The sequence below is a fragment of the Panthera onca genome, chromosome A3 (assembly GCF_046562875.1).
Source record: "Panthera onca isolate mPanOnc1 chromosome A3, mPanOnc1 haplotype 2, whole genome shotgun sequence".
NCBI classification, from domain to species: Eukaryota; Metazoa; Chordata; class Mammalia; order Carnivora; family Felidae; genus Panthera; species Panthera onca.
This window is the reverse complement of record NC_138341.1, coordinates 80783327-80927505: the sequence shown is the minus strand read 5'-3', so window position 1 is coordinate 80927505 and position 144179 is coordinate 80783327. Positions and strand designations below refer to the sequence as shown.

The window sequence follows — 144179 nt, the reverse complement described above, 5'->3', positions numbered from 1 at the left end:
ATATGATATGATCTATTAGCGTAGAAACCATGTGAAATAGCAGGTATTTCATTTTATTGGGTTACTGGTCAATGTCTCACAGCTGAGGACAGAGGATGGGGGATGGGGAAGAATATAACATCAAGGTCTTCTGAAACTAAATCCAGGGCTATTCTCACCATGTGATTCTGTCACTAAAGTTCCCCGTGAAATTTTTATTGACTCGAATTCATACAGGAACAGGGGCAGGACTTGTCTGGGGTGTTTCTTTGTTTGTTTGTTTTTTGAGAATCTAGAATCCATCTTGTGATAATAAAGCTCCTTTGTTGTGTCAAATCACTCTCAAAGCCTCACAAGTGCTTAAGATTCCATCACCAAGGCTTGGGAATTGAGTGCAAAGGCTTTGTTATAACTTAAAATATCAAGATGAGTCATGGTAGGATAGAAGGAAGGAAGGTAGAGATTCAGAGATTGTTACTGTAAGTCAGTCTCAAAATATAGTCCGGACCTTACCATATTGAACTCATCCCCAGTACTGATCCCTTGTTAACTCACTTCTCTAGACTCCCAAGGAGACTTCCTCACAGCAAGGATAAGCCATGCTAGATTCTGACTGCTCCCCTGGCAGTGATGGTTTCAGTGCAAGGATAAGCAGAGTAGGGCCTTTCTCGGTGCATAGAGATTGGTGCTGAAAGCCCAGACAAAGGCCAGAGGGAAATAAACTCCTCTTATTTTAATGAGCGATCAGTTGGGGCTAGACACCTCCCTTGGACCTTCTAAGATGTGGGTTACCTGCCTTTGCATTTTATTAACTAGTGAGATGTCTGCTGACACTATGGACAAACACGTTTACCCCTGTGCCACTCTGAACAGGGAACTGGAGAAGCCTGCATGGCCATCATGGGTCGCCAAGGAAACACAGTTTCTAGGAGCTTGGAGATGACCAGGCTCAAATCCCTGTGCTGGATGGAGTCAAGGAAGGCTGCATGTATGGTGAGGCATCTCTGGCACTTAAGAGGTGTTGAGGCTTCTGGGAGGTATAGAGACCAGTGGGGATAGAAGTCGAGCCAGCTCTCGGGGAGCTGTTCGGAAAGGCTGCTCACCATAGACCTCTGAAGAGCTCTTGTGGATGCCAGGGAGTACTGGCAGGAAAAGCAGCAGAGGACACCAACTGCTGGCTGTTAGATAAAAAGATACTTACCCTTCCCCCATTGTTATTCCCAAACCCAAATGCCAGAGGAGTTAGGTGCCATTAAAGAGCAAGTGGTGGTATCCAGACCCAGGCCACCTTCACCCCTTTCCCAAGGCACTTCCTCATGCATGCACTTGGAAAAGAAAGAATGGTATTATGGGCCGCACTGTGTCTCCCCCCCCCCCCCCATATTCATATGTTGAAGTCATAAACCCCGGTACCTCAGAATGTAACTGGATGTGGGCACAGGGTCTTTCAAGAGGTAATTAAAGTTAAATAAGGTCATGAGAGGGAGCCCTAATACTGTATGACTGTAAGCCTTATAACAAGAGGAGATTAGGACACAGACACACAGAAGGAAGACCATGTGAAGACTCAAGGATAAGATGGCCATCTACAAGCCAATGAGAGCAGCACCAGAAGAAACCAATCCTGCCAGCACCTTGAGCTCAGACTCCCAGCTTCCATGATCGTGGGAGAGCAAAGTTCTGTTGTTTAAGCCTTTCAGTCTGTACTTTGTTACAGCAGCCCCAGCAAACTCATACAGAGGGTGTGAGATCTAAATTAGAAGGGCAAGAGTTTAATCCAGGCGGGCCTCAAATTACTTGGTATATTTAGGAAATGTATATCTGCCCAAGAGATAGGGAAGGGGAATTTGAAAGAGCACAGTTAAAATCGGGTAACTGACATGTAGCAGTTTGAGTCTTTTCAACCCCCCCATGTGTTTGGACTATTCATTCCCCACCCCACGTCTGCCATCCTCCTGTGAATTGAAGCAAACACTGCTTTCTTTAAGACTGGTGGGGAAACTGGGTCTCTGTTCTCTGCTAGTCCCCTTGTGAGAGGGCCCCGATGTCCAACCTGGGCTGGTTTGGGTGTCGGAGGTGCAAGGCGAGAGGGCCAGCAGTACAATGTCTCGAGCTCTTGGGTGATCCTCTGCTTTTTCTCTTGTCTGCTTTGAGAGCTGACCCTGGCCACTAAGGCACTTGAGTCTTTGGACCAGCAGCCTCTAGGTAGGTAAGGAAGCAGCTGTCACCTGCCCTGTCATCAGCTTACATAGCTGCATAACAGACAGAAAGGACTCTGCACCCTGAAATAAACTACCCACATTACCATGCAAGCACCAGTCCCCTAAATAGATTAAACATCGAATGTTATCTTGTAAGGTACCGACTTCTTCCTTGACTTTCTTTATGCTGACGACTACAGATATGTGATGGTTTTTGCAGAGATGTTCATTTTTTGGGGAAACCACAGTTTTATTAGTTTATTTTTTATTGAAGTATAGTTGACACACAGTATTACATTAGTTTCAGGTCACAATCTGGTGACTTGACAAATCTATTCACTAAGCTAGAGAAAACCACAGTTTTTGCAACATAAGCAGAACGTGGTGTGGTGTGTGCGTGCGTGCGTGCGTGCGTGTGTGTGTGTGTGTGTGTATAAAACCTGCATACTGCTCTCTGGGCTTCCCAGATCTGTCATTAATTCTGGAAAATTCTAGTCTCTTTTTTTCTCTCTGTTTCATTCTGGGTAGTTTCTCTCACCGTGTCTTTCGATTTACTAATCTTTTATTCTGCAGCATTGATCTATTAATCTCATCCAGTGAAATTTTCTTCTTAGATATTATAGTTTTTTATCTCTAAAATTTGACTTCAGTCTTTTTATCCCTTCTGGGTCACTCCACTTCTCTGCATATGATGCTCAATCTCTCCCCTTTCCTCATGGTTTATCCTCATTTATTAGTCCTTTACAGTCCTTAGAGGAAGTGGCACTAAATTATACATCTTCAAATTGCCATGTTTGCCAAGAGCCCAGACCTTCTGATTTTGAATTAGGAGACAACTGATTGATTCGCTGATTTCTTGGCCAATGATAGAACAAAGAAGGGAGGTTGCTGACATAGCCACAAAAGTGACCCAGTGAGTAGAAGGGATTGTTTCCTCCTTCATGCAACTATGAATGATGCAGTCAAGACTGGCCTCCTGCTCCAAATCCTGCCACTTCTACAGTAAAATCACTTGGTCTTTAGTTGCATGGTGTCATTGCCACTTTTATAAAGTCATCGCCCAGGTGGCCCAGTCTTGGAGAAGTGTCAAAATCCAAGAAGCACAGTCAATATATCTAGAAGGAAATCCAAAATGACTTTGCCCTGTCTTGTATTTCTTAAATACCAGACAGAAACTTGTTGACCACAGGGACACTTATGAAAAACCCACTTTCTAGCCCATTAATTGCTATACTTTTGTAGCTACACCCACAATTCTCTTTTCAAAGTAGCATGGAAAACACACCACCTGGTACCACTTTTAGACTTTTTGTCTTTTTTATACCCATTTCTTTCCAATTATGTACACCACCCCCCCCCCCCAAAAAAAAAAAAAAAAAAACAAGAGAATAAGTTGAGCAAGACAGGAGCCTCCTCAGGCTGGTTAACTCAGAACCCTCTTCATGGTAAGGGCTAGGTGGAAGACCAGGGAATCAGAATCAGAACACAATTACATTTTCCCAGCCACATAAATATTCACAGTGGCGTGGTCAACTTCCTCTAATTCTGTTCCTGGGAAGTTTCCTTCAGTCCTTTCATGATGATCTTTCTCCTGGGGCCTTCATGTTTTCATATTTTGTGCCCCATCCCAAATAAAATCCCTTTTAGTAAGTTAAATGTGAAGGGTAAGGCTAATTATCTTCCAGAGGTATTTGCATTTTTAGGGGCAAACCTTTAATTCAAGGTTCTCTATGCCCCAGCAAGCCTAGGAATGGGGCTGAGATATTATCCATCTCTAGAAGAAATTAGGCCATGGAAATAACCATCCACCAAGAGGCATATGGAGAACTCTGGCTGAGGTGCCCCAGGGATACATAAACTGGAATTAGAAAATTGTGTTAAAGGAGCAATGGTTGAGTTCCTTCTTCTTCTTCTTCTCCAGAGAAATACAGCTCCTGAACTCAAAAAAGCATGACATAACTTGGAAAGGGCCGCTCAGCATTATGCTTGGAGAGACAGCTTCTGCAAGTTGCTAACCGGTCAAATTTATGCACCATTTATTTTCATTTTCCTCTCATCCTACAGCCCTAGTGAGGTCATTTGATTCTCTAAAATAAATGAGGGATGAAGATTCATTTTGTCTTAATGTACAGAGAACCTGGATAAAAAACCTCCCAGGAATTAATATAAGGCAACCTGTTTATTGTTGAAGACACCATAGGGAATTAGATGCAACTAAGGGTAAAATGAAAGTTCAGAACTCATATCTTCAAGACAGCAATGAGCGGGAGACATAGCTATTTCACAAGTCAATTTAAAAGTAATTACACACATTAGATGCTTAGGGATGGAATCCTAACTGAGGCATGGGCTGCTTCTTATTTAAGAATGAGTATCTGCAAAGTATTATTCTGTTTTACAAGTATCTTTAACCATCAAAGTTATTGTACAGAAACAGGTGATCTTATCCTTCCTTTATCTATGAAGAACCTGAGGCACAGAGAGGTCAAATGACACCCCTAGGTCATATTATGGCTAAGCAGATCTCTGTTCCAATCCATGTTTTCTGATGTTAAAACATGGGTTCATTTGTCCCACGTCATTAATCCCACGTAATGAAATAACTGTTTTGAAGAGATAGTTATACTCTCATATTCAATGTGGCATTATTCACAATAGCCAAAACATGGAAACAACCTAAGTGGCCATCAACAAATGAATGGCTAAAGGAAATGTGGTATATATAATGGAATATTGTTCAGCCATAAAATATCCTGCCATTTGCAGCAATATGGATGGACCTTGAGGGCACTATGCTAAGTGAAATAAATCTGACAAGGAAAGACAAATACTGTATGGTTTCACTTATATGTGGAATCTAAAGGCATAGAACTCATAGAAGCAGAGTAGAATGGTTGCCAGGGGCTTAGGGGTGGAGGAAGTAGGGAGAGGTTGGTCAAAGCGTATAAACTTTCAGCTATACAATGATTAAGTTCCAGGGACCTAATGCACAGCATGGTGACTATAGTTGATAATACTGTATTGTGTATTTGAAAGTTGCTATGAGAATGTTGCTTTCACCTTCTCACTATAATGACAACAAAATAGCAATTATGCTAGGCGAAGGATGTTACCTAACCTTATTGTGGTAAACATTTCAGATATATACAGGTATCAAATCATCACACTGAATATCTTAAACTTACACAGTGTTATATATTGAGTATATCTCAATAAAGTTAAGAAAACAGAAAACAAAATCTATGGGCTTTTGCCATTTTACCATTCCACCTTTTCTCTGGCACCTAAAGGTGGTATATTAATTTGATTCATGTTTTCATAATTTATATGAAATATAGATTTCATTAATTTGAATCAAATATATTAATTTGATTCATGTTTATCAGAAAGGACTTCTCATTTCCTGTACCACCATTTAAAATTGTAGATTGCAGGATTTGGGGCTACGATTGATTATCCATGTTTTATTTCTGTTTTTGCAGCACATAGACTCAGATCTATGCTGTGTCCAACAATTTCTCAGGATTATGATAAGAATTACAATTCTATTAGCATCACCCAAAAAGAATATGATTCTTAAGAAGAAACTTGACCTCTCAGGGGGAGAGTTGTTCTTTCTTAAGAATACTGGTGAAAACACAGGGCCAGTGCTTACCACTTAACATCTGAAAAGATGAAGTGTATTAACTCTGCTTCGACTACTGTGGCAGGAATATTTCATTGCACAGTATTTCTTGAATTTGTAGAAGCATTTTTCAGGCTTCTGGACTCACTTTAGTAATGGAGGCACCTTGATTCATCTCAAGCATATGGCCCTGAAAAATGACACTGTTGTTCCTAACTGCTGAAATGAGACTTTCTCCTGAATGTTAACCATGGAAGAGGTCTGAACTCGTTTCTGAGGCTTCATTAATCAGTAAGTGGACTAGGAAAAAAATCTATCACAAGACCTGAGATCTTGCACAACTGCAAGATTGTGATTATTTCTTGATAGTTAAGATCCAGAAAAGAGATATGGGCAACAGAAGATAATGCAATGCTGGGGGACCATCTCTCTACTTCCAGCCTTTCCTTAAAAGTGTGTAGATGTGTGGGAGCTGGTAAATGGTTTACTAACGCTGAATGATTCTATATATACTCTGTTTTATTTTTCACCTCCGCACTGGGCTCATTTTGACCCTTCTACCAGGAATCCCTTCCTCAGCTCCCACACCCCCTATACTCACCTTCCCCACCTTTGCTTGGCCAACTATTATCCAACTGGCCCACTCTTCCAGAAGCCTCCACCCATGTTGAGATGGTGCTTCCTTCTGTTTGAGTGCCCATCTTATCTGTGCACCATTGCAATATAGTATGTATCTGTTTCCCAAACTGAAATGGGAACTAATTTGGGGCAAAGTCTGGGCTTCTGCTTGTTCTTTAAACACAAAGCATAGAGCTTAGCATGAAATAGGTGGTCAGTAAATATTATGAATAAATGACTAAATATATGAGTAAATCCATTACAAAGCTAAACACCAAAGGTCATTCAAAAATGTCAATCAAGAAAAAACCAACACAGTTTTATTTCTGGATGGGAAACTGCCTGACCTGCAGGACACATGAGGCAGGGGCAATCTAAGGCTCTGAAGATGTGTCTTCTCAGGGACTGAGACCCAGGGAAACAGTTAGGGGCCAGTGCTCCAGCTGTTCTTCTAGGAAAAACTGAGACTAAGTGAGTGAACATGAAATCATCCAATGAGTTTCAACTGGGACAAGAATAACTTAATAGATTTAGAATAAGCTAAATGTTGAGCGTGCCCTTAAAGCTTTTTTGGTTTCCTTCCCCAGCAATTTGTTCACCTCATCTCACTGCTCGCCACAGGCAGACTGACCTGCTGTCTGCCTTCTGCTGCTCTACAACACACACCGTGTCCCTTGGCACATCCTGGACCCCACCTCGTCTAGGTGCATCGCACTCTGGGGACAAATGAGTCAGGGCACCAGGAATGATGGAGAGTTGTAGCTGGAGATTCATGTTGCCCGATGACCTTGATCCCAAGTGTGCAACTTCCCCCAAAAGGTCAATAGTTAACACCATGTCCATCACCCAGAAAGATATTAAAAATCAGAGATAACTGTCATCCTAGCTTTGTCATAAACCTTAATAACAGAAATGCCTAATGGGGTTCGGGGTACTCCCCTTCAGAGAAAAAACATGGAAATGAAGTGAATCCAGAAAAGGGAAAAAAAACAAACAAACAAACAACTGACAATATAAGTATTCTGTCAAGCCACGCTTCTAAAACACATTCCAGAATGCACTGGTCCTTTGAGAGGCTGTATGAAAAATAATCCCAAATCAAATACATTTGGAACCCTGTGGATCATGTTCCTTTTTTGACTATTTATAATGTATTTCAGTTCATTAAAGGTGTCAAGCTCTTTAATAAAAATTACTCTTGTTCTATGCAGTGTTTCCCAAACTGATTTAGCCATGGAATCTTGATTTCACATAAAAATCTAGTAGGACCCCAAAAATTACACTTTGAGAAATGATGCATCACCGAGACTAGTTTCTTCACACTGTAATAATGACTGCAAATAACACCTTGCAGTTAAAATCATGGACTTTGGGGCAAGTGTATCTGGGTTCAGGTCAGTTTCTGCTGCTTAATAGCAGTGTGTCCTCAGGAATAAATACACAAATAAATGATAGTAGCTTTCATTAAAACTGTATGATGTTAAGGGGCACCTGGCTGGCTCAGTAGGTTAAGCAGCCAACTCTTGATTTCAGCTCAGGCCATGATCTCACAGTTGATGAATTCAAGCCCCACGTTGGGCTCTGCACTGACTGTGGAGCCTGCTTGGGATTCTCTGTCTCCCTTTCTCTTTGTTCCTCCTCTGCTCATGTTCTCTCTCTCTCTCTCCCTCTCTCTCCTCTCTGTCAAAAATAAATAAAACCTTAAAAAAAAAACCTGTAGGATGTAAAGACAAATGTTTACACATCAGTAAGCAAAGGAATAGGGAGAGTATAGGTGTGTTCATCAAATCCACATCAAATCCTGATCCTGAGTTTGGAGAGACTAGTTTTTAGGTAATTAACAAGCAAGCAATCAGGGATCTCTCAGTCACTCTCCACAATGGGCTTGTGCAATGGGGAATATAGAAGTTTCACAAGATGTAGTCTCTATTCTTAGAGATTTACTGGGGGAGAAAAGAAACAGTGAGTGATAAATGATGGCACAAAGAGGCTAATATGTTTCTCAGAGTAAAAACTTGCCATTTGGGTTTAAAGGAGGAGGAAATCAATGGACTGGAGCTGAATTTGCAGAGACAGGGAAGGTGTGGAAGTTCAAGAAAAGAGGCTGTCCCAGGGAGAAGTGTGAGTGGAACAGGTTTAAAGTGGGGATCAGCTCAGTGAGTGAGAATGAAGAGCAGAGGGGCAGGGGAGCAAGACTAAGGTGTGGGTTAAGACAGATGACAGAGAGCTTTGAAGGGGCAGGAAAAATTGAGATGTGAAGAACTGAAAACAGGGAGCCATTGAAGGTTTTTGAGGAGGGGAGTGGTGTTATTGAAACAAGGCTTAGGGCAGATGGGGCTGACAACAGTGTGCAGAGTGGGCAAGAAGAAGAGAGATCAGGGGGTTTGGACTACAGACTAAAATAGAGCAAAACCACCGTTAACGAACTAAGGAGGATGATAATCCTAAGACATGGCCGGAGCACAAAATAACTTTTGAAGGATTTGGTTTTAAAGTTAAAATGTCAGATCCATAGTGTGTTGTTTCAGAAATCAGTCCCTTGGATTCACACCTTCAACATCCCCATCTGAACACAGAATTGTAAATGCTAAGTGTGTGTTCAAGATGATTATTTTGACCTCCATCTTCCTAAGTTCTGTGTCTCTCTCTCAACTGGTTCAGAACTTATAAGGGAAATAACAGGTTGTATATGTTAACCCAATTCTCCCCAGACCTCATTAGGAAGCATCATGCCCTTGACCATTTTGAGGGCCTGGGTCTGAAGCATCACTGGAAGCCCAATGTGGTCCCCAATCTTGGGGGCCTTCGTCATGATGATGCCTCAAGGGCAGACAGGAGGGATGTCACATTGAAAGGCTCTACAGACCTTCCATCTCATAGCTTCAAGCTATTAGCAGCAGTTACCTCACTGCCTCAGCAGTATATAGTACTATTATAATGTACTATAATGGCTTTGCTGGGTACTAGGATCATGAAGGAAGGAAAGGAATTTGGTTAAGTGAAAATAACCAGCACCCATCACTTTCTGCTAGAGAAAAACGGGTTGTGAAATAGGGTTTCCAGATAAAAATATAGGATACTCATTTAAATTGGAATTTCAGATAAATAATATATAAATGTTTGCAATAAGTGTCTCTCAAATATTTCATGTGACATACTTATACTAAAAAATATTCATCGAAATTAGAATTTAACTGGGTTTCCTGTATTTTATCTGGAAATCCTGGTTTGTGGTCAAAAGTCCTGGTTCTCAGAGCCAAACTTAGCACACACCGAGATGTATGGACTTGAACAACCAGGTAACTTCTTTAAGCCTGTTTTTGCAAGGACCATGTAGAAATAAAATCCTCTTGTAGGTTTAAAGTTCTGTAAATGTACTTATTGTTGTCATGTTTTTGTTATCTGGCCCTTCTACTTTGCAAGCTTGGCAAGAAAGTCCATGCATTATTCAGTTTTGACTCCTCAAAGCACCCCAGAAGGGCCTTGACCTATTGAAGGAAGTGTCACATATTTATCAAGACCGTAACAAAGTATTCTCACCTGAAGTCTATCACCTGGTGGAGTCTCACCCTAGATGCTCTAAAGACTCAGTCTACCTGGCAAAGCGAGATGGGGTGCTGTATGTTCCCAGGTAGCAAGACATTGGAAGTCATGATTACATGAACCCAGGGAAAAGCTAGGGGTAAGACTAGAAACAGTTGGAGACGGAGCTGCAGGTTTCAGACAGGGAGATCATGCAGAGGTGTCATTTACACCAGCACTTCTCACACTTACCTGGTCATCAGACTCACCTGGGGATCGTGTTAAAATGCAGACTATGATTGCAAAGCCAATCACCACTCCTTCGGAAATGGAGGGTCTAACACAAAGTGACTGTGGCAACCAGTATGGGCTATTCATGGCAGTTTCTCTCGTTAAATGGATGATGACATTATTCACAGGAGAGCCAAAGCCAGTGATTCTCAGGAATGACTGCACGTTGGGAGTTACCTTGCAGCTTTAAAATCCACCTGTGCTCAGGCTCATCCCCAATTTACTCAATCTCTGGGAGTGGGATCTGGGTACCCTTTTTTTTGTATTCGTTTTTATTTTTAAAACTCCCCCTTTTCTAAGCTGTTTATGGCAATGTTATCCCTTCTGAGGCATTGATTTGGACATAAGGTATGATTCCATTCTGGCCCATGAGACACAAAGAGCTGGGTGGTTTGGGGTAGTATTTTGGTGTTGACAACACAGGGGAGGAAAGACTGTTCTTCAGCTCAACATTGTCCCATCTGCTTTTGAGGCCATCTTGTAAACCCAAAAGGTAAGTCTCAATACAGTGGATGTAAGAGCCCAAAGATCCTGTGTCCTTGAGATTAACCTTTAGGACCACTCTTTTGTGAGACAATAAATGTCCTTGTGTTGGGTTTTCTGTTACTTGATAGCCAAAAATGGTTATCTGTCAAGCACTGGACTGGACACTTTGTACACATCATAATTTAATCTTCACACTAGTCCTTCAAGATAAGTACTATTATCTCCATTTCACAGCAAGGAAATGGAGACCCAGAGAGGACTGAGCTGTAAGCATATCTCAGAATTTAACTGGAATCATGGTCATGGAGAAGGCTTGGTGTTTTAGCAAGTATGCACCTTGGATATGTAGAGGAGCTGTTGGGTACGTGGAGCGTTTTCCCTGCACCCCAAACTCTTCTCTCATCAGCCCGAGGAACCAGCACAAGCTGACCTGAAATCCTTTACCTGTGGTTTTCAACCCTGAGTGCACATTGACTCCCCTGGGATGTTTTTAAAAATCTCAGTTCCCAGGCTAGAATTTTTTTTCACTAATTCTAAAAGTGCATCAATGACAATGATTTATTTTAAAGAACCAGCTTTTTGTCTCATTAATTTTCTCTGTTTTCAATTCCATGATACCTATTCTTATCTTTATAATTTTCTTTCTGCTTGATTTGGGCTTATTTTTCTCTTCTTTTGCTATTTTTCTGTTTTCTTGAAGTAGAAACTTAAATTATTGATTTGAGGCCTTTTCTCTCTTCTAATCTGTTCAGTGCTATAAATTTTCCTTTTAGCTTTGCTTAATTGCATCTCAGAAATTTTGATATGTTGTTTCCATTGTCATTCAGTTCTATTTACTTTTTTAAAATCTCTTTTGAGACTTCCTCTTTGACCCATGATAATTCTTTTTTTTTAAGTAGGCTCCATGCCCAACATGGGGCCTGAACTCAAAACCCTGAGATTGAGAGTTGCATGCTCCACTATCCAAGCCCCACACATTGATGATTAAGAAGTGTTGAGGCTGGATGCTTGGTTCATGGACCTGTTTTGAAACCATGAACAGAACTATGGTTTTATTAGTTTGATTGTTAACTTAGCTCCATGTTCTGTTTAGCTCCCTACTTAACTATGCTCTGTGCACCTCTTAACATCATGCTTGACCAATCATTACCCCTATTCCTTACTCACCCAGTGATTGTAGAAACCTAATGGGGACAGGATGGTAACATTTATCTTGACATATCTGATTGTACCAAGTCCTAAACAGTGTCCCATTGTTCAAAAGAATGCTTACCTCCAGACTGTTTCAAGCCTCCCCATCCCTGGTTTCAAGAAACCCCTTACCTTCCTCTTATGTGGATAAGCTGTCTGTAGGCTCAACAGAGCAAGGCTGCTTTTGGGAATGATTCTCTGCCTTCTCATTGGACTGCTCTTCTGACAATAAAGTTTTCTTTGCTTCAAAACCAGTATCTCAGACATTGGCTTACTATGCATCAGGTGCACAGACAAGTTTGAATTTTGTAACCACGTGCTGCTAATTTTTCAAGTGTTTGAAGATTTTTAAGTGTTGTTTTATTATTTATTTTTAGTTTGATTCCGCTATGGACAGAATATACTCTATATGGTTTCACACTTTTAAAATTTGTTAAGATTTGCTTTATGATTCAGGATATGGTCAATATTGGTGAATGTTCTATGGGGACTTTAAAAAGGTGTTTCAGGTTCTGCTACTAAGGAGCTCACTCTTGACTGATTGCTCCACCTGGGTCCTCCTTATGGAGTAGGAGCTGTGCGTAGTGATAGTGGGGAGTGGGTGCTGGAAGGTGGTCCCATGCCAGGCTGCTGCCACTCCCAAGTTTGTCCCCAGTATGGATCTTCTGCAACACAGACCCAAAGAGGATGAGATCTGAAATTTCCTGGTTGCCAGAATAGGTCTTCATCCCTGGGAAGCTGGGGAAGAAGGGAACTGCCATTCATCTGCTGAGCCCACCACAGCATCTCTTCTGTGACATAGAGCTGTATTAGAGAGGCGGGTTCTATTCTTCAGTGGCTTCCTAATGAAGGATCTTCTCTATGTAGTAGAAGTTGTGAGTAAGGAAACGAATGCCACCTAACTGCTCCCACTTACTTGATATAGGTCTTCTACAGCATAGAGATATGGAAAATGGAATCTGCTCGTGTTCGCTGTCTGACAAAACCAGCAAGAATACCTGTTCCACCCCCAGAGATCTGGGAGAGATGTGAACTGCCACTTGGTTGCCAAGTTCACTGAAACAGTTCTTCCAGAAGGCAGAGCTGTGGGAAGATGGCTACAATCCCTGGCTTGAATATCATGGATTTCTACTCTTCTTGCTACGTGTCCACACATTTTGCAGGATTAAGGTTTCTCAATTTGTTGTAAACCCCTCAATCTCCAGAGATTTTGAACAATTGACTTTATTAATTTTGACCAGTTTAATAAGGGTCTTTGTTGGGGAATGGTTGCCCTGAACACCTCAAACCACCATTCTGGGGGTCCTCCCTGGGGTCCTCTGTCATGCAGCAGTAACTAGCTAATACAATGGCCACGAATACCAAATTAAGACAAGCCATCATTTAGATGGAGAGCAGGGAAGGCATTTCAAGCAGGAAGAACAGAAAGTGCAAACGTGTAGAAGGTGGCAGTACTAAGAGTTACAGAAGTGGCTCTCAAATGTGGTCCCTGCACCAGCACCATCAGTATCTCCTGGGAACTTGTTAACGATGTGAATTCTTGGAGCCTACTGAAGCAGAATCTCCACAGTCTGGTGTTCAGCAAGACTTACAGGTGTTTCTGCAGCACATTAAAGTCTGAGGACCACTAGAGTATAGGAATTATTTTTCATCAGGCACGATAGCTTGGCTCCTCATATGTCCAAACTCTTAAGTGGTTTTCCTTTTTTTTCTCTTTTTTTAAGAAGCGAGAGATAAGGAACTAATAAGCACTTTCTCTTAGTGAATGCTTTCGGCCTCATTAGAGATAACGGTTCTCTGACACCAGTCACAAGAAGTTGGTCATGCTACAGCAAACAGAGGCTGGCTCCACTTTTGCCAGGAAGAAGTCACTTCTGAGTTTTATTTGACTCCAATTGTTTTAATGAGGCATCCTGCAGTTGCCCTGCATATGGCCCCATTGAACTTGGCGGGGCCTCTGATCACATGTGTGGTGGGTGGTCACGTCACCATAGCAGAGGAAATGTAGACATATGACATTAGCATGATTTAAAAGAGAGTGTTTAAATGGGCAAAATCCAGTTATTTGAAAGAGTTAAAAGTTATCCAGGCCTGAAAGAATGAAAGTAAGCTCAGATTGAAAGGGAGTAAAAGCAGCCCTGCTGTTCCCCGGGCTGGCAGAACAGACCCAGGTAAAGCCAAGAGCAAAGTCACAGAAAATCACATTTCTTCCAAAGTCTGGCTTGTGGTTATAAAATGCCAGAACAACCCCTGCTTTGAATGGCCACTGCTTTCTTACCAGTGATTCCCCTAGATCTGCTTTACTACACCCATCTTTTACTAGGAATATCCACAGGCAGAATCATCCCTGCTCCCAATGGTATGCAACCCGATTCATTGTAGTTTCTCCTCATTCTGCCTCAGAAACTTCAACCAGCCCAGACATGACCTGCACTTCATTTTTTTCCTATTTATTTATTAAAATTTTTTTTTTAATATTTATTTTTGAGAGAGACAGAGACAGAATGCGAGCAGGGGACGGGCAGAGAGAGAGACACAGAATCTTAAACAGGCTGTGGGCTCTGAGTTGTCAGCACAGAGCCTGATGGGGGCTCGAACTCACAAACCACGAGATCATGCCCTGAGCCAAAGTCAGATGCTCAATGGATTGAGCCACCCAGGTGCCCCTGTTTATTTTTTTCTTTGAAGTTAACTCATTTTCAGAGAGAGGGAGAGAGAAAGAAAGAGAATGGGGGAGGGGCAGACAGAGAGAGATACAAAAAGCAAGCTCCAGGCTCTGAGCTGTCAGCACAGAGCCAGAAGGCGGGCTCAAGCCTGCAAACCGCGGGATCGTGACCTGAGCTGAAGTCAGACGTTTAACCGACTGAGCCACCTAGGTGCTTCGATCCCCACTTCCTTTAGACTCTCCTCAGATCATTCTGCTGGAGCCTTGACTTTACAAACTTCCTCCCTCCTACTGAGCAGCACTTCACAGCTGCTTTGATGTCACTAAGCTCACATCAATAAATCTGATTTTGTTGGACTACAGTCTTGTCCCTGGAGGTCCTTGTCTGATGAAGCTTTAATAGGAGGAAAATGGTCCCTTGGCCCTGTATTTGGGTGAAGGGGTAGTAGTGATTTTTGTTTGTTGTTTGTTTTTATTTGACTTCATTACCAGTTTTACATCCCAGAAAGGAAGCCAGAGGACTGAAATTTTCAATGACTTATCACATTTCAGATCAGACCCTATTTCTGCCTCCCCATATCATTAGGTATTTTCTTATAATAGCCCTACACAAAGATCTGAAATTATCAGTCATGAATCAAGTATGACAATCTTTCATTTAATCAAATCACTAAAGTTATTAATAATAAGAACATTCTCAACCTAAGGAACTTGCACTGATAATTACAACAAACCAAAGCTAAGAGCTTTGTGACTTGATTAATGCAGTGTCTCTGAATTATAAATCTAGTATATTACTTCTGTATCTCAAATATGGGCTAGGCACTTATCTTTGACATGTTCATTCTTCCATTCACGCAAACATTTTTTGAGAACCTTCTGTAAGCTGAATACTGTCCTAGGTCTCAGATCTTAAAAGGAATTAAACACAGCCTCTGCTCTTAGGAAGCTTGCTAAGCTAAGGTTGGGGAGAGAACCAGAGGGCAGCTGAAGTGAAAATATGAAAAGTTCTGTGGATGAGGTCAAGAAATCCAAGTCCTGATGTCCACAGGGGCTGTGAGGCCAATCCAGATGACACAGGACATGAGATACAGATGGAGATCATGAACAAATTACTATATCCCTCAAGGGAAGAGAAAAGTACAGTCAGGATGTCTGTAGATGACAGAACTGAAGCAGGGATAGGATGGCTTAGCTGGAAGAAATGAGCTGCACAGAAGTGCAGAGCTTTAGGGAAGGGTAGAGTACAATTGGTCTGGAATTCTTAAGGTGGTGAGGAGGACCCCTCCCCTGAAGGCATTCTGGAATACCTGGTACTGGACACTGAGCATCTTCTCCCATCCCACCCCTTTCCCAGAAGGAGAAAGGAAATGGAGGTACAGATTGCAGGAAGAGATTGTGGATAAAGAAGGCTTTTCATCCTGGTGCAAAGGTTCAGAGAGCCCAGATGGAGGAGTGGCCCTGGAGGACAGGGAGGCAATGGGAGGATGGCTGGGAGATAATTCTGGGGCAGAGTGATGCTTATCTCTTCTTTTGTGGGGGCTGTAGCAGCCAGCAGCATATGCTGTGACCATGGGTGTGGGGAGTAAATGGGTCCATTGGGTTGGGCTGCTTTGAGGAATCCTAATGGTTGAGGCACTGGGCTGAGCAGTCATGAGCAGCTATCAGGGACTGGCCTGGGTGGGTGCTCAAGCACCCTAAGGTCCTAAGGTTGATGCAAGCAGATGCCAGAGGTGGCTCTGAATCCCTAGGAGGGATCCCAACTGCATTAGATTGCAGTCCCTCCATTTGCATTGTCACAAGCCTTTCCCGTTTGGCAGCAAGCCATAGGGCCTGGAAGAAATTCAATTCAGGTATTAATTGAGCACCTACTATGTGCTGAGCATGTGTTAGAAACTGTGTGTGTAGCATATACCTAGACAGCTGGGGTCCATGCCCTCAGGCCCTCGTGCCCTTTTGGTGTTTTAATATCTGGGCAGGAAGACATATTAAATCAGAAATTATGAGTAAGGATTGGTTCAGGGGTGAAGCACAGCTCCCTAGAGGAGAATGTCAAGGAAAATCTTCCATGTGTGGGCCAACAGAGTCCCTGTGGAGAACCTTCTAAGTTAGACCAGAGAAGCACTATGCTCCTCACACCCCTGCCACAGTAGAAGAGAGTGGAACAGTCCATTCCTAAAGAAGTCACTCATGATCCAGAAGGATTTCATACAGTGTTTTTACTTCAGGTTCCAGTCACGCCTTCTCATCCTTTGAGAGAATATTCACAGGAATGTTCAGGAACAGAGTCTCCTTACTAGTCAATTTACCTTCTCTCATCCAGTAACTCTTCAAAAGACACAGCCTTCACTTCACTTCTGGGGCAGCTCCTCCTAGCCAGCCCTTCTTGCAGCCACTGGGTCACCAACCCCTCCCTCTCTCTTTCCTCTTCTGGGTAGTCTGGTCCACAGAATCCTACCTCCTCTCAGCCTTCAATTTCAGTAGACAGCCATTAAGTTCATCACAGTCCACTCAGATGAGGAGGACAAGGGGGCACATTGGGTCCCACTGGTAGAGCATCTGCTAGCCCCTGACAGGCTCTTGCCCTGTTGATATCCTCTTCCCCCTCACATTTCATAGCATTAGTACTTTGCTAAAAGAATCCCTTCCCTGAAAACTCCCGGACTCATTCTATGAAGCCAGCATTACTTTGATTCCCAAACCAGACAGACACCCCACAAAAAAGGAGAACTACAGGCCGATATCCCTGACGAACATGAATGAAAAAATTCTCAACAAGATACTAGCAAATCGAATTCAACAGCATATAAAAAGAATTATTCACCATGATCAAGTGGGATTCATTCCTGAGCTGCAGGGCTGGTTCAGTATTCGCAAATCAATCAATGTGATACATCAAATTAATAAAAGAAAGGATAAGAACCATACAATCCTGTCAATAGATACAGAAAAAGCATTTGACAAAATACAACATCCTTTCTTAATAAAAACCCTCAAGAAAGTCAGGATAGAAGGAAACATACTTAAACATCATAAAAGCCATATATGAAAAGCCCACAGCTAATATCATCCTCAATGAGGAAAAACTGAGAGATTTCCCCCTGAGATCAGAAACATGACAGGGATGTCCACTCTCACCACTTTTTTTTTTAATTTTTAATGTTTATTTTTGAGAGAGAGAGAGAGCAGCAGCAGAGCATGAGTGGGGGAGGGGCAGAGAGAGAGAGGGAGACACAGGATCTGAAGCAGGCTCCAGGCTCTGAGCTGTCAGGACACAACCCGATGTAGGGCTCAAACCCACGAACCGTGAGAACACGACCTGAGCCAAAGTCGAATGCTTAACCAACTGAGCCACCTAGGTGCCCCTCACCACTGTGGTTTAACATACTGCAAGTCCTAGCATCAGCAATCAGACAACAAAATGAAATAAAAGGCATCAAAATAGGCAAAGAAGTCAAACTTTAACTTCTCGCAGACGACATGATACTCTACATAGAAAATCCAAGAGATTCCACCAAAAGATTCCTAGAACTGATACATGAATTCAGCAAAGTCACAGGGTACAAAATCAATGTAAAGAAATCAGTTGCATTTTTATACACCAATAATGAAGCAACAGAAAGAGGAATAAAGAAACGGATCCCATTTACAATTACAACGAGAACCATAAAATACCTAGGAATAAACCTAACCAAAGATATAAAAAGATCTGTATGCTGAAAACTATAGAAAGCTTATGAAGGAAATTGAAAAAGACACAAAGAAATGGAAAAACATTCCTTGCTCACGGATTGGAAGAATAAATATTGTTAAAATGTCAATACTACCCAAAGCAATCTACACATTCAATGCAATCCCAATCAAAATTGCACTGGCATTCTTCCTAAGCTAGAACAAACAATCCTAAAATTTTTATGGAACCACAAAAGACCCCGAATAGCCAAAGCAATCTTGGAAAAGAAAACCAAAGTGGGAGGCATCACAATCCCAGACTTTAGCCTCTACTACAAAGCTGTAATCATCAAGATAGTCTGGTATTGGCACAAAAACAGACACATAGACCAATGGAATAGAATAGAGAACCCAGAATTGGACCCACAAATGTAGGGCCAACTAATCTTTGACAAAGCAGGAAAGAGTATCCAATGGAAAAAAGACAGTCTCTTTAACAAATGGTGCTGGGAGAACTGGACAGCAACATGCAGAAGAATGAAACTAGATCATTTTCTTACACCATTCACAAAAATAAACTCAAAATGGATGAAAGACCTAAATGTGAGACAGGAAACCATCAAAACCCTAGACGAGAAAGCAGGAAAAAACCTCTCTGACCTCAGCTGCAGCAATTTCTTACTCGACACATCTCCAAAGGCAAGAGAATTAAAAGCCAAAATGAACTATTGGGACCTCATCAAGATAAAAAGCTTCTGCACTGCAAAGGAAACAATCAACAAAACTAAAAGGTGACGGACAGAATGGGAAAAGATATTTGCAAATGACATATTGGATAAAGGGCTAGTATCCAAAATCTATAAAGAATTTTCCAAACCCCACACCCGAAAAACAAATAATTCAGTGAAGAAATGGCAGAAGACATGAATAGACACTTTTTCCAAAGAAGACATCCAGATGGCCAACAGACACATGAAAAGATGCTCAATGTCACTCATCATCAGGGAAATACAAATCAAAGCCATGCTGAGATACCATCCCACCCCGGTCAGAGTGGCTAAAATGAACAAATCAGGAAACTACAGATGATGGCAAGGATGTGGAGAAATGGGAACCCTCTTGCACTGCTGGTAGGAATGCAAACTGGTGCAGTTGCTCTGAAAAACAGTGTGGAGGTTCCTCAAAAAATTAAAAATAGATCTACCCTATGACCCAGCAATAACACTGCTAGGAATTTACCCAAGGGATACAGGAGTGTTGATGCATGGGGGCACTTGTACCCCAATGTTTATAGCAGCACTTTCAACAATAGCCAAATTATGGAAAGAGCCTAAATGTCCATCAACTGATGAATGGATAAAGAAGAGGTGGTTTATATATACAATGGAATACTACTTGGCAGTGGGAAAGAATGAAATATGGCCTTCTGTACCAACACGGATGGAAGTGGAGAGGGTTATGCTAAGTGAAATAAGTCAGTCAGAGGAGGACAGATATCATATGTTTTCACTCATATGTGGATCTTGAGAAACTTAACATAAGCCCATAGGGGAAGGGAAAGGGGGGAAATAGTTACCAACAGAGAGGGAGGGAAGCAAACCACAAGAGACTCTTAAATACAGAGAACAAACTGAGGGTGCATGGGGGGTAAGGGAGAGGGGAAAATGGGTGATGGGCATTGAGGAGGGCAGTCATTGGAATGAGCACTGAGTGTTGTATGTAAGTCAATTTGACAATAAATTATATTAATAATAATAAAAAAAAGAATCCCTTCCCCTTCCTTGACATTGAATCCTATGTTGCCCACTAGGCACCCTTCTCTTCTTCTAAATCTAAGGCAGCAGGGTTTAGTGGTACATGGCCACCCCAGGTACAGACTACATCCCCTGAGTGTGGCCTTGTTGCTGATTTCTCTCCAAGGGGGGGAAGCAATGCTTGCCATTTCCAGGCCCAGGCCTTAACACACTGTGTGTGCACCTCACCAAGCTGGAGCATAGACTGGTGGAAACTCAGCATTGACAGCGCAGGGTATAGTGGGGCAACGATTTTCAGGGTCCTGTATCTCTGAACGGCTCAAGGAACAGAGCTGCTCCATTGATCTGGGTCATCCACATTGGAACTGTAAGCTAGAGAGAAAAACTTACTTGTTCTTCAAATCACAATATTGTTGGGTCTCTCACTCTAAGTAAAACAAGTCTCATTACCCAGAGGTCTCTTTTGTTTTCTAGTTCAGTGGGAGTAGACCCTATCCCCTGATAAAAAGGTACATTTTACAGTGCTGTCCATCACTCAAGTGCCAATCAAGCATAAAACAACTCTCCCGCAAATGTTCCTCACACTTGTTCCACTGTTTGAGGTCAGGATGAGTTTTCCCTGGGAAATGGTGACAAGTGGTAACTCTTCCCTTGGCCACCTCTCTTTCTGAGTGTGTAGCCACATAGTCTACTGCCCACTGCCCAGTGCTCCAGTGTCCCTATAGCTGCTATGCGGTGAAAGCCTCTTGTCCTGGGCTCTGCTTTATTACAGCAATTTCCTAAGTTCCATTTCACCAATGTCTGGAAGACAAAGACTGAGAGTATAAATAATGTAAGTCCTATTATCTTCTCCTTCAGGGTTTCTATTGATCGTGACTTAATCTCTTGAGGCAAATTGATGGTTTTAATATTAAACTGAAATGCTAGGAGTCAGCAAAGAGATCAGACAATCGAACAAAAAATAAAATTGTCCAGAGGTGGAACTTTTCCAACCCTCTGAAGGGGTTTGTTTGGGTCAGCCACATCTATTTCTTTCAGAGATTGAGATATATAGGAAAAATATCTTTATAAATACTAAGAAAGCCAAAGTGTCTAAACATGTTGAATTGGAAAAGAATTTGAGAGCCCAAGCAGAGGTGGGGGAGGTCCCTACTCAACCTCCCCCAATTTACCCAGAACCCTCTCTTGACCCCTAAATAAGAAGTGGTCCTGGCATTACTCGGCTGCAGCGAATTCTTGCTTCCCTCTGTTCTTGTACTAGGTACATCATCTCTACCTAGCAAGTCCAGGGCTGAGGTGGCAGGCATTATAGCTTCGTAACTTCCTGTAGAACTCAACCCTCCACCCTCATCCCATCCCACTCCTGCACACAGCCAAGGGCTAATTCTGTGTCCCTGAGAGACAGCTGGCAATGGTGAGTCATGAGCTATAGATATTGGAGCCAGTTACACCTGGGTTTGAATTCTGACTCTGCCATTTACTGAAAGATCTTGGACAAGAATTTAATACGTATGAGTGTCAGTTTTCTCATGGCCTAGAGATAATACTTTTACCACAGTAGAAACTAACCAGCTGTTCACCAAATCTGCCTCTCCTTCTTCTAGGCTCTCACAAATAGTGACAGGCAGAGGTGGAATTTGAACCCCTGGCAGTCTTGCTGCCAAGTCATGCACACTGTCCATATATCTCAACTATGGCTGGTCATAGCACCTCAACATGTGCCATAGCTTCATCTCCAAGTTACTTGAATTTAGCCTCACTCGTTTCAACAAGTGTTATCTAGCCCAGCAGGAAGGTTGTGCATGTGTGTGGGGGCTGGGGTGGAAAAGCAGGAGGAAACCACCCTGCAACACACCCTGCCCTCTGGTCAGACTAGGCTACTTGTAGTCAGTCTTTTGAACATGCCCTGAATCTTCCCACTTTCCCGCCTTTGTTATTCTGTCAGGGATGCTCTTTTCCATTGCCACCTATAGAAATCTTACAGATACTTCAAGAATCAATTCAAGGGGTGCCTGGGTAGTTCAGTCTGTTAAGCGTCTGACTTCAGCTCAGGTCATGATTTCATGGTTCATGGGTTCAAGCTCTGCATCGGGCTCTGTGCCGACAGCTCAGAACCTGGAGCCTGCTTCAGATTCTGTGTCTCCCTCTCTCTCTGCCCCTCCCCTGCTCACATGTTGTCTCTCAAAAATAAATAAACATTAAAAAAAAAGAATCAATTCAAGAACCACCTCTCTCTTTGATCTTCCTGGACACAATCTCTGTGCTTCCACATAAATTCATTTGCAAATTATTATTTTTTTACACAATTAACACCCACTGTAAAAATTACCAATATAGTTGAAGCCCTGCTGTGGCTCCCTGGTTTGTGTCAATTTTCCTACCTCAGGAATCACTGCTCTCCTAAATTTGGTATTTGTTCTCACAATAGTATTCAACTTATATCTTTCCATAAAAATCATCTTGCTTGTTTCACTCAACATCATGATTTTAAGACTCTTCTAACATCATGCAAATGTTCATTTATATGAATATTATATTTATTTCTTCTCTTCTCATGGACATCTTGGTTCTTTCCAACTCTTTTGCTCTAAGAAACTATGTGAACACTCTTGTACCTGTGTTCTCATGGATTTGCAAGAATTTCCTCTGGTAAATCGGTATCATGAAGGATAACTTGGCAGTTAAGACTTATAAGGCCATAATATGATTAAGATGTAAACCCAGAAAGGTAAAATAAACCTTTGGGGCTAGTATATTTCTTATAGGAATATCTGAAGGTCTCAGGAAGGCAGCTGTGAGACTGAAAAACTGGGCAGCAATCTTTGTCACCCTCTAGGACCAGGGGGCAAGAACTGGAGTGTAGGGTGTGCAATGGAGGAACCCATGAAAAACTCTCAAGTATTTCATTAAGGTCCCCAAAGAACTATACTGTAAGAATAAGGGTAAGTAATAAAAAACCAAGATAAATAGCAATCGTGAAACATACATAAAGGGAAGCTAGATTATTTACTTATCAGAAAGACTCTAAAAATATCTATTCTTAATAGGTTAAAGGAGAAAAATGACAAGATTGAGAATTTCGCCAGAGAGCTAGAAAATATGAAATTAGCAAATAGAAATTCTGGCACTGAAAAATATAATAACCCTAATTAAGAACTCAACAGGTAGCGTTTTAAAAGTTTTTTAAGGTTTTTTTTTTTTTGAGATAGAATGCATGGGAGGGGCGGGGTGGGGAGGGAACCCCAAGCAGCCTCCACACATAGTGCGGAGCCCAATGTGGGGCTCAAACTCACTAACCATGAGATCTTGACCTGAGCTAAAATCAAGAGTCAGAAGCTTAGCTGACTGAGCCATCCTGGCACCCCTCAGCAGGTGGCTTTAATAACATAAGAGACACAGCTGAAAAGAGATTTAGTGAACTGGAAGACAGACTAAAAGATAATATCCATAATGAATATCAGAGAGACAAAACAATATGGGAGATATATAGATTGCAGTGAAAAGAACTAATATGGGGCCCCTGGGTGGCTATCAGTTAAGTATTTGACTCTCGATTTCGGGTCAGGTCATGATCTCATGGTTTGTGAGCTTGAGCCCTGCATTGGGCTCCATGTGCACTCTTTCTCTCTTTCAAAATACATAAACAATTAAAAAAAGAACAAATATAAATGTGATTGGAGAAAAAAGAGTGAGAAAGTATGTGTTACTATTATTTAAAGAGTAAGAGAAGATCTTCTGCGTCATCTACTCCTTCAAATGATCTTGGGAGGCCTGGAAGTCACATCCTGTTTACAGAGGAGGTGCCTAAGAAGGTAAGGGGCCTAAGACTCATGGAATTGTTAGACATTAACTTAGTGCTATAACCTCAAGGCCCTGGTCAGCCATAGAGAAGCAGCTCTCATAAGGGCAAGTTGCTCTGGTACCATTTGTGTCATGAAATCATCTTTGATTTCATCTTTGAAGTGTAATTAGAGCCAATGCTTACTGAGCGCTATGTACCACTATGCTAAGCCCCTTACTAAAACAGGTGGTCTCCCCAGTCATCACAAAAATTATGTGAAGGTACTATCATTACCAACTACACTTTACCATGGAGGAGAATGAGGCATAGAGAAGTGACCAGCCCATAGTCCTCCAGCTAAAAGGGGGAAGGGTCAGAATATGAAGCCAGACAGTACTCTCAATTCTCAGTAATAACAAGATAGCTGAGGCACGTGAAAACAATACCAAAACCAACACATTTAAAAAATATATATCCTGTTATTTTAAAAATACATCTTATCCCACCCCCAAGACTCCCCAACAAGAAATGAAAATGCTATGCCTATGCTACTTTATTTTTTACACAACTGAATATTCTGGAGAATACAGAGCAAGGGAATTATCTTTAAGTATTGTTCACGGAAAGAAATTTGACATTTGTTCAAAATAATTGCTCGATTTCCTTATCTGATCCAGTTTCTCTTTGCCACTGAATTCTGCAAAAGAAGAGAAAAATGTACCACTTGGAACAAATCATTATCAGAATCAAGACGAGACCGGCGGGTATGTTATTATATAACGTATTTTAAAATTATGCCTCAATTGGACAAGTCATAAATGCCCCAAAACTGTACTTATTTATCTTTGCTGTATCTAATTAGGCCATTCGGTCTGTGTGAGTGCTGTGGCCTCTGTGAACATCTTCCCCCACCCTCACCTGGAGAGCTCTGTTTCCCAGCATCTGGACAGCTTTCTCAGGCACCTAGGCCTGCCCAGGCTTTAGCTGCTGCCAGCAGGTCAGGATCAGGCTCTAGGAAGGAAACTGTGACACCTCCGAAGGACAGCCACCTGATGCCCCTGGGACCACACAGGGGAGACAGAGACAGAGGAGGCCCAGAGCTGCCCTCGTACATGGACTTCACTTCCACAGGCTTGGAGGCCAACGAATCTCCCCAGATTTAAACTGGGTCTCAGAACACTGCTGAATGGACAGAGTAGCCTTGCCTGGCTGTACTCAGAGATGTGCCCACTATAAGGTACCCCCACCTCCCCTGCCAAGCCTTCCATGGTGGCTTTTCCCTCATCAGAAGAGTCAGGTGAGAAGTCCTGGGCATCAGCTGGGCCGTGTGGGGTTCTCACTCCCTCACAGCTACTGCTGGAGCCAACACACCTGCAAAGAGCTGGCAGGCAGCAAAGCCTGCATTGTGTGCTTGGGACAGCCTATCAGGCTGCAGTGGAGGTCTCTGCAGTGTGGAGAGCAGGGAAGGGAGGGGGGTGGGCGGCCCTCAGAGCTTCCCTGTGGCCCACCTCTTCTTGAACTACCACCGCTCTGGCTGCCTCTCACTCCCCTTCAGTCAGACACAACACTTGCTAGGAGGAGAAGACTGCAATGGGGCTGACCTTGGACTATCCTACTGGGTGTTGGCTTCAGTGTTTCTTCCATTCCTTGGCTGGAAAAAAAAAACGGAGCAGCTTACAGATACTGAGACAAAACTGCCTAGAACCTGTTTCTGGGCTTCAGATCCTTCCTCAGCTGGGCCTTATGGCCTTGTTCTCCTAACTGGGATGTCAGCAGCCCCCTTGGGAGTTCACCTGGTAATCCCTAGCCCAGGGCTGGTAGTAGGTCACCTGTGGCAGTGCTCCAGGACCCTTGCTGATCCTACAGCCCACTGTCCCCGCCCCACCATTCCACCACCCCCAGCCTCTATTTATGTGGTGGGATGGTCTTCAAACCATTTATCACAGGACTTCTCACCCTAAAGACATCATAGAGCCCACTGTTTCTCAAAGCACTTTCTGGAGAATAACCACTAATAGGTCATGCAGGCAGCATGGAGGTGGAAGAACTTCCTTGATCAAACAAGTTGGGAACTACAGGTTGTTTCCTGAAGGACACACCTGTGTACACTGTAAACCTCTGAGAGTGTTGGGTGCCGTGTTTTCCAATCTTGTCTGATCTTTGCAGAGTTACCTCTTGGCGAACCTCTTAGTGACCCACAGAAGGCAGTTTGAGGGCCATGGGTCTAGTCTGATTCATAGTCTGATTTTTTGATGCAAACAATTGAGGATCTAAGGGATGAAGCATAGCTAGCCAGTGGAGGATCACAAACACAGTTTCTGACTCTGTGACCTTTGCAAGAGGCTCGGAGATCCCAGGGCAGGAGGAGAGGATGGAGATTATACTACTTCCAGTGCATTTGGGGGCCACGTATCCTGACCTTCGTGCTCAGGGTCACAGACTCCAATTCCGGTTGGCCCCATGTCTGTCCATCAGCAGTACTCTCGCCTCCCACCCACAGTCCCAGAGCCCTGGTTTCTCAGCCTGGGTCCTTCTGGACTCTTTCCTTTATAAACATCAAGCATCTAGGAGGAGACTTTGAGAGTTACCCCTAAGTAAAGGATGAGATAGTCCCCATAATTATTCACCAGCTTGCTGGGCTATGCTTATTTTGCAGGAACTCATAATTGGGTGACAGGGGGGAACTGGGGTTAAAAACAGAGAAAAAGAAATGTGTTATACCCTGAAAAGGAAAAATGGTCGTCCCAAGGTGGCAGTGTGATCCTGCAACATAAAAACACAAACCATTATGTAACCACTTTGTGCCAAAGGTCTTCTGAAGATGTCTATGACAGCAGTTTTCAAAGTGTGGTCCCCAGACCAGAAGCATCAACAACACCTGAGAATTCTTTAGAAATGGCTATTCTCAGGTCCCTACTGAATTTTAACAAAGTCCCAAGGTATCTACGATTCATGGTCAACCTTGAGAAGCACTGGTTTGTGCCGTCTGCAATACCTCTCCCCCAGTTTATACAACTGGTATTTGAGCCCCTGAGCCACATAAAGCAAATCCTCAGGAACAGATGGCTCTAGGTGACTCATCTGCAAGAATGGAGATGAAATATAAACAGCCAGAAGCATTGCCCCATGATTCCTATCTGCCTCAGGACAAGCTCAGGAAAACCTGAAATTAAATGCTCAGCCTCAGAGATGATTTTCAGGGGCATACTGTGAGGCCAGTTCTTTCAGAAGAGATCTGAAGGGGCTATAAGACTGCCTAGCTCCAAGCACTTCCTGTCCTTCCCTTGTAGGTCTTTGGGAGTTTTGTTCTCCACGGGGGCTTACCTACCTTCTTGGTGAAATCTCCTGCATCAGTCCTCGAATCCTGTGAAGGAGGGAGGCACAGGTTACTTTAACAGGAACCACATCTCCCAGGCTTGCCGTTGTTCTGCTGTGACCCTGCACCTCCCTGGCTCCATCCTCACTAATCTTTAGGTAGCCAGAAACCAGGTGCAAAAAAGCAGTTCAGGGGAAGGGCTAACCATGGGTAGCCAATTGTAACTTCCTGTTCAGGAAGGCAAGCATGTTTTCTTGAGGTAACATTTGTGTCCAGGACACAATGTTAAGTTGGCTTGCTCTTCCCAATAGCCTCAACTTGAAACTGACCCTCGGTTTGGGCAAATTTTCAAGGTTAAGCCATGGCAGCTTCGTCAGCTGTCTCTACTTGTGGGTCTGGCATAACAAGGATCAGGCTCAGTCTGGAAGGTTGCAGTCAGCAGTGGATCAGACGAGACAAACTGTTGCCTGTGCGTAAGATGACCAACCAATTTTCCAGGACCTGAGCAGCTTCCTGGGGATCTTGGGATTTTCAAAACTAATACCAGGAAGGTCCTGGGCAAACTGGGATGAGTTTCAGCATTCAAAAGAAATGTTCTCGGGGAACCTGGCTGGCTCAGTCTGGCCAGTATGTGACCCTTGATGTTGGATCTCTGAGTTTGAGCCCCACCTTGGGGGTAGAGATTGCTTAAAAAAATATATTTTTGAAAAAGAAATTTTCTTTCTTTTCTTTTTTTTGCAGGGGGGGCTACCATGCAACAAAATCTTGATTAGCATTTTGAACAATTATAGCTATTACTGAAACCGGTAATTTCTAAATTATAAAAAACGATTTTTAAAGAAACAAAATTCTGAGATACGGATAAAAGGGCAGGTGGGGGCAACAACGGAAAGCAAGGGGATCACCAAGGCAAACTCTTCCCGTCAAGAGAAGAGGAAAGGTCAGGGAAAGTAAAAACAACATGGAAACTAAAAGGAAACATAGGGATGGCGAGAGCAGAAGAGAACTTTGCAGTAGCCCCCCACCGACCCACCCCCGGGGGGCTCTGCAGCCACTGGGTCGGGTTCCAGGGTTGGGGACTGAGGCACAAGGTGGGCCAGCTCTCCTCCCCAAGGTGGAGGCTTAGATTCAAAGACAGCATGCAAGCGCGTGCCTCCCCACCCCCACTCCCCCAGCGACCACATGCATCTGCCATGGTTAAGTGAACTTTGGGTGGCCTAAAAGAGAAAAACACCTACGCGCTGCTGCTGAAACCTTTTCATCCTTCGGTTGGTGAGCTGTGCGGCCAGGCGCATTAACGGGTGCACCGGCGGAAACCGCAACAGAGGGCGCAGGGAGGGTGGGACGCAGCCCTCTCCATTGTCCGCCTTACAGATAGTTTAATTTCCAGAATAAAGTCCATGTCAGAGCCTAAGCTTGAAATTTTATGTTTTCAATAAAGAATTGCTTGCCTTTATAGCAGTCCACAATTCCAACACATCACTTACAAATATTCCCTGAGGGTAAATCAGACTTTTATCTGCCTTAACGCCAAGCGTTCTGCCCTAGTATGGCGTGCAGTGTCCCAAAGAAGCAACCCAGTGCCAATCTCTTTTCGCTCCAGGTGTGCGCTCCTAGTCTACGGAAGGAGGCGGAAGGGCAGCGTCCATAACCCTCTCCCTAATGCCTTTGATTTTCCTGCACTTCTTGTCTGTGACCTTCCGGCACACACTCAGACATACATACCCGTGTCTTATATCTAGTTGTTGGGAATCCTCCCTGAACACTTTGGCTCAGAGTCAAGATTCATTTGTCTCACAAGAGTTTTCTTCTTCCAGTGTCCTTTCTCCCTTTGCAGTGCTCATGGCCCTTCCTGAGAATATCCCCATCCTCACCTGATCCTCATTCCTAACCTATACTACAGCTGAGTCTTCGCCTCTTGGGGAAACAACACTTTGCTGTTTTGTTTGTTGTTGTTTTTTAAGGGTGTTCTTGAAGACTTGGAAAGCCTTGACTATATAAATAAGTGACTTTCTAATGGTAGAATTTCAGTTACTATGACAGAGCACCTGAATTAAGAATTTTATTCTATGACCTTCCTAATATTCCTCAAATCATACCCTGCAGAAATTCACTTACACAGCCTGCTTTTCAGGGTAACTCAAGTTTATAATAACAAAGTTAGAGGTAGTGCATGTTATTCCCATAGCACATACACATGGTAATGGTTATAGAAAGTGCAGCTCCATGGATCACTACTGGGGATATGGCACTTTACACTTTTCAAAGCATTTTTTTAAATTAAAACAAATAAGGCAGTATGATAAATGCAAATAGAGGTTAAGTATTTATGGGGCCTTTTAAAAACATTTATTGTAAGTGCATAATAAAAAGTTATTCTTCACTTATTTTTCCTTTTTGGTAATATATTCTCTAACTTTTCTGATGTGTCAGCCTCACATCACTTCCAGCCCAGACAGGGAGAGAGATAATATGCCGGAAGCCCCAGGAAAAACCTCTTTGAGAGCTATTATACAGACAGTGTCTGTAAGCCCCCTGCTTTTCTACTTATCTGCACATATTAGGTAGGGATAAAAGGCAAGCAGAGGAGAGTGACTTTTATAGAAAGAGGAGTATGGTAAAATACTGACCCCACTTTTTAACTGGATGTGTTGGCTCCTGAGTTCTGGAGTAGTAAAATAAAAATTAAAAAAAAAAAAAAAAACTGAATAAGACAGGTTTTAGTCCTATTTTAGTAAGTTGATTTTAGTACAAGTTGATTTTAGTACAAGTGTCACTTGCTATAAATGTGAAAGTTACATGCCTGTGTTGCCAGGCTGGGCAGTACTCACCCTTTTGTATATGTCTTGATTATCCTAGAAAGAGAATTGTGAGGGTAAGTTCCATGGCATTTTACTGGGGCAGGCAATTGACAAGGTTTTCAGTATAAGTTACACCAGGGACCTTACTGAATTTATCTGAATATTATAAAATAAACTGGGAATCTAAAAGGAAATCAATTAGACAAACTCAATAAGACTAGAGTTGATGCAGGGCCTACAAAAAAGCAAGTTGTCAGCAATACATCATTATTTTAAAACTAAATCTTATTTCACCTTTCTTTGGGAGAAAAACATGGTCTGTAGTACACACAAGCAATCCCCTAATCATGTGCCAGATAACCATCAAAGAGTTGAAATAAAATTAATGATTGCAATTTTTAATTTGTTGCTGGGTGTACCCTGGAATTCAGCTTTTTTAGGGTTGGTTCAAATCAACCAAATTCTTCCTCACCCCCACCTCCCCAAATGCTTTCTACATGAACTTCCAATCTCTTTGCAGAAAGCCCAACTTTTCATTTCTAAGTCCTTGTTAGAGCACCACCTTGCCCTTGTTGGCATGGATGACAGACAGGGATGGTTGCACAGGCAGCACACCCTACTCCAGGATACTGCTGTGAAGAAGACATCTTACAAAACAATAAATCAGGTTTCCATGCCCGCATTTTGTAAAATTGATTGAGGATTACTGTCAATGATATTGCAAATATGCTGATCTGGATAATATTGATCATTCACACCTCAATCACACTGAAATCTTCTTGAATCAACTCAAACTTCAATCCAGACAGAAATGAAAGTTGTTACTAATACTTCTAACTTGTTGCTGTTGATAAAATTACATCTTTCTGCAAACTGTGGAGAGTTTCTACATGGGAAGCAGCTGATACTTATGTATTCTACGCACACACACACACACACACACACACACACCCGTCATGTATGTGTGAGTGTATGTGTGTTTTCTGGACACTTATTGGGCAAACAATCGTTTTTTGTGCCATATTCATCAGCTTTATACTGTTATGTTTCAGGCCAAAAAATAACAAGGAACATGAAGATGCTTTTCCAGGTGCTAGAACTCCATTCTCAACATTTCATATGCACCTTCCTTGCTTTAATTTTGTCTTTTTACATAAAAAAAATTTCAAAATGTACTTACCTATCTAATTTATGATTTTTTTCCTTAACTAGAACTTAAGTTGTTTTTTTTTAATTTTTTTTAATGTTTATTTATTTTTGAGAGAGAGAGAGACAGAGCATGAACGGGGGAGGGTCAGAGAGAGAGGGAGACACAGAATCTGAAACAGGCTCCAGGTTCTGAGCTGTCAGCCCAGAGCCTGACGCGGGGCTCGAACTCACGGACCGCGAGATCGTGACCTGCGCTGAAGTCGGACGCTTAACCGACTGAGCCACCCAGGCGCCCCTAGAACTTAAGTTTCATGAGAGCAGGTAGTTTTGTTTATTTTGGCCACTACTGCACCTTTAGCACCTAACATATGGCGTGCTTCCAATGAATGTATTTTTCTGAATGGATGAATGGTAGAGCTGTGTTCATAAGAATCTATTGCCACCCTCCCATCTAAACTTCTGATCCCACCAGAAACACAAAACAGGAAGACTTTCCACAGGTGTCATTATTTGTAGAACATAACTCTGCTTTCTGAATTGCTTAAAGATAGAAGTCCCCTAGAGACACACACCTGGCTTTTTTGGAGAGCAGGACTGGAAGTGGACTTAGAGCCCAGGTAGCTCATCCAGACATGGGATAGTTGAGGGAACCAGAGCCCCAGGAAAGGAAGTGACATGCCACAGGTCATATTTTAATGCAGGAGCAAGACCAGGAAGAGCCACAATCTCTCTATCCATAGATTTAAAAATATTGATAGTTCTGTTCACTGAACAAGCCCTTGCTCTTCTACAACTGGTGATGACGAACAGGATCAGCTTTGGAATGATGGAGAAAGTGGAAGGAAATTCATTCCATGTGGCACTTTGCACTTGGGGAAACCTATAACCCAATTTAATACTGTAACTAGCACATGTGACTGCCACACTTCCACTTTTTCTGCTTATGTAGGGGACATCCTTGCAGCCTTCATTTGAGGGGTAGGGAAGCCCATTTGGTGTGAAGTGAACAGGCAGTGGCAAGGAGATAGAAAACTGAGTTTTCACCCTAAATTTTTGCTCTGGATATCAAGGCTATAAGATTAGTTTTGAAGATAAGAGAGGACAGTTGTCTTCAAACATATGCATAAGGATAAACTGAAAATAAGAAGAAATAGGCATGATATACTTATGAAGTATAAGCGAGAAAGTGATGTTTGAATCTTGAAGGATGGCCATTAGTGGCATCAGAGATAATGGTAACAGCTGGCACTTAAGTGCTGTCATTTACTGTGTTACTGTTGTAAACACTTCACAAATATTAAAGCCCTCAATCTTCACAATAACATGAGGCTATTATTCCCATATTACAGATGGGAAAACTGAGACACAGAGAGATTAACAAACTTGCCAAAGTTAAGTAGATCTGGGTGTTAAACCCAGGTACTTTGGTTTTAGAGTCTGAGCTGCGAACACAGCCTGCAAAAGCATTTTGGCTAAGGAAAAGCCTGTGCAAACAAACATATAAAGGCCTGGTGCACTTGGGGAATAGTGAACAGCTCAATGTGGCCAGGATACGGTATGCTGTGGCTTGGGGGAAGTGAGGAAGAAAAGATGTGCCTCAAGGTGAAAATATTCAGTGTATGCTAAGAGTCATGGACTCCACCCTAATACCACCCTCTTGTACTTTCCACTGAATCAAAAGTGGTTCCTTGTGGTTCCTACCGCTGTTAGGTTCTTTACATGAGATCTATTTACTTTGCATCCACTGAAACATTACTGTTGTGGTTCCTATCACTGTTAGGTCATTTACATGAGATGATTGTTTTGAAGAACTATTATATCATAGTATATCAATTTGTAACATATACCATGATATGTCACAATATACATAATATAATTATATATGTATGTATTATTATAATAATTATAAGAATATACATGAACTACCAATATTTTATGGTATTTTATATATGACAGATTCACTTGTTATTTCCTAAAACTACATTCTTACACATGTATTTAGACATACACACAGATTTCTCCTGTAGGTACCAAAAAACTGTGCTTCTTACAGATATCAATTATGATATAAACATGTGAATTGCTATAACTTAAAGAATAATTATATGCATATAACTGTTTTACCTTAGTTTGCCAAGGAAGAGTTGCCCCATATGCCAGCCACTAAAGAAAAATATGAAAAATGAATCAAAGATAAGTCTAAATTCAAATCAAAGATAAGTCTAAATTCCTTAGTCAATAGAAATCTATTACAACACATATAAAACCCTAAAACTGTCCCATTTATGAACCTTGCATTACCTTCTCACACAGTGGCAGTGAATTTCAACACAACTCTCAGGATGCCTTAAATGAGGCTATGAAAATGGCAATATGAGTTCCTGCTGCAGCCAAGAATCTGATCTTAAAATAGTTTTAAGTGAACATTATCCACATGATATTTTCAAGGCCAAGATGAAATAAAAATCGCACATTACTGAATAGCAGCGTACCTCAAGCTGCATGATATCCAAGTCATCTGGGAGATCAGCTAGAGGTCGAGGAAATCCTATTATGAGAAATCACAAAAATATTAATTAGAGAAAAAAGTTCATAGCATTAACTTTTAAATCGTTACATTGAAAAACATAGAGATTCTAGAAATACAATATTTTAAAAAGGATTTACAAAGAAAACACATTTCTACCTACAACGGTAAAAGTGAGATTTGTACTAAAATTAATTAAACACAATTCCTTTTTTAATTTACCAGGAGTTACCAACATAAGAGTTAGTGACTCAAGAGGGAAAAACTTAATTTGTATTTTTATGGAATTTATGGAGATAGCATATTAGGAGATGGTGTCAAGAAAGTGTGTGCATCAGAGTCAGTCTAGGAACTTTTAAGAAGTACAGATACTTGTTCTTCTGCTTCATCAGAAGCAGGGGTAGGTCTGGGCAAGGGTGTTACCAGCACACAGCTGCACCCTATGCCAGTCAGCCTCTACCTGGCCTAAATGAAGTCTCCATCTCGTTTGTACACGATGCAATACTTGGGGGAATAGCTAATACAGAAATTGGAGGAATCTGTTGGAGAGGTGAAATTAATGGGATAAATGTAAAACCCTGAACTTAGATTTTTTTAAATGTGGGACAGGGAATATTTGGCTCAAGAGTATATACATAATAACTCAGGCTAATGGTTACAAGTTACATGTGATCAGATTTCAGTTTAGTGTAAAGAAATTTTTGATGATTGGAGCCATTCAAAAATGCAAAGTAATTTGAACCAATCCTATAAGGATTTATTAACAGGTTCTGTGTTAACAGTACAAATGATAAAGACTATAGGAACCTTATCCTCGGGAAACAAAAAAACTTAAATAGGAAAAAGGGGGAGGTGGATATAAATATATAGATAGATAAATAAAAGGTAATAACAAATTCCCCAAAGTGTAATATAAACAAGATTCTATTGGACCCAAGAAGAGGCAGTTACTGGCTCTCTTAGGCTGGTAGTGAGTTGGGTGTCACTGAAAGTAATCAAACAGGGAAATCATAGATCCCTGCTTGCCATGAAAGGTTAAATTAGACGACCTCCAAGGTTCCTTGCAATGTCTAGGTTTTGCGATTATACTGTAAGACACAGCAAAACAAACATACTGCTTGAAATATATTTTCTGTTTGAATATATTTTCAAAACTCTTCTACACCCCTAAATCAAAATTCTAATGGAAAAGTCTGAAATTTTGAAATAGTCCACATTTCCAATTGGAGCTGCCACCACATGCCTCCCTGTATCATTTGGTGAATTACCTTGAAATTGGTAATGCATTCCGACTACTGATCCCATATCCCACCCTTGGTTCCCTGTAAAGGTACTGGTTTCTCAGAAGCTGGTGAAGCAATAGCCTTGTCCAGTCAGATCCTCGGACAGTGCCCAAGCCCACTAAGACTTGGGGCCTCTGCAGCTCTGTCTGGGATCCTGCCTCCAGGGAGCCCACAGAAAGGCCATGAAAATATTCCTTTTTCCTGTTTGCGTTCCTTTCCCGCCCCTCTTCAACTGTCTGTCCCTCAATCCCCAGTCCTCATGTCTGTAAACTCAATTTTACTGTATTCTCTCTTCAGAATTCCAGGAACACAGATGGCTAAGACATCGGGGTCTCCAGCTCATATCCCTCACAGTTTTAGCAGCTCGTCTTTGGGACAGCCCTAAGTCAGGAGCTGTTTAACGACAGTTCCACAAGGGAGTCATGTCCTTCGGTAAAAGGCTGCAGCATCTAGTTCTGTCCACCCTCTCTTAAAGGTTAGGGACAAATGGGAAGCCATTTCAAAAGGGTGGAAATGGAGGTAGGTGAGGGGATTATGTTGGACTCCTTCCAGGACCCAGAACCACCCTGAAGGATCAAGGGTTAGAGCTCAGCCCAGCTGGGGGTCTGATGAAGGGATCTCCTTACCTGAGGAGGGAATCTGTAGCATGCAGAAGCAATAGATGGCCAAGATGGAAACGAATTGAGGAGGAAGTTGTTTCATTTTCAAAGCCAGGTTCCTCTTTGCTGGCCACAGATGTGTGCTGCCCAGATAGGAGTTGAGCATTTCCTGAAGTTCCAAAGGCAGAGGCAATACTCTGCCCTGCATCTGATAGGTCCCAGTGGAGAAGGTGCCTTTGTTTGCAACGCCCGGGAGCCCGTTGGCTGAGAACCAATCAATTTTGCACAGGAGGACCCTGGCTTTCTCATAAATGTCACGCTGGGCCCTTATTTGTGGAATAATTCCTCCTGGGGTAGGCATTGTAGAGAATCATCTTTTTCAATCCAGCAATAAAAATAAAAAGTGGAGAGTCATAATTGTTATTCTATAGTGGTTTGAGAAACATTTCTGACTCTAGAAAGGCGTTTTCTCTTTTTTTAATCAAAGAACTGGATATAAATCTATACACTCCTGTGTGACGAAGTCTTATTTCCTAAGAAGCTGTTTATTTTCCACCATTAACAAAGGATGTTTTATAGTCTTTGGTGCAACTGAGAACAAAATTTGGAGTCCTGGATATAATATTACAAGAAACTCAAAAGTTCAAGTAGATATTTTAAAAATCATAGTTAGAAATTAGACTCCTTAAGGTTTGTCCAGACTCCTTTCTATGAATAAGTTAAATATTTCAAATAAAATCAGCATATAAGAAAACATAAGTGTTTAATTACAATAATAATAACAACAATAATAACATGTCATCTACTGAGCTTCTATTTAGGATTTCACTTAGGTTATTTTATGTAGTTCTCACAAAAGATCCGTAAGGAGTATATGATTATCCTAATTTTATGAATGGGAAAATTGAGGCTGAGAGAGAATAAGGAACTTGCCAAGGTTACCAAACCATAATGAATGCAGAGCAGGGATTTGGACTCAAGGATATCTGAAATCCAGTCATGTCTGTAAAAGTGTGGGATTTTAGTCAATGTGTTCACTTTTTTCTAAAAAGACCTTCCTTGATAGGGAATATATTCAATCTGTAGATTGCTTTGCGTCGTATGGGCATCTTATAATAGGGTATTATGCTAAGTGATATAAGACGAAGACAAATACTGTATGATTTCACTTACATGTGAAATCTTAAAAAATAAAACAAACAACCACCACAAAACCTAGAAACAGAAAGACTTATAAATACAGAGAACAAACTGGTAGTTGCCAGAAAGGAAGAGGGCAAAAGAGTGGGAGAAATAGGGGAAGGGAATTAAGAGGTACAAACCTCCAGTTACAATATAAATAAGTCATAGGATGAAAAGTATAGCAGAAGGAATATAATGAATAATATTATACTAATGTCATATGGTGACAGATGGTACTGTGGGGAACACTGTGTAAGGTATAGAGTTGCGAAGTCACTATATTGTACACCTGAAATTAATATAATATTGTGTGTTAACTATATTTCAATAATAAAAAAAATTTAACAGCCTCTTTGAGATTGGATATGGAATAGAAAGGAGAAAGAATGAAGTCTGCAGTCTTGCAAAAAGCACAACCTGTATAAGGCATATATCAAATAAATATCTTTTTTTCATTATGCATATCTTTAATTTTTGCTCTTTTAAGGATTATGAGGCAACTAACAATTGTTGAATGTTTACAATGTATTTAAAACATGTTAATACTTTACCTAAGTCATCTTATATCATTTTTTTCAGTTAATGAAAGTTTTAAGAATAATTTTGTGTGGGAGTCACTCAGAATAAACACATAAACTGTTTAATTATGACTTAAAATGTGGTATTTTGCCAAAAAATTCTAATTCATAAGAGAGTGGGAATTATAAACTACTGTATAGCAATAATATTTTGCCTACTTCCTTAAGCCAGCAAGAAAATAGAGATTTCTATTTATTACAGTATTTACCACTTTAGTTCAAGGAGAATAAACTAAGGTCTTCAAACACCAGGAAGAGATGATATCTTTGTATTGAAATACACCCACTTCCCAACTGCAAGTCTTTACTGAACAAATGGAAAAAAATGAATGATTGCTTTTTGAACATAAACCACTTATCTATATGATATTAAAACACAATTACTTATGGACATTTTAGACACAACACACACATACTAGCAAAAGTTTGTGGCAGTTCTACTATCAATCAATAAGTATTGTTTAATATTTGGTCTATCTCTACCATGAACTAAGTGATCTATGCACAAACATACATTTTTCAAATAAACCTATGTGATAACTCTGGTTTATATCAAATTAATTTTATTTTGTACATTTTTCACACATTATTTCTCAGATATTTAGAATAAAAAATAAAAATATTTTTTAACTCATTATTTTTAAAAAGATTTTATTTCTAAGTAATCTCTACACCCAACATGGGGCTGGAACTCAAAACGCTGAGATCAAGAGTCACATGCTTCACCAACTGAGCCAGCCAGGTGCCCCTAAAAATATTATTTTTAATGCTAATTCAGAAATTGGATTATGCTGATATCCCAGAAATGGAATATGTTGAAGCCCTGATCCCCAGTGTGGCTATATTTGGAGATCGGGCCTTTAAGGAGATAATTAAGGCCAAATGAAGCATAAAGATAGGGCTCTAATCTGATAGGACTGGTATCTTTATTTTTTATTCAAAAAAAAATTTTTTTTAAATCTTTTATTTTTGAGAGAGAGAGAGATACAGAGTGCGAGTAGGGGAGGGGGAGCCTCCAGGCTCTGAGCTGTCAGCACAGAGCCCAACGTGGGGCTCAAAATCATGAACTACAAGATCATGACCCAAGCCAAAGTCGAATGTTTAACTGACTGAGCCACCCAGGCGCCCCAGGACTGGTGTCTTTATAAGAGGAGGGAGACACGAGAATCCTTTCTCTGAGAGCACACAAAGAAAGGGCTAGGAGAAGACACAGTGAGAAGGGACTGTCTGCAACCTGAGGAGTGAGGTCTTATCCGAAACATTTTGCTAGCACTTCATCCTGGACTTCCAGAATCCAAACTGTGAGAAAATAAATTTCTGGTGTTTAAGCTACCCAGACTCTAGTCTTCAGAATGGTAGCCTGAGCAGACTAATACAAACACATGGGGGAGTGGGAGGGTTAGTCAGTTCAGGAGCCCTCCAAAAGTAAAATAATGAAATGAAAAGTGTAATGAAAGTTAGAAACTCTCAGTTTCAAATGATACGATTATCTACCCAGAAAATCCAAAATAATCAACTGGCAAATTAGTAGAATGAATGAGTTTACCAAAATGGCCTAATTAGCAAAACAAAACAAAACGAAACAAAACAAAACTATTTTTAGGAATAATTTTCTTGAACATAAATAAAAATAAATTTTAAAATGTATTAGGTGGGGCGCCAGAGTGGCTCAGTTGGTTAAGTGTCCAATTCTTGATCTCCACTCAGGTCATGATCTCGTGGTTTGTGAGTTCCAGCTCTGCATTGGCTCCGTACTTACAGTGTGCAGACTGCTTGAGATTCTCCTTCTCTCTCTGCCCCTCCCATGTGCACTCACTCACATGTGCTCTCCATCTCTCAAAATAAATAAACTTAAAAAAATAAAAACACATTTAAAAATTTATTAGGAAGTGTAAATAGCCTTAAAAACTATGCAATTCTGAGGACTAAGCCAAAGAATAAGTGTGCAATATAATAAAAAAGAAAACTACAAAACTTTACTGAAGGACGTAAGGAAATATGTGAATAAAGAAAAGACATATCATGATCGTTGAGGACAAGAGTCAATGTTGTTAAAAGTTCAACTGATGGCAAATTAATCTATAAAGTTAGTGTAATCCTTATTAAAATTCCAAAATTCCTTTTTCATGGAATTTTAAAACTGACTCTCAAATCATTTCCAGAGAGAAAATATTCAAAGTATACTTTGCCAAAAAGATACTTTGCCAATGTCAAAATGTACTGTAAAGCAGTAGTAATTGTTATATTGTTGTAGTCATTTTGTTATTGATCTGGTAACAGACAATAACAAATAGATAAATGGAATGGAATAGAGTCTTGAAGCAGATCATTTAAATACAGAGTAAAAGTGTTTATTTCAAATCAGTGCAAAATGATGAACTATGCTAAATGGGGTTTAGAACAACTGGCCATCCACGTGGCACCTGGTGGAGCATGTGATTCTTGATCTCAGGGTTGTAAGTTTGGGCTCTACATTGTATGCAGAGATTACTTAAAAATAAAATCTTTAAAAAAAAACAATTAGCAATCTAGTTGGCAAAAAAAATCCCTATTTCACACTATAAATTTAAATAAATTTCAGAGGATTAATGAATTAAGCCTAATATACCCATAAATACACAGGGGCACTTATATAAAATTCTGTATTAGAAAGAAATAGAGTATATATTTGATTGGAACACTGTTCTTGAGCAAAATTTAGAATAGAGAAGCCATTAAGGAAAAGATTGATAAATTTTATTATATTTTAAAAATATCTATATGAAAAAGATAACCAATATTATCAAAGAAAAGACAGAGTGGCGTAACTATACAACAACTATACAGATATAATACAGAAAAAGAAAGGGGAGGGAGAGAAGGAAGGAGGCAGGCAGGCACAACTTAAATGTCTAACATAGAGAAAATATTAAACTGTAGAATATCCATAATATGGAAATGTATGCAACTCTTAAAAAGAATAAGATGGATCTATCTGTATTGACAAGTCAAACTCTTTGTAACATAGTGAGTAAAGAAAAACAGTTATAGAACTACAATAGAACTATCTAGTATCAGTTTTCCTCAACCAATAACAGCCCAGTCTCCAAACTTAGTTGTTTAAAGCAATATATTTAGCTCAAAATTATACAGGTCAGTAATTTGGGCTGCATTCAACTGGGAAATTCTTATGGTTTGGGCTGGGTCAACTAATCTCAGCTGGGCTCACTCAGACATTTGCATTCATCTGGTAAGCAGACTGGGTGTCTGGGACCCCTTTCCATGTAGTCTATCTCCAGATGGCTAGCCCAGGTTTTTTTCCCATACTGGTTTCAGAGTTCCAAGGCAGTGAGTGTAGAAGCTACAGTCTTCTAGTTTGGAACTGGCACAACATCACTGGATTCACGGGATGGGAAAATAAACTCCACTTCTCAATGAAAGGGGCTGAAAAGTATACAGCCAATTTTGTAATCGACTAACCTACACTTACATACAAGTTTTTTCAAAATGGCTCCTGCAGTCCCATGACTGCATATGTAGGTAACACAAAGAGAAAGGGTAGGATTCCACACAAACACACAAAGAGCAGTGATTCTAGACAAATGGGATTATGAGGGAATCATAAAAGCTTTTCCATTATCTGTACTTTTGAATGATCACGTTGGCTATTTATGAATTACTTGTATAACTAAAACTAAATTTTAAAACTTTATTCAACTCCAAACACTATTATGAGTATGTGGGTTCACATTTAAACATCTGACCTTACATACATGAAAATGCAGCTTCTTTCTTTATCTTATTGCATTTATTTTTCCGAAGTGTTTCTTTTGTTAGGCATTACTGAAAAGACTGTAACCAGTGGATTTGTCAGTGTCAAGTAAATTTAATGAAATATCATTTTTTTTAAATACATGAACTCACAAGTGGAGCTCCCACACCATTTGAAACAGAAGTGAATGCTGAAAATTACACTAAAAATTCCTCCTCCTTTCCACATTAAATTAGCTCCCACTTTGTAAATGGTTATTATGAAAAAACTCAGCAGGCTTTTAAGGAACTGAACTTTAATCTGTAGGATATAAAAAATGTAATTTCAAAATTGATTATAAGTTTCTGTGTTCAAAGCATAGCTTTCTGAGATCTTCAGTGGCACCTAGTGTCCTTCAGGAACCTCTGAGTCTAAAGCAAATTAACATGCAGGTATGAGAATTAATGTTTGAGGGCTTCTATCTCTCTAGCAGGGTTTCACAGAAAGTAATGACAGGTTTATTTCAGAGGCTGGCTGTTAAAGCCCCCAAAAAGCTGTTGGGTGGTAGAAAAGGCCAGCCTTTCCAATCTGCTAGCACTGTCCCCACTCACCTGAATACACTTTCTTTGCCTCCCACTTTCTATGCCTATATCCTGTGCTTTTCTCGTGGCCTTTACATCTGCTCTTATAGTGGGCTATTTAGTGGAGGCAGGGGATGGGAGAGCCATGTAATCTCAGGAGAACCAGGAAGTGCTAAGAGACAAGATCCACAAAAGTAAGAACCATGGCTTTACTCATTTTATATTTTCCTCTGCCAAGAGTAATATATCAGACAGTTGGGTGAGTTACTTGTCCATTGGCCTTCAGCTCCTTAAGTGCCTTTCCTTATTCCCCTCTGATCAGGGAGAGCTAGAAACCTGCAAAATAAACTTTCTTCCCAGCTAGCTTCCCCTTAGCTTCTATCATTGGTAGAAAAGGATGGGAGGAATTTGAAAGACAGAAGGGAGAGCCATTTTTTTTCTGCTTTAGGTGATGGCTCCTGCAGATGCAACTCTCCTAGACTCCACAAGCACAAGTGCTCCATGAGCACTCCACAAGCAGCAGCATTTATACATGACTTCATACTCCCCAGGTCCTGTGGTGTAATGAGAGTGTGTGCTCCTGGATTCCTGAAGAGAAGTAGAGGTGGTAATTGAAACAGTAGCTTTTGTGGAGACCCCATTAGTCTTAGTGGTCAAGGAACACAGGCTCTGTGAACATCATTTTTCCTTATGATTCTCCAACCCTAGGGGTGGATGGGAGCTTTCTTCAGTTGCTAATCTCTGGGTAATGTCACCATTTACCATTTTTCAATTTTTCAATTTTTCAGTTCCAGACTCCTTTCAACTCCTTTACAGTTTTGTTGAGATATACCACATGTGTTTATAATCTGATAAATTTTAACATAAGTATATACTGTGACATCATCATCACAATAAAAATAACAAATGTGATTTCTCATGCTACAAAAGTTTGTCATGCTCTTTTGTAATCTCTCCCCCTTCTTCCCTCACCACAGATCTGCTTCTTGTCATCATAGCTTGCATTTTCTAGAATTTTACATAAATGGAATCATACAATATTTTCTTCTTTAAAATCTGAGTTCTTTCACTCAGCACAATTAAAATGACCTACGTTACATATTTTAATCTTTTATTCCTTTTTTGTTGCTACATAGTATTCTATTGTTTATATGTATCACAGTTTGTTTTTCCATTCACCTTTTGGCAGACATTTGTTTCTAGTGTTAAGCTATTACAAATAAAGCTGCTATGATCATTTGTGTACAAGTTTTTGTATGGGTATCTTCTTTCATTTCTCTTGGGTAAATACTTAAGCTTGTAATGACTGGATTATATGGTAGTTGCATATCTCACTCTTTAAGAAACAGCAAAGTAATTTTCCATAGTTGTATTATTTTACATTCCTACCAGCAGTACATGGGAATTCCAGTTGCTCCACATTCTTATCAACACTTGATATGTAATGTCTTTTTAAAAAATTTTTTTTAATATTTATTTTTGACAGAGAGAGAGAGAGAGAGAGAGAGAGAGAGAGAGAGAGAGAGAGAGACAGAGCATGAGTGGGGGAGGGACAGAGAGAGAGGGAGACACAGAATCTGAAGCAGGCTCCAGGCTCTGAGCTGTCAGCATGAAGCCTGACACGGGGCTGGAACTCACGGACATGAGATCGTGACCTGAGCTGAAGTCGGATGCTCAACCAATTGAGTCACCCAGGCGCCCCAATACGTCATGTTTTTAACTTTACCCACTCTACTCCTTCCAACACTTTTGTAACCAATTCCCTAAATTAAATTCCTCTGTTTAAGATACCTAGAGTTATTTCTTTTTCTTTTTTCCTAGTTGTATGCTGAGTCAATATAAAAATTAAGTGACTCAATACTCAATCTGTATTAGGCGAATGAATGAATAATTTATTGAAAGGAAAGCTCTCAGGGCTATGAAAGTATGAAAAATCAAGAATCCTGTCTAGGCAGGCAGAGACTATGATGAAATGAGAATATAAAGCCTCTATTGAAGTATAGGCACAGGAGAGAAGCAAGAAAGAATCTCTAGGAAACACATAGGGGAAAGTTCAGAGGTTATTAGATAGGAAACATTTAAAAGAGTAAATTGCTAGTGTTTGGAAATAGAGACTATATAATGGGAGAGTATAGATGAGAATCAGTATCTTTACTAATTACTAAATCAGTAATTTAGTAAATAGGAATGGCAATCAATAGAAAAGATAATGGCTTGCATCCAGTGGATTTCTTTTTTTTTTAATTAAAAAATTTTTCTTTAATGTTTATTTATTTTTGGAGGAGAGAGGGACGGAGCATGAGGGTGGGAGGGGCAGAGAGCAAGAGGGAGACACAGAATCTGAAATGGGCTCCAGGCTCTGAGCTGTCAGCACAGAACCCAATGTGGGACTCTTAACTCATGAGCCATAAGATCATGACCTGAGCCAAAGTCGGATGCATCGACTGAGCCACTCAGGCGCCCCTCAGTGGGTTTCTACATAAGGGTAAATTTGAATAAGAAGGAGGGGTTTCATGAATCCCAATTAGAATAAGAACTTAACTGAGACAAGAAAACATAAACAAGCAACTCACATGCCCCAGGTCAGCCTGTTTGAGATGAGAACAGCCTATGTCTTCTAGACAGGTTACTGGGGTGTGTGGGTGGGATAAGTCAATTTGCTGTGGAGTCTTTCTAGTCTGATGATTCAGAAGCTAGAGAAGGAGGAAAAGAGGAATGGGGATGACTCTTGCTTGGAACGTGAAGCTGTTACGGAACCAGGCTGGAACACTGGCAGAAAAACCAAGCAGCACTTGGAGATCTTGGTGGACTGGAGATTTATGTAACACCGGCGGGCTCAGAGGAGACTGTTTCTCCAAAGATCTGAGCCCCGAATGTGAGTGGGAAGGGTAATTTATAGTTATCAGCCTCCATATTTGTGTGTGTGGGGGGGTTCATGCATGCAGCAAACAAAGGAAGAAGAACCCGGAGGAGGGGTCTCTAAGCTAGAGACCAGAGTTTATTTTAGCCCCATTAACCATCTTTGGTGTACTTTATCCACTTCTCCAGCAAAGCAACCTGAAACATTGCCTCCTCCTCTCAACAACACCATTTGCTAGTTGATTCTACTGCCCTGTCTGCCTTAAGGAGTTCCCCACATATTCACTTTGCATCATCTACTATTTTTAACCCTCAGAAGGATGGGGGCTCTGTGTTCCAGTCCTATTGCTCTGCCATGGCACTTGGAATAATGATAGTCTTTCACTCATTCATTCATTTCTTTATACATTTATTGAGCTCCAACTATCTGCCAGGCACCAGGGATAGGAAGATTAATAAGAAATCATCTCTGATCTCAAGGAGGTCATACTGTAGCAGGAAAAGCGAACACATCAGTAATTCCCTATGAGGGCATGAGAGCAGTATGTCCTTTATGGGGAAAGCAGGGAAGATTCTACAGTGGAGGTGGCTTCAACAGGGGGTTTGAAGACCAATTGAATTTTCCCAGCAGAGCAGGCAGAGGAGGGGGAGTAGCCATATGAAAGGTACATAGATGGGAAAACATCAGAGAAAAGTGAAGTTTGGTGCTTCCAGAGGTGGGGGCAGAAGCATGGCTGATAGCTGGAGTAGGAGGAGAGAGAGTTGTGGCATCTTTTGGGAGATTCTTAGGACTATGACAAAGATGTTAAGAGAAACAGAATGAAGGGGTAAAATGGAAGCAGGTTGTCAGGTTGCAGACTTTTAGAGACAGTGGGAAATGAGTGGTATCACTTTTATAAGCTTACTCTTGCCTTCTGCAGATGGAGAGCTTGCCACCAGCTGGGTACGTCTGATACTCTGATATTAGAACTTGGCCTTGCTTCTGATAGAGAAGGGAAGTGAGAGGGAAAGAATCATAGTGGTTAGAGACATGGAATGCTATCCTAAAGAGCCAATATGCCATTTCAGGAGTAGGATGTATTGTGTATTAGGAAGTCATCAAAGGTATTGGGGCCTGCCCACAGCTGTAGCTACAGAGAGCTTATGTGAGAAGTGAGATCTGAAATGGAAATCTATCAGAAAACATCTGCATGTGAAAAACAGTGAGGGCTAGACCCAAGGTAGCGTCAGCAGGAAGGGAAAGTGGGGGTGGACTGAGACATTTTAACCAGAGAATTGGCAAGAACTGGGGATGACTATCTGGAGGCTGAAGGAAAGGAAGGAGCTGGAGAGGCCTCCAAGGAGTCAGGCCTGTGATGCAGAGCAGAGAGTGGCCTTCTTCACAGAGACCGGAAATGGAGAGAAAACAGTGGGTTGATGTGTGGTATAAGCGCCCGTGGAGGATGCAAACGGAGGTGTCCAGGATGTAGCTGGAGATGAGTGCCTCATGCTTAAGAAAGAGACTGAAGTCATGTGTGTAGACTTAATCATCAGGAGTATGTGTGCGGCAGCTGAAGTCACTAGAGAAATTGAGAACGCTTTGGGAGAATGAAGGGAGTGAAGGAACATGAGACCCTGGTGAATATCAGTGCTCAAGCAGGGAGGAACAGAAGCCAAGAAGCAATAGTCAGGGAAAATGCCCTGCAGGAGAGGAGTGGATTTAGCAGTTAGGGTCTCACTGGTGAGCAGTATCAGTAGGGTCTGGGGTGAGGTTGTGCAGAAGAGGCAGATACAGCCTTTCAGGAAGGATGGAAGGTGAAGGGCCAGGGAACCAGGGGAGCTTTAAAATAAATGAAGGGTGAGGGAGATGCAAACATGTAGATAGGCAGAAGAGAGGAAATGGGGGAGGCAGAGATGAATGGAAATTGAGGAGCCAAAGTCATGGAGTAATCAAAAGGGATATAATCATAAGCCAAGAAGAAGGATAAGTCCTCTACTCCTGAAACAGGAGGGAGGGAGGTAAAGACATACTCAGATCTGGAGGTGGTAGGAAGGAATCTGAGCAAGTCACATGATGGGGAACCTCTACCTTCTATGTAAAGAAGAGGCTGAGTTACCTAGTTGGAGGCTGGTGGGAAGAAGCAGGGAGTTAGAGAGGGCAATCAAGCCACTCCTGACACTCACGCTCCGTACCCAATTTGTTAAATTCTCTTCCTACTTTTTTCCTACTCTAAATTTTAAGATTTTTAAGGATGTTAATACAGAGGTGTGCATTATTTCTCACCGTGCTAAGTCAAGGAAATCAAAATCCTGAAATAACAGACCCTCTACTTAGAGGTGAGAGAAATCTCAGCTAGTTAAGAAGAAAATATATCTTCTTCTAACTGAAACAAAACAAAATGAAAACACAAAGAAACATTCTTCTACATCTTTAACTATGCCTGTCAATGTTATTTCTAACTCAGGAGTAATAAAACATCTGAATTTCAGAGATTGTTGCTATAGCTTGTGGATGTAACTATAACTTCCATGAAGGTGGTAATCCTCATTGGTCTTGTTTTAAAACGTGTTATTCTGGTAATATTCCCTATGAGATTTTTTTTTTTCTGAAAAGCATACGTATTGTGAGTCCTCTAAGTCAGAAGAGGGTTATGGACACTTCTCTCATCTCATTTGTGCAAAGGTAATATTAATAATAATAACAAAACTAAATTCTATGACTCTTTTATCTTGCTTAAACAGTTTGAAAAAATAATTCATGGAAATTAACAATAATAAATGCTTGAGAAGTTATGTGGTAAATGAAAAAAATGGCTAAGGGCAAAGTTAAGGTTAGCATGCTCAATGGGGATGCCCTTACACTGTAACTCCAGGCTGTTCTTCAGTTTTACACAGCCTGAGGGACAGGAGAGGAAGGTTCTGGAAGCTCAAGGCGCTGTGGGGGCTCTGGAACTGAGCCAGAGGACTAGAAAGACCTCCTTCTAATCAGACCTTTGACTCTGAGGGTCCTTTCCCAGGCACTGACTGAGGAGAAGCAGCTCCTGGGGGAGCTCCATGCCCCTCTGGCTATCTTTGGAAGCCATTAGCAAGGTTTTCTAGTGCACAAAACAGCACTGCTATCTTTGTTTGCAAAGACAAGCTACCTATCCATCTCAGTAGGATGTCCCTTTGGGTTACTTTCCCAATACTGACAACTGAGTCACAGGGACCCAGACATTGTCTCCGACCAGAGCCTTCCTAGGGCCAAGAATGTTCATATTTGTGTGAGATGCTGGATGGATATGGGGCAGTAATCTGGAAGAGAAGTTAAACACCTGTGGCAATAGAGATCCGATCATTCGCTTTGTGGAGATTACATGCTATCATGGTTTGTAACTTCTGAGGGACACGGATCCTTCCAAGTATGTGAGGAAACGTATGGACTTTCTTTCTTTCCTTCTTTTTTGTTAATAAAGTTTGTTTATTTATTTTGATAGAGAGAGAACGCGCGAGCGCGCACACACACATGAGGAGGGGCAGAGAGAGGACAGAGAGAATCCCCAAGCAGGCTCCACGCTATCAATACAGAGCTGGACATGTGGATCAATCTCATGACCCTGAAATCATAACCTGAGCCTAAATCAAGAGTTGGCTGCTTAACTGACTGAGCTACCCCGGTGCCCCTAGATTTTTATCTCTGAAAAATGTGATGAGGTTTTTGGGGTGATAGTGGGGTTTGTGGGGCCCAGAGCCAATGGCCAAGAAAGAATTGTTGAAGACGTCTTTGGTGTAAAAAGGTAGATTCTACTGAAGCACGGGGACAAGACCCATGGGCAGGAAGAGCTGCCCTGGAACCATGAGGAGAGACTGGTTTTATACTATGGAGTTGTGGGGAGGTAAAGTCCAGGGGAAATCTTTAGCAAGATTTTCATAAACTAAAGACTCACAGGATACCGGAGGTCTAGCTATTGTCAAGCTAAGTTTGTTTTTCCCTCTAGCAAAGCATTAGCATTAAGACAGTAGGGAGTTCAGGGAGAAAGGTTTCACTCTGTCAGTCTCAAGTATTTGTCAATGGGATGCAGGTGATAAAGAAATTTAATTCTATCTGTCATTTCCTTCTGCCTTTGTTTCCCACAACACTATGGAGGGGTGATGGAGACTTGGGTCCTATAGAACTGTGATCTCTATCAGTTAACCATTTGTTTTCCACTTTCCTTTGTTATTGGGCAGCCAGGAGTGCCTGAGGAGTATCACACATATCCCATCTGGGTGTGGGGGGTATGGAGGGTGTTTGTGGCCTGTCAGCTTGCCTTATGCTCCCTCATCAAATGCACAGGCATGTCTGGATGTGCAATTTGTCATACTATGCTGGGGGTTCAGGTGCATGGTTCCTTTCCATAGTCCTTGTTCATGAACCCCCAACACATACAACTACTCACCAGCAGTAGAGGATTTCCTCTGAATATAATTCCTAGAGCACATACTTCAGAAACACCTCGGATGTGCACATTTGTGGGTCCATTCCAGACTCTGTGAATCTGAATTGGGGGTGAATCTGCATTGTAAACAAACTTCCCAGGGGATTCTGCAGAAATCTAAGTTTGAGAACCCTAAGTTCAGATCCTAGGTTGAGAATCTCAGTTCAGCAGAATTAAGCATTTTCTCTTATTTGCTCAACAGCTTACTCTCAGCCCTTTTGGGTTCTTTCTGCCTTCTGTCTCTAGCCAGCATGATCCTGGATTCTCCTCTCTACATCACCTTAGAGATACTCAGGACATGCAAAGGTTATTGGTGTATATTAATTCTGGAAAAACACTCACAAAGATAAATCTTATGCCCCAAATAAATAAATAATAGAGGACTCCCAAGAAGCCACATGGAATGTCTTGGGTGATCTGTGCCACAGTGGGGACCCATCACAGCTGCTGGCGTCTATATGATCCGCGCACAGCCATCTGTAAAAATATCACTTGTATACTAGCCTAAGCAGCCCTGGTGAATGGAAAGTTTTGAGAAGGCTTTGATGATTACAGTTTGTCACTTAGAGAAGCAGTGTGCAAACAACACCCGAGTATTGCTGGCTGCTCTGCTCAATGTGCATCCTGGCCTTTTCATTGACCACTATGAATAATTCTCACTATGCTCCATCTCCCTATTAGTCAGATGTCACAAGCTCATTTTTTCATACCAGAGCCATATTTTAATACCAGGTAGCAATGTTCTTCTTCAGGATTCTGTGCTGTTGTTTTTTTTTTTAAATTTTTTTTATGTTTATTTATTTCTGAGACAGAGAGGGACAGAACATGAGTGGGGGAGGGGCAGAGAGAGAGGGAGACACAGAAGGATTCTGTGTTTTTATTATCCATCATAATACCATAGGAGCATGCTTCCCCAAAGGCACAGAGACACACATATTGACCACTACCAAGGAAGCAATCAGTTCACAGGAAATTAAACTGGACTGTAACCACATATTTATTCCTCCACTTCTCACATTAGTAGTTTCCTTTGGAGAGTTTGCTGACCAATTCACAGACTGACTTAGTTTCCTACTGTGAGAAGGCTACGGAATTATTGCAATTATAATCACCTGCTATGATATCTGACACCACCAAATTTATCAGAAGGCACAAATCCAAGTCCTGAGCCCATGTCATACAATTAGGCATCAGTATAAAAAGGCTCTGGATTGTGTTATGAATCTTTAAAAACTAGAATGTGTCATCAAAAGGAAAATAAGGATTTAGTTCTCTTTCACTTCAACTCTGAAGCATTTGAACTTTGGACATTTAGAATCCACAAACCAAAATCAAGATGGCCAACATTTGAAGTTGTCTGTTTTTTTTAAAACTTTTTTTAATGTTTATTTATTTTTGAGAGAGAGACAGAGACAGAGCATGAGAGAGGAAGGGGCAGAGAGAAAGGGAGACACAGAATCCGAAGCAGCCTCCAGGCTCCAAGCTATTAGCACAGAGCCTAATGTAGGACTTGAACCCACAGACCTTGAAATCATGACCTAAGGCAAAGTCATACGCTTAACCAACTGCGCCATGCAGGTGCCCCTGAAATTGTCTGTTTTACATAAATGATTATATTAGCTGTTGTATTCATAGACAGACATTGGTTTTTGCAGGTCTCTGGTGTGGGACATGTTACCAATCATGGGGAGAACTGGTCAATAAATGGAGTTGGGACAACTGTGTCACCTCACATCTCACAGCACGAAAAAATCAAGGAGGCCCAATTAGAAATGGAATAGAAAGTATGCATTGTACCAACACCTTTAAGAGATCACAGGGTCATCCTTAAGTGTTGATGTAACACTTCACACCAAAACCCTCTTAAACTCCAAGATGATATAAAAGGCGGGTTGTCTTGATTCTGTAGCCTCTGGCACTTTTCTCTCCCAGGCTGCTGAGACCCCCAAGTATTTAGGGGCATTTCCACAGTGACAAAGAAATTTGGGAGAGCTGTTTCCTCGAAAGCATGCTTTTACCCTCCTATGATCCTTTGCCCTGGTTGTTGACTGGGTCACTATTAAACCACCAAGAAAGTAACCCAAGCTAAGTGAGGTCACCATTCTCAACAGACTTCTTACCTATACTAGCACTTGTGGTCTGACCTAGCTCAGCTTTCTATATGAAAAAAAAAAAAAAATAGATATGTACTTCCTCATAGCATATAAAGATGAACTCCAGGTAGATTAAATATCTAAATGTGAAATTCAAAATTTTAAAACTGGAAGAGAGGCACCTGGGTAGCTCAGTCAGTTAAACATCCGACTTTGGCTCAGGTCATGACCTCACGGTCTGTGAGTTCGAGCCTTGCATCTGGCTCTGTGCTGACAGCTCAGAGTATACAGCCTGCTTCAGATTGTCTCTCTCTCTCTCTGCTCCTCTACCACTCACGCTCTGTCTCTCTCTCTCAAAAATAAATGTTAAAAAGAATTTAAAACAACTGGAAGAAGGTATGTCATAATGTTTTATTGTTTGAGGGAAAGATGATTTCTTTATAAAGATAGAAATCATTAAAGTACTGATATATATTATTATAAAAATGTTAAACTCCTATATGATAAAATATGTTATAAATTAAGTTTAAAGACAAGCCACTGTCAGGGAGAACATATTTATAACAGAGCAAATGGGAATTTATATCCAAATACCAATTAACATATGTGCTATGAATTAATAATAGTTAATATACATGAATACACTGTATCCTAAAAATTACTCTACATTTATACAGTAATCCTTTATATGTATTTCTTTCTACAGATAAGGAAACTTAGATGCAAAGGATTTAAATAACTTGTTCAATTTTATACAGCTGGTAATGGCCTGGGCCAGGACTCAGCAAAGGATATAAATAAGCCATTCAGAGAAGAAGTAACCTAACGATCAGTAGACTAGTATTAGAGAAATATAAGTTAAAACAATTAAATACTATTTCACACACATTGGATTGGCACAAATGCTTACCTTGCACAGTTAGTGAGAAAATTAGATATTATGTATTAAAAGCCATTTGGCCAGGACATGATACATAGCAGCAACTCAACACATGACAATGGGTAGTATTTAGGCTCAGTGGGCAGTATTATTATAAAAGACAGTCTTCTTGCTATATATTTGCAGCTTGATGGAAGAGAGAATCGTGAGTTATTGTTTTAGTACATAATTAAGAGACATACTATCATTGTTTCCCATTGGGGAGAAAACCTCAAAGTATTCATTTGCTTGTTAGGAAGACTGACATACCTTACGGGTTACTGTTGGCTTATATATACGTTTTTCTATCAAATCTTCATATTTAATGTGTTTTGATAGTCGGCTTGACAGAAAGCAGCATTTCCAGAGGAAGGCCTATGTCACAGAACAATAAACATAAAACAACTTAAAATGATGATACGGAACTAATCCTAACATTCACCCAATAATTTTACAAATCTAGTCTTTCTCATCTTTACCCCATACATACAAAACAAAAAGTGGCTAGTGCTGTGTTTTTAATTATCTTGGAGAGGTTTGGGGAGCCATAGAGGATAGGCAACTTGTCCGTGGTCCTCCCATGGGTTAGTAGCAAATAAAGGCCATGGTAGCTTGTACTGTATCAACTTAGTCAAGCTGTATGGCTAGAATTCCTTCTCCTGTGTGGCCACAAGACAGTCCTCCTATGTGGGGCTTGAAAGGAAACAGAAGCCATGTTTATCTATAGTCAGAAATATATTTCTACTCCATTTGGTTGTACCAGTTGACCCTTGAACAACACGGGTTAGGGACACCAACACCCCCACTCCCCACACAGTCAAAAATCCACATATAATTTTTTAAAGTTTATTTATTGAGAGAGAAAGAGAGAGAGAGAGAGAGCAAGTGGGGGAGGGGCAGAGAAAGAGGGAGAGAGAGAATCCCAACCAGGCTCCGTGCTGTCAGCACAGAGCCTGATCTGGGGCTTGAACTCACAAATTATGAGATCACGACCTGAGCCAAAATCAAGAGCCAGACACTTAACCGACTGAGCCATCCAGCACTCCTATAATTTTTGACTCCCCCCAAACTTAACTACTAACAGCTTACTATTGACCAGAAGCATTACAGATAATATAAACCGTCGATTAACATGCATTTTGCATGTTATGTGTTATTATATATACTGTATTCTTACAATTAAAGTAAGCTAGAGAAAAGAAAATGTTATTAAGAAAATCATAAGGGAGAGAGAATACATTTACAGTACTTTACTGTAAAATACCCAGGTATAAGTGGCCGCTCTGTTCAAGGGTCCACTGTGTATTTCTACCTGGTTTGTAGAGAGTCAGGTGTGGTTGCAGACCATGACTGATACCACAGATCTGCCTCCCACCTTGGTGTGAGACAGCAGCCAGACCCACAGCTCTTCTAGTTCCTGCTGGATTCCTCCTTGGGCATCTGGGCTTTCTACCTCCTACCAGGTACACATTAGCTTTGTGACAACAGGCACAAGTATCTTCTTCAAGTTATCATTGAAGTCAGAGCAGTGAAGTCGGTGAGAAACTGATGTGGCTTTTAGTTCATCCTTGCAGATTCCAGCTTGTCTCTGCTCTCTCTCATTTCAAGCCCTTTCTTTCCTGTCTTCCCTACTGACATCAGGCCCAGCTCCGGATGCGGAGATAACCTCTGTGTATAAGCTATTTAACTAGCTCCCACAATTTTGTAAGGCCAAATCCCTGTAATACATCCCATTCCTACTGGTATGCTTCTCTGATTGAACTCAAGAAGGAAATACTGAGATTCTTCCATATTCAATAACCATAATCATGGTTAATATTCTGTTGAATACCTTCCTATCTATGCTGCAGATGAGGTGATTCAAAAACAATTAAACAGTTTTTTAAATGTCATCCAAGTCAGATAGCTGGAAATTCTCACAGCAAGGGTCCATAGTCACTCATCTTTCAATTGCTCTAATGCAATTTATAAACCAATAGCTTCTATTTTTCAGTATTACAAACAAAAAGCATAGACTTTTTTTTAAGAAGTTGTTTTAAACTGCAGATAAGCCAAAAAATATAATCACCTATAATCCCCACTCCAAGAGATAACAACCGTCAACATCTGGTATTTATCCCTTCTGGTATTTTACCAAAGCATACAGTATATAATATACAATGTGCCCTTTAAAAAAATTGAATTACATCACATATAATATTTGTATCTTTAAAATATAGTAGGGGGTGCCTGGGTGGCTCAGTTGATTAAGTGTCCAACTTCAGCTCACGTCATGATCTTGCATGAAATCTTTGTGAGTTCGAACCTCATGTTGGGCTCTGTGCTGACAGCTCAGAGCCTGGAGCCTGCTTTGGATTCTGTGTCTTCCTCTCTCTCCCCCTTCCCTGCCCATGCTCTGTCTCTCCCTCTCTCAAAAATAAATAAACATTAAAAAATCAAATTAAAATATAGTAGGAATGTTTTCTATAGAATGAAATATTCATCAGAAGCATCATTTTTGGCCTTATCATATTCCAATATAACAAACTTACATTACCTAATTGAGAATATTTAGGCTTTTTGTAGTTTTTATAGAACTCTAAGCAATATTATGATAGACATCCTTATAATTAAAGCTTCACGAATGTAAATAGTTATTTCCTTAGAGCAAATCCCTAGATATGGAAATGCTGAATCAAAGGACTGCAAAATGATGTCTTCTGAAGCAAATTTTCTGACTTCCAACAACCAAGACCATGTCCTGCTCCTTCCTAAAAATTTGGTACTGCAATTAACTAGGCCAGTTTTTATCCCACTGTGTGCCATGAGTCAAGCAATATCTACATCAGGAGGTTAAATTACTCTTTATAGGACATTTCATATGTGATAAAATGACTCAGAATTAGAGAGGCAAAACAACCCAGCTCCACATTCCATTTGTCAATAATTCTATTCTGCCCTCTTTTCATATTATACATTTTAAGTCTCCAGGGCTTGGCTTTTTTCTTAGTGCTAATGCAATTCTAGTGCTGAGCCTTGAGAATGTAGGCCCTTCTAGCAGTGGGTGAGAGACATCCCATCCCAAAAAGAAAAGAGGAAAGCATCTTTGTTATCTCCATGCCTCTGGAAAAACAGATTATTTGGCATAATAAAGCTATTCTTACAGATGTAACTGGACTGCAGAAACTTTTACTTTTTTTTTAAGTTTATTTATTTATTTTGAGAGAGACAGAGTCAGTGTGAGCGGGGGAGGGGCGGGGGGGGGGGGGGAATCCCAAGCAGGCTCTTTGCTGCCAGCTGCGGAGTCCTATGTGGGGCTCAAACCCATGAACTGTGAGATGATGACCTGAGCTGAAACCAAGAGTCAGAAGCTTAACCAACTGAGCCACCCAGGTGCCCTGAAAGTAAACTTTTATATCAAAAGTACATAATTCTAATTGGTTGTCTTAATGTTTTGCCATGATTATAATAGCATTTCAATTTTCTGGAAAGTTTTAATATATTGGGTTTTATTAAGACAAAAGAGGATCATTGTCATGTCCTTATTTGCCCACAGACATTATGAATAAGCAACACTTAATAGCTCATATCTTACAAGAAGAATTCGAGATGCCATTTCATAGTTCTTATAGAAGCAGGGAAGAATCAAAATGTGCTTCCACAAGGCTGCTTTTAGGCAATAGGCTTGAGCAATGGAAAACCGAGGAAGGTAAAAGGACCCACAAGCGACCACCAGGCTGAATGCAAATAGGCTTATTAAGTGATTGACTTCAGTATAGCCATAGGCCCCAGTTGACAAATGGGCTACTTACAACAGGGCATAGTTACCAAAAAAGGAAAATTCCATTTGTTCCCATACTTCCTCACTCCCTCCCATAACTAAAGAACCCCCCCCCCCCCCAACACTGCCTCCTGGCAGACTTTCCTTTGCTGTCCTGCCCACTACTCCCTTACAATGTATTCAATACATTGCTATCTCCTTTGTTCTGCCTTGGGCAAATTATTTCACTGCCTGCATGGCCGCCTCCACCTGTTGGGGTCACACCACAGTCTCCTGGTAAAAGCTATTTCATAAGATAATGCCAAAAGATGTTTTGTTAGATATATTTTAAATAAGAAATGATTTGGGAAATTGTGACTATTGTTCTGATAGTCACAAAATTATGCTGCCATACTCCTCAAGCTGAAAGAAATTAAATAGAACAAATCAAACAGAACCATTGAATTATTGACACCAGCAGGCCAGACACAGATGGGGTCCTGCAGGAAGAGGGTCCTTGACTTTGTGAAGGATGGAAATCAAATGCAAACCAGCAGGAAGTGAGAGCAGAGTTTATTGAACATACAGAGAGAACAGATAAAGATGAAGCATCTGGGAGACATGGAAAGGAGCATGTGTCTGATCTTTGTTCAGAGTCTGGGGGTTTTTATTGAGGATTGTGATCCAGTGAATTTGTCCTTTCAGGCATCCAAGAACAAGTTAGAACATAGTCGAGGGCCCAAGTGTTATTCCTTGGAGGCAGAGGGCCATGGTGCTGAGCCCTCTAGTATCTGTGGTCTGGAATATGCATATGACAGCTTCCTCTGATCATTCTCACCTGGTCCTTCCTTAGATGTTATCTATTCCAGAGAAATCATTAACTCCTGTCCCTTACAAGGAGGACATATGCTATTTGCATTACAAGGCATGTGTAAAGTGGGGGTGCAGGTCCTAGTAAGGAATAGAAGCAGGAAAAGGAGCAAAATGTAGGTTTTTATGGAGTCTTAAAACCATATGACTTGGAATGACTTGACAGGTAAGTATTCTGTCAAAACTTATAGAAAGTAGCCAAAGTTGTACTTAAAGGGATATTTACAGCTTTAAATGTAAATATTAGAAAAGCTGAAAATAAATGATTTAAGCTTCTATCTTAAAAAGAACAGCACCTCGGGTGCCTGGGTGGCTTAGTTGGTTAAGCATCTGACTCATGATTTTGGCTCAGGTCATGATCTCACAGTTCATGAGTTCAAGCCCTGAATCAGGCTCTGTGCTGATGGCATGGAGCCTGCTTCGGATTCTCTCTCTCCCTCTCTCTCTCTCTCTGCCCCTCCCCTGCTTGCTCTCTATCTCTCTCTCAAAATAAATAAAAATAAACTTAAAAAAAAAAGAACAGAAAATAATAAAAAGGAAGAAAAAAGATAAAGGCAGAAATCAATAAAATAGAAAGCAGACATGCAACAGAAGAAATCAATAAGATCGACAAATCAAAATTTTTAAAAATAATAACAATAAGGTATAAATATTAGCAAGATTGGGCAGGAAAAAAAAGAAAGAAAACACAAATGACCAGTATGAAATGAAAAGGGAGATGTTAATGTAGATTCCACAAATATTAAAAAAAGATAAGATACTATGCATAACTTTATGCAAATAAATTTGAAAAGTCAGATGAAATGGAAAATTTCCCCCAAAACACAACTAACCAAAAGATAACTAACCAACTTATATAAAAAAAATTAAAATTCTAAATAGCCTTATATCTGTTAAAAAATTGAATCTGTAATTAACCCATTTTAATGCTTCTAGTAATAGTGTTCCAGATCAGTGACTTTAAAACTGTTTTGACCAGGGATGCCTAAATGGCTCAGTCAGTTAAGTGTCCAACTTCAGCTCAGGTCACGATCTCCAGTTTGTGAGTTTGAGCCCCGTATTAGGCTCTGTGCTGGCTGCTCAGAGCCTGGAGCCTGCTTCAGATTCTGTGTCTCCCTCTCTCTCTGTCCCTCCCCTGCTTGCACTCTTTCTCTCTCTCTCAAAAATAAAGTAAACATTTTTTTAAACCATTTTGACCAAAACAATAGGAAATAAATTTTATATTGTGACCCACTGGACATAGATGTATGAGTACAGGTGTGTATGAAATAAAAGTTTTATGGAACAATCCTTACTGTTGTTGAAAATTTCCTATGCCCTTCAAGGCCCTTCTACCTGGTCTAAGATCAAGTTGACTAGACACAGATTAATAGGAAAAAGTCAAATTTAATAGCACACACACAGGGAATCCACACAGACATGGAAATTCCAAAGACAATGAGGCAACATGACACTTACATGAGCTAAGGAGACGGGTAGGACTCTGAGGATACAAAAGGGAGAAAGAACATTAGCAGGAAGGTATAAGGAGATGTTTGGAAAACATAGGTACCCTATTATGCAGACAAATTTCTTGGGTAAAGAAGAATCTCTATTAATAGCTCTCTTCCTTGTACTAGCAGACAGTTAATGGAGAGATAAAGAGCCTTTTCCTGAATCTGCTGGGTTTGATTGTTTTAACTCAAAATAATGTCCATGCCAAAATGGCCTAATCTTAATACGAGGGAACCACTCTGTTACTTTATTTCTCTTCATTTTTCAAATGATGGTTGTGAAGCACTAAATTGATTCTTGTGACCCACTAAAAGGTTGCTGTGTGCAGTATGAAGAACGTTGCTTACATATAGCATTCATTATATAAACGTTTGCTATATATATTACTATTATTATTCATCTATGGATCTCCAGCACTTGCATAATACTTGGCACATAGTAAGCATTTGATAAATGTCTGTAGAACTAATCTCGTTATCAATGGGCTTTAAGAGAGTGGTCTCAACAGAAAGTTGTAAGTAGTATCCCCTCTTAAAACATTCTTTTCTTTAACTTCTACTAGGAACTAGGGTATCACCTACATCCATGTCTGTCTCTTATAATCAATAGCAAAAGAAATTTGCCAGCCACCAGAATGAAGAGAAGGCTGTCACGTAGTTGTCATTGGCTACACATGTATAAACTCACTCATTCAGGCAAGGCATCTGTTCATTCCACTGTCATCTCAGTTAAGCAAATTACTTTGGTGGCCCCAAATGTGGCTGAATTTTAACTTGAATTTGGATTACCAACTTTCATAAACAAAGAAAAGGCATACCACCATGATGCAGTATTGAAACTGAGTCTTTGGTATACAAAGCAAGTCAATTCAAGGCAGAGGAAGTTATCAAACCTCTCAAATCACAGAATTTCCAAAGGTAGGTAAGGTTTTTGCAACCAGTGCATACATTGCAATAGTCTATTCCAGTCCATTGAACTACTGTCTGTCAAAAACCTCTGGCCAACATTGAAGAAGAGCTTTTGAACAACCAGTCACAAGTGATTCAATTAAGGCAAGGGAAAACAAAACAGATTTTGACCAAATGGAAAATACAAATAAACACTAGTATTCTTTGGTGTGTTTCAAATCACTAAATCCTAAGACTTTTCAAGTAATCAAGATCAAGAGCATAGGTTAATAATGGCAGCCTATTTGCCAGAGACTCTTGAGACTCTGGAAACAAAAGGGGGGTTAGGCCAAAACTTTGAATGTGGTGCTGAAAAAGAAAGCGTATGTAATCAATCATATGGATGCATGATTACTATTTTCACTTTGTAAAAAGAGTTTTAGTACAATTAATGTAGCATTTCTCTGTCCTGTCCACAAAAGTAAATATAAATTAACATAGTGTAACTGGGGCACAGGGATACAACAGCATCTGGCTCCCAAACAGACCAGGTTCGGTCCACTCATTCCTGCTGACAAAATCCAAAGCCAGAGACATGAGTGGCAGTGAAACAAGAAAGGAATTTATTTCAGTAACACTAACAACACTGGGAAGACATCAGACTAACATCTCAAAGACCATCTCCAAAGTGCTGGAAATATTTCTAGGTTTACATAAGGGAAATGTGGGACAAAGGTCGGTAGGTTCATGCAGCTTGGCAGTAAAGGTCAGGCCTAATATGTGGGGTCTTGCTGGCATCAGGGGGGTCTCTATTGCTTGAGGGAATAGTGTCAGTTCCCATCACAGGATGCTGTACCCACACAGTCTTTTGCCTGAGTTAAGAGATAAGCTGGAAAGAACTTAATCAATTAGAAGGTACAGACTGAAGTCAAAATGGAAGGGGTTGAAGTCCTCTCTCAAAAGCATTTTTCAGTCAGTGGCACTTAAGCACTAAGGCTATCCAGTAATTCAGGGCCTTCATTAGACAAGTATTCCCAAACTTGGCTGCTCACTGGAATCATCTGAGGAGATTTTAAATATTAGGGTCCGGGCTTTACCTAGTGAATGAGAATCTCTAGGGGAGAGAGCCACTGATGTGAATTATCTTTACACTGATCCCTGATGATCAGCCAGGTTTGAGAGTCAACAGTAGCTGGGAACCAAATAGTGCTCTCGTGGTTTGAAGAATCAATGCACCTCCCTAACTTATTACTAGCGGAAGATTTGGATGGTAAATAAAATAGAGCATATGCATGGTGAATTTCCAACCTTCCACCTGATGTAAGAGCTTTTCTGATAACGATCCTAAAACAATCTTTAGTATAAGACATCAGGAGTTTGTTCATTCTTGATACTTACAGTCAATTCATGTTTTTTATTAACACATCTTGTCTGACCAAGATACATTTTTCCCATGCTTTATGAACTCAATACCAGAAGTGCAGGCCAATTTTTCAAAGTGCCACTCTAGCACTATGTTGCATTCTGAGTAGCATTGTATGAAAAAAGATAATAGTAACTTTAATTGGCAGTTTCCTTATCATAAGAGATGTAAAAGTAGGTCCCATCTTGCCATGATTGGAAAGAAAATAAGAATTGTGTTTTCAACCAACTGGATGGGTAATTACCTAACCGTATGTCACATAGACAAAAAAATTTGTCTTTTTTTTTCTCCTTATGTCTCCATATTATTTTCTTCTTAGATGAATGCTTCTGACATTTTTCTTTCCATACTTTGCTATTTTCATTACAGGACTTAAACCCAGATATAAATGTACATCCCCCACAACAACTCTTTACAGATTCAGATCTAGCTTCCATAGAATAATTGGCTATTAAAGCTGGAAGGGAACACAGCAGTTATTCAAAATAACATATTGGTTTCATATTAGAAAACTGGGGCTCAGAAGTTGATTTACCAGACTCTACATGAAAGCCAGATTGGAAATCACATCTCCTATTAGCTGAGCATTTTTCCATCTACTATTCTGTTCAACAGATACATACAATGAGGTGAACTGCAATATAAGTGAGGGTATTTTTCTAAATCACTACACATTCACATTTTTAATTAACCTTTTTATTGAGATATAATTCACATACCCTAAAACTCATCCACTTAAAGTTCAATGGCTTTTAGTATGTTCACAGAGTTGTAGAGCAATCACCACAATCTAATTCTAGAATATTTTCATTGCCCCCAAAAAGAAACCCTGTATCTAATACTCACTCCCAATTCCTGACCTTCACTCCAGCCCCAGGCAACCACTATTCCACTTTCTGTCACTACAGATTTGCCTATTTCGGACATTTCATTTAAATGGAGTCATACAACATGTTGTCCTTTGTATCTGGCTTCTTTCAATTTAACATGTTTTCAAGGTTCATCCATATCATTCCTTCTTCTTTTTTTTTTTCCCAAGTCATATTCCACTGTATGGATATACCACAATTTGTTAATTCATTCACCATTTGATGGAGATGTTTCTACTCTTAGGCTATTATAAATAGTGATGTGAACATTTATGTACAAGTTTTTCTGTAGGCTTGTTTTCATTTCTCTTGGGTACACACTCAGGAGTGAAATTGCTGGGTTATATGGGAACCCTAAGTTTAACATTTGAGGAACCGCCAACTAGTTTCTGATGCAACAGCACCATTTTATATTCTTACCAGTAATGTATGAGTGTTGCATTTCTCCACAACTCATCAGCACTTGTTATTGTCTTTTCTGATTGTAGCCATTCCAGTTGGTGTTAAGTGGTATGTTCTTGTGATTTTGATCTTAAGTTCCCTACTGATTAGTGATGTTGAGCATCTTTTCATGCACTTATTGGTCATTTGCATATCTTCTTTGGAGAAATGTCTATTCAGATCCTTTGTGCATTTTTATTGAGTTTTTTTTTTGTCTATTATGGAATTGTAGGAGTTCTATACATATTCTAGACACTAGTCCCTTAACAGGTATATATGACTTGCAACAATTTTCTTCCATTATATGGACTGTCTTTTCATGTTCTTGATAGTGTTCTTTAAAGCACAACATTTTTAAAATTTTAATGAAAAAAATTCTTTTTTTGACCTTGTGTTCTTGGTGTCATATCTAAGAAACTATTGTCTAATTCAAGGTTACAAAGATTTATGCCTATTTTTCTGCTAGCTTTTTTTTTTTTTAAGTTTTAACTCTTGCAGTTATATCTATGGTCCATTTTGAGTGAAGTTTTGAATACGTTATGACAGAGGTGTTTAAATCCATTCTTCTTCATGTGGATATCCAGTCATCTGACACCATTTGTAGAAAATACAATTCTGTTTCCATTAACTGTCTTAGCAACCTTGTCATAAATCTATTGCCCATAAATGTGAGGGTTTACTTCTGGACTCTCGATTCTACTCCATTGATCTATATGTCTATTCTAATGCCTGTACCACATTCTCTTGATTACTGTAGCTTTGTAGTAAGTTTTAAGATTGGGAAATGTGATTCCTCTCACTTTGATCTTATTTTTCAAGATTGTTTTGGCTACTCTGAGTTTCTTGAATATCCATGCAAACTTGAGGGTCACATTGGCAATTTTTGCAAAGAAGTTGTCTGGAATTTTGATGAGGACTGCAATGAATCTGCAGGTCATTTGGAGAGTACTACCATCTTAACAATATTAAATTTCCTGATACATGAACATGGGATGTCTCTGCACTTATTTAGGTGTTCTTTAATTCCTTTCAAAAATGTTTATAGTTTTCAGAGTATTATACCTCTTTTGTTAAATATATCTCCAAGAATTGTATTCCTTTAGATGCTATTATAAACAGAATTGTTTTCTTAATTTCATTTTTGGATTGTTCATTGCTAGTCTATAAAAATACAGTTGATTTTTGTAGGTTGGTCTCATATACTGTAACTTTGTTCAATTCATTTTAGTTCTAATAGTTTAGTGGAGTCCTTAGGATTTTCTATATGCAAGATCATGTCATCTAAAATAGAAATAGTTTTATTTATCCCTTTCCAGTATGGATACTATTTTTTTTTTTTTTTTTTTTTTTTTTTTTTTTTTTTTTGTTGCCTAACTGTCCTACCTGGAACCTCCAGTAAAATGTTGAGTAGAAAAAATAAGAGCAGACATCTTGTCTAGTTTCTGATCTTGGGGGAAAGCTTTCAGTCTTTCACTATTTTAAGTACGATGCTATCTGTGGGGTTTTGTAAATGCCACTTACCAAGTTAAGTAAGTTCCCTTCTATTCCAGTGTGTTGCATGCATTTCTCATAAAAGGGAGTTGCATTTTGTCAAATGCTTTTTCTGCTTCTATTTAGTCATGTGACTTGTCTTTATTCTATTGACATGGTATATTACATTAATTGATTTTCAGATGCTAAAGCAATCTTGTATTCCTGAGATATATCCCACTTGGGCATGGGGTATAATCCTTTATATATGTTGCTGGATTCAATTTGTATGTTTTTGAGGATTTTTGTGTTTGTAGTCATAAGAATATTGGTCTGTAGTTTTCTTGTGATGCCTATTTCTAGTTTTGGTTTCAGGGTAATATTGGCCTCACAGAATGAGTTGAGGTGTATTCCATCCTCTTCCATTTTTTCAAAGAAGCTGTGAAGGATTGGTATTAATTCTTCTTTAAATGTAAAATTCAACAGTAAAATTACCTGGGCTTAGACTTTTCCTTGTTGGAAGTTTTAAAACCATTAATTTAATCTCTTACTTGCTATTGGTCCATTCAGATTTTCTTCTTGAGTCAATTTTAGATAGTTTGTGTCTCTCTAGGAATTTGTCCATTATGTAAGGTTATATAATTGGTTGGCATACAAATGTTCAAGTATTCACTTATAATCCTTTTGATTTCTCCAACGATTATAGTCTTGGTAGTAATGTCTCCCCTCTCATTCCTGATTTTAGTAATTTTATTCCTCTCTCTTTTTTTTCTTGGTCAGTCTAGAAAAAGGTGTATCAATTCGGTTGATCTTTTCAAGGAACGAATTTTTTGTTATTCTCTCCATTGTTTTTCAATTTTCTCTTTCATTTATTTCCACTTCAATATTTGTTATTTCCTTCCTTTTTCTTGATTTGGGTTTAGCTGGCTGTTCTTTTGCTAGTTTCATAAAGTAAAACATTAGGTTAAATTTTGAGATCTTTTTCTTTTGTAACGTTCCCATTTATAGCTATACATTTCTGAGTTCTGCTTTCAGTATATTCCATAAGTTCAGGTATGCTGTGCTTTTGTTTCCATTCATTTGAAAGTATTTTCTAATGTCTTGTGATTTCTTCTTTGACCCATTGGTTATTGTGTTGTTCAATTTAATTTGTATATTTCTCAAATTTCCTCATGTTACTGACTTCTAAATTCCATTATGGTTAGAGAACTTTCTTTGCATAATTTCGACCCTTTTAAATGTATTGAGGCTTGTTTTACAGCTTAGCATATAGGATATATATCCTGAAGAATGCTCCATGTATCCTTGAGACAAATGTGTATTCTGCTGTTAGTGGGTGGAATGTTCCACAGATGTCTATGAGGTCTGATGTTTATAAATGAGAAAAATGAGATACCTTTGGGATTGGTGGATTACTCAGTGTTGCATATCACTTGGTCACAGAAGTGTAACTATAAGGGTGAATCATGTAAAACTGACATTCTTGAACATCAAAAACTAATGATTATCAGCAATTTCTTATAGTTCAACTTCACAGAACCTAAGTCTCCTGACTTTCAGTCCAGTGTGCTTATCACTTAACTAGAATATTATATTAGGATAGGCTGTGCTTCATAAGGCACATACCATGAACTATTCTTGGCTTACCACAATGAATACTGATTTCATGTTTGTCTTATTCTATGCAGGTACTGTAATTTTCCTCCAAATGGTGACTTAGCAATCACAGCTGCTTCTATTCTGTGTGTTACCTTCTAGGACATGTGTCAGGGGAAGAAAACTTCAGGATCATATGGCATGTTCCCAATGGTGAGCCCTATGGGTGGCTTAGATCACTTTTGTGTATATTCATTGGCTTAGTCATATGGCCCAATCTTACTCTGTGTGGTCACCTTACTTCCAATACAATTTTCTATCCCTAGGCAATTACATTGAGAATATAGTCTAACCTGACAGTAGGATGTGTCTTCCCATCTCAACAGCTCAGCACCTCTTTGGTTTTTCTCATTTTAATAATATTTAAAATGTGTTTTCAACAATTCAAAATGTAGGTCTTAAAGAGGTCTCAGAATTAAAATATGAGGGGCACCTGGGTGGCTCAGTCGGTTAAGTGTCCAACTCTTTTGATTTCAGCTCAGGTCATGATCTAACAGTTCCCGTGTCTGTGCACTGACAGTGTGGAGCCTGCTTGGAATTTTCTCCCTCTGCTTGTTCTCTCTCGTTCTCTCTCTCTCTCTCTCTCTCTCTCTCTCAATAAATAAATAAACTTAAAAAAAGAATTAAAATATGAAAAAAATCTTCTGGTGACTTTTTCCTAATGTGAAGCTCTATCATATTTTACCTAGTTTAGGAGAAGATATTAACAAGAAAAAACAACCCCCCATAAAGACCATAATAAACTCATTAGAGGTTTTCTGAGGGCCACAGCATAAAAGACAGTCTATTTCCCTCCACCATCTGCTGGTAAACAAACAAACAAACAAACAAACAAACAACTTTTGAATTACATGGCCCTCTATAAATTGGAAAGGGCCATCAACTTGGCGGGTCTGTATAATTCCTATCTCTACACATCTCCTAAGAGCCCTCTTAGTAACCGAACAATTTCACAGTTCTAGAACTACTTAGAGATGCCTGGTTGTGGCCACTACAGCTCTCCTAAAGCCTTAACCTGGGAAAAATCTCATTTCAACTCTGTTTAAGTATCTTCTCATACACCCACCAAGGGAGTCAAGTGCAATTTTTCAATAGGCTCGGGAATAGGAACTTGGATGTGTGCTCTCTATATGCAATTTTCCATTGCCTTTAAATTCCAGGATGGCTGAGAAATAATTTCCAAACACATTCTTTTTAAAGAAAACCCAAGGAGGTCTGTGAGTAGCTGATGTCAACTGTGAACACTGAGATGAGAACTCAGGAAGGGGCTAGCCAGTATTGTGGCAACCGTCTCTGGCCAGGGCCCTGACGTGGAAAAAGCAGGAGCCTCTCTGTGGTTTAGTGAGGAGCTCGGGAAGTCCAAAGAAGGAAAACAATTTCAATTTCTAGGATCTGACACTAACAGACCCCAAGTCCATTTTGTGCTTAACCCAAAATGAAGTATTGAGAGAAATTTATAAAATCTTAGTACCACAGAATGGTCAGAGGAACTGGCAAATTTTTACTCTCATAGGAGAATGGTTTTTCATGTAACCCATAACCCCATAAAAGGCATCTAGGTTTCTCTAGATGCATCTATTTGTTTATTCCACTGGTTTGGTTCCAACAGGTGGCAATATTTTGAGCCAGTGGTTAACTTCTGTTATTCCCTAGTCTTACCTCTGGCCTTGACTTTAAAGATATACATTTTACGGTTGTGGAAGGTAAAAGAATCTGGTATGTTTTTATCATTAAGGACTTGAATTTCTTTTAAACAGCAGTTCTCAAACATTTTGATCTGAGGATTCATTTACACTCTTAAAAATGATCAAGGAACCCCAAAGAGCTTTTGTTAATCTGGATTATAACTATCCAAGTTTATGGTATTAGTAATAAAAACTGAGAAATTTAAAACATTAATTCATTTGAAGATAATAATATTCCCATGTTATAGGGTACCATAAATAACAATCTTAAAGAGAAACAGCTATATTTTCCAAAACAAATATTTAGCTTTTTTTTTTTTTTGCAAATCTCTTTAATGTCTCAGTTAGAAGATAGTTGGATTCATATACACTGTCCTTTCTACATTCAATCTGCTGCAATGTTATTTTGGTGAAAGAATATAAAGAAAATCCTTCCTCATGCAGAAAAGTAGACAAGGAAGAAGTATTTTCATAATCTTTTCAGATAATTTTGCGTGTTTTTCTTTAACACTAAACCCAAACTCAGCTAGTGGTAGTTTCTTAAAGTTTAATGCAGTGTGGAATCTAAGACCCTATCATGAACTTCTCATACTCTGTGACATTAAAATTCATCAGCCTGGATGTTCTCCAACATCAAAAATCAATTCTCTGATTCTCCAGACACTAACTGAATATCCTACAATTTAACTTTATTTTGAGACTCCCTGGAGTTAGTGGCAAACTCCACAGGATTAAGGGCTCAGTCCCACAAGGACATTCCCATTTTATTTATTTATTTTTAAATGTTTATTTATTTTTGAATGAGAGCGAGAGAGACCAAGTGCGAGTTGGGGAGGGGCAGACAGAGGGAGACAGAATCTGAAGCAGGCTCCATGCTCTGAGCTGTCAGCCCACAGCCTGATGTGGGGCTCAATCCTATGAACTGTGAGATCATGACCTGAGCCGGTCAGACCCTTAACCAACTGACTGAGTCACCCAGGCGCCCCAGGACATTCCCACTTTAGATGCCAGTCACAAATATTGGGTCTCCAAGTTACCTGTATCTCTTTCTGACTTGGCTACAAATCAGAGGTTCCCATGACCCCCACTCCCACCCTCAGTTTTGATTATACTATGATGGCTCACAAAACTCAGGGCAACAGTTTACTTATTAGTGATTTATTATAAAGGATACAACTCAAGAACAGCCAAATGGAAGAGATTCTTAGGTCAAGGCTGTCTGTGTGCACAGAGCTTCCATGCCATCTCCACATGGCCACCCTTCCAGCACCTCGATAGCTTACCCACATGGAAGCTGTCCAAACCCTATGATTTAAGTGTTTTTATGGAGGTTTCATCCCACAGGCAGGATGATTAAGTCATTCTCCAGCCCCACACCTCCCCCCAGAGGTTGGGGGAGGTGGGGCTGAAAGTCCCAGGTTTCTAATCAAGGTTTGGTCTTTGTGGTGACCAATCCCCATCTGAAGCTAGCTAGAGTTGACTGATTAGAACAAAAAATACTATCACCCAGGAAATTCCAAAAGATTTAGGAGCTTTGTGTCAGGAACCAGGAACAAAGGCTAAATATTAGAACAAAAGATGTTCCTGTCACCCCTATCTTTGTGGAAATTACAAAGTTTTAGGAGCTCTGTGTCAAGAAATCAGGGAAACGGCCAAATATATAACATACAGATATTTCTTATTCAGCCACAATCTATTAATATTCAATATACCAAGAAAGAAAGAAAAGAGAGTAAGAAAGAAAAGGTTTTAGCATCACCACTGATTTAATCAGAAAAAAATCTTTAAATATTGGGATACTGTCAAACTCCTAGTGGCAGATACAGGTTTTCCAAAAGCTTGAATTTTCACTTGAAAGCCTGAATTTTATCACTGGCAATAGATAGCATCAGTTGTTTTCCTGAAGTGACAGGTTCATTTCATTCATTTTGGAGAAAATGTCTGCCAAATACCCAAGTCTGTGTAACCACAGTTTGTCTGTCAGCTCTTCTTTCAAGTAAAAATGGTGTTCCATGAAAAAAAAAGTATCACAAACCACCATGAAGAGCTTCGCCTGCAGACAACCACCAATCTCATTTTATTCCACTGCCAAGGTTCATGTTAAGTGGCATCAATTTTACCCACCATTACTTTTGTGTCATCAGAAAAAAATGTCTAAATAGTGAAGACAACTAATGTCTTAGCATTAATGGGAAAACAGTCTAAGGCATTACAGACCCAGGGGTCCAAGAATCACACTTTGAGAACCACTGCATTAGAAACTATCCTTCTGTTATAGAGACTAAATAATGCTTTCCTGAAGTTCATTTATAGAAACAAAAAGAACTAGAATTACTTGCAAATACCCTAAGAAAAATACTCAGTCATTTTTGTCACCAATGTGTAAACCCCTAGAAAGAACTGTATCTTTTAATATTTAAACAGCACACTGGGAATGCAATAAATAATAACAATGAAAGTAGTTTATGTTTATTGTAATATTTACCACTGGGAGAGAATTGTGCTATGTATTTTAAAGGCATTATCTCCAATATTGTATAGTACCATATCCTCACTTTATAGATGAGGAAAATGGGACACATATGGGAAAAGAACTTGACAGGGTCACAAGCTGTATGTGGTACAGTAAAGATCTGAACACACAAGGCCTAATTCCTAGGGCTTGGTTGGACCCATAAACCCTGGATTATGTTCTATGTCTCATCTAAACTCCAAATTTCTTATTGTGTATCTCCTACGTATGTATGACCATTTAAATCTTCAAGGAGAAACCACATGTCTCATGTCAACCACAGTGCCTAAAGTAAGGGCTTAATAAATACTGGGATGAGTGACCAAAGGACCAAGTAAACCACCTTGCTATCTTTAAGCCACGATGGTTGGTAATCATGTAAAAAGTGAAATTCTGATGTGGTAGGGTCCCCTTTCTAAGGAGAGAAAAAAAGAGAGAAAAGGGGAAAAAAAAACCCAAAAAACTTCAAGGTAAGCTGGCTATGCACCTAAGTGACAACATCCCTCATGACCTTGTAAACTGAGATTACTTAATCAGACTGTTACCAAAGAAATACAAAGTGTATTTAAAAACTATGCCACTGGACGTTGGGGGGCTCAGTTCTTTGGGTACACACCCAACTGAGCGGTGCCAGCAGGAATAAAGTTGCTTCCTGGAAAGAAATGCCTCGTTGTCACCGCTCTGTGTGAGAATCCTGCTACACGGAAATGGTGAGCTCCATCCATATTCTATTTAACTCATTAGGAAGGGCACCCACAGGGTAGACCAAAAGAGGCTGGCTCCTTAAAAGCTTGATAAGTTTTATGTATTCATGTGTGTGCGGGTGTGTGCACACATATCTCTATTACCCCATTTGCTAAAAAGATACACATATAGTTAAGACAGTTAACAAACAGGTAAGTTAGACCAAAACAAAACTAGTTTATCTTTTCCAGGGCAATAAAACCCCCAACAGCTTTGGGGTTGACTTCTAGACCAGGCTCTAAACCCTAAAGTCCTATCCATTTCTGCAGATTAAGAAGTCACAGTGCTCTAGGGCTGTACACTGTTCTGGCCTTTATCAGTTGCGTATTAATCAACTACACCTAGACAACAAAATTACATCCCCCAGACTATCAGCAGAGTGAGGTCCGCGAAGAACTAAAGGTCAAGCTTTTACAAAGTAGACTGATCAGAAAATGCTGGCAAGTATCCCAAACTCAAGCAGTTTTGTCTTTTTCCAAGTTTGGCCTTTCTTCGTTTTCCCAGGTTTGGGATTTTTTTCGTTCTCAAACATTATACCTGTTTTCTGGATGTCGGCCGCACGTTTCTCTGTAATTTCCTGGGATGGAATTTCTTTCCGGGGGAGGACGGGAGGCGCAAGAGCTGGGCGCAGGATCCGGCGGCGGAGATGCGCAGGGGCTGACGGGGTCCCGGGGCCCCTCCGCCGCCCCGCGCCGCCCCGCGCCGTCCCGCGCCTCCCCGCGCGGCCCCAGGCGGCGCGCGCGGCCGGGGACGGAGGCGGGGGCGCGCACAGCAGGCTAGGCGGCGCGCGCGGGCGGGCGCCGCGTGGGGCGGCGGCGAACTCGCCCCCAGGAGAGGGCCTAGGGCTCCCGGCTTCCTCCTTCCGGCGCGCCGCCTCATCCCGGGCCGGGCGGGCCGCGGCACGGAGGCCGCCGGTGGCGGCGCCGAGGCGTCCGGGCGGGGTGGGCCTCCCGCGCTCCCGGGACGCTGGGACCCCCGCGCGCTTCGGCCCCAGGCCCGCGAGGCCCGGGCAGAGCTTCGCCGCCAGCTCTGCGGAAGGGCCCGAGGACCCCGGCGAGCTCCGGCTCCGCGGAGGGTGAGCTCGGGGACCGGCGGGGTGTGGGTGTCGTAGACCCCGGGGCCCCGACCCCCACCCCGTCCCGGGTGGACAGGAAAACGGGGTGAACCGGTCTTTCTTTGTGAGCACCATCCCAGTGTGTTTTGGTGACTTGAAGACCTCTCTAGTTGGTGGGATTAATGAGAGGAACCTTCATCACGGTAATTATGCAATAAGGCGGCGTCCTTGTTGCGGGATGGTGTGACCGGTGGAATGATTGATATTTGGTGATCTATAATTTACTTCTTTCATCTTTGGCTGAGAATTTGCATTTGTGATTGGGTGGAAAGAGAAAGAAAATGTTTCACTTGAGTGCAAGGAGCATGCAAAGAGAGTGAGAGAGAGCAGGGAAGAAGGAACATGTGCACCCTTTCCTAAGTGCACGATTAAGCACGGTTTTGGTGGGTGAGAGGGGAAAGGATGGTTGGAAACGCATCTTTCCTGCCAAATAGGCTCCAGAATGCTCTCAGCCCTGATTTTGATAATGAAGGACTGGTCAGAAGTTGGAGGTTGAGGTATAAATTTCTGCACTTCTGGCTAGGGAGATGAACCAGGTTTTCCAAAAGCTGTCGTTTTTGTTTTCCAAGTCTCTAAAGGCAGGAAAGGGCCGGTCAGTGAATGAATAGAAGGCAGTGCAGCCAGGTTCTGTCTGGTTAGCTAAGCGGGAGGACTGTCATAAAGAGTTTTTTTGTCTGAAGCACCCAGAGGCTGGGGCTTTGGGCCATAAAGAGTTGGGTATTGGTCAGTTTTAACTGCCAGAGTGAGAAATGTCTCAGACATTCTTAAAATTAGCTCAATTTAGCTCGGGCTTGCTGATCTCCAGTACCTACTTATTCACTCTGAAATTTTCAGTGACTGGGTTAAAAAGAAAAGACACAAAGAGAAACTAACCCCCCCCCCTCCCATTTTGAGCCCATCTTGGCTCAAAATTGGAATTTCCATCTTTGCTCTTGACCCTGAAAGAATAGAATCTCAAAGAAATACCTGAGAGGAAAATTCTTTCCTTACCCAAAGTGAAAACCAGAGTGCTTGCAAAACTGAACAAAGAAAGAAAAGAATCAGGAAATATCCCAGGCAATTTGCAGTTATATTCAGATCATTTTTCAAATGCTTGAGGTTGTACAATAAAAGGGTGGGAGAAAGCTAGAAATAGAAATGGGGGAGAGGTGAATTCAGGACCTTTGAGATTGCAGGAATGAAGAGTCTTTTTTCTTCTGATATAGGTCTGGAAGAATCTGGATGTGAGTACGTAAAGCTTCATCTTTCCATCTGCATAACGTGAAATTGCTTTTAATTTTAACATTGAACTCTTAAGAGTAAAAGGAAACACAGCTAGACTGTGCTACATGCATCCCAGGCAGTTGGGGTTGTATTATGTGTTAAATGAGTTGTATGTTTATGTTTATTTTGTCAGCCAACTCTATTAAATCTGTAATCTCTAATTCCACGCATTTGGCTTGTTTCCAGTTACTCATTCATGATGTGTCATTTGGCTAGAAATTGCCAGGATGTTAAAGCCTAAAGAAATACAAAACCCAAAGAACATCTTGCATTGGAAGATTTCATCATCCCATCATCCTCTACAGGAATTCTTTACCCAAAGAATTCTTTATGACATTCTTTATGTCAAACATAAAATAGATATAACAGGATTTAATTATTTTTTGCAACAGAACTTATTTCATTTTTTGTATGAATTTACATGAGTTTTTTAAACAGGTACTTCTTTTGGTACATTTAGAATATTTATTCATTTGTCAAAAATTCCATATACAACCCACCTCTGTAAGAAACCTGTTGTGCAAACTGTACTTGGATAATCAAAGTGGTTGACTGTTTCCAAAATATAAACCAAGTTGTGTTACATAAGATCTTATCATTTTTAATGGTGCTTATTGTTTGTTTTTTTTTTAATTATCCTATACGGTGACAGGAGGAACCAAGAACCTCAGGCAGAGCAAATACTTCAAGGAAATGTGGACCCCAGGCTTCAGAAGGTGCGTGAAGGAGAATGTGATCTCACTAGTTATTTGAGATTCCTGTCATTTAGTATTCTTACTGCCTCTTTTCTTGCTTGTATGGAAATTTTGGGAAATTTAAAAGCCTTAAGTAGGAGTATGTACACTTCTACTTAGAAATGTTTCCTGAAATATAATAATAGAAGCAACCTCTTCAGCCTGGGATTAAGTGAGTTTGGTACTGGCTGAGAGCAGTGCCTGAAGTGTAGATAGCCCCAGGCAGGCGTTTGCTGTTTGTTATTGTTATTCATGAGAATCTGTCTCAGACACATTCTTCAGCTGGACAGAGTAAGGGGTATGTTTTCATCCTGGTAACTAAGGCTGATCAGTCGTTCTGAGACTGTAAATTTTAGTAATGATTAATGGCCCAGTAGACAAAGGAAATTTCTGAACTTAGATTGAGAGAAGCCCTATGAATTTAGAAGTCACAGCGACTGTCATGGCACTTTATATATATATTATAAATTCATACACAATATTTTATCTTACTACCTTGTCATTTTTAGTGATTTTATTGATTAGGTAATGACATTTTAGGTCCAAATACAAAGATACGGAATAGTTGATTGTTGAATGTCCCCAGTTGCTCCAGCCCTCAGCTACCTAATCTCCCTTCTTCCTATCAATCCCCCAAAGGCTACCAGTTCCTTGTGCATTACCAGGCTTTTTTGTTGAAGTTTGCCTTAGTGCCTGGTTATGTTTTGAATTACTGTTTTAAAAACTGAACACCGGACTCGTGATCCTTTCCCTGGGGTATGTATGTGGTGGGGGTGGGGACTCAGGAGTTGCCAGCTCAGTAAAGGACCCTCGACAGGATGCTTTATCTGGGCCACTTCCTAGCCCTTTAGCTCACTCAGCATGAGGGACACTGTCTCCTTGCTGCTTTGGGGCCACTGGGACACCGACCAAGCTGTTGGCTCAGGTGCTACATGATTTCCCTCACTCTATTCCATCTCTTCTCAACATTCCCCTTACCCTTCTCTCAATCGTGGCACTTAGCACTTGATGTGATTATATATATTAATAGCTCTATTTGTTTATGGCCTATCTGCCTCTGTAGAAGCACCATGAGAGCAGGGAGTATATGTTGTCATATTCCCGAGGCCTAGAACAGCTCCTGGCTCAAAGTGGGCACTTTGTCAATATTGCTGAATGAATAAATGAGATTTGGGAAAAAAGCTATTGTAAACAGAGTTAAATGGGCTTATTTACCACAGGACTTTTTCAGAACCTTCAATAAGCAAGCATGCATAGAAAAAGTAGAACAAGGCAGGTGGGAATCAAGCTCTTCAGCACAAACCCAGAAAGGTTTTGTGTTTTTGGATGGCAGCTCAAACACAGGGAAAAGCCACTGGCAGGAATATTATTGGCAGCTGACCAAATGGATTTACAAGCATCTTTTTGCAAATGCAGGGGAGAGAGAATTTGCACCAGAAGATGGCAATAGAACCAAACCCATTGTTAGTCATTACAAACATGTACAATGTGCACTTTTAGTTTAGAGAGAGGGGAAAAAAAAAAAAAAAGACTGGGATTTCTGGTAGGTTCAGCTGTGTTCTTGCTTAGCTCACCCTGCTTTCCACATAAGAGGGGAAACCACCTTATCCACTAGTTCTGACTTGTGGGGTTTTCTGAGTCCAGCCCTCTGGCTAGGTCTCAGAACCTGATATCTTGAAGTGAAACTCTCATTTAATGACTGGAAATAAGAAAGCTCTGAAGATGGGTATGCTGACTCCTGGGGGCCCAGGGGCCCTTTCGGGGCAGCACACCATGACCACAGGGGGCCTGGGGCACGCTCAGGTTTGCCACCATTAGCTGCAAGAGGCAACTTGGGAGTTGTCTTGGCTCCTTGAACAAAGGAGAGTTAATTACAGAAAATGTCAGGCTTTTTAAAGGCCATTTGTCACCGGGCTGCAGGGAGAGCCGTGGCCCTTGGCAGAGCCATGGAGGAAAGACTGTTCATTTTAAGCCCCAGTCTCTGCACACAGAAATAGTGAGTCTTGAGGGTGTCATTGTTGGACAGGAGGTAAACCCCATGGAGAATTTGTATATTCAGGGGAAGCAGTGCAGGTAGTGGCGTGGGCTTGGAGGAGTTGGGCCTAAGGGAATTTGGAATCCCTTTCTTCTTTGTTTAAACAAATGGGGTGAATTACTGTAATTTTTCCAAGGTCAGACCAAATCCAAATTCTACAGAGGCTAGTTACCTCTAGGCAGGAGGGCTGGAAAAGAACAAATGGGAACAGTGATAGAGGTCTATGATTCTAATTAAACCTTGTTAAGCTGTTTTTTCAGGGTACATGTACATCAATAGATGCTAGTTGACAGATAATCTCTTGCTACTGGTTTTCATTCTTATAATGGAAAGAAGTGGTGGGAGAATGGCTATTATGTCAGAATGCCTAGAATCTGCATTTTAATAAGATCCCCAGGGATTCATGTGGGCATTAGAAGTTGAGGAGGGCTGGGGGCTTGGACCAGCAGTTCTCAGCCCTGGCTGCTTATTAGAATCCTGTGTGGAGCTTACAAAACAAGTCCTGGATCCATCTCCAGAGATTTGTGTTGTTTGGGCTCCAGTGTTCTTGGGGCCCAAGACATTGCTATATTATTTAAAAGCTCCCCAGGTGATACTAAAGTACAGCCAGGGCTGGAACACTGCCCTAAACATAAAGCCAAACACCATTAGGTAGATACCTAGATTGAGAATGCATGTAGTCTCAAAGCAGAAGCATGCTATGGCTAACTGGAACCCCTAGTCTGTAGGATTTCTGAAAATCCAACCCATCAGATACTGTGGATCTTACTAGTTGTGTGCTAGTTTTTAGAGACCTCAACTATGATGATGGTAAGCTAGTTTTTAGAGACCTTAACAACGATGACAATGATGATGGTGGTGGTGGTGGTGGTGGTCTAGGACGGTAGGTCTAGGTGGTGATGTGAACCGCTTAGCTGGGTTAGAACACTCCTGCTCCACTTACGGAAATGATGTTGAGCCTGCGGAATGGCCAGGTAGATGGTGCTTTACATTTTTGACTCTGTGCCTGAGAAACAGCTTCAAAATTTAAATCAGATCATGACACTACTACCTTTCTTCTCATGGAGAGCTCTCTTCAGTGGCTTTGCATTGCTCGCAAGGTGAAACTAAATTCCATAACTGCTGTTTTAAGATACAGTGTTGTGTGACCATATCTGCTTTTGCTCGTCTCTAACCGTGCTCTGGAAACTCCAGCCACAGGGGCTTCCTTTGGTTACTCAGGGGCCCCTGGCTTACTCCTGTGTACCCCCGGGCCGCTATTCCTTGCTGGTCACCTGGTCTGGAACCTGTGCCTTTACCGCCTTACGAAACTGCTATCTCTCATCTCTGCCTAGGTTCTGTCCCGTTGTATTTTCCTCTCACAGCATCATGTCTTTCTATCTCATACCACTTAGGGGATAGACTCTTTGATGCATGTGGGTGTCTCCGTTAGACTATAGGCTCCATAAGGACATAAACTGTGTATATGTGTTTGGTTTGGGACTCATTGTTGTATCCCTGGCATTTATTTTTTTGGATGGATGAATATACGTTTTCATGATGAATTTGGCAAATAAGTATTTTTTAGGTTATTGTGTCCTTAAAACTATATGCAGATATACATCTACTCCTGTTTGTGTGTTATATGTTGTAAACTGTAGAGATACCAGCCCTGAGGGGAAGGGTATTTTGAGAGGGACCAGGCTTTAGTCTTACTGGTTCTGGTTGGTGCACGTAGCACATGACTTGGAGAACAAGTCCTGGTTTATCTAAATTTTTGCCATGACAGCTTTTTCTCTTAAGTCTATGTGTGATTTGTGAACTGCCTCACTGTAGATGATGAAAAAGGTAAGTGCTTAAAAATAGTGCATCTCTCCACCTCAGGCTTTCTCCCCGCAGCAGGAGCCTCCCTAGAAAGCATCCGCATATAATGTAGTGTTTCCTTGCAGGCCCTGGGTGAACAAGCCTTCCCATCTTCTGCAGGAGGCCCTGCCTTTCTCTGTGCAGGGAAGACCACCCTCCCTAACCCCTGCTGCCGCTTCTGTCAGAGGAGTTGAGTCTTACAAAGCGTAACACCCCGATGGAGTAGGTCTGGAGGAGTAGGTCTGGGGTACAGCGTGATTAGAGCCAGGCAGGGGCATAGGGGGCCTCCAGCCTTATTTGTAACACTTTCTTTCCTTTACAAACACTCAAGTAAGTACAGCAAAACTGTTAGAGCCCAGAATCTGTTTTTGTTATTTTATTCTTTGTACTTTATGTTTTAAATATTAAATTATTTTTAAAAGCTAAACGAAAACTAGTGAAGACAGATGTATTTACTAAATATTCAGACACATGTTGAATTTGTCACTTAACCACATTTTCTCCTGGCTGGAAAAGTGTTTACCATCCATTTCCAAGTGGTAAGGAGACTGCAGTTAGTAGAAGTCAGGTAGAAAAAATAAATAAAAACACCAGGGTGCATGTATGTGAGTGGCATTATTTGTATTTTGTCAGCTTTTATTATAAAATGGATACATGCTTGCTGCAAAAGTTTTTCTTTAATGTATAGATGTACAAAGCAAAAAATAACTGCTCTCATCCTCTCAAGATTGTATTGTATACATGTATATATATGTTTATATGTGTATATAATCACATACCTTCATATATGTAATTTTTTTACAGATAGGGTCACACATTCAGCTTTGCAACTTGCCCTTTCTGTTTACATATAAATTGACATTTTGAATCTATGTTATTGGCTTGCCCTTCAGCACAGAGTTTTATTTAAAAATAAAAAAAATTTTTGGACTTCAGGGACATTTATTAACCCCCCCTGGTCAGTATGTTTAAGTTGTATGTCTGTTCAAATGCATGTAATGCTGTGATTTATAAAATGTGATTTTATTTGCAAGTAATATTGAAGTCCTAGTAGCTTTTAATTGTTTTCTAGACTCAGGTAATAGATATTAAATATATAACTACTCTCACGTGGATATTGGAGAAATATTTTGAGGTTGAAATTGGGGGCCTCAATCCTTTAAAGAGCTTGGAAACTCTCAGATAAAGGGTTGGGCAAGGTGCCTTCAAAAGTACCTTTCAGCTCTCCAGAGTTTTCCTGGTAAGTTTCTAGGTGGATGTAGTCATTCAGCAAATAATGGTGGTTGACTTCTTGAGCGCCCGGCACTATTCTAGTCCTTGGTGTACTTAGGGGCGCTTACATTCCACTATGGGAGCATATAGTGAATGACTGAAACATTCAGGCTATAGTGGGTGCAGTGAGGGAAATGAAACAAGGCAGGATGATGGAGAGAGGCTTTTGGGGGGTTCCAACAGGGTGGGGGGTGAGGGAGAGCTGCCTTCTCCTCTGCTGTGCACTGGGAGGGGAGCAGGCCCTGCTTATTTCACATTTATAGAATCCCAGTGGCCAGTAGAGAGCGCTCCCTTTCACAGTGACTACCCTCAGGCTCTGTGGCCTCCAGGGAGGCCTGCAGCAGGACAGAGGGTCATTGGCAGGCTTCAGCCTGGTCTGGGCAGCTCTACTCAAGACATCGGTGAGGGCCTGTGGTTTTATACACCTCAAGAGTACATTTTTTGGCAGAGGCTATGGTTTATGCACTCTTATGCAGAGGCTATGGTTTATGCACCACTTATGCAGAGGTTATGGTTTATGGTTTAAACTCTCCATATCTGCAGCCCCCAATCAGAGTCCCCAAGTGTCTTGGGCTATCCCTGCCATTTCATCCTGATGGGGATGAGAAGGAGGTGGGGGCCTTAAAACTACCCTTCTCCTGACCTGATGCAGCAGCCAGGCTTTGGGTAGGAGAGGGCAGTCTCATTCAGTAGGAGTCTAGTTGAAGTCACTTTTGGAGTTGAGCGGGTTTGAAGTAAAATTGCCATCTGGAAGAAGACATTGGCCGATGTAAGTTGTAGAGGAGGTCTGTTGGCATGCTCTGTCTCAGAGGGGTCTCACAACACACTGGCAGGAATACAGTGGTGGTTTTATCCTGACAGATAAGAAACTTGGGTAGACTCTGGAAGAAGAGAATAGACCTATCCCCTACCCCCACCAACCCCAGGCCTGGGTGAAAGAGTAAAGCACTCCTGGCTTGAAATTAAAATCCAGGACTTAGGAAGGTAGGCACGGCATCAGGATAATGCAGGTCTCACTATTCAGGTAGCCCAGATGTAGAAATCTGAGCCACTTGGCTTCCTGGAGAGCAGGTGATATGACCCTTCATTTTCATGTAAGTCTGTTTATTCATTATCTCCCTACTTTTATATAGAGGTGAGCTCAGTGGGCCGACTCAAATTAGATCCCTTCAGAAGGTTAGTTCCCATTAGAAAGACTGAATTCTTAAGCCATAAAAACCTCCCAAGTGCTGGCTTGATGTCTGGGGAGGGTGCTCAGGGGCCAAAAGTATAGCTCTGATCAGAGTAGGACACCACGAGTGGGCAGTGCCAGGAGGTTCCCCTGCTCTGCAGAGCAAGCGTGTGTATGAGGGAGGCGGCCCCGGTGGTTCCTCTCCTCTGTATCCACTTGTCCATAGCACTTCTCTTAGTAAAACATGGGTTGCAAGCCCCAGGCCACTCAGCCCTGGGACCTATTCCTCAGCCTCCAAGACTTCATGAAAACTGGTGTAAGGGAGCAAATGCCTCTCTGTTCTGGTTGCTTACCTCCTCTCTGGTACTTGTCTCCTTTCTTTTTACTCCCTCCCCAGCCCACACTGGCTCCTCTGCCTCTCTGCCATTCTGGAGTGCTCCCACTGTGACCCATGGGGATGGACCCCTCCGAGCATCACTGTCTTGGAGGGACAACATCAGTGGACTCAGGACTGCAGTGCCCTATGCTGCTGGGCACAGTCTGTGCCTCACTTGTTCCCGGAAGAGAAGGATTAGGAGCTCGAGTCCTCTGGGATGAGAGTCTCACCTTTCTTTTCCTGTCTCCTTGAGACAGGCCATGTTGTTGCTTTCATTTCTGGCCACCAAGAAGGCTGTTTGTAGATCGAATTGGAAAGTCACAGAGGGTCAGTTTATGTTTATAGAGGGACTGTTATGGGCCACTTAATCCTCATGACCACTCTGGAAGGAGGAGGACCCTGTCTCAGAGGTGGGAAGTCAAGGCTCAGGGAGGTTAAGTGACTTGCTGAGTCACAGAGCTGATGAGTGGTGGAGCCACCTAGGGCTCTCTGCTTTGTGCTATGCTGCCTCAGAAGAGAAGGACTAAAGGAGAAAGGAAGATTCAACCAAGGCAGGCCAGCTGGCTTTAGGTGATTAGAGAGGGGTTGGCATGCCCCATGTTGGGTAGTGTAGCCAAATAAAACACAGGACTGCCAGTGAAATTCAAAACTCAGAGAGGCAACAAATAGCTTCTCGAAGTATAAGAATATCCCATATAATATTTGGGACATATTTCTACTAAAACATTATTCACAGCAGTGCCCCCTTATCTGCAGTTTCACCTTCCGTGGTTTCAGCTACCCATGGTCAACTGCACTCTGAAAGCAGATGATCCTCCTTCTGACAAATGTTCAGAAGGTCAGTTAGTTGCCTACCGTTATGTCACTGTGCCTACATCATTCACCTCACTTCTCCTCTCCTAGGCATTTTATCATCTCACATCATCACAAGAAGGGTGAATACAGCACAGTAAGATACTTTGAGAGAGAGTCCACACTCACATACTTTTGTTCTACTGTATTGTTATAATTCTTCCACTTTATTATTAGGTATTGTTGTTAATCTCTTACTGTGCCTAATTTATAAATTAAAGCTTCCTATAGGTATGTATGTGTAGGAGGAACCATAGACTATCAAGGGTTCAGTACTGTCTGTGGTTTCAGGCATCCACTGGGGGGCCTTGGAAAGTATCCCCCATGGATAAGGGGAGACTGCTGTATTCCTCATCTGAAATTCAGATATAACTGATTGTCCTCTATTTTTATTTATTTAATCCAGCAACCCTATTTGATGACCTCAGGAAACACACTGACTGGGTCTAATGTGTGATGAGCACCTGAGGTTGACAGAGGGTAGCTCCTGAGCCACCCTGTAAAGACATGGGCTGCATGGCAGATGGTCAGTTCCCCATTGCAGGATGTATTCAAGTATAGGCTGGATAACCACTTGGTAGAGGGAATTCAGGTTTCAGATGCCTGGTTCCAGTGAAATTCTGGGAGGTAAGTGTTGAGACAAGCAGGAGAGTTGATTACCTGGGTCCTCACTGAGCTCTGTCCCAGCTGGCATTCAGAAGCTCTCTGAAATCGTATGTCATCAGCACCTTGTTGAGAGGACCTGTTCTCCCTGATGGCTTCAGTCAGCTAGTGAAAACCAACCCAGCCCACCATGGTTTCTTTAAGTGGTTTGGTTTGGCCTGAAAAAGCACTGTGTTAAAGGTGAAATGAAACACCCTTTTTTTGTCTCTCTTGCCAAGAATTGACTGTGACTTCCCTGTTCTTTATGTGTTCCCTGCAGCAGAGTGTGACTTCTGTGACCTGCTAAGGATTGACATGCCCTGCATCACTCCTCAGGCAGTGATAGCATGAAAAACACCCACCCCCAAGGTTCTGCGCAGACTCTTGCAGGCAAGTGAATGGAGAGAGAGAGAAGCTCCAGTGTTCATTTTTACTGTTTTAGAGATTCTGTAGGTGTGGCTATGTTTATCTTGTCAGCATGTCCGGATTTTACACAAGGCCTGCTTGTAAGTGCCTTACTATGGCTTCTGCCCTCTGCAGATTACCACAGCAAAGGTCTGGCCTTTGGCAGACCTCCTTCTGCCCACCTGCTTCCAGGCCTTGGCTGTCACTGGGCACCAGGAACATGTTCTGATGTTAGCTTGGGCCAGAAAGGAATCAAGAGGCAAATCTGCAAAAGCTTATCATGTATTCCAAAAACAAACAGAAATGGCTCGTTTCCATTAGAGTGTTTTACATTTTTTTGAATTATCAAATCGATAAGTTCATATTATTAAGAGTAAAATTAAGTTAAATACTAAGTCAAAATACCCTTGTATCAATAGAAAAAGATTTTCAAATATTTGTATTGATGCTACTAACTAAAATCACCTGTTCTTTTTATTACCTTTTGTTTAATTGATTTATTTATAAGTGCCAGGTACATTTCACTTTTGTTTTCCAGGAAGAATTACTGAATGGCTGACATTTGACAACATGCACCACCAGTGGCTTCTGTTGGCCGCATGCTTTTGGGTGATTTTCATGTTCATGGTTGCTAGCAAATTTATCACGTTGACCTTTAAAGACCCCGATGGTAGGTATGCTTCCTTGTGGGATAGATTTCAGCTAATCCATACAATGCTGTGGTACTGTTCCTGGGTACATGCACAGATGACCTTTGTCACAGAATCAAAAGAACTTTAATGCCAGAGGTGACCTTGGAGGTCGCAGCATCCAATTCCTTCATGTTACAGAAGTGCAGGAGAGCAGGTGAAAATGGACGAAAGTCTCTTCCCCTGTATCTCCCCTGGGGCAGGTGGAGCATACTTTGTCTTTGGGCTTCCTTGGTGACCTCTTCCCAGCAATACCATTCTCCAGAGCATCTGGTAGGCTCCAGGCTTGGGACTTCCCCCTGCTTCGTGTCGTCATGAGATGCTACCATGACTGACCAGCATCTCTGTGTTCTAGTTGGTGCTGTGTGCTGGTAGCCATGTGTTTGAAAGTCACCTTCAGTGTACTAGAAGGAAGGTGATTTAAATATGTGTTGGGTAGTCTTTTTTTTTCTTTTAATCTTTATTTATTTTTGAGAGAGAGAGCTGGGGAGGGGAAGGGGTGGGGGGGTACAGAGGATCCGAAGCAGGCTCTGTGCAGACAGCAAAGAGCCCTATGAGGGGCTTAACTCATAAACCGTAGGATCGTGACCTGAGTTGAAGTTGGACGCTTTAACTGACTGAGCCACCCAGGTGCCCCTGTGCTGGGTAGCCTTTGAGGACTTTTTGATTCCCCTTACTTGATGTAGGTGTTCAGATGAAGACATTAAGTGCACCAAATCCAGCCTCAGAAGAACATATTTTAGTTTATGCCCTTGACCTTTGCTTACCTGGTCATCAGTGGTTTTTTTTTCTACAAATTGGACATACTCTGATGGCTCCAAGATTGACCTGAGTACAGTGAGGCTCTCTCTGTGATCTGTGAGGTTGCTGGGTATATGTAAGGAGGTGCACTGATGGTCATCTTGAGCCCCAAGGTGACTCCTTCCATGGCAAAGTGAGGCAAGACAAACGGGAGATGTTGAAAAGACTCATGAGCAGATTCAGGGTGGCCTGACAACATCTGCCTAATGGGGAGGATGCTTGTGCACATGGGTGTATACGACATCTTCACTTTGCATAGCCCTTTACACATCATCCTGCAGACAGCAGCCCTTAGGAAAGGGAGATCAGGAAAGTATCCGTTCCAGCTGTTTTTCCCACTTACTCCTGGTGGCTGCATGAACTGTGCCATCTGTGTGGCCAGCAGGTTACAGGGCCCTGCTCCAGCCCACAGAGCTCCCGGCTATGCTGAGGGCTGCCCAGCGCCCCCTGCCCCCCATTCTCACTCACTTGCTCTCCCTCTCTCACTTGCTCTTGCTCTCTCACTTGCTCTCGCTCTCTCACTCTGTAGGGGAACAAGGCTGGAGGCAGATGTGCAGGCCTAAGAGGATGGCCCTGAAATTGACCCTAAGAGGTGGTTCTCAGCTCCAGTGTTTGCACTCAGTAACTCAGCTCCTTCATGCTCGGGCCTGACAGGCTGTCATTACAGGTGCCACCTGCACCTTCCAGGACCTCTCGTGAGAACCTGAGAGGTTTTCACAGCCTCGGGAAGGCTGTGTTAACTGCAGATATCTGAGGTGGCCAAGAGCATCACAGTGCATTGTGGATAATCACAGATAATCATGGTCCATACTGGGGGCCTCTGTCAGAACAGCAGGTGCTGAATCTTGGGGCGTCATTGGAATCTGAAACAATGATCTCAGCTTGACCATTTGGATGTTTCTCCAGCTGCTCCGGTATAGTTAAGTGTACCTGTGATGGAGAGCCCTCCTTCAGCATCAGAGGAGTGGTTCTCATCCTGTGGCACATTAGAACCATCTGTGGGACTTTGTAAACCTTTCTCTGCTGGCCCAACCAGAGACCAAGTCAGTTAGAGTCTCTAGGAGTGTGACCCAGGGGAGAACTGCAAATGTAGAAAGAGAGGCAGATGCTGAGGATGTGAGATCACTGTGAAAACGGGTCCACATCTACACATTTTACTCCTGATCCCCTTAAATGTCACCTAGTAAGTTAGAAGGCACTTTCAAAGGCAAGTCAGGAGGTTAAATTGTTTATGGTTTATTTTGTTTCAAAAAGTAGGAGTATAGGTAATATATTTTATGAGACACAAAAAATAAGTTGTGTGCCTCGAGTTGTAATATTCTCTGGTAGAATAGCCTCTGAAGGACATGTCATTCCTCAATGGTATCTGATAAGCGAGGTGTCATTCCACTAGGATGTGACAGGTTTCATGCTGAATGCTTTCAGAAAATTGTAGAAGCTCTAGAGGGTTTTGTGAAGTGGAGCAAATAGTCGAAGGGATAGAAGGTGAAACCTAGAGGGAAGGATGAAAGGCTTGAGGATTTTAAACCTGAAGGAAAAATCTGTTTGGTGCTGTTCACCAAGTATTTTTTGCACCCTTGGATGTTTGGTGTGGTTGCTGTGGTTAGTGAATGGGGGCGCAGGGGTGCTGACCACTTCTGGTGGGGACCTTAGAGGCAGTGCAACACTTGGCCCCACTGCCCCTCCCCCTCCCCCCGGGGAAGCCTGGCAGACTGCCTGGGAGGACAGTGTCAGCCCCACAGTGTGCAGGGAACATAAAGTGAGAACCCTTTGTTTTCAGGCCCCAAACATAACCCAGCCTTTCTTGAGCACACAGAACCTTACCTGATTGTCCCTAAATGCCTGGGTGGGGTCACGAAGACAGATGTTCACCGGCTTTCTGAATGAAGGAAAGGAGCTCCCATTGCTGGGTGTCTTCCAGTCTGGGTGATTGGGCAGGGATGGAACACCCACGAGAAGTCGAATACACAGCCTCTTGGAGGCTGTCAGTGAGGGCATCTCCTGCCACTCTAGGGTTCCATGGGTACAGACAGAGCATTTGTCTGGGGAGGCATTTAAACCCACTGGTGGATCTTGCGGCTGTATAGGAAACTGAATGAGGTTTGTGAACGTGTGACCGAAAGGGGTTTTCTCATGTGCTGGAATTTGTTTCACTCATGTTCACAGTGTTGTGGCTTTTGAACCAAAAGCACAATGTGAAGTATCATCACAAAGAAATAACTGACAACACAGTGCTCTCCTATATGACGAGGTTCTATTTTCTGTAAAGCAGATGGCACATCCTTGGTGTCAGCGTTCAGGGAGCTGATTGTAACTCTGGTGTTTGTGGGGCTGCTCCTTCTGGCTCTGACCTCTGGGAAATGGGGCTCTGTTCCAGAATCTGCCAGGGGACGAGTGTGTTTTCTTTTTACTCTCCTGTTCTTAATGATTTCCCTGCCACTTAAACTGATAGGAAGAGTGGATTTGTCTTGAAACACTGTTTAAAGTCTCTCTCACTTACCTTTTCAAAAAAATAGTTTTCTGGTCTTTCTTCAGCTCAGCAAGGAAGCCATGGAAATATTTGTGGAAATGACTCATCCTTGGTTAAAAAATTTCAGCGTCATACTGATCTAGGTTCAGGTGTTCTAACTGGACTGTACCACAAGAAATAAATCCCATTCAGTGACAGGAATTTGATGGCATGGTACAGTGAGACTTGAAACAAAAAACGACATCTTTGTGAATCTGGTGTGTGTGTGTAGACACTGATTTTTCTTCTCACTTCAATTTGACTTCCTCTTCCAATCTTTTGCCTCCGCTCAGCCCTTCACCTTGGCTGTTAGTCGCTTAAGGGTAGGGTCCGTGACCTGAACATCTTTGCGTGCCTTCTGCCTGCGTGTGATGGACAGGTGACTGACGCTGGGTGGCTGATGCACAGTGTGGTCAGGGAGATGAGTGGATGTGATCACTTCTAGAAGAACAACGGGGTACATCATTTGGCATGTTTAAAGACATTTTATAAAACATTGTAAATATAACGATGCCTGTAACAAAAGTGATCTGATGCTTTATGAGAACACTTGGCCTTACCTACAGGATCAGAATCCTTGATTCTGGAGCTTTATGAGAACACTTGGCCTTACCTACAGGATCAGAATCCTTGATTCTGGAGCTAGAGGCTTGTTCCTAAAGGTCAGGGTGGAGAAGGAGACTGTCCCTTGATCTTAGTGAGGATAATAGCATCTGTGAAAACAAATGGTTGTTGACAGAGCAACAGAAATAAAACAAATCCAAATGTAAACTGTACTATCAGTTTTATTTGAAGCAAATATCAAGAAGTTTAAAATCATAAAAATGATAAAAATTGGTGGATGACTGACTGGTGTTTGTGGTATTGGAAGGCAAGATGTTCCACAGTTGCCAAAGCTTGTTCTGTATGCTTCCGAGTGTGTGGAACAGGTTGCTTCAGAGTTCATTGGCAAGTCAGCTGTTTAGAATTCAGGATGCATTGTCCCATCTGAAATGTTATTAAGGAAGCTTAGGATTCTGCAAAATCCATTCAACCTGTGGCAGAACTAAGCATTGCGGTGCTAGTCTTAGAAGACACTGTCAGAACACAAAGTGACCAGATAGGCATAGAATGTGAATTTTCTTGTCAGCATGTCAGTGCCCAAAGATGACAGGTTGCAAAGGAGGAGGATGGATAGAGGCTGGTCTCTTGGAGTCCGTGGAGTGCATTCAGGAGCTTTGGGGGCTGAAGGCACATAGACAGGGCTCTTTGACCTTACTGCAGGTACAGACGAGCTCCTGCACACAGCTTTGGTTAGGATTGCGTTTTAAATCACATGTAGACAAGAAAAAAGATTTTAGTAGCGTTCCTAAAGGTATGTGGCAAAGAGGTTTTTATTGGAGTCCGATAACTCAAAGGCGTGTAACAGATGGGGAGAAGGGATTATTATTTTTGTCAGGTACTTGTAAGATGTTTTTGCCCTCCCTGGGCGAGGAGGATGTCAGCCCATGGTGCATACCAGCAGCAGTGCTTGCCAGGGCCTGGAGGAGGTGTAACAGCCAGACCAGTGCAGGTGGGGAGCTGTAGTCCAGTGTGCACATGTTGCTATTAATCACCCAAGAGGTGTAGGTTTTGATTATTTTTTAAAAGTGAAATAAATGTCCCTTTGTTGATGCTGTGTTATGCTGATTTTTGTACTTTTTTGGTATCTACTTTTTCTAATTATGTTTTTAGGCTTTGCAAAATTTTTTTTAATGTTTATTTAGAGATAAAGAGCATGCTTGCATGAACAGGGGAGAGGCAGAGAGAGGAATAGAGAGAATCCCAAGCAGGCTCCACACTCAGTGCAGAACCTGACTTGGAGGCTTGATCTCATGACCACGAGATCACGACCTGGGCTGTTACCAAGAGTTGGACACTTAATTGACTGAGCCACCCAGTGCCCCTAGACTTTGCAAAATTTTGGAAGCAAATGTTTCTTTGATTGTAAAGATCTGAAAATTATCTTTAAATTCTACTCAAAGGTTTCCCCCAAATCAGTTTTTTTGTAAATTATTACTCTGGACTAGCATTTTGTAAGATTCGTCTGGTCTAATCTCACTTTCCATGAATTTTTAAACTAATATGTAAATACTGACTTGACTGCTAACTTGGTTTTTTTCTAATTACCCTTTAATTTTGAGATCACTGTAGAGTCATATGCAGTTGTAAGAATGCAGAGTTCTGTGTACCCTTTACTCAGTTTACCCCAGTGGTAACATTCCAGAACTACGGTGCAGAGTTACAGTCACAATGTTGACAGTGATACAGTCAAGATGCAGAACATTGCCATCACCACAAGGATCCCTGAGTTGCCATTTTATAGCCACACATCCCTCCCTCTCCCTGTCTCCCATCCCTGGCCCCCACCCCCCTTGAAAACCACTAATCTATTCTCCATAATTTAAGAATGTTATGTACAGTATGTGACCTTTTGGTTTTAGCTTTTTTTTATTCAACATAATTTTCTGGAGATTCATCCAACTTTAATTGGGTGTATCAATACTTTGTTCCTTTTTATTGACGAGTTATATTCCATGGTATGGATGCACCACTGTTTGTTATCCATATACCTGTTGAAGGACATCTGGGTTTTTTTCCATTTTGGGGCTTTACAAATGAAGTTTCTATAAACATTTGTATATAGGTTTTTGTGTGGATATAAATCTTCATTTCTCTGGGATAAATGCCCACGAATGCGATTGCTAGGTCACATGGTAGTTAAATGCCTAGGTTTTTTGTTTTTCTTTCTCTCTCTCTCTCTCTCTCTTTTTTTTTTTTGTTTTTGTTTTTTTTGTTTTAGGGGTAGGGAGGGGCAAAGGGAGAGAGAGAGAGTATTAAGCAGGCTCCATGCCCAGTGTAGAGTCTGACTTGGGGCTTGATCCCACAACCATGAAATCGTGACCTGAGCCAAAATTAAGAGTTGGATGCTCAACCAACTGAGTCACCCAAGCACCGTGCTTAGTTTCTAAAGAAACTGCCAAACTGTTTTCTGGAGTTCCTATGCCATTTTACATTCCCACCAGCCATGTAAATTAGTCAGTGTCTCTACGGCCTCATTATCATTTGGAGTTTTCACTATTTTTTATTTTAGCCATTTTGATAGGTCTGTAGTGGTATCTCATTGTGGTTTTCATTTGTATTTGCCTGCTGGCTAATGACCTTGAGTAGCTGTTCATGTGTTTATTTGCCATTTGTAGATCCTCTTCAGTAAAATGCCAGTTCATGTCTTACCCATTTTCTAATTGGATTTTTTTTTTTTGTCTGCAGAGTTTTGAGAATTCTTTACATATTCCAGATACTAGTCCACCGTCAGATATTTGATCTGCAAATATCTGCCCCCAGTATGTAGCTTGTCTTTCCATCCCCTTCATAGGGGTTTTGCAGAGCAAAAGTTTTTTTGGTGAGAGTCAGTTTATCAGCTTTTCCAAAGATTTTCTCCTATGTTTTCTTCAAAGTTTTATTACATTTAATTGCTGATCCATTTTGCATTCATTCTCGAGTAAAGTGTGAGGTTCAGGGAAAGGTTCATTTTTTTGGTCTATAGATGTCCAGTTGCCGGAGCATCGTTTGTTGAAAGGCCTTTCCTCCACCTAACTGATTTTGTACCTGTGTCCAATGTCAGTTGGCATATTTGTGGGGGCCTCTTTGTGGGGCCTCTGTTCTGTCTCGCTGATGTGTGTGTCTGTTCCTCCATAAGAATATGCTTTAACCTCTCTGTCTCCTAGCATACAGTGCGAAACAGGAATTTCTGTTGCTGACAGCCGTGCCAGATGTGGGGAAGTTACCCGGAGAGAAGCACTTTCCTGAGGAACTGAAGGTGGGCACAGCAAGGCAGAGGGCAATGAGGAGCAGAGCTGCTTCTCTCCAGTTTCACTGTGGTGTCTTCTTTCCACTTGCTGTGGCCCCATTGGGTCCCCTTGTCGCATGGGAACTAGCCTCCCCTCTGCTCATGTCAGCTGGTTTCCTCTAACCATCACTTTCTGCTTCATAGTTGTGACTTCTGTTACTTCTGCACCTTTCTGCTCATCTTTTTTAGCTTCTCTTTGGAGGTGGCATGGTCACATCTATTTTTATGTTCCTCACAGTGCTTTGTACATCATGGATCCTCTGTAAATGTTGATTGTGTTGAATTCCTGACCAGCTGAGAAGGAGCCTTGGCAGGGGAATGGAGGATGTTGGGCAAGATCAGGAGAAAACCAAGACAATGGGAAAAGGTCTCTGACCCAGAATCCTGGAACTTTAAAGTTAGGAGGGGGTATTGGACCAAGGAGCAGCTAATCTCCCCTCCAAGCACTATGGATAAGAGAACCGAGTTTAGGGAAAAGGCTAATCATCCCGAATCATCTGGGCATTAGTGGCAGAGCCCAAGGCTGCCGACTTCTACTCAGCACTCTTCTTGCTTGACATTCTGACTCCCAAGTCTTTCTCCTCAAGCTCCTTTTACACAAAACTTCCTAATCGTTCCCCAGCCAAGATGAGGAGCATACTCTTGAGATCCCCTCTTACTTCCTAACACCCATTCCGTGGTTTGGTTTGCAGTTATGCCAAAAGAAATGAAATGGGTAGACCGAGCTAGAAGACATTTATCAGCCCAGAATTTAACCATAGAGAAGGAGACAGTTCCTGTCCTTGATTTGCACAAGAAGGACAACAGATTAGAACCTGACAAAGTCTAGAAAGTGTGCACCTGGTTAGAGTGAAGTACTTTTGGAGTTTACAGGTTGTAGGACACTGATTGATTCGTCCGGTCTGCAGAACTCCCTGAAGCAGACCTGGAATGTTGCTTTTAGGTTGAGGCATTTCCAGGGCAAGGGAAGAGAGTGGATGGACCACAGAGACAGGAAACCAGAGAAACCTGAAGGAAATAGGAGAGTGGCCTTAATAGAAGGGGGTAAGGAAATAAATGTTTAGTTACTGGCATCAGTAATGACACAGAGGTGGGGTAAGAGTTTCACAAGAGAAATGCAGTGCTCTGAGACCAGGGTGCTGGTAGGATGCTGTGACTTGAAAAGAACAAAAGTGACCATCCTGGGGTGTGGCACTCTTAGGGGACAGAGGAACACACTTCCTGCAAAGGCTGTTGGCCTGCATGACTAATTGTGGTTGGAAATACTGCACTAGAACATGCCCTGCAATTCACAGAAGACTTTACTGAGTTTTAATCTTACCCGTCCTCAAAAACAGCCCTCTGAGCCATAAGTATTTTTATTCTCATTTTGCATTTGGAAAGTGTGAGGCTCAAGGAACAGAGCCAGTGTATCAGGGACAGCAGGTAGTGGGCGGGGACTTTCAGCTACATGTCCCCTGTCCCCTGCACTTTCTCACATCAAGAGGTGTGAGGGAGTGCGGAACAGTGGTCAGACTCAGTGCTCTGAGACCAAGAGTTATTATGTTAAACTCAGCAATGTCTTCCCAAAAGAAAGGTGACTTCTAAAGGTGATCAGGTTGTGTAGCTCACCTTTAAGAGTTTATTTTGCACAGTTGTCGAGTGAATATTTTGTACACCTGAAACTAATATGATGTTGTATGTTGGTTATACTTCCAATTTTTAAAAACTGCAAAAGAACGTTTATTTCATGCTAAATATAGCTGAATATTTGAATGGAAAATAATGTCAGTCATTAAAATTGGTTTAGTATAGTTGCAAAGGAAGAAAACAGAAAACCATGCCAGTCCATAAGCTCCATTGAATGAGCAGTTGTCTTCCTTTATATTTAATGCTTAAGCTTGAAGAAAAGCAAATTTGAAAAGGAGGAAGATTTTCTGCAGTTTCTTGAGAACTTGTTTGGAGGTGCTGCCCTGCGATGCATTGGTCTTGAGTGTCATCCGTGATCCAGGTTAGATCTGAGGTTTAAAGCAATTGGAATAGAGTGAGGAGAGGAGACAGAGACTGTGTCGATAAGTAAGCAAGAGTTGGGGTCAGGGAGGGAATGAGGTTAAATTAGACTCCATTTATGAAAGCACGAAGGCAAAGGCCAGGGTGGTGGGCTCGTGTCCGTGCTCCCTAGGGAGGAAGACAGGTCCCTGGGAAGGATCAGAGCTGGGTAAGTCTGCAGGTGCCCGCTCTCACTTCTAGAATGTCTTGACCTCAAGAAGTAGCCATTAGGAATTCCCAAGACACTCTTCCCTTCACCAGGGAAACCCAGGAAATTCAGTCAAACCTGTGAGAAGGGATGTCAGGGAGTTTGGTTATGGCAGATCCATGAGGGAAAGCAGAGAACTGGTGTGGTGGGGTGGAATCCTCTGTTACAGTCTTTCCAGTGTGTTCTCATGTGTTTTGGAAGGCTATATCTCTCTCCCCCATTTTACACCTGACTTAGTCCCAGGGGAGGACTCGTTGTTACAGCAGCCTCATAAATGATTCCTTTGGAAACCTAGTGCATTTTAACAGATAAAAGGCCATTTTGGTCCATTCAATAAAGTTAATTTAGGGGACCATCTGATTTGAATTCTTGGAAGAAGTTCTGTGTAACTTAAAAGGAATGAATAGACAATAAACAGCAACAGAAACATTTCAAAATGCTGAGGAAAAGAGCCACAGTGGAGGTGGCCAAAGGAGTGGGGTTGGCAGAAACAGACTCTTTATTCAGAACTGCCTTTCAGAATGCTTCTTGGGAAGTCAGGAGATCTCTGTGGGCAGACATTCTACCGTGATGTGAACAGGGAGGGGGTAATAAGTCACTGAGGACAGGGTGTCACTGAACTGCTGGCATATTCCCTCTGCCTGCTCTGTCTTCCTCATCTCCTACCCCCCAACACACACTCAGGGCATGTACACCCTCATGTACATGGACAGTGCCATATATTCTTACTCAGCTGAGGCTTTCCCCGTGTCTCCACAGAACACTGAAACCAGCCAAACACAGAATAAAGACTCGATAAATACTCGTCAAACAGTTGACTCTCCTGAGTGACGGAGCAGTAGAATTTTGAATCGAGTGTTAACAAAAGCCATTTTCTGTTATAGATATTCTGTTAGGTTCTAAAGCGGTCCCCAAAAGTGTATGTCATAATTTGGAACTTGAGCTTTTTCATCTTTTTTGTTTTTTTAAGTCCACTTGCTCTTAAGAAGGAAAGTCAAATGAACCCATTTTGCATCTGCTTTCCTTGCCAACCATACTGACTCATATCTGATTTATTGGGCAGTGGAAAGGCCCTGTGGCCAATTCAGGAAGTGTCTAGAAATAGTGGTTGTCATTCTGTAGAAAAGGGGAGGAAGGAAAGAAGAAAAGGGTTCATAGCTGGTAAGAAAGGGACAGGCCAGCCCTGCAAAGAAATTCAGGGGGATCTGGCAGAGTTGTGGCTTTTAGTTAGTGAAGATCATGCTGAAGAAAGACAAAAATGTGCTATGTTTGTAGAGCTACCTTTGGATACATAAAGTAACCCAGATGTGGTAGAAACCCAACCACAGAGGACTTGGACCAGTTTTCTAGAACCTCTTAGAAGTCTTTATAGGTGCTCCCCCCCACCAGGCAATAGTTGTAATTCATCTTTTTTATGAAGAAGTAAGTTATGTTCATTTTGTATTTTAAGGAAATAGCCAGCATTAAAAGGAAAAAACATCAGCTACGGTCCATCACAATCCGTGGCTCTCTTCAGTCACTATCGGAAGTTTTATTATGTTTCCTTTTTTAAAAACATTCATTGAGGTATAACACCTGTATGGTGTAAAACTACATTTCCTGAATGTCAAGCACATGGTTATGTGTCTTAACCTGCGTTGAAGGAGAGGGGGCGGGCTCTGCACCCTAGTGGTGTGAGTAGTGTGGGAAGTGTAGCCGCTGTGAGCAAATGATGGAGCACACATCAGCACTAGTTTCTGCTGGAAGGAGTCCTCCCACCTGGTGGGAAGATCAATGTGAGCTGTGGGGCGAAGTCTGATCCCAAAACCCCTGCCCACCTCCTAACCTAGGCCTCCTAACCTAAAACGACTTTCTCCCTCTGTTGCACATGGGCCTAATCCCTGCCCCCCGTGTCCTGAGGAAAAAAAGACACTTTCTGAACAGGATTACAGATGGCTCCCTGCCTTCCAGGCAAATCAGCCGCGAGACCCACGCTGACCTATCCTGGCAAAATTTGTAACGTGCTGGAACATGACAGAAAAAAAATCCTACAGGCACCCAGGTATTAAAAATGGGTTGCCTGCAAAGAGTGGCAGTCAGGTGGGCCGCACGTGCACCTCCCTGCAGCCGTCGGTGCCAGCCTGAGGTGTCCTAGGGACGGTTTTCACCCTGAAGTCACACCCTGTGTGTGAAGGCTACAGAGGAACTGACCTAGCTACACACAGACTGGGAATGATACTGTTTCTGAGAGGAGAAACTACTGAGAGACCTACTTCAGATAACTCGGAGGTGAACAAAACAAACGCTTCCGAATCCAGACGGCATATGATAAAAAAAACAGCAGCCACAGCGTCCTGGTGCAGCTTGCACCCCAACCTCAGAGGCCCAGCCGGAGGCCGTGCCCGCAGCGGTTCCCGTGGTCCTGGGCTGGTCGTAGGCTGCCAGCGCGCCCACTTCCGCTTGCTCCCAGGCCCGCTTTCCCGGCAGCCGGGGGGATCTCTGGACCCATGCTCACGCGGATGTATTCACCGGGTGGGAGGACGTGCCCCGACACCTGCCCGCAGTGTCCACGCCTCGGGTACAGCTGACACCGCTACCGCGCAGAACTCGTCCCCTTTGCTTAAACCACAGTACAGGGAAGCTTAACCGCGTGCTTGTCACGGAGGAGGTGGAATAATGGCTTTTGCATTTTTAAAACACACTGAGTTAATTTAGTTAATAATTTAATCATGAATTTTAATTAAACTGTTTTACCAGTATACCAGAGGGTCTTCCAAACAGCCAGCACGTGTGTTGATGACTGGTCCTTAGGTACAGATCACATACGTACACTCAGAATTGAGTGGAAGTAAGTGCTAGGGAGCAGGAAGGGGGCAGAAACTGGCCTTCACTAAGATCCCTGAATGCAAAGTACCCTGCTTGTCCAAGAAGCTATGGGCCACAATGCTTGCCATCAGCCAAGTGTCCGGCGGCTCACCCACTGCTGCCTCCTAGGTCTGTGCAAGCTGAGAAGGAAGAAGCATCTTCATGTCTCTGCTGAGCTTTGGTCTGGCACATCCATGTAGCCTGAATCCCGTGAAAGTGAATGGTACCTACAGAGCTCTGCTCTTCCTATGAGGTCAGGGGGCAGGGCCTCCCCGGTGGCTTCTATTTTCTATTAACAAGGCCCTTGTGCCTCTTTTGCCTCCTTGTTACTTGCAGCCGACCGGGAAAGTGCTTTCAGACAGCCGGCTTGTTCAACCCCTGGTCTATATGGAGCGCCTGGAACTCATCAGAAATGTCTGCAGGGATGAAGCCCTGAAGAATCTCTCACACACTGCAGTATCCAAGTTTGTCCTGGACCGGATATTTGTCTGTGACAAGCACAAGATTCTTTTCTGCCAGACTCCTAAAGTGGGCAACACCCAGTGGAAGAAGGTGCTGATCGTGTTAAACGGTGCGTGCAGCGCCTGGTGGATGTGTGTGGTCAGTGGACAGCAGGGTTTGCCTGGGGAGGGGCACTGTGGCCTGGGCAGGGGAGACGGAGGAGGACTGCAGTAAGGAGCTAAGGGAAGGGACAGTTGTCCTGGAGGGGCTACTAACCTTGTAGTCAGTTCTCTGTTGTTTTCCCTGTTGAAGTTGTACTTTAAAAGTTGGTGGTTTAAAAGTTTTAGATACTGAGGTTTTCAAAGGGCCCTGCCCACGGCCAGAATCTCCTCACTTTCCACAGTGGAATCCCTGTCTCAGGCAGCCTGCCTACCCCCAGGTTGACCCCTTTTCTTCTCTTCAGATGCGTTGCCTTGCTTCTCATCTGTTGCTAGTTCTGTCCTGATAAGTCGAGGCTCCACACTCACTGCCCTCCCAGCTGTCCCTCTGTAGTGGGAGGGCCTGCACCCATGCCTGGGAGGGCTGCCCCCTTCACCCACAGATTAGGTGTTCTGTGCCGCTTGGGTAGAAAGAAAGCATCTCCATTTTACACTGAGCTTCCATAGTCAGAGGATTCAATTGACTTGCTTTAGGAAATCGGATCTTTATTTGGGAACAAATTAGATCATTGAAAAGTGACCTCATACATTACAGGTTTTGATTACTCACAATTCTCTTCAGATATCATGTTTGTTTAAACTCCAATTACCTTGAGTAGGTCCAAGATAAATATGGGCTCTGTTAAATTCAGCTTCAAAAGGAAATCATTCCAGGACCAGGAATCAGCCCTCAGAGCACTGTGGGAGGTGGCCCTGGGGTCTCTGTCCTCTAGCTCACATCTCCTGCTGTCCTCAGAGTTGTGGGTCATTTGGCCTTTTCATGGTTGTTTGGGGGAGAAAAGGGAGACACTTGCTTCATTTTATAGTGTTTAATGTGCTTCTTGAGTCAGAACGTTTGATTTTTGACATCAAAGATTGAGGTTACAAATCAAATTTAAAACAATAATTACACAAATGTCTCACAAATCTGCCAGCACAAGTGCAAAGCATCAGACTTTAAAGAAGTAAACACCAATTTACAAGGGCAGGATAAAAATGGAGGCAGGTTTGCCAGGCCATAAAATAGAGGATGGTTCCGGTGGCTGTCTTCAGTGGTCCCTGGAGACACCTGCATGGGGACAAGTACTTGAGCAGGTCCCGGCACACATCCTCAGAGCTGGTTCTTTCATTGTCCCCTCAAGAGCAGACGTTCATCTTGCTCATTTTATGGTCATCCATAGTACTTTGCGCAGAGTTCTGGACTGGCACTTACATATCTGGAGAAGGTATAAGTCAAACAGACAAGGCAGTGGCCACTGCCTAGATGGCCCGACAGAGATCCTTCCCTGCTGGACTCCAACACAAGAGGATTAACACAAATAAGGATGGAAGGTTTGCAGAGGCCTGGCTGGAACCTTCATGGATAATGACATTTTGTTTCCATTTGGCTAAATAGAGGAAAGAATGAAAAACCTACTCAGTCCACCAGCTGAGGACGGAGTGTACCCAGGGTTTCTGCTCTGCCTTCTTAAACCTTCCTTGTCCTCCTTGTCCTTTGCTTCAGATATATCACACTGCTCCCACAACAGTGGCCAGGTTTTCCTAGCACCAGTCAGCTTTGCCACTTGCCAGTCTGGGACATGGTGAGGTTGCCTAGGAACCACCTTAGGCCTGGGGATGTGGGACTGGGAGAGCCAAGCCCATTGGGAGTAATGGGCTCCCCACCCCGGCCCCCGACAGGGCCTCAGGCACCAGTATGTTTCACAGTGCCACTCCTCTGGCTTTTCCCCCGCAGTTTCAGAGTAGAATGAGTATTGCTTGTTTTAAGAATTCTGTATGCATACAGGGATCTTTTTTACATGTCAGATTTAACCTAATTTAGGTGTGCTGCCAGGAGTAGGTATTGGCAGTGTCCCTCCCCTTATCCCCCCACCCCCAACTTATCTATTGGCTTATGGATTACCAGAAGCTTTTCTTCACTCTCTCCTCTTGGCACAGCAGTTGGAATTCAAAGACCTAAACTGAGATTTAGGGGATGGACTTGTGGGGAACATGGGGCCCAAGTTAAGAAACCAAGCATCCTCCTTTACAGGTAGCACTGAGGTGGCCAACCTGTACTCCCTTGTTTCCTTACCAGGGGCCTTTCCTTCCATTGAGGAGATCCCTGAAAATGTGGTTCATGACCACGAGAAGAATGGCCTCCCTCGTCTCTCTTCCTTCAGTGATGCAGAAATTCAGAAGCGGTAGGAGAGGTTCCTAAGGGGAGGGGGATTTTTGTAAAATCCAAGGCCCAGTTCCCTCCTTACCATGCATATCAAACTGCTCTGAGGACTACTGGGGGCTTTTGGTTTACTTGGGCGAGAGGCCACTGAGCATATGCTCAGAGTTCAGTGCATTTAAAGTCACAAACCTTTATGAGAATTTCACAATGTTTTCTCCACTCTTACCTTCCTGCGGTCCATTAAAACAAAGGTTACACAATTTTCTTAGTAGAAATGAGTAGTTGTCTTTGTTCTGCTTTGGTCCTGTTAAATTTTATGGATTCCTTACTTAATAGAACCTTTATGTCACGGGAAAGGGATTTGCATTTCAGGGGATTCCCACTTAGTTTTTCATTTTCTTCCAAAGGTATTACACCTGCTTCTGTCGTAGCTGCCCTAAGGAGAGGGGTGGGGGATGGACCTGACATAGGCAGAGAGAGACAGACCTCACTGACCACAGCAAGGATGGAGACTGGGCATTTTAAAAATCACTTAGCTAGTAAATTGAAAATTTCTTTTTAGGGGCACCTGGGTGGCTCCGTCAGTTAAACGTCCAACTTCAGCTCAGGTCATGATCTCATGGTTCGGGAGTTCGAGCCTGGAGCCTTGTTTTGGATGCTGTGTGTCTCTCTCTCTCTCTCTCTCTCTCTCTCTCTCTCTCTCCCCCCCCCCCCCACTTGTGCTTGCTCTCTCTCTCAAAAGTAAATAAACATTAAAAAAAATTTTTTTTTTAATTTCTTTTCATTAGCCAAGAAATGACCCCATAAAACAAAGCTTAAAAGGAATCAGAATGTGTAAGCAGCAAATAAATGTCAGGGCACCAAATGAACTCTGACCTCCCTTACTTTTCAGCCACTTGATTTTCATTGCTTCTGGCATTGTTTGGTCTTCCCAGTTTGCACAAAACCTGTAGAATGCAGGTGTTAAATGCCAGATCAGAGAGCCTCCTGGGTAAGGGTGTCTTGCTATCCTCCTAAGCACTGATCTCATGGGAGCTTTTGTGAGAAAAGAGGAGTTCAAGTGTGCAGAGCACTGAGCGCAGTTTTCTGCATGGAGTAAGCACCGTAATTACCTCAGTGGCTGATGTCGTCATTGTTCCATCAGCACCATTACAGGCCCATCATGCTGCCACCACTGCACCACCCCCGTCACTATTGGCAGCTCCCCTGGGCCGCCTTCCTGCCAGCTGGAGCCTGCAGCCTTGTTCCCCACTTCTCTTACCTGTCCCCTGCTCTGGCTGTCCTTCCCCTGGCAGTTGTGAATTGACTCTATACAGATGGACCCTAAAGTAACTTTCTCTGGCCTCCGCTATTCCTATCTCACTCAGGGTTCCTGGCCTTATCAGTTCTCTGCCCAACAAGACTTTTAAATGTCCTTGAAGTTTTGGAATATTCGAATATCTATTCAGATAAATAGATGTCTTCACAGTGACCTTCTCGGATGAGGAGTCCTGTGGCCTGGGACAGTTATGGTTTCTGAGCCCCCACTTCCTCACCGTAAGATGGGTCAGTAGCAAGATCTGCTTCCAAAGGTGGCTGAGTGGATTCAGAAGTGCATGTCACTTGCTCCTCACAGGAGTGCGTTCTAGACATGGTGGCGGCGGCTGCAGCAGGGACCCTCCCCTTTCCCACCTTGCCCTGGTTACCATCAACAGCATTGGCCTAACTGCTTGTTTATCTTCATTTCCTTCCTTAGCTTGAAAACATACTTCAAGTTTTTTATTGTAAGAGATCCCTTCGAAAGGCTGATTTCTGCATTTAAGGATAAATTTGTTCACAATCCCCGCTTTGAGCCTTGGTACAGGCATGAGATTGCCCCTGGCATCATTAGGAAATATAGGAGGAACCGGACAGAGACCAGGGGCATCCAGTTTGAAGATTTTGTACGTTACCTGGGTGATCCAAACCACAGATGGCTGGACCTTCAGTTTGGGGACCACATCATTCACTGGGTGACATACGTTGAACTGTGTGCACCCTGTGAGATAAAGTACAGTGTGATCGGTCACCACGAAACCCTGGAGGATGATGCCCCATACATCTTAAAAGAAGCCGGCATAGACCACCTGGTATCTTACCCCACCATCCCTCCGGGCATTACCGTGTATAACAGAACCAAGGTGGAGCGCTACTTTCTGGGCATCAGCAAACGAGATATCCGGCGCCTGTATGCACGTTTTGAAGGGGACTTTAAGCTCTTTGGGTATCAGAAACCAGACTTTTTGCTAAACTAATGTGTAGAACTGTGAATTCACATCTTTGTTAGACCAGAGGCTAACCAGGTGGGAGATGTGGGCACAGAAATGACACGTCCTCCATTCCATTCCTACTGGAGATGCCGCAGTCCCCCATGGACCTGTGCATGCCTCGGCCGATGAAGCTGGACCCTAACCGTTATGACTTAGTTTGGACATAAGGTGCACTGAGGGCCCTGGCAGCTTCCCCCTCGGTCCTCTCCCCTGTCAATGCCATAAGGCCTTCGCTCTCCTCAGAAGGGGAAAGGGACTAAACATTTGTAGTCTGACAGTCTGGGAAGAAAAATTACATGGTGTAGGAGTCATTTCCATTTCCTTCAGTTGTGGAAGAGGCAGATACACAGCTCCCTGAAGGGTGGGGTCCCGCCTGTCACTGGAGGGTTGCAAGACTAGCACCCAGCACTTTTAGGAGAGAGGGAGAAGCTAATGGTCCGCAGAAGTCACATGGGGCTGATACAGGATCAAATCTGAGTAATAAAATTACACTTCTGGCTTTCGTCCTAGCGCTGCTATAATCACAGGCAAACCATTTTTCCATGACTCTCTTGTTCCTGTGAAATTCAGAGGTGACCCAAAGGTACTTTTCAGCAGTTCATCTTTCCAAGATCTGTGCCTATGTACTTCTAGTCCATATTTCTGAACTGCCTGCCAAACACTTGTCTCACTCAGCCCAAGAGATACAACTTTGGAAAGTGAGGGGACTATACATTCTTTCCATCTGAGAAAGGGAACATCTCTGGGGGCCTTATAGGGCACATAGCATGGGGGAAGGGAGAGCTGCTTAGGTTTTGGCACTCCAGCTGCTGTGGATTTGAGCATGTCCATCCTCTTTGTCCCATCCTGATGGACAACACCCATCTCTAGGGCCCCCCTCCGGGACCAGAGGCAAGTGTGGGAAACTTGCCAGCACTGCAGAATCAGTGCAGTTTACACATTGCTGTTTCCTTTCATCTCTGCAAAATGCTCACCACTGGACCCATTTCTGATAATGCCATCATCCTGAACTATAAGTTGGATACTCAAGTTCACCAGCAATAAAATCCTGGGCCAAGGCAGCCTCCAGTAACACATCTTCCAGGCACGGAGGAGCAAGCCACAGCTACTATTTCAGATGTCAACTGACAATGAGGGCTCTTGAGATTTAGGATAGTTTCCCTGTGAAAAGTCCTAAGTGCCCGACTCTGCACAGTGCCCATGAACCCTGCTTTTCTTCCAGGCAGCCTCAACCTTCCCTCTCTCAAAATGGCTTCCTGAGTTTGTAAATGTGAAAGTAAAAGAAAATAAAAAATATGTGCCAAATCTAACATGTGCTGCGGTTCCAGGGGAGGTGCTCCATGGCCACACATGGTCCTTGAGACCTGGTGACAGTGATAGGCAGCTCAGGCCTGCTTAGATGGCTGCTAGGGACAGGACTGTGGAAGGGAAGCACGGCTAAAGTGTGACCATTGGCAACATTGATGACAGGCAGTGTGGTAGCCTTTCATCCTCAACTGAAACACAAAGGGTGTAACAGGAGTTATTTTTCTGTAAAGTTTTAGCAAAGTCTTGTTAAAGTCATTTCATACCTAATGAGCTGATTACCTCTTTTCTATTTGAAACGTTATAGTGTGAATAGTAATGTATGAATTTAAGGCCTTAAAGTTAGTCCTAATTTAAAAAGATAACGTTTTCTTTCTTAAACAAAAGGTTGGACACCTGGGTGCCATCCCCCACTTCTGGCATTTAGATTTAGGTCATTTTTCTCTAGCATTTGGTTCATTTTCCTAACATATTTTGCCAAACAGGTGGAGACCATTACCACAGCATCTCCTGGGCATTTCACAGTATGTCCAAAACCTGCACTCCCACAACCATCCCTACCCTCTGGGGCTACTGACCCTGCAGGCCCCACTCCCCCCCTCCCCCCCCCCCCTACTGAGGCCATCTGACTTCCTCTCACCTCCAGAGCCCACTGCCTCCCCTTCCAGGCCTAGAGCAGGTGCCCATGCCCCTGTCTCCTGAAGCAGTTTTTCCCTACACTGCTGCTCAGAGAGGGCTTTACAGAAGCATCCTGGGGCAAACCTGGTTGCGTCCTTCCAGGCAGCGCCCAGCTCTTGCTCGGGACCTCCTTCCTCAGAAGTCCCAATCAGCCAGGTCCTCTTCCGCCAGTCACTACTGCGGTGGGCGGGGCGGGGTCAGTTGCCCTTGTGGGGCAGGGCTGGGCAGGCCAGGATGCTTGTAGGGTGGGGCCAGGGGCGGGGCCAGGCCAGAGGGGTGCCACCACCGCCCTGGGAGCAGAGACGGGGGAGGGGGGGCCAGAAGGCAGCCCCTGGGAAACGTCTAGGTGAGAACACAGCAGTAACATTAAGCCTGGAGTTAAACAAGAAGCCACTGTGTCTCCCAGAAGTGGTCTTAAAACAGGGAGGGCAATACCTAAATTTAAAAATTTAATCATAGTAGGTTGATTTAATAGGCTTTTATCTTCAATTACTTTCTCTTATTGGATTTCTCTCTAAACACTTTGTAGTTTTATTGGTCTTAGCCCTGAAAACCATTATAGTGATGTGTCTAGAGTCGAGATGAAATTTGATTTTCATGGTGGCTAACTGCACAGAAATCCGGCAGATTACCACATGCAAGGGACTCAGCCTGTAACTCAGAGGTTCCTCAGAGGAAGAGCCTCAGACCAGGGAGGGGTCCCCGCAGGTTCCCGGGGATGTTGGTCTCCCATCCCCCACATTTGACACCTCACCCTAACCACACCCTGCTTCCCCCCCTCTAAACCCCAGCATGGCCTGTTCAGCCGGAATCTTCAGAAGCAGGACACAGCAGAAACCTGGATTAGAACAGGGGAATAATAAAGATGGCAGCTGCGTGAGAGGAAGCAAGCCTTGCCACCTATTGGATGAAGTTTAAGTTGTTCAAGGTATATTTTCCAAGCCCTGCACCAGGATTATGGGGTTCCAGAACTGAACCTGGTATAGTAGGCTCTCAAAAGAGTAGAGGTTGGGAAGTTCTGGAACAGGGCTGCACAGGCCCCCCAGGTAAGTGGGGACAGTCTGGTGGAAGAGGCAGGTACATGGGGAGGATCAGGGAAGGTATAGAGAGCAGGAATTATATCTTTGCTTCCTTGCCCCCAAGACAATCTCCCTGTCAGTAGTTATCCTAAAGCCATCTTAAACAAGGTTTGGATGAGAATATCACATCCATAATCTTTATTTTCCTCAAGGCTGAGTCCCTTTGTTTACCTGACAAATCTTAATGGTCCTTTGCTTCAGGTCTTTGACAGTCTTATTTCTTATTGTCTCGAATCTGTAAACACTCAATTTTTGTGACAGGACAGTCTCTGTTTTCTCTATGTCATCCATATCACAGGTGCCAGTTTTACTCATTACTGCACCACAGCATGACCCTAGTCTCAATCCTTCCAGTCTTTTTTTTTTTTTTTTTTTTTTTGCCACACAGTCCCTAAACTATTCTCATGTATTTTAGGTTTATGTAACTGTAGCCCCAATATCAAGGTATCAATTTCTTTATTATATAGGATAACATTAGCTGTTATGACAAATACCAAGATTTCAGTGACCTAAGACAATAAAATGATTTTTCTTGCACACATAACAACCCAACAAGTCTGTTCCTTGTAGGCAGAGATTTTTCCATCTTATGGTTCCTTCATTTCCAGGGTCTTGTCCTCTGCTTCTAGGAGAAGGATAAAAAGCATGGAGGAGCACTGGGGACATTATTATGGACCAGTTGTGGAATTGGTACACGTCCCCCCTACTTCATTGTTTTGGCACAGGGCAATTTCAAGGGAGCTAGGAAATGTTATTCCTGGCTTAATAGATATTTCCTAGTGACAGCTCCACAAATTTGTGGTGGATGTTGGCAAATTGGTATTAATAACCCCTATGTAACTATAGTGCTTTACCATTTATAAAGCATTTTAATGTAAATAATGACACAAAGTAGGCCTAAAAGGTTTGTTGTCTCCATGTCATACAGGGAGAAATGGCCTCAGAGAAGTTAACTTGTGCAAGATCATAAAACTAGACTTCTGGGCAGATCCAGTGTGTAAAGAGCTTGGAAGTTATCACTCCTGTCCTTACAACAAAACAAACAAAACAAAAAAATTAGAAAAAAAAAAACCAAACCCTGAAAAGTAATGCCTTTTCTTGTACTCATCAGAGAATTGAGATTGCAAGACAAACTGTGTGCTGAAATCTGGAGACAAGGGTGATTACAGAGATTCCCAGCTAAGATCTGCTCACCTAGAGTGGAAGCTACTGAAGCCATAAACTGGTGGGATCACTCAGATGGTAATTTTGACAAATATTGGGTGCTGAGCGTAGGCTGGCTTGAGAATAAGAAACTCCCGGAGGCTGCATGCACAGTGGTTTTTCTAGGTTTTCAAGGGTTTTACCTCCAGGAACCCCACCAGTTTCTTATGGTAAAGAGTCAAGAAACATCTCCTGTTGGTTCTGGCAGGTGGAAGAGAAAGGTGATCATTTTGAGATATGCCCAGACATTCTCCATAAGAAAGGACTACTTTCTAGGGGAAAAGACTGTACCAGAGGCTTGTCCCACATGGGAGAGGAACATTTACCCAGTTCCTGCCCTCCACCCCCATGCCTTCCTATCTTTACTCCAGGGGCAACAAGAATAATAAAAATGTTAAGAATCCCCTGTGAAGGTCACACCCGAGAGACACAAGTCCAGTAAAAGACTGGGATTTAATAATTAAAATTATAGAATGCTTCAGGGCACCTGGGTGGCTCAGTTGGTTAAGTGTCTGACTTTGGCTCAGGTCATGATCTCACAGTTCATGGGTTTGAGCCCCGTGTCAGGCTCTGTGCTGACAGCTAAGACCGTGGAGCCTGCTGCAGATTCTGTGTCTCCCTCTCTGCCCATCCCCTGCTCGTACTCTGTCTCTCTCTCTCTCAAAAATAAATAAACATTAAAAAATTAAATGATAGAATACTTCCCCACACACACTTTGCCACCACATCAACAGGTATTAAATATAATTGAGTTACAGTTGAAAGAGCAGAAAGAGCAAGGCACACACTCTGAGGAGGACTTCTTAGGGAAGCCCCAAAACCGTAGAGGACGCCGAAGCAAGGACATTAGAGGGAGCTGAAGCCTCTGGCCCCTACAGTTACAAAAAAATATTAAATGCAGTCCAACACCTAGCCAGATTAACATAAATCCTCACTCACACCAAAAGCCTTTTACCTCAGGTCCAATTACCAGATAACATTATGTCTGGAATTTTAACAAAAAATTGCAAGTCATGCTAAAAGACAAGAAAAAAACCCACAATCTGAAGAACATCAGAACCAGATTCAGCTATGACACAAATGTTGGAATTATCAAACAAGGAATTTAAAATGACTGATTAATATGTTGAGTGCTCTATTAAAAAAGTAGACACCATGACAAGCAGATGGATAATGTAAGTGAAGAGATAGAGACTCTAAGAAAAATCCAAAGAAAATGCTGGAAATCCACAACAATGAAACCAACTAAGAATGCTTTTGGAGAGCTAATCAGTAGACTGGGCACTACATCTGAAGCAGTATGGTGCTATCTGAAGGTTAATTAAAAAAAAAAAAAAGTGGATTTAGATTAGTTGTACATGTATATGCAAATTCGAGGGCAATTGCTAAACAATATAAAATGTAATTGTGGGGCGCCTGGGTGGCTCAGTCGGTTAACCATCCGACTTCAGCTCAGGTCACGATCTCGCGGTCCGTGAGTTCGAGCCCCGCGTCAGGCTCTGGGCTGATGGCTCAGAGCCTGGAGCCTGCTTCCAATTCTGTGTCTCCCTCTCTCTCTGCCCCTCCCCCGTTCATGCTCTGTCTCTCTCTGTCTCAAAAATAAATAAACGTTAAAAAAATTTTTCAAAAAAAAAACCTAAAATGTAATTGATAATCTAAGAGAAGAGATAAAATGGAATCAGATAAAATGTTCAAAACAATAGAAAGCAAACAAAAGAAAAAGAACAAGTACAGTGAAAGGAAAGTTATAAACATGACATTAACCCAATTACATCAATAATAACTTTAAATGTGAATGGTCAAAATCCACGAATTAAAAGAGATTGGCAGAGTGGATAAAACTGTATGTGTTATACAACAACACACTTAGAATATAAAGATCGTACAAATAGTAGCAGAACCAAGAAAATCCTCACTCCTTAACTTCAATCCATTTCTCCTCTCTTCACAGTGCACACTATCAATTAATTACAGAGCCAAGTACAGTGTCTAGGAAAAACAGCCTTATCACACCTCTAACATGTCAAGTTGGATAAACTAGGCCATCATTCTCCTGCTAGTCTTTGAGGGCTTGCAGTGATTGCCAAAAAAATATTGGATTAAATAAAGCTAAATCCTGATCATCCTGTAAGGAAGCATTAGGTTATCTGTTATTGTAAAGAACTTTTTTTTTTTTTTTTTTAAGATTTTAGTATTCTCTACACCCAACATAGGGCTTGAATTTACAACCCCAAGATGGAGTCATCATATGTTCCCTTGACTGAGCCAGCCAGGTCACTCCAGAAAGAATTTTTTAAATAGATACACCTCCTTACATTTTCTACTCTCCTTTACCCCACCTCCCCTGCCCCAACCAAGACCATGTGATGTGACCTTCAAGGGCAGGCAGGGACTTTTTTTTTTTTTTTAAGAGAGAGAAAGTACAAACAGGGGAGAGGGGCAGACAGAAAGAGAGAGAAAGAGAGAGAATTTTAAACAGGCTCCACACTCAGTGCAGAGGCTGATGTGGGGCTCCATCCCACGACTCTGGGATCATGACCTGAGCTGAAGCCAAGAGTCAGTAGAGACTGAAGCCGTCTCTACACCCCCATTGCAAAGACCCATGAGCATCTTTTCTACTTCCCACCTGCCCTGACCCAGAGCTTGAAGGCAGGGATGCTAAATGAAAACACATACACATACACACACAGTTGCCAATTTCTAAATGTATGTTGAGTTCAAATCCTGCATTGGGTGAGTTCCAATGCCACTCTGGGTAAGCTTGAAACCCTCTTTGGGTAAACATGAGGCCCGCTTAGGGTGAGCCCTGCTTCTCTCCTTCTCTCTCTCTCTCTTTCTCTCTCTGCCCCTTGCTCACTTGCACCTTTTCTCTCTCTATCCCCCATGCCCCCCACCAAAATAACATGAGAGAATCTTGTCTGGAGCCAGGTAACTTGGCTCTGCTCCACCTTAAGATCTAGAGGCCCATCTAAAGGCCCAGATAAGCTCCTTTATGGCCAGAAGCTTTAAGAAAGAGAGGTGGATAACACCTCCAAGATGAACCTGAGAGTGCTGAGTACAGGCAGAAAGGAATTAGAGCCTCCTGTCCCAACATTGTTCCTGGTAATAACATCTGGCTGTATCACAGAGGTTACAATGGTGTTTTTTGGCTGGATGAGAATACTTATTAAAAAATCACTGTTGCTTCGAGGTCTTCACAAAAAACTCTGAAAATCAAGGTGGTAAGGAAAGAGTATTTCTTTTGCTTTCTTTCTATAATCCCTTATATGAGAAATACATTTGAAGCTTCTGGTTCACAAATCCTTTGGTTTGTACCAATACAAGAGCTACATTTTCTAAATTCATAACTATGAGCCATGTCCCTGCATGAATAGTACATTTATTTATATCCCAATAACAGACTATAATGTTGACACTGGGATACAAAGTCAACATAAGCCTAGAATCCCCCTAATTTCTTGCTGTTCCAGCCAGGACTCCTGCAGCTCTGTGGCTGACCCCCTGACTTCATGTTGCTCAGACCCTGAGCTGGGCTCTGAACCCTGCATTTTTCAGAACGCCAAACCCAAAGATTTATTCTCAACTTCCATACCTGGGTTACAGATGGGAATAATGAAGTAGCATTAGCCACCTTTCCTGAGTCCCAGCCTTCTTCCACTCTAGACCTTGCTGCTTTCCATGGGGCTCTGTGGTACCTGCCATTCTCAACTTGCACCCCTCACCTCCATTTAGGCAGAATCCTAGCTGATGTACCCTAAACAATGGTGTTCTTTTGCCACCTAAATTTTGGCATGAATGACTTATGCTAGCATGCCAAAAATAAATTCCTAAGGTCAATAACTCAATAGCCATGAAGTTTAATTATCAGAATATTTTTTTAAGGATACAGTCTTCATGAAGCTAGAGATGATGTTTTCTTTTTTAATTTGGGGTTTTTGTATTTCAGCATGAGTTATAATTTACAAGCCATCAACTTTGTCTATTTTTTTTAATTTTTTTTAATGTTTATTTATTTTTGAGACAGAGAGAGACACAGCATGAGCAGGGAAGGGGCAGAGAGAGAGGGAGACACAGAATGTGAAGCAGGCTCCAGGCTCTGAGCTGTCAGCACAGAGCCCGACGCGGGGCTCGAACTCACGAACTGTGAGATCATGACCTGAGCCGAAGTCGGACGCTTAACTGACTGAGCCACCCAGGCGCCCCAACTTTGCCTATTTTAAGTCCACAGTTTGATGATTTTTAATAAATGAAGGTAGTTATGCAACTATTACAATCTAGTTTTAGAACACATCCATCACCCAAAAAAATCCTGCATGCCTGTTTGAGATCAATCACTCTGCCCACCTTCAGCCCCAAGCAACCACTGATCTTTGTCTCTATAGTTTTGCCCTTACCAGAAATTTTCCTTAAATGGAATCATATGATACATAAACTCTTGAGTATGGCTTCTTTCCTTTAACATAGCCTTTCAGGTTCATCCATATTGTCACATGTCTCAATATTTAGTCCCTTTTTACTGCTGAATGGTATTCCATCCTATGGAAATACCACATTTTGTTTATTTACCATTTCATTGATATTTGGATTGTTTAAAGCATTTAGCTCTTATAAATGAGGATTTAAAATGTTAATATGAACATTTGCATACAATACTTTGTGTAGACATGTTTTAATTTCTCTTGGGTATATTCCTAACCATGGAATTGCTGGCTGTAGATAGCTTTCATTGGTCAGTTGGTTGGGGGTTTTTTTGTTTGTTTTTTGTTTTTTTGGGGTTTTTTACCAACCCCCCCCCCAAAAAAAAACAAAAGAAACCAATGTTATGACTTTAGGGAAGTAAAGGGCAAAATAATAATAATAATACCAACCCTATGTTACATAGAGAATAAAACTAAAGAATTAGCCATAAGCATATTGCTCAGAGTAACTATGTGGAAACCAGAAGGATAATAATAAAAATAGCGGTAGTGTATCCTTTAGTCTCCAGTGAGTCGGTAGATATTAGACAATTGTGACCAAAACCAGTGGACTTCTAGGCCAGGGACCACCCCATAGAAAGGCATGGTCACCTCTGCCTAAGCCAGGGAGTCTGGGAAACCCCAGGACCTCTAATCTCTATAACAGAAAGAAGTGACAGCCCATTGCCTTCTTCCCCAATATATATGCATGAAACCCCATGATTAATCAATTTCCTCATGTTTCACAATTTTCCCATTGATGGTATCTCCTACTGATTTTGAAAATAGCCAGATATAGGAACACATAAAGTTTTGGATAAATTGAAAGTGGTTCCTTTAGGAGGAAAATGTCAAGGACCTCTGATCTTCATGGTATTATATACACTTTCAAGTATAAGAAGATGAACAGGAAAATTGATGTAAGAATACCCATTTCACAGTTGGGAACATCAAAGAAGAGCTGCACAAATTAAGGGAGCTTTAGGGCCACCCCTTATTCACTGGTTGTCTTGCACTGGCAGTTTTTCTTCCAGCTTTGTTTCACTGTCTTCCTCCAGGGGGCACTGTTTCCTATTCTAATACCTGCTAAACCTAGGTTCTCTTCATGTAAGCAGGAAGTTCACTAAGATATTCTAAGTAGCTACAGTGGTGACAGTACAAAACACTGATGTACAGAAATTAGGCCCAGGATGTACATGGGTGGATTTTCTCTACTAAAGAGCATGTAGAGAATAGGAGATCAAACCAAGTCTACAGAGGGATCACTGAAAATCTCTGAGCCATGGAAATAGAAATCCTGTCTTTTTCATTAAATGGTAAGCTCTAAAAACAAACAGTGGAAAGCTTCCCTTCTGGGGAGGTAATTCCTAGTACAAGATGCTAAAGCATGCAGAGATTTTGTTGTTGTTGTTGTTGTTGTTGTTGGGGATGGTGGTACTGGTTAGTTTTAAATCTGGAACCCCTTGTTTTGGTCTTCATATGATTTCACCATGGTTTTCCCCTACTTGTCCCACTTATAGTTGGGGCAAATCAAGCTAACTCTGTGTCTTATTCTGAAAGGAATGAGGACATACTGTGGGCCCAGAGCAGTCGTTCTGCTTGTGAAGGACTGTCTTCACCTGCAGCGAAGAAATTGACAGTCTCCAGTAGAGACCTCAGCCTGCCTCTGCCTGAACTCTCAAGGCTTTGGTGTGAGTTTCAGAAAAAGAAATCTTTCCCCATGCCTGTCAAGAATTGCACACTCATTAACATCTACAAAACCCAGGTAACTAAAACCAAACAACGGTTAGGCATGTGGCATTTGTGAGCAGTTTTTCTATTCAACAAGTGCTCAAACTTGCAGGTAAATTAATTATTCTACAGAAAGGCTTTCCTGCTTAGCAAGAGCCCAGCAAACAGTAAAATTAAGACATGCAGTAAAAGCTTTCTCTGTATGTGGTTTTGTATGTATGTGCACGTGTGCCTATCTATACCCATCTATACATATATATCCGTATCTATGTGTAATTTAGGTTCATTTCAGTAAGCCTACAGCTTCAATTCTTGGCAAACAGATATGAAATGTATACTTTACTTTCATGTGTTCACTGAGGTTTTCCTTCTTTAAAAGCTCTGTGCTCCATACATTGACTGGTGTTTTGCTTCCCCTGTGAGCATGTACACATTTTATTGACAACCTTCGACCTTTATCACCTAAGATCATTATCTTCTGTGCAGGGATGCCACAACATCCTGTTGATTTTGCCTTCCCAGTTTTAATGGAAGGTGGCTTTAAAAAATGTAGGTGGGAACCCTCATGTGCATACAGTCACCTGGGGAGTCCTTGGTGGGTACAGTCCTTTAATGCCCTGAGTAAAGAGCAGGGGGGTGTATAGTGAGGGAATCCAAGAAGTGGGTACAGGGCCCTTTCAGAAACAGCTGTAAATGAAGACAATGCAGAATAGGTATGATTGTTTTATGTCTTTAATTTCTTCTTAGCCTACTTGCTTGCTTTTTTACCACATGATTCTGGAGAATGGAAACCAATTGCTAGGTGTATATGAAACAGTTAGATATTTAAGGATGACTTTGTGAAGAAGATTTACCGGGACATTGTGGAAAGGATTTGTGGAGAAAAATGTCTGTTGTAATGCTGTGCATGCTGAGGCTCAGGGAGTTTCCAAAGAAGAAAAGACCACAGAGCTTTTGTCTGATCAATAGCCTCATTAACTCTCAGCCAATAACTCTATTAACACTAAGAGCTGGTTTCCACTTTTGGCAACAAGTTCCAAGCTTGAAGAATGACTAATGGTCACTTTCTACAGAAATCCACACCATCTCCTGCTCACTGTGCATCTGTGTCACAGATGGTTGGGATGTTTCCCATAGTTTATTTTTATACTCTATGAATCCTATAAAGTCTGTGCCTGATTTTAAAAAAACCCATCCACCAAGGGCCAGTATATCAGTGATGGGTGATGTTAACTATGTTGACCGCATCACCATCCTATAGGAATTCCTCATCCATCATTCAGCTTTAATACATAGAGAGTCCTACTCATTTAGGCATCAGCATGTTTTCTCAGTATAATTGTAGTGTAAGTATAGTGTAAGTAAGTATAGTTGCTCACAGAGCACTAAAGAGCTCACAGTTCTTACTGAGATTCCAACATTTATCTTGAACAGATGCATCCTGGATTGCTGAAAAACCTTTCCAAAGTTCTAAAGAAAAGTTGATTTTTAACAATTTTTGCCAGTTTTCTCATTGCTTTTATGGAGGAGATAATTTTGTAGGTCCTTACTCTGATATTTCCCCTCATATCACCCTCTAATTAGCTGTTTAGTGGCTATAGGATCTGTAGTGATAATCCCTATTTAATTTCTGATGATAATATGTGTCTTCCTTCTTTTTATTGGTATCATTCTTGCTAAAGCTTTACTAATGTTAATGGCTTTTTTCAAAGAAACATCTTTTTGTTTCACTGATTTTTCTCCTGTTTTCCTATTTTCAATTTCATCATCATCTGCTCTGATCTTTATTTTTGTCTTCCTTATACTTTTTTTTGGAGTTATTTTTCTTTTCTTTTTTTGTCTTTCGTTTTGTTTTGAGATAAGAACTCAAATAATTTATGAGCCTTTACTCTTTTCTAATGTAACCATTTAGTACTATGAGATTTCTTCTCAGAACTGCTTTCAATGCATCCCACATATTTTAATATATTTTTAATTTATATTCAGTTCTGTGTACTTATTTTAAATTTTCTTTGAGGCTTTCTCTTTGACCTATGGATATTTAGAAGTGTATTATTATTTCCTCATGTTTATAATTTTTTTTCTGTTGTTTTTCTGTTACTAATTTGTAGTTTGATTCCATTATGGTCAGAAAATATACTGTTTATGATTCAATTTATTTTAAATTTGTTGAAAAAATTTTTATGACCTAGATTATGGTCTATCTTTGTGAATGTTCGTGGGTTTTTGGTGGTGGGTGGGGATGTGTATTCCGCCGTTATTGGGTGGAGTACTCAATATATAACAATTAGATTCATTGGTTGATTGTGTTATTCAGATATTCTATATCCCTGCTAATTTTTAGTCTGGTAGTTCTATCAGTTGCTGAAGGAGGGTGTTGAAGTTTCCAACTATAACTGTGGATTTGTCAGTTTCTTTTCTTTTTTCTTCTTTTTTTTTTTTTTTTGCACATTAAGTTTTTGTTTCACATATTTTAAGGCTCTTAGGATAATTATGTCTTTTGGTGACTTCTTTTATCATTATGTAATGCCTCTTTATGTTCTAGTAATTTTCTTTGCCCTAAGTCTACTTTATCATATATTAATAAAGTCTGCTGACTAAAAAATTAAAATTCTGAATTAAAAATAAACAAATGTTAATCATTTTAACTTAATATCAACAATGAAATAGGTGATATCACTATAAATATTTTTAAAATAACTTTAACTATTACATTTTTAATTTTTAAATGAATGTTTTCATGGTATATCTATTTGCATCCTTTTTCTGTTAACCTACCTAATGTCATTGAAATTGAAGTGAATTTCTTTTAGATAGCATATAATTGGTCTTTTTTGCATACATTCTGCCAATTTCTGTCCTTTGCTGGTAGGTCTGCTAGTGACAAATTCCTTTAGTTTTCCTTCACCTGAGGTCTTTATTTCCCCTTTATTCCTCAGGAATAGTCTCACTGGATATCGAATTTGCAGTTGACTTTTTTTTTTCTTTCAGCACTTGAAAAATATGTGCCACTTTCTTCTGTTCTCCATGGTGGCAGATGAGACCCACTGTCGTTTTAATTGATGTTCCCCTGTAAGGACTGTATTTCAGTTAGACATATATTTTTTTTTATTTTATTTTATTTATTATTATTATATTTTTATTGGAGTTGTTTTTGTTTATGCTTGATAATATTTTTTTCAATATATGAAATTTATTGTCAAAATGGTTTCCATACAACACCCAGTGCTCATCCCAAAAGGTGCCCTCCGCAATACCCATCACCCATCCACCCCTCCCTCCCACCCCCCATCAACCCTCAGTTTGTTCTCAGTTTTTAACAGTCTCTTATGCTTTGGCTCTCTCCCGCTCTAACCTCTTTTTTTTTTTTTCCTTCCCCTCCCCCATGGGTTTCTGTTAAGTTTCTCAGGATCCACATAAGAGTGAAAATATATGGAATCTGTCTTTCTCTGTATGGCTTATTTCACTTAGCATCGCACTCTCCAGTTCCATCCACGTTGCTACAAAGGGCCATATTTCGTTCTTTCTCATTGCCCTGTAGTACTCCATTGTGTATATAAACCACAATTTCTTTATCCATTCATCAGTTGATGGACATTTAGGCTCTTTCCATAATTTGGCTATTGTTGAGAGTGCTGCTATAAACATTGGGGTACAAGTGCCCCTATGCATCAGTACTCCTATATCCCCTGGGTAAATTCCTAGCAGTGCTATTGCTGGGTCATAGGGTAGGTCTATTTTTAATTCTTTGAGGAACCTCCACACTGTTTTCCAGAGTGGCTGCACCAATTTGCATTCCCACCAACAGTGCAAGAGGGTTCCCGTTTCTCCACATCCTCTCCAGCACCTATAGTCTCCTGATTTGTTCATTTTGGCGGCTCTGGTGTGAGGTGATATCTGAGTGTGGTTTTGATTTGTATTTCCCTGATAAGGAGTGACGTTGAGCATCTTTTCATGTGCCTGTTGGCCATCCGGATGTCTTCTTTAGAGAAGTGTCTATTCATGTTTTCTGCCCATGTCTTCACTGGGTTATTTGTTTTTCGGGTGTGGAGTTTGGTGAGCTCTTTATAGATTTTGGATACTAGCCCTTTGTCCGATATGTCATTTGCAAATATCTTTTCCCATTCCGTTGGTTGCCTTTTAGTTTTGTTGGTTGTTTCCTTTGCTGTGCAGAAGCTTTTTATCTTCATAAGGTCCCAGTAATTCATTTTTGCTTTTAATTCCCTTGCCTTTGGGGATGTGTCGAGTAAGAGATTGCTACAGCTGAGGTCAGAGAGGCCTTTTCCTGCTTTCTCCTCTAGGATTTTGATGGTTTCCTGTCTCACATTCAGGTCCTTTATCCATTTTGAGTTTATTTTTGTGAATGATGTAAGAAAGTGGTCTAGTTTCAACCTTCTGCATGTTGCCGTCCAGTTCTCCCAGCACCATTTGTTAAAGACACTGTCTTTTTTCCATTGGATGTTCTTTCTTGCTTTGTCAAAGATTAGTTGGCCATACATTTGTGGGTCTAGTTCTGGGGTTTCTATTCTATTCCATTAGTCTAGTTGTCTGTTTTTGTGCCAATACCATGCTGTCTTGATGATTACAGCTTTGTAGTAGAGGCTAAAGTCTGGGATTGTGATGCCTCCTGCTTTGGTCTTCTTCTTCAAAATTACTTTGGCTATTCGGGGCCTTTTGTGGTTCCATATGAATTTTAGGATTGCTTGTTCTAGTTTCGAGAAGAATGCTGGTGCAATTTTGATTGGGATTGCATTGAATGTGTAGATAGCTTTGGGTAGTATTGACATTTTGACAATATTTACTCTTCCAATCCATGAGCAGGGAATGTCTTTCCATTTCTTTATATCTTCTTCAATTACCTTCATAAGCTTTCTATAGTTTTCAGCATACAGATCTTTTACATCTTTGGTTAGATCTATTCCTAGGTATTTTATGCTTCTTGGTGCAATTGTGAATGGGATCAGTTTCTTTATTTGTCTTTCTGTTGCTTCATTGTTAGTGTATAAGAATGCAACTGATTTCTGTACATTGATTTTGTATCCTGCAGCTTTGCTGAATTCATGTATCAGTTCTAGCAGACTTTTGGTGGAGTCTATCAGATTTTCCATGTATAGTATCATGTCATCTGCAAAAAGTGAAAGCTTGACTTCATCTTTGCCAATTTTGATGCCTTTGATTTCCTTTTGTTGTCTGATTGCTGATGCTAGCACTTCCAACACTATGTTAAACAACAGCGGTGAGAGTAGGCATCCCTGTCGTGTTCCTGATCTCAGGGAAAAAGCTCTCAGTTTTTCCCCGTTGAGGATGATGTTAGCTGTGGGCTTCTCATAAATGTCTCTTATGATGTTTAAGTATGTTCCTTCTATCCCGACTTTCTCAAGGGTTTTTATTAAGAAAGGGTGCTGGATTTTGTCAAAGGCCTTTTCTGCATCGATTGACAGGATCATATGGTTCTTATCTTTTCTTTTATTAATGTGATGTATCACGTTGATTGATTTGCGAATGTTGAACCAGCCCTGCATCCCAGGAATGAATCCCAATTGATCATGGTGAATAATTCTTTTTATATGCTGTTGAATTTGATTTGCTAGTATCTTATTGAGAATTTTTGCATCCATATTCATCAGGGATATTGGCCTGTAGTTCTCTTTTTTTACTGGGTCTCTGTCTGGTTTGGGAATCAAAGTAATACTGGCTTCATAGAATGAGTCTGGAAGTTTTCCTTCCCTTTCTATTTCTTGGAATAGCTTGAGAAGGATAGGTATTATCTCTGCTTTAAATGTCTGGTAGAACTCCCCTGGGAAGCCATCTGGTCCTGGACTCTTATTTGTTGGGAGATTCTTGATAACCGATTCAATTTCTTCGCTGGTTATGGGTCTGTTCAAGCTTTCTATTTCCTCCTGATTGAGTTTTGGAAGAGTGTGGGTATTTAGGAATTTGTCCATTTTTTCCAGGTTGTCCAATTTGTTGGCCTATAATTTTTCATAGTATTCCCTGATAATTGTTTGTATCTCTGAGGGATTGGTTGTAATCATTCCATTTTCATTCAAGATTTTATCTATTTGGGTCATCTCCCTTTTCTTTTTGAGAAGCCTGGCTAGAGGTTTGTCAATTTTGTTTATTTTTTCAAAAAACCAACTCTTGGTTTCGTTGATCTGCTCTACAGTTTTTTTAGATTCTATATTGTTTATTTCTGCTCTGATCTTTATTATTTCTCTTCTTCTGCTGGATTTAGGCTGCCTTTGCTGTTCTGCTTCTATTTCCTTTAGGTGTGCTGTTAGATTTTGTATTTGGGATTTTTCTTGTTTCTTGAGATAGGCCTGGATTGCAACGTATTTTCCTCTCAGGACTGCCTTCGCTGCATCCCAAAGCATTTGGATCATTGTATTTTCATTTTCTTTTGTTTCCATATATTTTTTAATTTCTTCTCTAATTGCCTGGTTGACCCACTCATTCGTTAGTAGGGTGTTCTTTAACCTCCATGCTTTTGGAGGTTTTCCAGACTTTTTCCTGTGGTTGATTTCAAGCTTCATAGCATTGTGGGCTGAAAGTATGCATGGTATGATCTCAATTCTTGTATACTTATGAAGGGCTGTTTTGTGACCCAGTATATGCTCTATCTTGGAGAATGTTCCATGTGCACTCGAGAAGAAAGTATATTCTGTTGCTTTGGGATGCAGAGTTCTAAATATATCTGTCAAGTCCATCTGATCCAATGCATCATTCAGGGCCCTTGTTTCTTTATTGACCGTGTGTCTAGATGACCTATCCATTTCTGTAAGTGGAGTGTTAAAGTCCCCTGCAATTACCACATTCTTATCAATAAGGTTGCTTATGTTTATGAGTAATTGTTTTATATATTTGGGGGCTCCCGTATTCAGTGCATAGACATTTATAACTGTTAGCTCTTCCTGATGGATAGACCCTGTAATTATTATATAATGCACTTCTTCATCTCTTGTTACAGCCTTTAATTTAAAGTCTAGTTTGTCTGATATAAGTATGGCTACTCCAGCTTTCTTTTGGCTTCCAGTAGCATGATAAATAGTTCTCCATCCCCTCACTCTCAATCTAAAGGTGTCCTCAGGTCTAAAATGAGTCTCTTGTAGACAGCAAATAGATGGGTCTTGTTTTTTTATCCATTCTGATACCCTATGTCTTTTGGTTGGCGCATTTAGTCCATTTACATTCAGTGTTATTATAGAAAGATACGGGTTTAGAGTCATTGTGATGTCTGTATGTTTTATGCTTGTAGCGATGTCTCTGGTACTTTGTCTTACAGATTCCCCTTAGGATCTCTTGTAGGGCTGGTTTAGTGGTGACGAATTCCTTCAGTTTTTGTTTGTTTGGGAAGACCTTTATCTCTCCTTCTATTCTAAATGACAGACTTGGTGGATAAAGGATTCTTGGCTGCATATTTTTTTCTGTTCATCACATTGAAGATCTCCTGCCATGCCTTTCTGGCAAAGAGAGATCAGTCACGAGTCTTATAGGTCTCCCTTTATATGTGAGGGCACGTTTATCCCTTGCTGCTTTCAGAATTTTCTCTTTATCCTTGTATTTTGCCAGTTTCACTATGATATGTCGTGCAGAAGATTGATTCAAGTTCCGTCTGAAGGGAGTTCTCTGTGCCTCTTGGATTTCAATGCCTTTTTCCTTCCCCAGTTCAGGGAACTTCTCAGCTATTATTTCTTCAAGTATACCTTCAGCACCTTTCCCTCTCTCTTCCTCCTCTGGGATACCAATTATGCTTATATTATTTCTTTTTAGTGTATCACTTAGTTCTCTAATTTTCCCCTCATACTCCTGGATTTTTTTATCTCTCTTTTTCTCAGCTTCCTCTTTTTCCATAATTTTATCTTCTAGTTCACCTATTCTCTCCTCTGCCTCTTCAAGCCGAGCCGTGGACGTTTCCATTTTATTTTGCATCTCGTTTAAAGTGGTTTTCGGCTCCTCCTGACTGTTCCTTAGTCCCTTGATCTCTGTAGCAAGAGATTCTCTGCTGTCCTCTATACTGTTTTTAAGCCCAGCGATTAATTTTATGACTATTATTCTAAATTCACTTTCTGTTATATTATTTAAATCCTTTTTGATCAGTTCATTAGCTGTTGTTATTTCCTGGAGATTCTTTTGAGGGGAATTCTTCCGTTTGGTCATTTTGGATAGTCCCTGGAGTGGTGCGGACCTGCAGGGCACTTCCCCTGTGCTGTGGTGTATAACTGGAGTTGGTAGGCGGGGCTGCAGTCAGATCTGATGTCTGCCCCCAGCCCACCCCTGGGGCCACAGTCAGACTGGTGTGTGCCTTCTCTTCCCCTCTCCTAGGGGCGGGATTCACTGTGGGGTGGTGTGGCCCGTCTGGGCTACTTGCACACTGCCAGGCTTGTGGTGCTGGGGATCTGGCGTATTAGCTGGGGTGGGTAGGCAAGGTGCATGGGGGCAGGAGGGGCGCTTCTCCTTAGGTGATCCACTTCAGGAGGGGCCCTGTGGCAGCGGGAGGGAGTCAGACCCGCTGCCAGAGGGGTGGCTCCGCAGAAGCACAGCGTTGGGTGTTTGTGCGATGCAAGCAAGTTCCCTGGCAGGAACTGGTTCCCTTTGGGATTTTGGCTGGGGGATGGGCGAGGGAGATGGCGCTGGCGAGCACCTTTGTTCCCCGCCAAACTGAGCTCTGACATCCAGGGGCTCAGCAACTCTCCCTCCCTTTGTCCTCCAGCCTTCCCGCTTTCCGAGCAGAGCTGTTAACTTATGACCTCCCAGATGCTAAGTCGCGCTTGCTGTCGGAACACAGTAACACAGTCCGTCAGGCCCCTCCGCTTTTGCCTGCCAGACTCGGGGGCTCTGCTTGGCCGGCGGGCCGCCCCTCTGCCCCGGCTCCCTCCTGCCAGTCCGTGGAGCGCGCACCGCCTCGCCGCCCTTCCTACCCTCTTCTGTGGGCCTCTCGTCTGCGCTTGGCTCCGGAGACTCCGTTCTGCTAATCCTCTGGCAGTTTTCTGGGTTATTTAGGCAGGTGTAAGTGGAATCTAAGTGATCAGCAGGACGCACGGTGAGCCCAGTGTCCTCCTATGCCGCCATCTTCCTAGTAACTCTCCTAGACATATATTTTAAACTACCCAAGATATTTTTTTAATGTTTATTTTTGAGAGAGAGAGGGAGAGAGCCAGCACAAGCAGGGGAGGGGCAGAGAGAGGGAGACACAGAATCCAAAGCAGGCTCCAAGCTCCGAGTGTCAGCAAGAGCCCGACACGGAGCTTGAACCCATGATCTGTGAGATCATGACCTGAGCTGAAGCCAGACGCTTAACTGACTGAGCCACCCAGGTGCCCCAAACCTACACAAGATATTTATTATTTCAGTTCTGTCATATTATTTTAGGCTCTATTTTTATTCATAGGTCTTTATATAGAATTAAATCACAATTCTTTTTTTGTTGCTGATAATGTTTAAATAAGGAGCATTTTCCTGTACTTTAGGGAGAGTCCAGTGTACAAGGTGGGATGGTTCAGGGTAGTTTTCCTAGCTTCGTTGCTCAAAGCCTTTTTCCTTTGTTGTTACCAGGAAGCAACAAAAAATGGCCTCTTGAGATCTGGCTTTTTTGCCTTTTTTCATATTTCAGTATCAGCGCCCTAGTTCTGACTCTGCCAATCTGACTTAATACTTGCAGTTGCTTCATTGTACTTCTGGAAGGGAGATTTTGTCAAAGGAATGGGGCACTCTCTGATCTTCCCACTGCCACTCAGCAGATTCCCGTGGCCTTCTGCATTCACACCCACACAGGAACCTGCAGAGGTTACTTCCATTTTGCCAGTTGTTTTCAGAAGCACTTGCAGAGGTTTCCATGCAAGTGGGGTCCCTCCTTGTGCTCTTCCCTCCCCTCTGCAAGCTGCACATCTCTTGCGGGACCTGCGAAGGTCTTTTTGTTGGCAGATGCTTTGTCCTACTTATACATGTTTTAGGTCTTGTGGGATATCTTGTCACTTAGTCTTATTAAAGATGTGATCCATGGGTTTTCTTTTGCTGGCCTGATTTTCCTGTCCATTTTAGGAGGGAATTTAAAGAAGAGAGAAAATTAGGATGACACCAGGATTTTGCTTCAATAAGAATTCCTCCCTCTTATTTATTTTTTTCAAACTGTATTACTCTGACCTTAAGTCTTGAGTTGGAATTTTTGACTCTGAGATCCAAACCTTAATTCCAGCTCAGACATGGCATTTATGTTGGCCTTTCCAGAGCCTGAATGTGGCCTTTTCAGGTAGATAGACTTGATTTGACCCTCGTTCTGGATACTTCACTTGATCATGGAATCCAGCAGTGACAGTGGCCATCCTGTCCCAACCCAGCTGTGCTCCCAGGTTCCCTCAGAGCCTCATGGAAGAGATTATTTTGTTTGTCCTCGTTGTTTTATAGATGAGGAAATTTAGGCTTAAATAAATTAGAAAAAATATCCAGATTCCCAGAGCTTTTTCATAGCAATATGAATGAACTTACTGGTTTATCTAATATGCACCAGTAATCTCTGGCAGAAATCAGTCCTGTACTACTTCCCACTGAGTCTTAACAGAACCATAGAATCTTTGTTAACACAATGTGCATGGCAGTCATTTCTAGTAACTCCTGGTTCCAGTCCAATGCTCTTTCTAAAACACACTGTATTCTTGTTCTTAGCTACAACAGCAAATACACTAACATTTTATCTAAGTACACTGTAATGCTGCCTTAATTTGTGTGTGTGTGTGTGTGTGTGTGTGTGTGTGTGGTTCACTATGATCCCTAGATCCTTTTCTTTTGTTATCTCAAATAGAAAGAAATTCCCAATTGTATTTTTTATAGATTCTCTCTCCTCCATTCCTCCCTCTTTTTTGTGTGTGTTTTTTTTTAATGTTTATTTATTTTTGAGAGAGAGAGAAAGAGCACAAGAAGGGAAGGGACACAGAGAGAGAGGGAGACACAGAATCTGAAGCAGGCTGCAGGCTCTGAGCTGTCAGCACAGAGCCCAATGCAAAGCTCAAACTCACGAATGGTGAAATCATGACCTGAGCCAAAGTCGGACACTTAACCGACTGAGCCACCCAGGCACCCCACTTTCGTGTGCTTTTTGTTTGTTTGGTCCCCCAACCCCCCTTTTATTAAACAACAAAGTGAAAGATTTAGAAGAGGAAAACTAATGTAGAACTATAAATGTGCACAAAATTGCCCACCAACATCCATGAGTAGATTGCCATATTTTTTTCCCAAGGCATTTCATAAAATCTTTTACAATATCTTCACGAGTTACACGGGTTTGAGTGTTTTTTCCACCCACTTGTTTAGCCATACTATTTATGAAATTGCACATCTTTATGCTTCAGCACATCTTGTACTGACTATCCAGTGAGAAGAGGCTTTTAATGTTTCATTAATGCCTCATTCATTTGTGGCCTGTACCTTCCTTGCTCTCACTGCTGTTGCATGATGTGCTACATGGCTGAATATTTATTTGGCTCAGCCTTTAGGTATATAAAACCACCTAAGTCTTATTTTATAATCAAAACTTCTCTCAATGATTTTGTTCACCTCTTTTCTTCTAGTTTATTTTTTCTCCTTTCTACTTCACTTAAGACTAAAAATAATTAATACATATAAATTTTCTATCTACCTGATATACTTGATATTTTTTCTTCTCTTTTCTGATTTTCTGCTGAGACTGGCTATATATCAGGATACCCTGAATTCCATTTATATGATCAGGTTGGCTTAAAATATAATTGAAAGGAGTATTTCTAGGTCTCTTTGGGCTAAGACAAAGCAAGTTCTCCATATTAAGCAAAACTGTAGAAAAAATATAAATAAATACCTGGAGAAGAATGAGGGAGTTTCATGTTTTTCAAAATTGGCTAGGAGAGATGAATCTCACTTTTGTGTTGCATCTTTCTGGCCAGTGCAAAGGCTGGAATGGGTTCCTAATCTTGGGCACATGAACCAGAACTCCACTCAAAGACCTGAAAATGACTCCTTTATTAAAGAGAATGTTTGACGTTACAAGAGGGAGGAGTTTGCCCTGAAGCCTCCCATGCCCAGAAGTGCAGCCAACCTCAGGCCCTGCCAAGAGCAACATCATCTTGGGTTGAGGAATGGAGGGATGAATAAAACACTGTGTAATGACACAGGTGCCAGGCGAGGTAGGTGTTTTCCAGCCATCCTAGCTGATTCCCACAACACCCCCTTGACACTTGTATTACGAGCCTTTTTTCAAAGATTGTCAACAAAGTTTAAGGTTTGACACTATTAAGTTTTAAGGTGGAAACAAAATTCAAATCCAGGTCTTCTAATTCCTTATCTCAACCTCTTTCCATGATTCCTCTGTGGTGCCATCTTCTTGTCTGTTCTCCCTGGTACCAAACAGGGCAAACACTTAACAGAATTGTGTGTGTCATTTTTTTCAATGTATTCATGTCCGAAAATGTTGGTTGTTTGGGTTTGTTTTGTTTTGTTTTTGGCTTTTTGGTATAAATCCTTGCTTCATTCTATACTCTTGTTCATTTTGATTTTGTTTAAGTATGTTAGATGAATGTTGCTGTTTTGAAATTAGACTTATTCAGAGATAAGAGTTTATTACTATATTTCTTTTAATTTTTTTTAAGCTTTATTTATTTTTGAGACAGAGAGAGAGAGAGCATGAATGGGGGAGGAACAGAGAGAGAGGGCGACACAGAATCCAAAGCAGACTCCAGGCTCTGAGCTGTCAGCACAGCCCAACGTGGGGCGCGAACCCATGAACTGCAAGATCCTGAGCTGAAGTCGGACACTTAACCAACCGAGCCACCCAGGCGCCCCAAGAATTTATTCATATATTAATGTGTCTTTAGAGCTTACTTGGACTCTTACTTGGGTGGGCTGCCCCACTCAAATTGTCACTTCCTCTATGCTGATAAGGTGAAATTTCCCAGTAAAGAGTCAGAATCCTCTGGTTCTCACCTTGAGAGCAATCCAATGCCTTCCCCTCCACACTGGTGGTAACAGACTTCCCCTTTATTCCTCCAATGTAGTCATTGTCCATTTCACACCATGGGAGATGCTGTCCCTGTATGCTTGCTGGTGCCTCTGGCAACTCCCCACTGCTCTCTGAGGCTTATGGCTTAGTCTAGAATAGTGGTTCTCAAACTCAAGTCACTTGCAGCTCTGGCTAAAATGAGCGTTATGATTCAATGTATCTGAGGCAGGACCTGAGATCTTTCATTTCTAAGTAGCTCCAGGTGATGCTAGTCCTGCTGGTTGGAAGACCACCTTCTGAGCAGCAAAGTTTGAGAAGCTGTGCCCTTCCTTATGGCATAGGCTATTCCCAATTATCCAGATTACCAAGTGGAAGCCAATTTACAGATAGTCAAAAATCATGGTGAAAACAAGGCCATAGTCAGCTCTTGATTATCCAGGAACAAATTAACTGTGACAGCTACAGCAGGAACCTGGATCAGAGGGGCTGATCTCCCTAGCAGGTGCCTTAATTAGGTTGACAATTAAGCAACAGTTAATTAGAATTTCTGACTGTAACAGTCCAGAAGAATGCCAACTGGCTGGGTGGGCAGCCCAGGAATGGCACTTCTTAATGGGGGAGGGACAACAGGGAGAAGACCTGAAGTCCAGCCAGTGCAGAATGTTCTGAGAGGGAGGGAGCTGGGACTGGCCATGAGCACTAAACAGGAAGGACAGAGCTTGCAGCAGTAGTGATCCACAAAAGGAGACCCTAAAACAACACAGAGGTGATAACATTCCATAGAATGATATCTGAAGGTTGGCTTCTGGGGGTTCCCATCATGACAAAATAGGGGCTGCTGCAATCTAGCCGTGTGGTACTCACACACCACTCTGCTCAGACTCTATATGCATCTGAGGACTCTTATCAAGCCTACTGACCCCGTCATATTCATGATGTATTATCTGACTGGATTCTCCTAATTAGGAGCATTACTATGGATGCCTTAAATCATTCCAAACATAATATAATCTTAATCATTCTGATAATGATCTGACCTTTCATACTTTAGAAGCACTTTCATGTATACTAGCTTGTTTGATCCTGAAAACAACTTGGGATTGGGCAGAGCACCAGTCTTTGGCTCATTTATAGATAAGGGAATTGAAGCCCCAAATCACAGAGTAACAGTTATAACCAAAACTTGAATCCATGTTTATTTATTCGCAGGCTAGTCATCTTTCCATCATGTTGCCCGGGTTGCTCTTAACATCCATGGCAGTACACCAGAATAGTTTTAAATTAATCTTACTGAATGAAGATCCTGAGGAAAACTTAAAATATCAGTCCCACCCCCCATTTTCTTCTGGAATGCCTGGGGGAAGAAATACTGTTGGCTTTAGTAGTTTTCTTCCATGAATTTACTTCATATGTTCATCAGATTAAGCTTAAATTTATATAAACTTAGATCCTAAGATAGCAGAGGGACTGTTTTTGTTTCAGTAGTAAAGATTGTATATGTGGGATAGTCTATTCTCTATTATTCCATGCATGCAAAAATTATATATATTTACCCCCATGATACTCTAACTATCCACTCCAGCTTTTTGTCTGGATACACAGTTTGGATCATGGAGCAAGGTGGGGATCCCAGAGAACAGAATTCTCATCGAGTTTAGGAGACAGAGATAGGAATACAGGCAACTGGAAGCTATGGGGGCAGGGTACAAGAGAAAAGAAAAAACAGAATGAAAGAGACAATGAGCCACAGAAATTTGCATGGGTGTCTCCTTGAGTCTTTCCTAAATAATAAGATATGCGTGTACAGGATGAAACTCTGTGACGTAAGACAAACAAAGGTCAGACAGTAAATGAGCTGAATGGATCCCAGAATTTACAGTCCTAGAAATTAGGTAAGTTCACCATTAGCCAGAGTGAGGAGTCCTCCTGAATCATTCAAGGCATTCAATAGAAACTTCAAAAAGAGCCACATCTTAGAAGTGGGGTTATCCTATACCTAAAATAAAGGCAACTCCAGATGAATCATAGCAAAGGTTAAAAGAAACATCAAAAGAAGCTGATAATAACTTAACCTGCTTCCAGAAAAATGCTCTACACATTTAAGATCAAACAAAAGTCCAGATACTTATCAGAATAAAGTTTATAATTTATAGCATCCAATTAAGAATTACCAGACATGCCAGGAAACAGAAAAATGTGACCCATGACTAGGAGAAAAACTAGACAATAGAAATGATGGAGTTGACAGAAAAGTACATTAAAACAGTTATTATAATTCCTTTTAAGCTGATTAAAGGAAAATATCAATATAGGGAGGATAGAAGTGGAAAACATATAAAAGAACCAAATGGAATTTCTAGAGATTAAAAACAATCTGTGAGGGGCGCCTGGGTGGCTCAGTCAGTTAAGCATCCGACTTCGGCTCAGGTCATGATCTCATGGTCCGTGAGTTCGAGCCCCGCATCAGGCTCTGTGCTGACAGCTGAGAGCCTGGAGCCTGTTTCGGATTCTGTGTCTCCCTCTCTCTCTGACCCTCCCCTGTTCATGCTCTGTCTCTCTCTGTCTCAAAAATAAATAAACTTAAAAAAAAAAATCTGTGAGATTATTGAGGGTGAGAGACTGGGAAGGTTGCAGAGTAGGAGGACCCTAAACCCACCTCATCTCATAGATACAACTAGATAACATTCACATCAGCATAAATAACCCAGAAAATGATCTGAAAGGCTGACAGAACAAACTCCACAACTAAAGGTAGAGAAGAGGCCACATCAAAGAAGGTAGGAAGGGTGAAGACACAGTTGGGAATGAAATGGACCATGGCTGTCCATAGTTGGGAGGGAGCAGGTGGCACAGAAAAGGGCAAGAAAAACAGATTATCACACCAGGGAGCCTGCATGGGGAAAAGGAATCTGCATAACATTTGGCTTTGAAAATGAGAGGGTCCAAATTTCATGAGTTCTTACAACCAGCTGGACTTAAAGCCTGGAATTTTAAAAATTGGAGGGCTTGGCTCTGGGAGAACCTGGAAAGCATTAAGAAACTGAGACCCCACACTTAAAGAGACAGCATGACAAACAGCCAGCAGAGATACAGTAGGGAAGCAGCATTTTGAAAAACACCATGGACAGATGGGAGGGAGAGTTATTTACTCATCTCAGAGCATGGCCCAGAGAGGCAGGGATCACAGGGAGACCCCTCCAGGAGCAAAGGAGCTGGCAAGTGCCATTTCCCTCCCCTGTCCCCAATATAAACACACTACTACCTGCAGGAAACAGTGTGGCACCAATACTTGCTACCTAACTTGCTTACACCAAGTTCCACCCCCCACCACGTTTTAGCAGATTCACCCTTCCCAGTCATGCTTGCCTCAGTCCTGGTGCTGCAGGACACCCACCCACCCCCCACCTCCCAGAAGACTAGCATAAACCTCACCATACCCTGTATCCTCACCTGTACCTTTTGCATGGCCTTGGTTCCAGGAGTGGTGGTAGCAGGTCTTATTTTGCAAGCAGGCCAGTGCACACCTTGTTAAAATGTACCCCATTTGGCCAGGAACCAAACACTGACCACATCAGGCAAAGAGAGCCTCTGAGGACAACTGGACTGAAGGGAAAAGAGGCTAGGACTGAAAAGAAGGGCATAGAAACACACATAGGAGTCACTCCCTGAAGTGCCAGGTCCTAGGAAAGAGGAGACACTGCACTCCAGGGCACCACAGGACATCTTCTTCATAAAGCTGTTACTTTCAAGAGCAAGAGACATAGCTGACTTTCCTAACACACAGAAAAAGACACAGAGTTAGACAAAATGGGGAGACAGAGGAATATCTCCCAAATTAAAGAACAGGACCAAACCATAACAAGAGACCAAAGTGAAAAGGATATAAGTAATGTGCCTGATAGAGATTTTAAAGTAATGATCATAAAGATACTCACTGGACTTGAGAAAAGAGTGGAGGACATCAGTGACCCCTTTACAAAGAGATAAAAAAGACCAATCACAGATAAATAACATAATAAATGAAATTAAAATACACTTGATGGAATAAATAGCAGGCTAGATAAAGCAGAGAAAGGAATTAATGACCTGGAAGACAGAGTAATGGAAAGTAATCAAGCTGAGCAAATGAGAGGGGAAAAAATCATGCAAATTGAGAATAGTCTTAGGAACTCACGACTCCATCAAATGGAATAACATTCAAAAAGGGAGAAGAAAATTTATTTGAAGAAATAATAGCTGAAAACTTCCCTAATCTGGGGGAAGAAACAGATATCCAGATCCTAGAGGCACAGAGATCCCTGCCCCCAAATTCAACAAAAGTAGGTCCACAACAAGACACATATTAATTAAAAGTAGTGATAAAGACAAATTCTTAAAGGTAACAAGAGAAAAGAAGACAATTACATACATGGGAAACCCCAAAGGCTATCAACAGATTTTTCAGCAGAAACTTTGAAAGCCAGAAGGGACAGGCACGATATATTCAAAGTTCTGAGAGGGAAAACTCTACAGCCAAGAATACTCTATCCAGCAATGCTGTCATTCAGAAGAGAAGGAGAGATAAAGAGTTTCCCGGACAAACAGAAACTAAAGGAGTTTATGACCACTAAACCAGCCCTATAAGAAATACTAAAGGGGACTTATGAGTGGAATAAAAAGACCACAAGTGAGAGTTTAAAAAGCAAAAAATACAAAAGCAGTAAAAATAAATATTCTTGTAAAAATCAGTCAAGGGACTCATAAAGGATGTTTGTTAACTATGGCATCATATGCCTGAAACATGGGGTGAAGGGAGAGGAGTAAAGAATAGGTTAAAACTTAAGCAACCGTCATCTTAATATAGACTGCTATATGCACAAGATGTTATATACAAACTTAATGGAAACCACAAATCAAAAACCAGTAATAGCTATGCAAAGAATAAAGAGAAAGGAATCCGAGTATATCACTAAAGAAAGCCAAGGTGCCTGGGTGTCTCCGTTGGTTGAGCATCTCTTGTTCATGAGATTGAGCCCCATGTGGGGCTATACACTGACAGCAGGGAGCCTACTTCAAATTCTGTCTGTCTGTCTGTCTGTCTCTCTCTCTCTCTCTCTCTCTGTCTCTCTCTGTCTCTCCCCCACTTATGCATTCATGCACTCTTTCAAAATGAATAAACTTAAAAAAAAGAAAGTCTATAAACCATGAAAGAAAGAGAAGATCAGAAAAAAAAAACTATAAAACAACCACAAAACAAGTAACAAAATGGCAACAAATACATATTAATAATTACTTTGAATGTAAATGGACTAAATGCTCCAATCAAAAGACATAGGGCAACAGAGTAGATAAAAAAAAAATAAGACACATCTATATTCTGCTTACAAGAGACTCATTTCAGACCTGCAAGTTGAAAACAATGAGATGGAGATACATTTAACATGCAAATGGATGTCAAAAGAAAGCTGGGGTATCAACACTTATATTGGACAAAAAGACTCTAAAACAAAGACTGTAACAAGAGATAAAGAAAGATGCTATGTAATAATAAAGAGGAAAATCCAACAGCAAAATCTAACAATTGTAAATATTTAGATACTCAACATGAAGCACACAAACATGTAAAGCAGTTAATAATAAACATAAAGGAGCTAATAGATAGTAATACAACAATAGTAGGGGACTTTAATACCCCCTCGCATTGATGGACAGATCATCCAAACAGAAAATCAATAAGGAAACAGTGGCTTTGAATGACACATTGGACCAGATGGACCTAACATATATTCAGAACATTCCATCCTTAAACAGCAGAATACACATTCTTTTCAAGTGCATGTGGAACATTATCTACAATACATCACATGTTAGGCCACAAAACAAGTCTCAACAAATTTAAAAAGATCAAGGTCATACCATGCTTTGATACATACTTTTTTGACAAAAATACTATGCAACTAGAAATCAACCACAAGAAAAAAACCTGGAAACAGCACAAATACATGGAGGTTAAATAACATACCACTAAACAATGAATGGATCAACTAAGAAATCAAAGAAGAAATCAAAAGTTACATGGAAACAAATGAAAATGAAAACACACTGGTGCAAAATCTTTGGGATGTAGCAAAATTTGTTCTAAAAAGAAAGTTTATAGCAATACAGGCCTACCTCAAGAAGCAAGAAAAATCACAAATAGCAACCTAGCCTTACATCTAAAAAACAAACAAAACCCAAAACCAGCATAAGGAAGGAAATAATAAACATAGAGCAGAAATAAATGATACAGAAACTAAAAAAAGAAGAAGAAGATCAGATCAATGAAACCAGGAGCTGGTTCCTTGAAAAGATCAACAAAATTAATACACCTCTAGCCAGACTCACCCAAATAAACAAAATCAGAAATCAAAGAGGAGAAATAGCAATAGACGTCACAGAAATGTATGAAAAGAGAATATTATGAAAAACTACATGCCCACAAATTGGACAACATAGAAGAAATGTGTAAATTCCTAGAAACATCACTTACCAAAACTGAAGCAGAAAGAGATAGAAAATTTGAAAACACTGATTACCAGCAATGAAATTGATTCAGTAATGCAATCCCTATCAAACATCAACATCATTTTTCACAGAACTAGAACAAATAATCCTAAAATTTGTATAAAACCACAAAATACCTCAAATAGCCAAAGCAATTTTGAAAAGAAAAACAAAACTGAAGGTATCAAAATTCTAGACTTCAAGTGATATTATAAGTCTGTAGTAATCAAAACAACATGATACTGGCATGAAAATAGACATATAGATCAATAGAATAGAAAACCTAGAAATATACACACAATCACATGGTTAATTAATCTTTGACAAAGCAGGAAAGAATATCCAATGGGAAAAAGACAGTCTCTTCAACAAATGGTGTTGGAAAAACTGGACCACTTTCTTATACCATACACAAAAATAAACTCAAAACAGATTAAAGACCTAAATGTGAGGGGCACCTGGGTGGCTCAGTCGGTTAAGCATCCGACTTCAGCTAAGGTCATGATCTCATGGTTTGTGGGTTTCTGCCCCGTATCGGGTTCTGTGTTGATGGCTCAGAGCCTGGAGCCTGCTTCGGATTCTGTGTCTCCCTCTCTGTCTTCCCCTCCCCCACTCATGCTCGCTCTCTCTCTCTCTCTCTCTCTCTCAAAAATAAATAAACACTAAAAAAAATTTTTTTTAAAGACCTAAATGTGAGACTTGAAACCATAAAAATTTTAGAAAAGAGCACAGACAGTAATTTCTCTAACATCAGCTATAGCAACATTTTAGATATGTCTCCTGAGGCAGTGGAAATAAAAGTAAAAATAAACTATTGGGACTACATAAAAATTAAAAGTTTCTGCACAGTGAAGGAAATACCAAAAGGCAACCTACTGAATGAGAGAAGATATTTGCAAATGACATATCTGATACAGGGTTAGTATCCAAAATATATAAAGAGTTTATGAAACTTAACACCCAAGAAACAAATAATCCAATTAAAAAATGGGCAGAAGACATGAACAAACATTTCTCCAAAAGACATCCAGATGGTCAACAGACACATGAAAAGATGCTCACATCACTCATCATCAGGGAATGCAAACAAAACTACAATGAGAAGTGACCTCACACCTGTCAGAATAGCTAAAATTAACAACACAAGAAACAACCAGTATTGGCAAACAAGGATGTGGAGAAAAAGGAACCCTCATGCACTGTTGGTGACAATGCAAACTGGTGCAGCCACTGTAGACAACAGAATGGAGGTTCCTGAAACAGTTAAAAATAGAACTATCCTATGATCCAGTAATTGCATTACTGGGCATTTACCCCCAAAATACAAAAACATCAATTCAAAGAGATACATTCATCCCTATGTTTACTGCAGCATTATTTACGATAGCCAAACTATGGAAACAGCTCAAGTGTTCATCAATAGATGAATGGTTAAAGAAAAGGTGGTATATATATACAATTGGATATTATTCAGCCATAAAAAGAAGGAAATCTTGGATGGAGCCATAGGGTATAATGCTAAGAAAAATAAGTCAGAGAAAGATAAATATTATAGGATTTCACTTATATGTGGAATTTAAGAAAGAAAACAAATGAGCAAAGAAAAAGGAGAGAGAGAGAAAGAGAGAGAAACCTAGAAACCAACAGTTAACTAAAGAGAACAAATGGATTGTTACCAGAGGAGAGGTGTGTGAGGGGATGGGTGAAATAGGTGATGGGGATTAAAAAGTATACTTATCATAATGAGCATTCGTCTTTATCCATTAATCCATGGATGGACATTTGGGCTCTTTCCATACTTTGGCTATTGTTGATAGTGCTGCTATAAACATTGGGGTGCATGTGTCCCTTCAAAACAGCATATAGCTGTATCCCTTGGATAAATACCTAGTAGTGCAATTGCTGGGCCATAGGGTAGTTCTATTTTTAATTTTTTGAGGATCCTCCATACTGTTTTCCAGAGTGGCTGCACCAGCTTGCATTCCCACCAGCAGCGCAAAAGAGATCCTCTTTCTTCACATCCTCGCCAACATCTGTTGTTGCCTGAGTTGTTAATGTTAGCCGTTCTGACAGGTGTGAGGTGGTATCTCATTGTGGTTTGATTTGTATTTCCCTAATGATGAGTGAGTGATGTTGAGCATTTTTTCATGTGTCAGTTGGCCATCTGGATGTCTTCTTTGGAGAAGTGTCTATTTATGTCTTTTGCTCATTTCTTCACTGGATTATTTGTTTTTTTGGGTATTGAGTTTGATAAGTTCTTTATAGATTTTGGATACTAACCCTTTATCTGATATGTCATTTGCAAATATCTTCTCCCATTCTGTCAGCTGCCTTTTAGTTCTGCTGATTGTTCCCTTCGCTGTGCAGAAGCTTTTTATTTTGATGCGGTCCTAGTAGTTCATTTTTGGTTTTGTTTCCCTTGCCTCTGGAATCGTGTTGAGTAAAAACTTGCTGTGGCCAAGATCAAAGAGGTTTTTGCCTGCTGTCTCCTCGAGAATTTTGATGACTTCCTGTTTTACATTGAGGTCTTTCATCCACTTTGAGTTTATTTTTATGTATGGTGTAGGAAAGAGGTCCAGGTTCATTCTTCTGCATATTGCTGTCCAGTTTTCCCAGCACCGCTTGCTGAAGAGACTGTCTTTATTCCATTGGATATTCTTTCCTGCTTTGTCAAAGATTAGTTGGCCATACGTTTGTGGGTCCATTTCTGGGTTCTCTATTCTGTTTCATTGAGTGTCTGTTTTTGTGCCATATAATAATGCCTTCTTGATGTCCATTTATGTTGTCAGAATCAACTTTTCATCCATAAAGCACTGTACACAAAAAAGATCATCTTAAAAGGAGCACAGTTCAAAGCTTCTTTTAAAGTTCTGCACTACTTTTTAAAAAAGGATTGTCATTCTTACTTTGAGCCCAATATAATGCTCTCTGTAGAAGTTTTGGAAGAGAGCATAAAGAGATTCAAGAAACGGTTTAAGTACTCATATGATCCTGTCTCCTGGAAGCAACACACAATTTTATCCTGGCCATTTTCCTATGTATTGTATTGCATTGTATTGTATTGTATTGTATTGTAATTTATTGTATTTATTATTTTTTTTAGAAAGAGAGCAAGAGCAGGGGAGGGGGCAGAGGAAGAGAGAATATTAAGCAGGTTCCATGCTCAGCATGAACTTGATGCAGGGGCTTGGTCCCACAACCCTAGGATCATGACCTGAGCCAAAATCAAAAGTGGATGCACAACCAACTGAGCCACCCAGGTGTCCTCTACGCTTTTCAAATTTTTAGATCATACTGTATAATTTGTTTTATTTTTTTAAATTTGTGCTTTTAATGAATATATTTTATTGTGCATCATCTCATACGCATCTGTCTATATCATAAAAAATCATTTGTAAGCCTCATTTCTAATAAATGCATAACATTCCTCTAAGGTGAAAAAAAAATCTCTAAAAAAAAATCCACTGGATAGGGAAAAAAATGTAAAGATTAGATTCTGCAAAAGAAAAGTTTAGTGAACTTGAAGACATAGCAATATATAGTAATAGAAACTATCCAAAATGAACCATGGAGATACAAAGGACTGAAAATAAATGAATAGGTCCTCAGTGACCCATGGAACAATATCAAGTAGTCTAGGATACATGTAATTGAACAACCAAAAGGAGAAAAGGAAGGAGAGAAACATGTATTTGATGGAATAATGGCTCCTAAATTTGATCTAAACTGTATTCATTGTATCTAAGAAGCTCAATGAAACCACGAAGTGAAAACAAAACAAAACAAACTCATAAGATACATTAAATTCCTGAAAACAGAGTGTTAAACAGAAAACCTTAACAGCAATCAGAAGAAAAAAGACATATTAATTACCTAAAGAACAACAAAGAATAATCACAGACTTATCGGAAACTCTGCAAGCCAGAGCAATAGAATGACATCTTTAAAGTGCTGAAAGAAAGTAACTTTCAACTTAGAATTCTGTGATCACTAAAAATAATTTTCAAAATTAAATCAAAATTAAGAATTTTTTCAGAAAAAAATCTAGAACAAAGTAGCACAAAAGGTAAGGCAGAGAGTGGACATATAATATTGTAAGTTTCTTGCATTATTATTGAGGTTTTATAATAACCTACTATAGGTTAATACAGCAACCAGTGTGAACATTTTTTTTTTTATTTATTTATTTTTGGGACAGAGAGGGACAGAGCATGAACGGGGGAGGGGCAGAGAGAGAGGGAGACACAGAATCGGAAACAGGCTCCAGGCTCCGAGCCATCAGCCCAGAGCCTGACGCGGGGCTCGAACTCACGGACCGCGAGATCGTGACCTGGCTGAAGTCGGACGCTTAACCGACTGCGCCACCCAGGCGCCCCAGTGTGAACATTTTCAAATGTAAGTCAAATCATGTCATCCCTCTGCTTAAAACCCTCCCATAGCATCTCACTTCATTCAAAGTAGAAGCCAAAGTCTACAACTTCCTGTGAGATTGGGTATAATCTGAATCCATCCCTAATTTCCACTACTACTGTGACCTCAATTAATAACACTTAGCAGAAATTCATGTTTGTGAGTGTTCTTTCTTTTATAAAATTTCATAATGAATTCTTTTCAATGGAAATTATAAAATGTACTTTTTAAGATATAAAGCTCATACCAAATAATGTCAACCTCCTTTTTCCTTGTTTATAATTCACTCTAATGTAATGGAGAATTTCTTGCAAATTCACATCACTCCCACTTTGCCAAATAGTCCTTCCTCCTAGAATTGAGGTCACAGAAGAAATTCCTGCTTGTTGCCTTAATTTTCAAAATGATTTTTAAATTTTTTTAACGTTTATTTATTTTTGAGACAGAGAGAGACAGAGCATGAACAGGGGAGGGGCAGTGAGAGAGGGAGACACAGAATCGGAAGCAGGCTCCAGGCTCTGAGCCATCAGCCCAGAGCCCGACGCGGGGCTCGAACTCACGGACCGCGAGATCGTGACCTAAGCTGAAGTCAGACGCTTAACCGACTGAGCCACCCAGGCGCCCCTCAGAATGATTTTTAAAAAATAGAAACAAAATACCTTCAAATCAATCATATTCTACTTGAGCAGACTTCCACCAGCTGCCAAGATATTGAACCTGTGACAATTTTGAGTTGCCCTAACTTTATAATCTGTACTGGGGAACTATAATATATATAAAGAAAACAGAAAACAATAATGTAGAAATATAAGTATGCCTAGGCTTGGTATGTGGTAAGAAGTTTTTGATCAAAACAGGGCTTATTCTCTACCCAACCTCTTTTTTAAACTGTGTTTATTCAGAAACTCTCGAAACAAATCAAGTGTTTATGAATGATCAAGAAATGTCTGTAACATTCATGGAGCTGTTACTGATTCCTTAATCCCCATCCAGCTATTATTAAATAGTATCAATTAATGTATGGGTTGGTAAAAGTGTTTTAGCATATAGACTTTCTATCTTGTTTGGAACATATTCAAGTTGTGGTTTAAGAAATCTGGTAACTGGGAAGGAAATAGGGTTGCTTGATTTTGAGTATGGTATAACAACACAAGGGTTAGCACTAGCTATTCATGGAGGCAGATTATGGGGAAGACTGAAAACTCCCTTAATCTGAAGGAGTATAAAATGGAGCAGGCAAGAGGGAAGAGAGCACAGCAGGAGCCTTATAGAAGAGGCTGATATTTAGACAAACCACCTGGCCCTGCCCTTTGGGGAAGGCAGCTTAGAGATAAGATAAATCCTTTGCAAGTCAGGTAAACCTGTCTTGTCCTTTAGGCCAGATTGCCAAATAAGGCCATGGAAGTTTACAGTTGGAGTTATTCCTTCCCTTTGTTCAATAACTAATATAACCACTGATTATGTATAGAGTCGGAATATATTAAAACATAAGAGAAATCCAATTAAATTCAGTTAAATCCAATTAAGTTTTAAACTATTGCTCCATATTAATATTTCATTACTATGGTTAATATTCAGGTAGAATTTAAAAAATTTATCCTCATCATTTGCCAGATTTACGACGAACACTATCTTGCCTCTTGAGGTTTATTATGACCTCTGTAAACTTTCCTGAAAACCAGAAAGTAATAATACAGAATTCTGCTTTAGAAATTCTTATATTTCCAGGGGAAAAAATATATCTTAATTATTCCAGAAAACAATTGAAAATAAATCTATTTGAATAAAACCCACATTGGCCTATCTAAGGTGAAGGAGCTAAGGACAGAGACCACTTGACACATTTATGACTTAAACTCTCATCCCCATGTAACTGAAACTATTCCCTTTGACACTCCCTAGTCAATTTGCTCAAATGAAGAGTGACTATAAAAACAACACCCACTATTTCCAGATAGTCTGGGGTTTTTCCTCTCCTCCTGAGCCTTGTGTTTTCTTTCTCTCTTATTCCTATTTTTGTTCAATGAAACAGTTGAGTGATTCTCTCCCTTATGCATGTCTCTGATCTGTCTATCTATCCATTACATGTTCCATTTTTTTAAATGTTTGTTTGTTTGTTTAGAGCTTGTGAGCAGGACAGGAACAGAGAGAGAGAATCCCAAGCAGGCTGTGCACTATCAGCGCAGAGCCCAACATAAGGCTTGATCTCATGAACTGTGAGATTATGAGTTGAGCCAAAATCAAGAATTGGGTCCTCAACCGACTGAGCCACACAGGCTCCCCACATGTTCAATTTTTATTGAGTGAACGCACCCATAAACCAAGCACCCATATTAAGAAACAGAGCATTTCTGACATCTGAGAAGCTACCCTCATTTCTACTTCCAGATGCTATACTCTGACTTCTAAGAGATCAGTTTTACTTGGTTTTGAACTGTTTACAAACAGCATTATACTGCATGTATTTATTTGAGTATGGCCTTATTTTTTTTCAATAGTATGTCTTCCAAGATTTGTCTATGTTGCCCTGTATGGTTGCAGATGCTTCTTTAGATTGCTCTATGGTATTCCACTGATTGAATATAACAAATGTATTCCATTTGGATCATTTCCAAGGTTTTGGTTTTTTTCCTATTAGAAATAGCGCCATTTACGAACACTTTTGAACGTGTCACATAATGAACATGCACGTGCATGCTTGGTGGGTGTATGGCTAGGAATAGAATTGCTTGACCACAGAGTTCACCTCAAGTCAATACTGACAAGCAGTTTTCCAAAGTGGCTGTACCAAGTTTTACTCCCAATTAACATGTAGGCCTCTTGTAATATTACTAAATTCTGTGGGTTTTTTTACTTTTTATGGAAGTATGACATAGGTGCAGAGCACTAATTTAATTAAAGCTATCTTCTTCAAGGTATGTTCGTTCTGCTAAATAGTAAACTAAATCTCCCCTTTCTGCGGTCATTTCCAGAGGGATGCTGGTTTTAAAGAAGGTGAAATTCTAAGTATGCTATGTCAGCAGAATCCTGGGGTAGTCAGGCAGCATGATATATAGAAGGAACATAGGGTCTAGCACTAAAAACCCCATGTTCCTCTCTTAACTCTGGACTGCTCACATCATTCAGCCTATTTTCTCAGTTTCCTCATCCATATAAAGGGAATTAAAGAAAACCTTTATAGAACTAAGTTTTTGTGAGGCTTCTCTGAATCACTTTTGACAACTTATGAATGCATGGAGTTCATTAAAACCTTGAATCTCTAAGTAGGAACAATTTAAAATTTGTTTGTAATGTAATGTAGCAAACTAAACATATTTCTTGCAGGGGAGCCTGCGTGGCTCAGACAGTTGAGCTCCTGACCTGGCTCAGGTCATGATCTTGCAGTTCACGGGTTCAAGCCCCGTGTTCTGCTCTATGCTGACAGCTCAGAGCCTGGAGCCTGTTTTGGATTCTGTGTCTACTTCTCTATCTGCCCCTCCCCTGCTCATGCTCTGTCTCTCTCTGTCTCAAAAATAAACAAACATTAAAATAAAATTTATAAACGTATTTCTTGCAGGCTTCAGAGGGTACCACAATTCTAACATTCCAGGGTGTAGTAATTAATTCATAGATACCCTTTATTTCTACATAAATTTATACACGTTGAACCAACTGACTTTTATAACTCATTTTATATTTCAGCAGAAAACTCTCATACCTAGTCAGAACACTTAAAAAAGCTGCTAAATTTTATAATAACTAATGTAATTCCCAGTATTATTTGAAAATATTCCAATGTAATATTTCTTTTTTTTAATATGAAATTTATTGTCAAATTGGTTTCCATACAACACCCAGTGCTCATCCCAAAAGGTGCCCTCCTCAATACCCATCACCCAGCCCCCCTCCCTACCACCCCCCATCAACCCTCAGTTTTTTCTCAGAGTTTTAAGAGTCTCTTATGCTTTGGCTCTCTCCCTCTCTTACCTCTTTTTTTTTTTTTTCCCCCTTCCTCTCCCCAATGGTCTTCTGTTAAGTTTCTCAGGATCCATATAAGAGTGAAAATACATGGTATCTGTCTTTCTCTGTATGACTTATTTCACTTAGCATAACACTCTCCAGTTCCATCCGTGTTGCTACAAAAGGCCATATTTCATTCTTTCTCATTGTCACGTAGTATTCCATTGTGTATATAAACCACAATTTCTTTATCCATTCATCAGTTGATGGACATTTAGGCTCTTTCCATAATTTGGCTATTGTTGAGAGTGCTGCTATAAACATTGGGGTACAAGTGCCCCTATGCATCAGTACTCCTGTATCCCTTGGGTATTCCTAGCAGTGCTACTGCTGGGTAATAGGGTAGGTCTATTTTTAATTTTGTGAGGAACCTCCACACTGTTTTCCAGAGCAGCTGCACCAGTTTGCATTTCCACCAACATTGCAAGAGGGATCCTGTTTCTCCACATCCTCTCCAGCATCTATAGTCTCCTGATTTGTTCATTTTAGCCAGTCTGACTGGCGTGAGGTGATATCTGAGTGTGGTTTTGACTTATATTTCCCTGATGAGGAGTGAAGTTGAGCATCTTTTCATGTGCCTGTTGCCATCCGGATGTCTTCTTTAGAGAAGACATGTCTATTCATGTTTTATGCCCATGTCTTCACTGGATTATTTGTTTTTCGGGTGTGGAGTTTGGTGAGCTCTTTATAGATTTTGGATACTAGCCCATTGTCCAATATGTCATTTGCAAATATCTTTCCCCATTCCATTGGTTGTCTTTTAGATTTGTTGACTGTTTCCTTTGCTGTGCAGAAGCTTTTTATCTTCATAAGGTCCCAATAGTTCATTTTTGCTTTTAATTCCCTTGCCTTTGGGGATGTGTCAAGTAAGAAATTGCTATGACTGAGGTCAGAGAGGTCTTTTCCTGCTTTCTTCTCTAGGGTTTTGATGGTTTCCTGTCTCACATTCAGGTCCTTTACCCATTTTGAGTTTGTTTTTGTGAATGATGTAAGAAAGTGGTCTAGTTTCATCCATCTGCATGTTGCTGTCCAGTTCTCCCAGCACCATTTGTTAAAGAGACTGTCTTTTTTCCATTGGATGTTCTTTCCTGCTTTGTCAAAGATTAGTTGGCCATACGTTTGTGGGTCTAGTTCTGGGGTTCCTATTCTATTCCATTGGTCTATGTGTCTGTTTTTGTGCCAATACCATGCTGTCTTGATGATGACAGCTTTGTAGTAGAGGCTAAAGTCTGGGATTGTGATGCTTCCCGCTTTGGTCTTCTTCTTCAAAATTACTTTGGCTATTCGGGGCTTTTGTGGTTCCATATGAATTTTAGGATTGCTTGTTCTAGCTTCAAGAAGAATGCTGGTGCAATTTTGATTGGGATTGCATTGAATGTGTAGATAGCTTTGGGTAGTATTGACATTTTGACAATATTTATTCTTCCAATCCATGAGCACGGACTGTTTTTCCATTTCTTTATATCTTCTTCAATTTCCTTTATAAGCTTTCTATAGTTTTCAGCATACAGATCTTTTACATCTTTGGTTAGATTTATTCCTAGGTATTTTATGCTTCTTGGTGCAATTGTGAATGGGATCAGTTTCTTTATTTGTCTTTCTGTTGCTTCATTATTAGTGTATAAGAATGCAACTGATTTCTGTACATTGATATTGTATCCTGTGACTTTGCTAAATTCATGTATCAGTTCTAGCAGACTTTTGGTGGAGTCTATCGGATTTTCCATGTGTAATATCATGTCATCTGCAAAAAGTGAAAGCTTAACTTCATCTTTGTCAATTTTGATGCCTTTGATTTCCTTTTGTTGTCCGATTGCTGATGCTAGCACTTCCAACACTATGTTAAACAACAGCGGTGAGAGTGGGCATCCCTGTCGTATTCCTGATCTCAGGGAAAAAGCTCTCAGTCTTTCCCCATTGAGGATGATGTTAGCTGTGGGCTTTTCATAAATGGCTTTTATGATGTTTAAGTATGTTCCTTCTATCCCGACTTTCTCGAGGGTTTTTATTAAGAAAGGATGCTGAATTTTGTCAAATGCTTTTTCTGCATCGATTGACAGGATCCTAAGGTTCTTATCTTTTCTTTTATTAATGTGATGTATCACATTGATTGATTTGCAAATGTTGAACCAGCCCTGCAGCCCAGGAATGAATCCCAATTGATCATGGTGAATAATTCTTTTTATATGCTGTTGAATTTGATTTGCTAGTATCTTATTGAGAATTTTTGCATCCATATTCATCAGGGATATTGGCCTGTAGTTCTCTTTTTTTACTGGGTCTCTGTCTGGTTTAGGAATCAAAGTAGTGCTGGCTTCATAGAATGAGCCTGGAAGTTTTTCTTCCCTTTCTATTTTTTGGAATAGCTTGAGAAGGATAGGTATTATCTCTGCTTTAAATGTCTGGTAGAATTCCCCAGGGAAGCCATCTGGTCCTGGACTCTTATTTGTTGGGAGATTTTTTATAGCTGATTCAATTTCTTCACTGGTTATAGGTCTGTTCAAGCTTTCTATTTCTTCCTGTTTGAGTTTTGAAAGCGTGTGGGTGTTTAGGAATTTTTCCATTTCTTCCAGGTTGTCCAATTTGTTGGCCTATAATTTTTCATAGTATTCCCTGATAGTTGCTTGTATTTGTGAGGGATTGGTTGTAATAATTCCATTTTTATTCATGATTTTATCTATTTGGGTCATCTCCCTTTTATTTTTGAGAAGCTAGCTAGAGGTTTATCAATTTTGTTTAGTTTTTCAAAAAACCAACTCTTGGTTTCATTGATCTGCTCTACAGTGTTTTTAGATTCTATATTGTTTATTCCTGCTCTGATCTTTGTTATCTCTCTTCTTCTGCTGGGTTTGGGGTGTCTTTGCTGTTCTGTTTCTATTTCCTTTAGGTGTGCTGTTATATTTGGTATTTGGAATTTTTCTTGTTTCTTGAGATAGGCCTGGATTGCAATGTATTTTCCTCTCAGGACTGCCTTCGCTGCATCCCAAAGCATTTGGATTGTTGTATTTTCATTTTCATTTGTTTCCATATATTTTTTAATTTCTTCTCTAATTGCCTGGTTGACCCACTCATTCTTTAGTAGGGTGTTCTTTAACCTCCATGCTTTTAGAGGTTTCCAGACTTTTTCCTGTGGTTGATTTCAAGCGTCATAGCATTGTGGTCTGAAAGTATGCATGGTATGATCTCAATTCTTGTATATTTGTGAAGGACTGTTTTTTCCCTTAGTATGTGATCTATCTTGGAGAATGTTCCATGTGCACTCGAGAAGAAAGTATATTCTGTTGCTTGGGATGCAGAGTTCTAAATATATTTGTCAAGTCCATCTGATCCAATGTATCATTCAGGGCCCTTGTTTCTTTATTGATCTTGTGTCTAGATGATCTATCCATTGTTGTAAGTGGAGTATTAAAGTCTCCTGCAATTACCACATTCTTATCAATAAGGTTGCTTATGTTTGTGAGTAATTGTTTTATATATTTGGGGGCTCCCATATTTGGCACATACATTTTTAATTGTTAGGTCTTCCTGATGGATAGACCCTGTAATTATTATGTAATGCCCTTCTTTATCTCTTGTTACAGCCTTTAATTTAAAGTCTAGTTTGTCTGATATAAGTATGGCTAATCCAGCTTTCTTTTGACTTTCAGTAGCATGATAGTTCTCCATCCCCTGACTTACAATCTGAAGGTGTCCTGAGATCTAAAATGAGTCTCTTGTAGACAGCAAATAGATGGGTCTTGTTTTTTTATCCATTCTGATACCCTATAAATTTTGGTTGGAACATTTAGTCCATTTACATTCAGTGTTATTATAGAAAGATATGGGTTTAGAGTCATTGTGATGTCTGTACGTTTCATGCTTGTAGTGATGTCTCTGGTACTTTGTCTCACAGGATCCCCCTTAGGATCTCTTGTAGGTCTGGTTTAGTGGTGATGAATTCCTTCAGTTTTTGTTTGTTTGGGAAGACCTTTATCTCTCCTTCTATTCTAAATAACAGACTTGGTGGATAAAGGATTCTTGGCTGCATATTTTTTTCTGTTCATCACATTGAAGATCTCCTGCCATGCCTTTCTGGCCTGCCAAGTTTCAGTAGATAGATCTGTCACTAGTCTTATCAGTCTCCCTTTATATATTAGAGCATGTTTATCCCTAGCTGCTTTCAGAATTTTCTCTTTATCCTTGTATTTTGCCAGTTTCACTATGACATGTCGTGCAGAAGATCGATTCAAGTTACGTCTGAAGGGAGTTCTCTGTGCCTCTTGGATTTCAATGCCTTTTTCCTTCCCCAGATCAGGGAAGTTCTCAGCTATTATTTCTTTAAGGACATCTTCAGCACCTTTCTCTCTCTCTTCCTCCTCTGGAATCCCAATCATGCGTATGTTATTACGTTTTATCTCATCACTCATTTCTCTAATTCTCACCTCATACTCCTGGATTTTTTTATCTTTTTCTCAGCTTCCTCTTTTTCCATAATTTTATCTCCTAATTCACCTATTCTCTCCTCTGCCTCTTCAATCCGAGCTGTGGTAGCCTCCATTTTATTTTGCAGCTCATTTATAGCATTTTTTAGCTCCTCCTGACTGTTTCTTAGTCCCTTGATCTCTCTAGCAATAGATTCTCTGCTGTCCTGTATACTTTTTTCGAACCCAGCAATTAATTTTATGACTATTATTTTAAATTCATTTTCGGTTATATTGTTTAAATAATTTTTGATCAGTTCGTTAGCTGTTGCTACTTCCTGGAGTTTCTTTTGAGGAGAAGTCTTCCATTTCGTCATTTTCGATAGTTCCTGGAGTGGCACAGAACTGCAGGGCTCTTCCTCTGTGCTGTCTGGAGTAACTTGCGTTGGTGGGGGGTGCCGCAGTCAGACCTGATGTCTGCCCCCAGCCCACCACTGGGGCCACAGTCAGACTGCTGTGTACCTTATCTCCCCCTCTCCCAGAGGCAGGACTCACTGTGGAGTGGTGTGGCCCCTGTCTGGGCTACTTGCAAACTGCCAGGCTTGTGGTGCTGCTTCCATGGGATCTGGCGTATTAGCCAGGTGGATCTGCAAGGTGCACAGTGGCAGGAGGGGCAGACTCAGCTCGCTTTGCCTTCAGTGGTCTGCTTCAGGAGGGGCCCTGTGGCACCAGGAGGGTGGCAGACCCTTGGAGGGATGGATCCACAGAAGCACAGCGTTGGGTGTTTGCACTGTGCAAGAAAGTTCCATGACAAAACGGTTCCTTTTAGGATTTTGGCTGGGGGTTGGGCGAGGGAGATGGCGCTTCCCAGCACCTTTGTTCCCCACCAAGCTGAGCTCTGTCCTCCGGGGCTCAACAACTCTCCCTCCCATTGTCCTCTAGCCCTCCCACTTTCTGAGCAGAGCTGTTGACTTATAACATTCCAGATGTTAAGTCCCACTGGCTGTCAGAACACACTCCCTCCGGCCCCTCCGCTTTTGCAAGCCAGACTCAGGGGCTCTGCCTTTGCCGGGCAGGCTGCCTCTCCACCGCCCGGCTCCCTCCTGCCAGTCCGTGTAGCACACACTGCCTCTCCGCCCTTCCTACCCTCTTCCGTGGGCCTCTCATCTACGTTTGGTTCCGGAGAGTCCATTCTGCTAGTCTTCTGGCGGTTTTCTGGGTTATTTAGGCAGATGTGGGTGGAATCTAAGTGATCAGCAGGCTGTGGTGAGCCCAGCGTCCCCCTATGCCGCCATCTTCCCTCAAGAATGGTTTCTTCTCACCCCGTCCAGAATACAGAATTGAGTGCGGCATAAGTAGGAGCAGGAAGAGACTGGGAGTCTTGAGGACACTAAGAAGATACAGATCCAACTAACTACATCACAGATTCCACTGAGAAGCCTGCCCAGGAAATTAAGAAGTGCACCTGTTGTGATGAGCACCGGGTGATGTATGGAATTGTTGAATCCCTGTATTATACACCTCTCATTTCCAGTCCGGCATTCACCAGCTCTATGCCGGTCATCACCGCCATCATTCTCTTCCTGCACTCCCCTTCCTATGCGGCCAGATCGCAGGGTGAGTGAGAAAGAAAGTGACTTGGGAATGGCCAGGCAGGTGCATTACAAAGGAGGAGGGGTGCAGGATGGGCGGGCAGCTTCTCTGCCATCACCAGGCTGCCACTCTCCCCACAGCTCCATGTCTCCAATGCAATATTTCTTACCAATCCCCAATTTTATTTCTAGGTGAACATGAGATAAAACGCTTTATTAAAAGTACTGGATTGATATGTCAGTCTTATTGGCCCACTTGAAATCATTAACTAGGTCATCATTTTTCCACATACAGTAACCACGTTGTTACCCCTTGTAAAAATAACTGTCATATGTGAAGATATGATCTAAATATTGCCAAAGGCAAATGAATTATTTTTGTAGATGATCATGAGATTAGACCCAAATAATGTGTAAAACAAAGCACTTATAAAAGTATTTTCACAGGAGTTACATTTCAGGCCCAAAGTT

At 41.3% G+C, this 144179-nt stretch overlaps 2 protein-coding genes across 15 annotated transcripts; one reads left to right on the top strand and one right to left on the bottom strand.

The window, feature by feature from the left end:
• Positions 1 to 24320: 24320 nt before the first annotated feature.
• NMS (neuromedin S) lies at positions 24321 to 70323 on the bottom strand. Of its 9 annotated transcripts, none has more exons than XM_060608626.3 (10): positions 70166 to 70323; positions 52109 to 52213; positions 35488 to 35834; positions 33544 to 33599; positions 33176 to 33214; positions 29933 to 29956; positions 27114 to 27149; positions 26507 to 26548; positions 25387 to 25436; positions 24321 to 24482 (listed from the first exon to the last, which is right to left on the bottom strand). In XM_060608626.3, the coding sequence occupies exons 3-9, from the start codon at positions 35819 to 35821 to the stop codon at positions 25398 to 25400; spliced, it is 570 nt and encodes a 189-aa protein (XP_060464609.1). In that variant the 5' UTR covers positions 35822 to 35834; positions 52109 to 52213; positions 70166 to 70323; the 3' UTR covers positions 24321 to 24482; positions 25387 to 25397. The 9 variants fall into 9 exon arrangements, with proteins under 9 accessions (XP_060464609.1, XP_078300506.1, XP_060464653.1 ...); XM_078444380.2 differs by lacking the exon at positions 70166 to 70323 and adding an exon at positions 57906 to 57926; XM_060608670.3 differs by lacking the exon at positions 25387 to 25436.
• Positions 70324 to 70593: 270 nt separating this feature from the next.
• Positions 70594 to 100678, top strand: CHST10 (carbohydrate sulfotransferase 10). 6 transcript variants are annotated; one of them, XM_081795296.1, is made up of 10 exons: positions 70621 to 70703; positions 71948 to 71969; positions 72658 to 72721; positions 78913 to 78982; positions 81210 to 81319; positions 81873 to 82004; positions 89080 to 89171; positions 94618 to 94852; positions 96997 to 97102; positions 98816 to 100678. In XM_081795296.1, the coding sequence occupies exons 5-10, from the start codon at positions 81277 to 81279 to the stop codon at positions 99351 to 99353; spliced, it is 1146 nt and encodes a 381-aa protein (XP_081651422.1). In that variant the 5' UTR covers positions 70621 to 70703; positions 71948 to 71969; positions 72658 to 72721; positions 78913 to 78982; positions 81210 to 81276; the 3' UTR covers positions 99354 to 100678. The 6 variants fall into 6 exon arrangements, with proteins under 6 accessions (XP_081651421.1, XP_081651419.1, XP_060464560.1 ...); XM_081795295.1 differs by lacking the exon at positions 71948 to 71969 and having other exon boundaries at positions 70594 to 70703; XM_081795294.1 differs by lacking the exon at positions 78913 to 78982.
• The last annotated feature ends 43501 nt before the right edge of the window (positions 100679 to 144179 follow it).

What these genes read in the sequence shown, in the direction of transcription:
- CHST10 (XM_081795293.1), top strand. Translation starts at nt 81,277, where the DNA reads ATGAAAAACACCCACCCCCAAGGTTCTGCGCAGACTCTTGCAG. An exon ending in TTCTGCGCAGACTCTTGCAG is followed by an intron (nt 81,320 to 81,872) that starts GCAAGTGAATGG and finishes TTTGTTTTCCAG; the next exon opens with GAAGAATTACTGAATGGCTG. An exon ending in GATGCAGAAATTCAGAAGCG is followed by an intron (nt 97,103 to 98,815) that starts GTAGGAGAGGTT and finishes TTCCTTCCTTAG; the next exon opens with CTTGAAAACATACTTCAAGT.
- NMS (XM_060608626.3), bottom strand. Translation starts at nt 35,821, where the DNA reads ATGCCTACCCCAGGAGGAATTATTCCACAAATAAGGGCCCAGCGTGAC. An exon ending in GCTACAGATTCCCTCCTCAG is followed by an intron (nt 33,600 to 35,487) that starts GTAAGGAGATCC and finishes TTCTCATAATAG; the next exon opens with GATTTCCTCGACCTCTAGCT. An exon ending in CTCTTCCTTGGCAAACTAAG is followed by an intron (nt 29,957 to 33,175) that starts GTAAAACAGTTA and finishes TTCTCTTTCTAG; the next exon opens with GATAATCAAGACATATACAA.